Source organism: Apodemus sylvaticus, chromosome 1 (genome assembly GCF_947179515.1).
Source record: "Apodemus sylvaticus chromosome 1, mApoSyl1.1, whole genome shotgun sequence".
In the NCBI taxonomy this organism is placed as follows: Eukaryota; Metazoa; Chordata; class Mammalia; order Rodentia; family Muridae; genus Apodemus; species Apodemus sylvaticus.
This window is the reverse complement of record NC_067472.1, coordinates 127,342,904-127,485,745: the sequence shown is the minus strand read 5'-3', so window position 1 is coordinate 127,485,745 and position 142,842 is coordinate 127,342,904. Positions and strand designations below refer to the sequence as shown.

At 45.9% G+C, this 142,842-nt stretch overlaps 4 protein-coding genes across 8 annotated transcripts; 1 reads left to right on the top strand and 3 right to left on the bottom strand.

Moving 5' to 3' along the window:
- The first annotated feature begins 44,944 nt into the window (after nt 1-44,944).
- On the top strand, nt 44,945-60,773 carry Zscan2 (zinc finger and SCAN domain containing 2). 4 transcript variants are annotated; one of them, XM_052159836.1, is made up of 3 exons: nt 44,945-45,087; nt 47,179-47,677; nt 59,228-60,773. In XM_052159836.1, the coding sequence occupies exons 2-3, from the start codon at nt 47,275-47,277 to the stop codon at nt 60,661-60,663; spliced, it is 1,839 nt and encodes a 612-aa protein (XP_052015796.1). In that variant the 5' UTR covers nt 44,945-45,087; nt 47,179-47,274; the 3' UTR covers nt 60,664-60,773. The 4 variants fall into 4 exon arrangements, with proteins under 4 accessions (XP_052015796.1, XP_052015790.1, XP_052015809.1 ...); XM_052159830.1 differs by having other exon boundaries at nt 47,176-47,677; XM_052159849.1 differs by having other exon boundaries at nt 44,946-44,978; nt 47,176-47,677.
- Nucleotides 60,774-75,626: 14,853 nt separating this feature from the next.
- On the bottom strand, nt 75,627-84,066 carry Wdr73 (WD repeat domain 73). Of its 2 annotated transcripts, none has more exons than XM_052159804.1 (8): nt 84,001-84,066; nt 83,453-83,520; nt 83,149-83,237; nt 82,567-82,655; nt 82,018-82,082; nt 77,937-78,101; nt 77,288-77,653; nt 75,627-76,290 (listed from the first exon to the last, which is right to left on the bottom strand). In XM_052159804.1, the coding sequence occupies exons 1-8, from the start codon at nt 84,039-84,041 to the stop codon at nt 76,058-76,060; spliced, it is 1,116 nt and encodes a 371-aa protein (XP_052015764.1). In that variant the 5' UTR covers nt 84,042-84,066; the 3' UTR covers nt 75,627-76,057. The 2 variants fall into 2 exon arrangements, with proteins under 2 accessions (XP_052015764.1, XP_052015756.1); XM_052159796.1 differs by lacking the exon at nt 84,001-84,066 and adding an exon at nt 83,710-83,994.
- Nucleotides 84,067-85,231: 1,165 nt separating this feature from the next.
- On the bottom strand, nt 85,232-88,036 carry Nmb (neuromedin B). Its single transcript, XM_052159788.1, has 3 exons — nt 87,683-88,036; nt 86,952-87,124; nt 85,232-85,350 (listed from the first exon to the last, which is right to left on the bottom strand). Exons 1-3 carry the CDS (start codon nt 87,837-87,839, stop codon nt 85,315-85,317), a joined length of 366 nt encoding a protein of 121 aa, XP_052015748.1. The 5' UTR covers nt 87,840-88,036; the 3' UTR covers nt 85,232-85,314.
- Nucleotides 88,037-97,451: 9,415 nt separating this feature from the next.
- On the bottom strand, nt 97,452-129,474 carry Sec11a (SEC11 homolog A, signal peptidase complex subunit). The gene is made up of 6 exons (XM_052159778.1): nt 129,150-129,474; nt 116,728-116,837; nt 109,655-109,804; nt 104,307-104,426; nt 98,230-98,287; nt 97,452-97,989 (listed from the first exon to the last, which is right to left on the bottom strand). The coding sequence occupies exons 1-6, from the start codon at nt 129,198-129,200 to the stop codon at nt 97,939-97,941; spliced, it is 540 nt and encodes a 179-aa protein (XP_052015738.1). The 5' UTR covers nt 129,201-129,474; the 3' UTR covers nt 97,452-97,938.
- Between the last annotated feature and the right edge of the window lie 13,368 nt (nt 129,475-142,842).

The window sequence follows — 142,842 nt, the reverse complement described above, 5'->3', positions numbered from 1 at the left end:
TGCTGGTTATGAATTAGCCAATCATATCAGGTTATGAAGCAGAGCACCGATCAACAGGGTGAGACAGTCACCACCCAGGTTAGGATTAAAACTAGGTGACCCACCAAACCCATATGTTTGCTAACCCAGTTGGGGCCTTCTGTCCTTTTTTTTTTTCAAGTTTTTTTTTTTAAAAGATTTTATTTATTATTATATGTGAGTACACTGTAGCTGTCTTCAGACATCCCAGAAGAGGGCGTCACATCTCCTTACGGATGGTTGTGAACCACCATGTGGTGTCTGGGATTTGAACTCAGGACCTTTGGAAGAGCAGTCAGTGCTCTTATCCACTGAGCCATCTCTCCAGCCCTTTCAAGGTTTTTAATAATGAGGTCTCACTATAGAGCCTTAGCTGGCCTGAATCTTTTATGTAGACCAGGTTAGCCTCAGACTCATAGAGACCAACCTACCTCCACCTCAAACATGCTGGGATTAAATGTGTGTGCCACTGTCAGGATAAAGGAGTGAGGTGTGTGGGGGGGAGTACTTTTGGGGGACTCATGCCAAAGTATGAGGCAAATCTAGGGCAAGGGGGTTAGGGGGAGAGGCAAAGGCTGTTTTGGAGTAGGTACACGAGAGAGAGAGAGAGAGAGAGAGAGAGAGAGAGAGAGAGAGACAGACAGACAGACAGACAGAGGCAGACAATATGGCATAAGGGGCTGCTACTGAGTCAATCAGCTGAGCCCATAATTTACAACAGCAGCCATTTTCATTATTTCATGTATATAAGGTTTGGCGGCATGGGTGTTGGTGTGCCTGTGCCTGTCTGCTGCCTGAGGAGCTAGAAAGGGAGTCGGATGCCCTGGGACTGGAGTTACAGACGGTTATGAGTAGCCACGTGGGTACTGGGACCCTGGGTCCTCTGGGACAGCAGGTATTGATAGGAACCACGGAGCACCCCCCAGCCACGCCCCAGCCACCCCCCAGCCACGCCCCAGCCACGCCCCAGCCTCGCTGAGTTTTCACTTCTGTGTCTTATTGTGCAATAGCCAGGGACAGACTTCTCCAATAATTTAAATTTTTTTCAGCAGTTCCAATAAATAAATACATCAAAATTTTAATTAAAAATACCTTTTTTGCCTGGTGGTGGTGGTTCATGCCTTTAATCCCAGCACTTGAGAGGCAGAGGCAGGCAGATTTCTGAGTTCAAGGCCAGCCTGGTCTACAGAGTGAGTTCCAGGACAGCCAGGGCTACACAGAGAAACCCTGTCTTGAAAAACAAAACAAAACAAAACAGAAAACCAAAAAAAAAAAAAAAAACATGTCCATGAGGACTAGCCAATTGGAGTTAAGAGTGGCCTAGATGGACCATGGCGGGTTATAACTGGGGTTCCAGCTAGGGAGGTAGATGCTAATAGCTTAGAGTGTAGATATCTGCCCAGCTCAAGTGCGTTATAGGCTTCTCATAAATAGGAAGGTTTTGTGTCTTTAATCTGGGAACTAAATGATCTAAGGTGGTGTAGATACCCATGGTTGAGATTAAATATTTACTATAACACACTGTGCAGCCTGGGCTGGCCTGAAACTCATTATGTAGACCAGGCTGGCCCTCTCAAACTTACTGAAAATCAAGGTGTGCAGCTCCATACCTGGCTGGGCACAGGTGATTTTATACTTGTTTACTCAGTGGTATTTTCTAATAATTCTGGAAATGTGTGTTTATAGCTCAGGATGTTTTTTAAAAATGATGCAACAGAGAGGGAGGGAGGGGAAGAGGAGGGAAAAAAGTGACTTCCTCAAAATCAAATGGTCACATTTCTGTTTCCCTATCCTGCCTTGGGAATGCACATGACCACGGACAGGGGAAACACAAGAAAGCAGCCAACAGGAAGGAATGTCCAGCCTCACAAGTACTCAGAGAAGCACAGCGAACGCAGCACGCAGGAGCCCTCTCTGCTAAAGGAGCCAGGCTGTTTCTCACAGAGGAGGGCGTGGTGCGAGCAGTAGTCAGTTATTGCTGCTGATAACATTATGAAGTGGTAGATCCACTTACAAGAATTGGCAGGAATACCTAGAGCTGTAAAAGTGTTCACACCCTGGGAAAATAATCATTCTTTTCTGAAGGGGAAAAGAAAATGTTCACATGAGGGTGGCTAATGTAAGAGGGGTTGCCTATTCAGAGAGAGGTCCCAGTGTGGAGCTCTATAGATGGACAAGCCTCAAACCTTCTGGGCACGTGTTTAATTGAGTGATACAGAGTAGGGGGAGAGTTCTCGGCACTTAAGGCTTGAATTCAATTCCCAGCAGCACAGAAATGTAAAAAGGTTGGGAGGCAGGAAGTTTTTGGTGTCTGTTCAGGGCCCAGGAACTTTGGATTGACTCCCACTCAATATAACTCAGTTTTATGAGGTCTGAGTAGAAAGGTCAGTCTTTGGAAGAATGTTCTGTTTTCCTTTTTGCCATTGTGGTATTTGGCCTTTTAGGACAGGGTCTCTCCCTCCCTTTTTTTAAATTACATTTTTATTTATTTTGTGTAGGGGTGAAGGGGTGTGTGCATGTGGGGTTTCCCATGTCACAGAGCACATGTGGAGGCCGGAGGAAATCTCGTAGCAGTCAGATCTCTCCTTCCCCATGTGGGTGCCAGGGATCAAACTGTAGTCACCATGTTCGGTGACAAGCACTTCACCCGCTGAGCCGTCTCCTGGGCTCCATCTTCCATCCTGTAATTCTGTTTACATTGTTTCTCTGCCTTTCAAAAAAAAGTTTGCCTATCTCTCATGACCTAGATTGATTCTTTGTTTCTTCCTGCCTTCCTTCCTTCCTTCTTTCCTTCCTTCCTTCCTTCCTTTCTTCTTTCTTATAATTTTTATTTTGTGTGTATGAATGCTTTGCCTGCATGTATGTCTCTCCACCAGTTCTAAGCCTGCTACCCGCAGAGACTAGAAAAGGGTGTCGGAGCCTCTGAAACTGGGGTTACAGATGGTTAACCATGTGGCTCCTGAGAATCCAGGTCCTCTAGAAGAGCTGCCAGTGCTCTTAACTGCTGAGCTGTCTCTCCTTTCTCTCCTCTCCTCCCTCTCTCCGTCCCTCCTTCTCTCCCTCCCTCCCTCTCTATCTCTCTCTCTCTCTCCCCTCTCCCTCTCCTCATCTTTCTTTTTCCAGAGGGTCTCACTCTATAGTACAGGCTGGCCTTATATTTATAGCAATCCCCCTGCCTCCCAGGAATAAGCCACCACACCCAGGTTCTTCACCTAGACAGTAAGCACTGAGGTCAGTAGCTCACCTAAGGGAAGATTGTCATCTCTGGCATTGTCATCATTGACATTTATGGAGCAGATAGTGTTCCAGGTGCCGTACAGAGCTATGTGTGTCATCCTATCAATCGTCACCCAACCCCACAAGGAAGGGACTGTGACTACCCTCATTTTACACTTGAGGAATTAAGGGAGGTCAAGTAACTTGCCCAAAGTCAAGCAGCTTTTAACTGTGGATCTCTCTCTTTCTTTCTTCTGTTCTCACGGCTGTAGGTTCCAGGGCAGGACGTGCTGCTGCGTGGAGAGCTCTCCAGGTTCGCTGGCAGGAACTGAAAGGGAAAGCTAAGCAGCCCAGATGGAGCGCTGCCTGTCTCCGTGGTTCAGATGATGGCCATGGGAATGGAGAAGAGGAGCTGGGAACAAGACATGGCTTGCCACACAGACATCTAGGGAGGGGCTGGGGAGGGCACGGAGAGACCCATGGTAGTCCCGTTCTTTGGCTTTGGGTACATCTGTTTTTTCGTTTTTTTTTTTTAATCTCTACAAGCAGAAGGCATTTTTACAATGGCTTAAACACACACGGTTTAGGGGCAACTTCAACAAGACTTGGCACCAACAAGATAAAGAATCCAAGGAGAGCAAGAGAGACAGGCTGAGCAGGAGGCAGGCGCTTCAGAGGGAGGAAGGTCTTAGGAAGATTCTCAGAGGGGAGGGGCTGAAACTGTGATCCAGCAGCCGCTCAACTTACAGACCTAAAATTCTCTAAAGATCAAATGGGACCACGTGGTTTCCCCTTCCATTTATCTCTCCATTTGTTCATTTGTTTAGTGTCCTCTGAGGACAGTTTCTGATAACCGTTTCTTCCCTTCCACCATATGGAATTTAGGTTGTTGGCTTGACAGGACCTTGTCAGGCACCTATACCTGAGAAGCCATCTTGTTGGCCCCAGGCCATGCTTCCAGTCGAGGCAAGAATGAACACACACACACACACACATACACACACACACACACACACACACACACACACAGTGTTTATAAAGATGAATGTGCATAGTATAGGCAAGGCCCTGGGTTGGGGCCTCATTCTTGGCAGAAAGCGTAGGAGCATTGAATAAAAACTTGTTGAGCCTGGTATGATGGGCTGTAATCCTACTTTCAAGAAGCTGAGGCAGAAGGCTTGCCACAAGTTTGAGACCAGCCTGGGCTGGAGCTAACCAAATGAAAGAAAATCTTATCACTTGGGAAGTAGAAAGAGTAAGCTGAGGAGTTAAGGTCATCCTGGGCTACATAGTGAGTTTGAGACTAGCCTGGTATACACGAGCAAACGAAAAACAACTTTAAAGCCAGCAGCACTTGGGAGGCAGAGGCAGGGGATCTGACTCCAGGCCGGCCTGGTCTACAGAGTGAGCTCCAGGTTAGCCAAGGGTACATAGAGAAACGTGTTTCAAAACAAAACAAAACTTTCTTTTAAAAAGAAGTACAAATTAAAGTTACAAAAAAAGAAATGAAATGAGAAGACCCTTGAGAGGCCAGTTCCAGGAGTGCGTGCGGCTGGGTTAGAAATCTTTAAGGGTCTGGACAAAAGCTCTGAGAATAAGCACATTGACTGGAAGTTTGACAGAAAGGGAAAGGAGTCTAGAAGAATGACTTCCTGTCTGCGCCATTGTGCTGAGCTGTCCCTAGTACTCACCGTGACCACTACTGAAGACATATTGCCAGGCACTGTCTCAATGCCCTCCGCTTCTCTCTGTGTAATGGGCTGTACCCCGTTACACAGAGAGACCCACGTCCCGACCGTGTCTCTGCTCCTGGATAGCTATTGGCAAAACCCCCATCTTCAGAGTAGAGTACCCACACTTCATGGTCAGCAACCAAGAATATCCTAGTGAGATCTTCCCAGCCCCATCTCATCCAATGCTTTTCTAGAACCGCCCGGTCCTTGACTGGAAGCAGAAGCATTCATACATTCACTCACTCACTCACTCATTCATTCATCCACCCAACAAGCATCTCTTTAGCACTCATTGTGACAGAATGGAGATAGTAAATGGATTTTTCCTCTCATGAGATTTAGCAAAAAGTAAATAAACAGGAAATTGTGCAAGACATTTAAGGAGAAAAGAAGAGAGGATGTCTCAGTGAGGGGTGGGGGAAGAGGTCAAAGGCAGATGCAGTTGCCAGGAATAGTCTTGGTAAAGAGGTGAGTTTAGGCTAAATTGGCCAGAAAATAACCTACCTATGTTTAGCTCTGGTGAGGAACATTCTGAACAGAGAGAAAGTTACACATAGCCTGACAGCCAATGCAGGAATACTCCAAGTGTGCTGAGGTGTGGCAAGGGACAGGGATGAACCCAGGGGTGGCGTCGCTGGTGTGCATGCCAGGACCTCTCCTCTGCACCTGGGTGCGGAAGCCAGAGGATCAGGAGTTCAAGGTTATTCTTGGCCACCTAGCTGAGTTCAAGGCCAACCTGGGTGGGTTCTTGAGGTTGGTCTGAGGGAAAAAAGTGTGTGTGTGTGTGTGTGTTGCTACTGCCTCAAAAGCAGGGGAACCAGAGCTCAATCCTCAGCACACATGTTTAAAAATAAGTCAGACACACACTGGGAATCCCAGCCCTGGGAGTCGGAGCCGTGAGGACCCCTGGGGCTCACTGACTGGCCAGTCTGGCTGAGTCATACGCTCCACAGTCAGTGAGAGGTTTGTGCATATGTGTGTGTGTGTGTGTGTCTCACACGCACACACACATAGATACATAGACACATGACAGGAGGGACAGAGGGACAGGGAAAGAAAAAGAAAAAGCAAGAGTTGCTGAAGAGGACAGGGAAAGGCCACAACCTACACAGAAGTTCCCTGCATGACACTCGTGTACAGAGAGTGTCTGAGATTCTTCCAGCATCTAAACCACAGGCATCTACTAGCATCATTATGCCTTGTCATGGCGATGAGACAGCCTGTGACTCATGCCGGAACAGCAATTCATTGGGACAGAGTTTCCGTTGTATTAAGTCTGTTACTACTTTCTCGCAAGTTCTGAATTGAGACACAGTAAGGTTGGGAAAAAAAAATCAACCAAGCTTAGGAAGAAACTAAAGGGAAGGAAGAAAATGGAGATGGGACTGGTGAGCTGACACAGCCTGGAGCCCTGAGCTCAATCTCCAGACTCAACCTTACAAGCTGTGCTCTGCTCGCACATCCACATCAAAACAACGAAACGGACGCACTGAGGATGCTTTAAGGACCAGGCCCTGCCCTGGGGGCTTTCTTATTTGTTTTTATGGTACTGCAGATTGAACCTAGACCTATTTCATGTATTAAATGGGTATTCCATCACTGAGCTATGTCCCCAGCCTGTGTGTGTGTGTGTGTGTATGTGTGTGTTTTGAGACAGGTTCTCTCTCTGAAGCTTAAGCTGATGTCATCACTTCAACTCCAAGTTTTGTTTTGTTTTAAATCTTGTGTGTGTGTGTGTGTGTGAGAGAGAGAGAGAGAGAGAGAGAGAGAGAGAGAGAGAGAGAGAGACCATGAGTGCAGGTGCCTGCAGAAGCCAGAACAGGGCATCAGATGCCCTGGAACGGGAGTCACAGGCAGTATGGATGCTGGAAAACAGACTCAGGTCCTCTGGATAGAGCAGTATGTGCTCTGAATGACTGAGACATCTCTCCGGCTAGCAGCTCTTGTTTTGTTTGTAATGTTTTCTTTTTCATTTTTAAATTCTGATACTATGTTATGTGTACAAGCGTGTTGCCTGCATGTATGTCTGTGTACCATGTTCAGGCTCCATTCCTACGGAGGCCATTGGAGAGCATCAGACTCCCCAAGACTGGAATTACAAATAAGTGCGAGCTACTGGATGTAGGCTCAAATTTCATCACATACTGGGAGTGAAGCCTTACCAGTGTGACCACTGCGGGCGGGTTTAGCCAGAGCTCAGACTTGATCAAACACCTTCTCAGTGTGGGTCCTCTGGAAGAGCAGCCAGTCCTCTTAGCCACCGAGCCATCTCTTCAGTGCCTTAATCTTTTCATTTTGAGACAGAGTCCACCAAATTGCCCCAGAAGCCCTTGTTTTGGTCCTCATGCCTCAGTCTCCTAAGTAGCTGGTATAAAATCCCTGAACCATCTGATTTTAATGTTTTCTATCTGCAGTGCTGGGAATCAAATCCATGACCTTAAACATGATAAGATTTCAAATTAAAAAAAAAATTTAGGGCTAGAGAGATGACTCAGCAATTAAGGGCACCAACTGCTTTTCTGAAGGTCCTGAGTTCAAATCCCAGAAACCACATGGTGGCTCACAACCATCTGTAATGATATCTGACGCCCTCTTCTGGTGCGTTTGAAAAAAGATATAGTACTTAGATATAATAAATCTTTAAAAGAAAAAAATTTTTAAAGGAAAAGTATATACACACACACACACACACACTTGGATATATATATATATCCAAGCCGCCTTGAACTCACTCTCACTTAAGATGAACCTGAGCTCCTGACCCTTCTGTGTCCCATTATATGGGCACCCTATCTTTTTTCTTTTTTAACTAAACAGGAAAACTGAATCTTCATATTAAAAAAAATTCACTGACTTTCAGAGACATGCACCATGTCTTTGATTGTATTTATTAATATAGTAAAGGTTATTTTTCCCCACAAGCAAACAACCATTGGTCTCTATATATTACCCCAGGCAACCCCATCGAAGATTCAGAAAGTGATGGTACTTACCTTATGCTGTACCTTTTTAGAAACATTTTCATTATTGTTTTACTTATTCACGTTACACCCGCTAACTGTCCTCTTCCCAGTCACCCCTCCCACAATCCTTCCCCCTCCCTAGGTACACTATATTGATAGCCAGACCTCAGATGTTAATCAAGACCAAGTATCCACTCTGTACCAAGTACCACACTAGTTTATGTGTACTCAGTAGGCTAGCATGCTCTCACTTTTTTTGTTTGTTTGTTTGAGACAGGGTTTCTCTGTGTAGCCCTGGCTGTCCTGGAACTTGCTTTGTAGACCAGGCTGGCCTTGAACCCAGAAATATGCCTACCTCTGCCTCCCAAGGGCTGGGATTAAAGTCATGCGCCACCACCTCCCCATCCATTCTCTCGCTTCTTATTTAGTGTCCAGGAACTAGGACTCAGTCATGCACAGTGGTGTAACGTCTTTTGTGCTTAGAACATTGGACCCTGTAAGATATCCTGTTTCTATTGCAACATAGAAAGACAGCACAGATCTGGACCTGGCAGAGCCACACACACTTAGGTTTTCTGTCTTGGGATGGAGACTGCAGAGGCACTGAAGACCGTTCCCTAAACCAAGCAGGTGTTTTAGTGATGTAAAAGACACGCTTTCTGCCAGAAGCTCTTGTCACACTCTCTACAGTGAAAGGTTTTCTTCTGTACATGTTCTCTCGTGGATGATAAAGAAGGAGCACTTGGGGTCTGGAGCGATGGCTCAGCAGTTAAGAGCAATCACTGACTGCTCTTTCGAAGGTCCTGAGTTCAAATCCCAACAACCACACGGTGGCTCACAACCATCTGTAACGGGATCTGACACCCTCTTCTGGAGTGTCTGAAGATGGCTACAGTGTACTTACATATAATAAATAAATAAATCTTTAAAACAAAGAAGAAGAAAGAACACTGCTTGAAGGTCGTGCCACACTTGGGACACAGATAGGGTCTGTGTCCTTGATGGCTGTGCTGATGGCCGTGAAGCAGTAGCTCTGGCCAAAGTTCTTTCCACACTTGCATTTGTAGGGCCTTTCTCCTGAATGGATTCCTTGGTGTTTAAGGAGGGTGGAGCTATCAGCAAATCCTTTCCCATACTTACTGAACTTAGAAAAATCTCACACTCTCACTGTGCTCTCTGACGAGTGACCCAGATCTGAGTTATGACTGAAACTTCCGTGGCATTTGGGACAAGTAAAAGGCCTTTCTCCTGAGTGTATTCATGTAAGCCACAAAATGAGAACTATCCCTGAAGCCCTTCCTGCACTCTAGACGTTGAAAAGGCCTTTCTCCTGCGTGGGTTCTTCAGTGGGTGATCAAGTCTGAGCTCTGCATCCCAGATACAGTCACCAAACTCCAGCACTATCGTGGATGCTAAGAAAGGCTTGCTGACAGGAGCTTGATGTAGCAGTCTCCTGAGAGGCCTTACTGTTGGGGGCCGCCCGAATGCTCCTATGATCTCCATTACAAGATGGCGCCTACTTCCTGTTCTTGCTGAGCCGTAAACAGGCCGAGTGCGCATGCCCAAGCGGAGTTTCCCGCCACTGAGTCTCCGCCTACCTCGTGGCCTCATATGGGGTAATGAGCCGCAGCCAACCAGGGTACGCCACGTCCAAGGCGGGAGGACTTGCCTATATAAGACTTGGGTTCGCGCTCCCTCGGGGTCTCCGTTTTTGTAAGCTTATGGTCTCCCTCTCAAGACGCATAAAGCTTTCTACAGAAGGATCCTAAGTGTGCCGCGTCGTTCTTGCTGGCGAGACGGTAGCGCGGGACAACTGGTGCCGAAACCCGGGAAACACGACCAGACCATCGTCAGCACCACCGGAGACCCCTCGAACTCGGGGTGGATTCAGAACTGTAGGTGAAATCGCCCAGAGAGGTATGTCTTTTTTGGACTTCGGGTTGAATCTCTCTCCACCTTGGGAAGGCAGTCTTGAGGCCTTGGTCATTGTCCTGAGAGCGCTCCTACTTTCTCTGATAGTTTCCTTTTGCATTCATAAAGGTTGGTGTTAGGTGTGGTAAGGCCGATGTAGATAAGCGGCAGCACCTGAGCCCACGCCTCAGTCTCTCGTAGATAAGGGAGCCGTGTGCGGTCCTTTTACCTTCGGTTTCTCGCGCTGGTAAGAGGGACGTAGATAAGCCGCGAGTGCACCCTCATCATTGGGTTCGTCCCAATCAGTTGTCGCCGCCTTAGAGGCTGTGCTGAAACAACGAGATATCAAGGTTGCCAACCGAATGCTTAGGAACTTTGTACGAGAGATAGATCGAGTGGCTCCCTGGTATGTCTGCTCAGGGTCGCTGACCTTGGTCTCATGGAACAAGTTATGTAACACGACAGCAATATGGAAACTCATTAAAAACTGCTTGGAGGATAGGGACTGCCAGACTGCCGTTGCCGAGGGCTGAAGTGTTCTCGAAGAAGTCCAGGACAGCATATCAGAAACTGAGCGCAGTGAGAGGTTAGGTGCACTAAGAAGAAACGGGCCCAGAATAAGGAAAATGGACCTCCTGGAAAGTCTACGGACAAGGGAGAGTATTTTAAGGAACCTAGATATAAGGAAAATGGACCTCCTGGAAAGTCTACGGACAAGGGAGAGTATTTTAAGGAACATAGATATAAGGAAAATGGACCTCCTGGAAAGTCTACGGACAAGGGAGAGTATTTTAAGGAACCTAGATATAAGGAAAATGGACCTCCTGGAAAGTCTATGGACAAGGGAGTGTATAAAAGAAAAGTTATCTTTCTGTGTTTGTCCCGGTGCATCGACTGTTTGTCTATGTGTACGTTTATGTCCTCTCTGTGTTTTTGTGTGAATGACTGTTTCATGTTAAAAAGAAAAATTGGTAAGGATTTCATCTGCTGGCAACCTCTTGAGCCAGCCGCAGTTTGTGTGAGGACTGATTTAAAGCTGTGCCACAGCAGCACAGCTCACTCACCCAAGAGGCAAACATGGCTGGGGAAAAAGCCACTTTTAAAAGCCCAGAAGCCTCAATTTTTGGGAAAAACTTTGGTTTGGCTTGTGAAATTCGTGTAATCGCTTTATACTTCTAATTGGTTTTAATGGTATAAGGTTTCACATATCTTGACTAAAGTGTTATAAATTAATTGGTTATTATTTAAAAGGTATAGTGTTACTAAGAAAAAGGTTAGTTTAAAACTGGGGATTCAGTGTTAGAGCTATCTTAACTAGCTACACGTGGCCTAACGCGACTCATGCTTGGTTCTTGTTTATAATTGGATTTAAAGGTATATTTTGCATGTCTTGACTATAGAGTATTGGCTTAAGTCACTGGACATGATTTAAAGGGTTTATGTTATTAACAAAAAGTTAGATTAAAGCTGGTAGTTTAGGGTAGTCGCCATTTTTAAACAACACGTGGCATGATGCAATCCAGGAAATACAGGCCTTTAAGACGCTCCTAAATTGGCATGGTGTTTTGTGTGAATCTTGGCCTGGAGATTGGATTTTAAGATTTAAAATAATGTCTCTTTAATAAGTTACACTGGCAGACAAACCTTGTGCTGTAAAAATGTGTTTGCCATTGATTTTAAAGAAAATAGATTGTTTAAAATTGGGATTTGCTTCCAAAATTGCAATTGTGCTCTAACATTGCTAGAAAACATTGAGTTACAATAAAAATCAGTGTCATTGGCTGCAGTTTTCAATTTGCAGGCTCATAATTCTTAACATTTTGTAATTAAGATAATTTTGAGAGTGATACAGCTATGGGTTTTAGAGGCCCATTGCCACTTTTCCACAAGTTTATAGGCTACAATGGTAGGAGCAAAATTTAACCCCCCAAGATTAAAAAGGAGATCTCAGTGGAAATGTATTTGATATCAAGCAGGTTCCTTTGACCATGGAATTACTGGTTTCTTTTGTTTAATCCTCAAAACGGCCTTGTAGGTTTGGGTCTGGTCTTAGATAAAAGGCTCAGATTAGAAGATATTTACATTTGAGGAATCTCATACAAGGTCCTTGCCTAGGACTCAAGGTGGGTCCTAGGGCAGATTAAAAAAAATTTACATTTGAGTTAATGCAAAGCTTAGAACTGCCTCAGGGGAAGCTAATGAGGAAGGTTTGAGAATTGTTTCTGCCTTACAGGCCCCACCTAGGGAGTGTTTGGCTTTAAAAAAAAAGTTCTTGACTTATCCTGGTGTGGTTTAAAATGCAGTTCGAATCTATGAAAGGTCAAGGAGGCTATAAAGGCATTAACATTTGGCCTGTCTACTCCCTACAAAATTATTGTAAATTTAAAGGGTTGGTTTTTTGCTTTACATTCTGATAATTATAAAAGCATTTGCTTCTAACTTTAAAGAGACAACAAAACAATTTCATTAGAAAGTTTTTGCCTCAAGGAATGGCTAACAGCCTTACGTCCTGTGAGAAAAAATGTTTGTCTCTCTTTCAATACAAGAGTTAGGATCTTACATTTTTCAGTGTATAATGTTCATAGAATGTTTGTTACAGGCCTTTGCTCTAACTATGGACTTTTAAAAATTTTTAGGTAAATGGTTTTCAAAGGTTGTTAGGATATATTAATTGGCTTTATCTTATATTTACCTTATTTTAAGCTTGCCACAGGAGGTCTTAAACCTCTGTTTTCAAGAAAACGTTCCTTGCTTCAAGCAGCAATCAAATTATTATTAATGGTTGATCTATTACATGGCAAGCCTTTTTAGGCAAAATTAATAATTGATTATCCAAAAGAATTTGTACTCTCAGATCACATGTTTATTCCTTTAAGTTTCTCCCTGCTTCAACACATACTATAGCAGCTATTTTTGAGATGTTAATAATCAAGCTTTTAATAATAGTAAATATGTTTGGGCAGAGTCGGAACCCTCACTTCTCCATGACCATTGCTAAGTCACCCTCGGCGCCCCCTCCTTATGAGGCACGCCACGGAACCTTCTCTTTCCTACCAGAGAGGGTGAGGAGAAAGCTCTGGATATCCTTTCCCATTTTTGAAAGCCTGGAGAACACTGATCGGGTGTATGCCCCGGTGGAATATGGTAGGATTAAAGAACTGGCTGAGGCCGTTAGAAAATATGGGGTCTCGGCTAATTTCACATTGGCCCAGTTAGACCAACTGGCAGGGGACGCCATGACACACACCGATTGGCAGACGGTGGCCAAGGCCACGCTTCTCAGCATGGGGCAGTACAGGATTCCGGTCCTCTCCACATAGGGCCCCCATACAGGTGTGAATCCTAGGGGGATTTCTCCCCTACAGGTCTGGCAGATGGATGTTACCCACCTGCCCCTTATTTGGGAGACTCCAATAAGTTCATGTGTCTGTAGACACATATTCTGGCATTCTCCATGCCACACCTCTGACCAGCGAAAAAACCACCCTGGTCATTCAACATTGCCTTGAGGCATGGAGCGCCTGGGGGAAACCTAAATGTTTGAAAACTGATAATGGACCTGCTTACACCTCTCAAATTTAAACAATTCTGCTTACAAATGCAGGTTATCCATATCACAGGTCTGCCTTATAACCCTCAGGGACAAGGCATTATCGCGCGAGCCCACCGTACGCTCAAATCCTATTTAATAAAACAAAAAGGGGGAATAGCGGAGGATTTACCCCCTATACCAAGGGTTGCTATAGCGGTAGCACTCTTTACTATGAATTTTTTAAATTTGGACGAGCATGACCAGACTGCAGCAGACCGACACTGTTCAGAACCTGACAGGCCAAAAGAAATGGTCAAATGGAAAGATGTGTTGTCTGGTCAATGGAAAGGCCCGGATCCTATTTTAATAAGATCCAGGGGAGCTGTTTGTGTTTTCCCACAGGGGGAAGATAACCCATTCTGGCTGCCGGAGCAACTGACATGGAGAATTCTGACTCCTGAAGATGACACCTGGACGGATCCCACAGAAACTACTCCTGGCCCTTGAAATTGGTCTGAAGGCTTCGATGAAACTCTCGAATCCTTGCAGGCAGCAGTGTTGGCTGTCAATTCGACTCGAGTGGACCTGTCGCTGACAGAGGAACTCTCTTCCTGGACCACTTCAACCTTTTCTTACTTCAAGGAATGGGTGGGGGTGGGAATGTTTGGCATGGCTGTCTGCTGCGGGCTGGTGTCACTGTTATGGTTGGTCTGTAGGCTCAGAACCCAAAGTAAACGAGACAAAGTGGTCATTGCGCAGGCACTTGCAGCTCTGGAGAATGGAACCTCCACAGAAGTATGGCTGTCAATCCTGAGGCAATAGAAAGCCAGCCCAAACAGCTCTTGCACGCCTGGAGTTAAGCTCATTGCACATGGCAGAGTGTTGGACTGGCGCCTGGGGAAGGTTGTTGAACGAGGTATCACATGGAGGCTAAATCACCTCCAGGAGGCATATCGCCCAGCATAGGGGTTACCTGCCCAAGTTTCCCCTCTCCCAAAAAACGGCAGAGGACAGGTCGAGGATACCCCGGACGTAGCAAGGAGTCTAGGGGATATCCCCGTACATGGTCTGATTTCTCATCGTCCATGGTCTGATTTCTCACAGGGAGGGACGATCTCTGTCTCCACCTTCTAACCAGGTTATCTGTTAGCCCTCATAGTAAATCAAAAAGGGTGAGATGTTGGGGGCCGCCCGAATGCTCCTATGATCTCCATTACAAGATGGCGCCTACTTCCTGTTCTTGCTGAGCCGTAAACAGGCCGAGTGCGCATGCCCAAGCGGAGTTTCCCGCCACTGAGTCTCCGCCTACCTCGTGGCCTCATATGGGGTAATGAGCCGCAGCCAACCAGGGTACGCCACGTCCAAGGCGGGAGGACTTGCCTATATAAGACTTGGGTTCGCGCTCCCTCGGGGTCTCCGTTTTTGTAAGCTTATGGTCTCCCTCTCAAGACGCATAAAGCTTTCTACAGAAGGATCCTAAGTGTGCCGCGTCGTTCTTGCTGGCGAGACGGTAGCGCGGGACACCTTACAAATACAGAGTCGGATGCTTGCAGCCAGCTATTGCACTGAGTGTAGGGGTCCCAAATAGAGGAGTTAAAGGACAGAAGGAACTGCAGGGGTTTGCAACCCCATAGCAAGAACAACAATATCAACCAACCAGACCCCCCAGAGCTCCCAAGGACTAAGCCACCAACCAAGGAGTACACATGGCTCTGGCTGCATATGTAGCAGAGGACAGCCTTGACAGGCATCAATGGAAGGAGAGGTCCTTGGTCCTATGAAGGTTTGATAGATGCCCCAGTGTAGGGGAATCAAGGGCAGGAAGGTGGAAGTGGATGGGTGTGTGGAGGAACACCCTCATAGAAGCAGGGGGGGAAAGGATAGGAGAGGGGGTTTCTGGGAGATGCAGAAACCAGGTAAGGGTTGAAATGTAAATAAATTAAAATACAATAAAATAAAATAAAAAATAAAAGTCTGAGCTCTGGCTGAAACTCTGCCTGCAGTGGTCACCCCAAAAAGGCTTCATCCCGTGTATATCCCCTAGTGGGTGATGAGATTTGAGCTTCAACTATTTAATTAGCCAATCCAGGTATATTGGCACATGTCCTTAATCCCAGGATTTGGGAGGCAGAGGCAGGGCAGGTGGATCTTTTGAATTCAGGGGCCAGCCAGGTCTACATAGTGAGTTCCAGAACAGCCAGGGCTACACAGTGAGACCCTGTTTGGGAAGAAAAAAATCAAACCATAGGAACATATTTCATTGCTCTGGATTATAACATTTTATAAACTCAAATAAACCTTAATAAAAATGATGTCATTAAGTAGGTAAAAATTATTACGAGAGTTCTAGGTGTGGATTTTGTTTCGATATTCATTTGCATACACAGAGGCTATTTGCAGGAGAAAGAGAATTATAAGAATAACTAGCCTTGCTTTGTAGAAATCCTGCTTCTCAGTCAAGTTCTTGCTCCGTGCCCGTGACCCTAAAGTCCCCATAGCTCCAAGGTGCTCTGACTAAGTGCCATTGTGAGAAGCATGCGTCTGTGCGCTGATTTATTAATAGGAATGTGACTGTACCAGTGGGAGCCGGATTCGTCTCCGCCTAATTCAGGCTGAAATAGAGTGCAGGTCAGAGTGTCAAAGAGAACTGAAACACAGGGACCACCCCTGAGGAGCAAGAAAACTGACTAAGAGGATGATCTACTCCACCACTTCCCCACACCTCAGGGAAACCCTGGGGCTCCCAGCTTGTGAACTCTGAAGGCCTGTCACTGAGGAGGTGGGCGAGCTGGCTCCAAGCCTCCTCAGCCTTGCACGGGTTGACTCCTCAACCATATGTGGGCTGTCCCTGTGATCACCTCCAGGAGAAAAGCACAGCTGGGGGTAGAGCCAGCTGCAGGCAGTGCAAGTACCCACCTCAGCTAGACTGGTTAACATCTGTTTTCAGCCAACCAGAGCTCAGCTGCTTGCAGTCCACAGGTGATCCCTGGATGGACTCTGTCAGCCAGGTGAAAATCTGCTGAGACGAATACAGAGTAGAGACAGAAGTTAAAATTGTCTAGCAGTTGGAGAAGGTAAGAAATTCCAAGACCAAGGGGCAAATTCCATTTCCAAGCACAGGCAGGGGTTCTTATCTGGAGTCTATTTGACCTGTGGTAGGTGGATCCAAGACTTTTTTTTTTTTTTTTATTTCCCTGAAGCTTATGTGAATTTTGGTTTAAAAAGGGATATAGGAAAAGCAGTTATCAGATGTCTGTGCAGGAACAGACTCGTGCCTTGGTGGCCTAGTAAAAGCTATAGTTTGGGGTAAAAAGGCATATACATTTTTTCTTAGTCCAAGGGTTAGATATATAGATTGAACAGAGATGTTTTTAGCATGATGAGAAGTAGTTTTAAGTCTTTATTCAGAAGACAGCCGAAGGGAATTTAAAGTTTTGCGCTTGTGACTGAATTGCAAGCAGTGCTTCATTAGCTTATCAGAACTCCATTGATCAATGTTAAAGTTCTGAACTTTGAAATAACAATAGCACGCAGGGAGAATATGGAAGCTTCCCCATTTTTAAATATATATTTCAAATCATTTTCTTCTATTTCTATAACTTGTATTTATATATATTAAAACACCTTCTTAGACTTTTTTTTTTGTTTTTTTTTGTTTGTTTGTTTGTTTTGTTTTTTTTTTTTGGATTTGGTTTTTCTGAGACAGGGTTTCTCTGTGTAGCCGTGGCTGTCCTGGAACTCACTCTGTAGACCAGGCTGGCCTCGAACTCAGAAATCCACCTGTCTCTGCCTCCCAGAGTGCTGGGATTACAGGCATGAGCCACCACCGCCCGGCGTCTTTTTAAGATTATAATTTTTATTTATCAACCTCAAATATTTTTCCTAGATCCTTAAATACTTTTGTGTGTTTTCAAATAATTTTTAGAAGCTTTTGTATCCTTAGACTTTATAAATGAAGTAGCAGTAAAAGGTCACATTAAAATCTGTTTGTCCTGTAACATGAATCCTACGAACAAGGCAAACCTGTGTGTCCTTTGTGGTGTGACCCCTTGGAGGGTCACAGTTAGGATTTGGGAGTCTCTGCCTCTCATGGTAAGTTTCAACATATTAAATAAATGCCATATTTAGCAGGTCTCTGACAGGTCTGAGGGCTAGTATCTACCTAGCACATCTTTGTTTTTAGTTATCTGCTCTAAACTATACCTTGTGAACAGAGAACAGGAGACTAAATAAAATTTAATCTTGAAATTAACTGCATTAGTTCTTAGCATGACTTCATATATATTTCTGAATATATTAAAGGATTTAGTTACTTACAAAGTTACTGATTATCCGCCCCTGTTATGTTTGAGCCTTAAAACTGATAATTTTGAATTGAAGCTCTTCTAGTATCAAAATAAAACTTTTTAGTTCCCAAAACATACTCCATAAAGAGACTAGGAAAGGGCTGCAGAGATGGCTCAGTGGTTAAGAGCATCTACTGCTCTTCCAGAGTTTCTGAGTTCAGTTCCTAGCAACCACATGGTGGTTTACAACCATCTGCAATAGGGATCCAGTGCCCTCTTCTGGTGTGTCTAGAGAGAGCTACAGTGTAGTCATATACATTAAATAAATAAATAAATCTAAAAAAAAAAAAAAGAGAGAGAGACTAGAAACTTTTCTGACCTTTATCTGGCATATCATTATAGAACATAAGTTTCCTGTAATGATTAGGTTTAAGCTGAAGGCAGTGTCAGCACAGGAAAAGGGTTAACAAGTTGGGGAAAATGCCAAGAACCGTGTTTGGCTGAGGAATCTGTTATTGGCATGTTGGGCAGAAAGGAGGGGCCTGCTGGACCTTGCCAGGGCTCAGGCGAACTGAAAGGAAGTGGGGGGGGGGGGGGCAGAACTTCAAGAGCCAGTGATTCATAACCTTTTTAAATGCTGTAAACTTCTAAAAAGAAGATTTGCAACCCCATGGGAAGAACTACAATATCAACCAACCAGACCCCCAGAGCTCCCAGGGACTAAACCAACGAGTACTCATGGAGAACTCATGGCTCCAGATGTATATGTAGCAGAGGATGGCCTTATCTAGCATCAACGGGAGGGGAGACCCTTGGTCCTGTGGAGGCTCGATGCCCCACTGATGGGGAATGACAGGGCGGTGAGAGGGAGTGGGTGGGAGGGCGGCAGAGCACCCTCATAGATGCAAGGGGAGGGGAGATGGAATAGGGGGTTTCCAGAGGGGAAAGCAGGAAAGGGGATAACATTTGAAATGTACGGGCAGTGGTAGCGCACGCCTTTAAGCCCAGCACTTGGGAGGCAGAGGCAGGCGGATCTCTGAGTTTGAGGCCAGCCTAGTCTACAGAGTGAGTGCCAGGACAGCCAGGACTACACAGAGACTCTGTCTCGGAAAAAAAAAAGTCTAATTTAAAAAAAATCCTTAATTTTTATTCCTGGTATCATTAACATAATTTACAGAGCAATATATTTGATGTAATGAAAAGAAAAGGACAAAGGTACAGTAGATTAATAAAAAAAACCTCAGGAATGTATATCTAATTGACATATTACATTAATCAATAGCTGCATTTTTAAAATGAAATGCTTCCGTTATTTTATAATATAATATATATATATTATACATGTATATTATTTATATGGATCAGATCCATAACGGTCATCATAGGGACTGCCTGGACTTCTTTCCTCATAATCATCCCTCTCCATGGGGCCATAATTTGATGCCATTTACTATTATAACTATTATAATTTCTTTCTTTTTTTTGTTTTTCTTTTTCTTTTTGGTTTTTCGAGAAAGGATTTCTCTGGCTGTCCTGGAACTCACTCTGTAGACCAGGCTGACCTTGAACTCAGAAATCCGCCTGCCTCACTATTATAATTTCTAAAGTCATTAAAGTTTCCATCATTATTAGAGTAAAATGTTCCATATCTTTATATATTTAAATAATTTTTTAAAGTTGCTTTTACAATATCAAAATTAGAGTGAAGTCATAAATCATAACCATAATTTTTAGAAGATAAAGCCAAGTTGGCTTTTTTTAACAGTTTAAACAATCCAGTATCTCTAAAATCAATACCAAGGGCATTATTTTCATATTACAAAGTTTGGCTGTCAGCAAGAAAAGTTCTCGTATATGAATGCATGAAGATGCAGCTTTAATATATCACTAGAGAAACACTTTTTTTTTTTCGAGACAGGGTTTCTCTGTGTAGCCCTGGCTGTCCTGGAACTCACTCTGTAGTCCAGGCTGGCCTCGAACTCAGAAATCTGTCTACCTCTGCCTCCCAAGTGCTGAGATTACAGGCGTGCGACACCACCGCCCAGTGAGAAACACTTTTAAATCCTATCTTTTAGAAGTCTGGTTTGTAGAACAGGAATTACATAAAACTATGACCCCAATTTAAAAGTATCTTTAGAGTCCTGTGTCTTATGCTCTGTGTTTTGTCAAGAATGGCTTTAACCCTGAGTTATTTGTTTTTAAGCCAACTTTGTTACTGATTTTTAACCATATATTACAAATTATAAACCAGAATTTTATAACCAAGGCATGTAGAACATAGTAAACATTTAAGACCAGTCAGAAATAAAGGTGATATGTTTATAAAAAGACAGAGACAGAAGGAACATGTGCTATAGGGGTTTGGTGAGGTATAGGGGAGCCAAGGCATCCCTTCCCCATGGGGGGCCAGCCACATGACTGTATAGTACAAAATAGAGCTTATTTAGGGCATGGGGAGAGGAGTTAAGAGGGCAGTAGAGGCAGAGAGAGGGAGAGAGAGTAGAGGAGTAGACGAGTAAAGGCTGGCCATGAGCACGTGGGAGAGGGGGAAGGGAGGGGGGAGGGAAGAGCCCAAGAGGGCAAGAGAGAAGCAGGAGAACAAGAAAGGAAGGGACAAGCAGCCGCTTTTATACTGGGTCGGCCTACCTGGATGTTGCCTGGTAACCATGGGGCGGAGCATGCCTGGCTGTTGCCAGGTAACTGTGGGGTGGAGTTTAGACAGAATGCTAACAGTAGTGGTCATACATATTCATATATTTAAAACAGACAAAATTTTAATTTCAAGGGAAGAGCACCTTGCCACCTGTTGAATCCAGTTCTCGTGGGCACCGAGGTTTTGTAGCAGAGAAGCTGAGAGACTGCTGGTGCTCCTTTTAAAAGCCGCTTGCACCAATCCAGCCGCCCCGGGCTTGCTGCCCGCTGATCCAGGAAGGAGGCGGGGCTTCTCCAACAGCGCCCGACTCCCGGCTGCAGGTGCAGGGCTCCGAGGGCTGCGCCAGCTCAACAGTTTTTGTTGTCTCTCTATGCAGCTGCTACTTTCTAAAAAACGAAAACAAAAAGCTTGTTTTGTGAGTTATTAAATATTCTTTTCTTATTTAAGTTAGCTTGATTGGTTAAGTTCAAGCACTTAACATTTAAAAGTTCCCCACTAAGTTTGTTTATAGCGGCATACATCTGTAATTCCGGTATTTGGAAGGTAGAAGCAAGAGGATTAGGAGTTCACAGGCATACGTAATTACATGGTTCAGGCTAACCTGAGCTAGAGGAAAAAGTTTAGTTTGGAAAAAAAAAAAAGAAGACTAAGAGATAGCTCTGTGGGTAAAGTAAATGTTATACAAGCATGAGGACCCGAGTTAACACCACTAGCTTTCAGAAAAGGCTCAGCATGAAAAGTGGCATGGGTGTGGCGGCGCGTGGGCGTGGCGGAACACACTTTTGATCCCAGCACACAGGAGGTAAAGCAGGCAGATCTCTGAGAGTTGAGACCAGCCTGGTCTGCATAGTTGAGTTACAGGATAGCTAGGGCACTCCAGACAGTGAAGAAATTTTCCTTGCGCTCAGAAGCCTAAGGCCAGTTTGAACAACATAAGACCCTGAGGGTTAGGGAATAGGAGGAAAGGGGGTGTATTTACAGATAACAGGGTTAAAGACCCTCTATTTGCGGGGGAGGGTAGATTTCTGTGGTGCTTCCCACTAGCTCCTGCCAAGAAGCTGAAAACCAGCTTCCTCTCCTGCCCTTGGACTCCACATCTCTTAAAAAGACTTCTCTGTTCTAGGAGCCTTGTGATGAAGTGGTTGTGACCCTCATACATTGCCTTTTTTTAAGACAACCGAGTCTCTATTTAATGACTCATGCTGAACTCACACAGTCCTTCCCCATGGGAGTTTTCCATTTCTTCCAACAGAACGATTTATTTTTGTAAATACGTAATATGTTCATTTTTAAAAATATAAATACACGTAAATAAAGATTGGAGAAATAGTTCGTTTGGGGGGGGAGGGGAACACAGCCCAAAACTCGCCATTACTGCTTTGCTGTATATCTTTTTGCAATCACCCAGCTGTTCTCAACCTGTGAGTTGCAATAACCCCTCTGGGGGCGGGGGGTGTCAAATGACCCTTTCACAGGGGTTGCCTATGACCATCAGAAAACATGGACATTTGCATTGTGATTCATAACAGTAGAAAAATTACAGTTATGAGGTAGCAATGAAAATAATTTTATGGTTGGGGGTCACCACAACATGAGGAACTAACTGCACTGACAGCATTAGGACGGTTGAGAGCCACTGTAATAGAAAAAGTTGTGTAGAGGGCCAGGCAGAATGGAGCAGCCTGACTTGGGAAGTAGAGTCAGAAGGATCAGGAGTTTAAAGGTCTCTTATTCTGCTGAATAGCATTTTGGAGGTCAGTCTGAGCCACCACCCCCATCCCATAAAAACAAGAAATAAACAAGCAAAAAACCACTTGGGCCAATCAGAATTGGAGGCTCTTGGGGCTCAGGAGATGGTTCAATTGGTAAAGAGCCTGCCCAGCACACCCACACCCAGCACAGCCACACCCAGCACAGCCACACCCACACCCAGCACAGCCACACCCACACCCAGCACAGCCACACCCCAATAAAATCCATTAATGAGCACCAAGCCTACAAAAGAACCCCTTTCACAGGTGACCACCTCCTGAAGATGCTGCCTGAGGTTGTCCTTGGTCCTCCACAAACTTGTGTACGCACTCACATCTGCACTAAAAAACAAAAACAAAAAATGTTTTTGTTTGTTTTGAGACAGGATGTCTCTGTAGCTCATGCAGACCTAGACCTCTGTAACTCAAAATCCTCCTGCCTCAGTTTTGAGTTCTGGGCTAGCAAGTGTGCACCTCTAAGGTGTCTTGGTTTTGTTTCAAGTTGTTTAAAGGGCAGAGTGGCGTATCAGGGGCATCATCTCTGCAAAGGATTCTGAGGTGGCTTTCACATCTCTTGCTCTGCCGTCTTGAGCTTATTTGGTTTACAGGTATCACAAAGACACTATCGGATGCGAATCTTGCTTCTGCCGAGGCGTTCCCATGCCGACACATACATTATGAAGGTTGTGGGGAGAATGTCTTTCATATTCGAGAGAGGCCATTCCCTTTTCACACCATCTGCATCAACAAGATGCTGTCCGGTGTGGGGCTGACAGGCTCCAGATGGCTTTTGGGAAGCCTCTGGGTATAGTGGCCAGGGTTCATATTGGCCAAGTCTTCTCGTATGTCCGTTCTCACTAAGCTGTAGATTAAGGAACACGTGATGGAAGCCGGCCCAGTCCTAGTCCCCTGGCCCCGGATGATTCACGCCTCAAAGACGTGAGGCTTCACCAAGTTTAATGCAGGTGAATTTGAAGAGAAAGCTGAGAAGTGGCTCATCTCTGAAGGCTATGGGATCAGAAATATCCCCTATCAATCCCTGGAGAAGTGCCGGGGTCCTGCGGGGTCCTGCATTCTACTGCGCTGGCTCCTCTACTGCACCAAATTGTATTCAGTGGTAAACCTCACATCCAGTTTGAAAAAAAAAAGGCGGGGGGTGGGGGGTGGGGGGCAAAGAGGAGGATTTTGGTGGCTGGAAAGCTCGAGGAGCAGAGAGAGGTCCGATTTCAGGACATTCTGCTATCTGCTTCCTGCTGCCGGCCCACTGACAGACAGCACATGAGAACAGAGGCCGCAGGTGGCAAGCTAGAACCTGAGGAAGAGCATTCCTTTTAAAACCAGTCACAGAGGGTGGCACTGCCAAGGGGACCACGCCCTGGGGGAGGGCTAGGAGGAGGAAGTTGCTGGAGATGGGCACAGAGGAGGATGTGCTCTTTTTTAGAGAAATAGGGACGGAAGCCGGGGACTCCCAAAGACGGGAGAGGGTTTTCCCTGTGAGGTCGGGAAAGAAAGACCGTGAAGTCTCATAGCCAAGGAGACGGCATTTCCGAAATGTAATGTTATACAAATTGCCAGGTGATCATCCTTAAAAGAGAAAAGTCTCAAGCATTTTTCTCTTTTTCTTTCGTTTTTCTTTTCAAGACAGGATTGCTTTGTGTAGCCCTGGCTGCCTTGGCATTAGCTCTGTAAACCAGAGGCTGGATCCACCAGCGTCTGCCTCGAAAGAGCTGCGATTGAAGATGTGTGCAACCCACCCATCCCTCAAGCTTTTATTTTATTTATTTGTTTATTTATTTATTTATTTTGGTTTTTTGGATTTTTTTTTTTTTGAGACAGGGTTTCTCTGTATAGCCCTGGCTGTCCTGGAACTCACTCTGTAGACCAGGCTGGCCTCAAACTCAGAAATCTGCCTGCCTCTGCCTCCCAGAGTGCTGGGATTACAGGTGTACGCCACCACCACCTGGTCCTCAAGCATTTTTTAATCATTCATTCATTCATTCATTCATTCATGTATTTATGTATCTCCCCCTCCCTGTGCTTGCCCAAGTGCTCTATTTCCTCCAGTCTTAGACACTTTTACTTTTGATAATTTCTTTCTTTTTTTTTTTTTCTGGCATGTGTATAAGTGTATGCATGTTTGAATTTATGTGTTTGGCCATGAAGGCCTGGTTTACATCTGGTACCCTCCTCAATTGTCCTCTATTGAGACGGGGTCTCTAGCTGAATCTGGATCTCCTTGATTCTAGCTACTTTAACTAGAGAGCTTACTCTCCGGGATCTTCCAGCTCTACTTCCCAAGTACTTCTAGTCCAGGAAGCCACCAGGCAATCAGGGCTCTTACATTTTGGCGTTCCAAGTGCTTTATCCACTGAGCCATACCCCACGCCTGTTTGTCTGTCTGTTTTTGATTTGTGTAGGGAGAAATGAGAAAGTCCTCCTAATAGTGGGGGGGGTGGGGGCAGGGACTCTAAGGAAGGAATAGCCTAGGTTCTGTTGTTGTTTGAAACAGAGACTCACTATGTAGCCCTTGTTAGCCTGGAACTTGCTATGTGAACCAGGCTGGCCTTGAACCCACAGAAATCCTCTTGCTTCCACCTCTAGAGTACTGGAATTAAAGACATGCACCACCATGTCTGGCTAACAGCAGTATATTAGCAAAGTCTTTTTTACATTATAGTCATAGAAAGTGGTTCAAAATAAATCCCCAGGACTTTTGAGTGGAAAATCTGGAACAATAAAAAATAGATGATGCAACCTGGGTAGGGGACTTAGACCCTGTTTCTGAGCATGAAAATGTAAGGTATTAGTAGACACAAAGCTATATAACATTGATATAATACACACACTTTTTTTTTAAAGGGAGTAGAAACATACTATGAATATTGCTTAGTAATTTGCTTCTACAACTTATTTAGGAGCAAATAAATGCCCAGAAGGGTCCTGGCCCTCTGGGTCTAAAGTAGAGCACACTGGGTCCCAGCCTGGGTTCTGCATACAAGCTTTGGACTCCATTTCTTTTGTCAGAGCCGATGAGCTGTTAATCTTTAACCTTCAATCCTGCCTGACTCTAACCTATTACTCATTGTGAGCACATGAAAGAACTCTTGTTTCACAGCCTGGACTTGACCTTAACAAACATTTAAAACTCTGATCCCAGTAAGGAACAATATACTGTCTGGTTAATCATAAGAAGTCCCTATAATAAAAATAGGAATTGAATTTTCCAACCATTTTTTCTTATTATAGATTCTTCTCCCTTTATTCTACATTTTATTGTTAATTATTTTGGGTGCGTGCCTGAGGGTACACTCACTCAGCTGCGAGTGAATGTGTTTTAATTGGGCATGCCCACAAAAAATTTAGCACATAAAAGAAATGAACTTAAGAAGAGAGCCGAAATGATGACCACAATGTGTTAAAATCTTTTGACATATACAACACATGAAAACAACCAGAGTTACACCAGGACAGTTACATAGACATGTGACACAACTATGTGAAAGCAGGACACCGAGGTCAGGGGGACAAAAGTTAGAACGTTTCTCTCTCTTTCTTAAGACGTGCATAAGGCTTAGTAACACAGGAGATCAGAAGGTGAAGCGCTTCCAACAGACTTAAAGTAATTCCCCCCCCCCCCCTTTCTAAATAGCAGAGGAAAGGAGAGGTTTTTCTTTGTTTGTTTTGATCTTTTTGAGAGAGTCAGAGGTGTTCTTCCCTTCCAGCCCGTGAGTCCAGAGTTGGTGGCATGTGCGCATACTCGCCGAGCGGTCGCCACAGTGCCTCATCTTCCTCTTGTGTGCACACGTGTGTGCTTGTTCATTCTGTGTGTCTGCACGCCCACGTGGAGACCCGAGGCTGGAGTTGGGAATTTCCGCCACCTCTCTTTTCCTTATTTTTGAAGCATGGTTTCTGGAGACCCCAAGTTCCCCAACACTGCTAGCATCTAACAGCTTGCCCCTGGACCTGCCATTCTCTACTCCTGGGCCAGATGTAGGAACACTCGGCATTTCTGGGGAACGTTCTTTGTAAAACCTGATTCGCCCACTCCTGTAAGCGCTCTGGCAGATATAAACAACCTAAAGACAGACACACTTGTCTCTCCATCGGACTGTGAGACTTTTGAAGGAATGGATTCAAGGATAATGGAGTTTCCTGGGAATCTCATGCTGGGAAAAGGAAAGGTACTACCTGGCCAGAGAAATGTGCCTTCCTGAAAGATTTCAAACAACTCTGGCAACTTGTCAAACTACCTTACAGGACCAGACTAAAACCCAGATGAGTCACCGCTGGGTGTAACTTTAACTGTATCTTTTTTTTTTTTCTTTTGGTTTTTTGAGACAGGGTTTCTCTGTGTTTCTGTTTGTATATGTTCAGCCCAGGGAGTGGCACAATTAGAAGCTGTGGCCTTGTTGGAGTAGGTGTGTCACTGCAGGTGTGGGCTATAAGACCCTCATCCTAGCTGCCTAGAAGTCAGTATTCTGCTAGCAGCCTTCAGATGAAGATGTAGAACTCAGTTCCTCCTGCACCATGCCTGCCTGGATGTTGCCATGTTCCCACCTTGATGATAATGGACTGAACCTCTGAACCTGTAAGCCAGCCCCAGTTAAATGTTGTCCTTATAAGAGTTGCCTTGATCATGGTGTCTGTTTACAACAGTAAAACTCTGTGCAGCTCTGGCTGTCTTGGAACTCACTCTGTAGACCAGGCTGGCCCTTAATTCAGAGATCTACCTGCCTCTGAATTCCAAGTGCTGGCATTAAAGGTATGGGCCATTGCCCAGCCTGTATTATATATATTTTAATACGTAGTGGCCATTTCAGTTCTTTTTTTTAAGTTTATTTCTTTTATGTTTTAAAGTTAATTTGTTGGCATGCTCAATTAAAATGCATATACAGATTCAAATTTAAATACTGTGATTGTATATTAAGGCCTGATAAATTCTTGTTCTTTTATAAATCTGAGTGCTCTAAACACCTTAAAAACCTATTAAAATGATATGTATTAAGTGTTTCATAAACATTTAATGTTATACATACACATAGATTTTATAAGGATTTCTTTCTAAAACATTCTTGTTTATATAATGTATAACATAAAATTCAGATTTTTTTAAAACTTTTTTATATAGAACTGCTAAATGCAGTGTTTTTGATTTTGTTTTTTTTAGTAGGGTTGGACTATATAGAAATTGATAGATACAGGTTTCCTTTTCATAATGAGTAAATGAGAAACAGAGATAAAAAGGACACGGCTACTCCTAGATAAGGTGGAAGAGAAAGTTTATTGTAGATACAAGGGAGCACAGTCGGAGTCAGAGACATCTGGGAGAGTCCAGAGTGGACATGACCCTGCACCAAGAGAGGAGAGAGGTGAGGGGAAGAGAGAGAGAGACCCACGAGTAGCAGGCAGGAGGCCAAAGGCACCAAAGCGGCCTGACTACATAGGAAGAGCAGCCCACTCCCTGGCTGGAGAGTGCGGGACAGAGGGCGGGGTCTGCCAGCCAGGAGCCCTAGAACAGGTGGGCCTGAGGAGAGAGACCCACCCTGATAGTATTTTTAAGATTTATTTATTTATTATATGTAAGTGCACTGTAGCTGTCTCATGTCAAATGAGGGCATCGGATCTCATTACAGATGGCTGTGAACCACCATGTGGTTGCTGGGATTTGAACTCAGGACCTTTGGAAGAGCAGTCAGTGCTCTTAACCACTGAGCCATCTCTCCAGCCCCCTCCACTTTGATATGTTAAATAGGCACCTCCGCCATCTGACTGGGTGTGAGACTTAACAATGAGAATTATAGAAAACATAATCCCAACAAATGATAGAATTCAAACTCATTCTTTATTAAAAAGTTTTATGTGTGGCTGTGTATATGAACTATCTGCCTACACGTGGTTAAACTTTATTTTTATATAATGTTCTTATTGTCCAGTTGGCTTGGGAACAAATGCTCATGTAACTAAGGTTCTCAGCCCAACTTCATTTTGCTCTTAGTAAAAGTAAAAACTTTGAAGAAGGGGCTGGAGAGATGGCTCAGCAGTTAAGAGCACTGACTGCTCTTCCAGAGGTCATGAGTTCAATTCCTAGCAACCACATGTAATGGGATCTGATGCTATCTTCTGGTGTATCTGAAGACAGCCACAGTGTACTCACATACATTAAATAAATAAATAAGTATATACAAAAAAAAGGTTTACTAAAACAATTTAAAAAAATACTTTAAAGAAACAAAAGATGATAAAAGGCAAAACTATAATTAATCAGTATGGCTTCACAGGTCACAGGAAAACATGATTAGTGGTCCTAATTCTTCCTTGGAGACACAAAATGTAAGTTTTTGAATTAAAAAAAAATTAAAACTGCTTTTAGGGGAAAGATATATAATCATACAATTCTGGTTAAAGTGTTCTCTCCTTGATCCTTACCCCACTTCTGGTTCTACCACATTGGTTGCTTGAGGATATAAACTGACTAAAAGATGATTTCTCTGCTGCGGGATGGGTTTTTCCTGCCAGACAACTGCCCTCCCTTGAGACATCAAACTCTGTAAGATAAGAGGATGGCTCACGTCTGTGCCTTAGATGTGCCTTGTTTATAAATGAGTGTATGCATAAATACGGACATTTTAAGGATTTTAAGGATATTTTTTACCATTACTGCTTTAAAAACAAAGATTTTTTCCCCAAGATCTTTACTTTAGCCAGGCCTATTTAAGAGAAATCCTTAAACATTTTTAATTGTTATCTTGAAAATGTACTTTGAGGTTTACCCAGACACATTATATTGTTTAGAGATCATCCTAATGTGTTTTACCTTAATTTTTAATATTTTAAAATTTAATATTTATAAAGTATCTATCTCTATTTTTAGCTAAAATAATAACAATAATTTTAATAAAGTCCTTAGTGCCAAACTTTATCCTACATGCCTTTTCTTACTCTCGATGCCTCATAATTACTAATAAAAAGTAGCTGAGCTATGGCGTCACCTTTGATCCCAGCACTTGGGAGGCAGCGGCAGGCAGCTCTCTTTAAGTTCAAGGCCAGCCTGGTCTACAGAGGGAGTTCCAGGACAGCTGGGGCCTCACAGAGAAACCATGTCTTTCAAAACAAGGCATAAACAAAGATCCCATGGTTATATTCAGGGACTTCACAAGACCCATGAAGATACAAAGAACACGTTCCTCAGCAGTTTTCATCTTGAGCCGATTTCTTTGTCCCAGCCCAATGTCAATTTCTTGTCAATATCCTTGAAGCAGCACAAGTGCTCTGAGACCAAGAGCTAGGGTTTCTGTTGCTGTGAGGGACACCATGACCATTGGAACTCATACAAAAATGTTTAGTTGGGGCTGCCTTACAGTTCCAGAGGTTTAGTCCATTATCAACATGACAAGGGGTGTGGTGGCATGCGTTCAGACTTAGTACTAGAGAAGGAGCTGAGATCCAAAGGCAGCAGGAGACTGTGCTACACTGGGCATATCCACTCCACAGTGACAACTTCCTCCAACAAGGTCACACCTCCTAATAGTGCCATTCCCTATAGGCCAAACATTCAAACACACAAGTCTGTAGGGACCATTCCTGAAGTAGAAACGTAATGGTCCTTTGGAAAGCCAGATGTGTTGGCTGGTGTTTTGTTGGGGCAAACAAGTGAAGGAATGTTTTCCCAAAGTGGACACAGGTGAAAGGCTAGGGAACGTTTCACAGACACGGGAGAAAGGATGTTCTGCTAAGCAGCATGTGAAAGGACACATGATGAAGGAGTCTTTGCTAAGGACACGCATGTACCGATCCGCTATACATTCATAGTGAGCTCCATTTGTTGGGATTCCATAGAGAGAAACGCACCAGAAACTTGTGGTGATGTGCCCCGGCTTCTGCAGACTCAGGCTTATTGGCAGAGTGATGATGTCCGCAGAGACAGACTCCTGTGCTGAGGCAAGGTCACCGTGGAGGACACGTGATGTTTAGGGGGTTACAAAGAACTCGACGGGCATCTTCAGGATCTTTGCTTCTCTGACAGAGGCTCAGCTGAGGCCTTTTCCTGGTATTCCTCCTGGGCCCCTCCTGCTGACTGCAGCCACGGCTAAGGCCTGGCTAAGGCCTGTCTCTGCTGACAGTGCCACCGCTGCTGATTCCTGTTCGCTATCCCGGCTCTACCGAACTGGACTGCTGGTGTATCTGTGAAGCGTTTGCAAGTGGATCGAGCTGCCTGCTAACCTGTGAACCAAACTGCTGATTTCCAGAAACACAGACAGGAGTTGCTCCAAAGAACCTTTCAAAACAGACTTCCCTCCTGTCCTTTCTCTTTTTACTACCTCTGGTGGGTGATGGGCTACAAGGGAGGTTAAAGTATTTAAGAACCATTATTAAAAATAGGATTTGAGCTGGGCAGTGGTGGTGCATGCCTTTAATCCCAGCACTTGGGAGGCAGAGGCAGGTGGATTTCTGAGTTCGAGGCCAGCCTGGTCTCCAGGACAGCCAGGGCTACACAGAGAAACCCTGTCTCGAGAAAAAAAAAAAAAAGATTTGAAAAAATTAAAGTTACGCATTCCTATTCAAGCCAGCACACTGGTGTCACTCACCTGAGGCCACTTTCTGAGGTGTCACTCACCCGAGGCCACTTTCTGAGGCTGTGTTCTGCACAAAGGATCATAGCTAAGGTATCGGGCCTTAGCTGAGAACCCCTGCTCTAGGCCTCTCTGCGGCTCCTCCCTGGGCTTTCTTCCCTCTCCCCACACCCCTCTTTCATGGGGTGCCTCTGTATATTGCCCTCAAACCCTTGGGCAGCCTTTAGGTAGGTGGAACTGGAGGCCTGTGTTCCCGCCTCACTCGCCCTTTCTCTGATGGCCGGACCGACGCTGACTGCCCGGTGCCTGCGTTCTAGGTGTCTTGCCCTCTTCCAAGGCGACTTCAGTGTACTTGTTATGTTTCCGGCACCCATGGGCCCCTCACCTCCTCAGCCCTGGCCTTATGCCTCCACAGGCAATCACATCACAAAACGCTTCCATCTCAGTCCCGCTCCATCCTTACTCGGGCTCTCTGTCCTCCCAGGGCCCGGGAGGGAGCACTCTCTGCTTGTCCCCACTTCTCCTGTGTTCTTTCTACTCCTCCCCAGCAGCCTGGACTCCCAGGAGTGCTCCTCAGCCTGGCTCCTCCTTCGTCGGCGGGGTCCCGGATCCACGCTCCCATCCACCGGTTTCTTTCTCCAAGCAGGGAATTCCCCGCATCTCCATCTTCAGCTTTGAGGCTGGTTGACATACTCCGAATGCTCAGACGGAGGTGTGACCTGCGAAAGCGGCTCCTCCTAGATCCATACTCAGTCTTTTCCTCCCAGCTGGCTGGCCCGGGGACTGAGGAGGGTGTAAACCGCAGGGATCAGCGCCTCCGGCACTGCCCAGCCCAAGAAGGACGTTTCTCGCCTCTTCCTCTTTGAGATCTGCCTGAAGTCCTAATAAGTGCATAAGCGCTTCTGCAGCACTGCACAATTTCCTCCGCAAGCATTTTGATCTTTAATTTGGAACCTAGTGCCTACTCTGGCTTCACACTGGCTCCTCCAAAGGACGCTAAGGGTGACGGGAGCAGACAGGCTCTACATTGTTTAACATTGGAAGTGTGTGTAAAAATAATTTTTAAATTCCAAGTTTTCCTTTCCCAGAATGAGGACTCTGAGACTAATTAGTTATTATTAAATGCCTAGGCCATAAACTTTGGTGCATTCCCTGACTAGCTCTTAACTTACTTAACTATGTAATACATTCTATGCCGACCACTTGGTTAGTTACCTCTCCTTCAGTACCCACTGGCTTCTCCTGTCTCCTCAGTGTCTCTCCGAGTTCCTCTACCTGGTTTGCGTCTGTCTCCCATCTCCTCTTGTCCTCCACGGCACTCTAGTATCTCCATTTCCCAGAATCCTCTCTCTTCCTGACAAAGTTCCACCTCTTATTTCCTGCCTCAGATCATTGGCCATTGCTTTTTAATTGACAGTTGGTGCTTTTAAGAGATTGTTTCTACAAATGTGCATGACTTTCTCTCTCTTTTGTGTATCCAGATACACTTGCCTATGCACCACTCACACGTGAGTCCAGAGGTCAGAGGTCAGCATCAGCCATCATCTCTATTGCCCCCTGTTGGTACTGTCTGGACTCCAACCCCACAGTTACCTGGCAATAGCCAGGTAGGCCTGGACCACTGTAAGAGGAGTTGCTTGGCCCCTCCCCTCTCTCTTGCTCTCTTGGGCTCTTCCCTTCCCCCTTTCCTCCCCCCCCCTCTTAACTCCCCTTCCCATGCCCTGGGAAAAAACTCTATTCTATTGTATACCATTGTGAGGCTGGGGGGGGGGGGTAAGGGGGGGAAGGGACACCTCCTGAGACACGCCCTTCCCCCCCCACACCTCACCACATGCCACAGAACATATTCTTACGCCTCTTTCTCTTTTTATGATCACAACACTTACTTTTTGAGACAGGGTCTCTCATAAAACCTGGGCCTCACCAACTGGCTAGACTGACTGGGCAGCAGGCCCCAGAGCCCTTCCTATCCTGCCTCCATGTTGGGACTCCAAGAATATGACCATATCTAGTTTTTCACGTGAGTATCTAGTTTTTCACGTGAGTTCTGGATCCCAACTCAGGTCCCCAATCCTGACGGCAAGAACTTGTGCTGACGAAGCCGTCTGCTCAGTCCCTTCTCTCCATCCTTCTTTCTCGGAAACACGATGCTAGCTGTTCGTTTTATTCTATTAGGGGACAGGGTCTCACAATGCACTGAGTCTGGCCTGAAGCCTCGCTTCTCCCATCTCAGCTTCTGATGGTGTTTATGCCCAGGAGGAAACTGAATGGTAAGTAGGCAGGAGATGTGCGTACGAGTATAAAGCAAACACAGCACGATGCTAAGGCTCAAACTCCAAAGCAATGGGCTGGTTTTTGCCTTACACTGAGGACTTGAGTTTGTTTGTTTGTTTGTTTGTTTGTTTTTCAAGACAGGGTTTCTCTGTGTAGCCCTGGCTGTCCTGGAACTCCCTCTGTAGACCAGGCTGGCCTTGAACTCAGAAATCCACCTGCCTCTGCCTCCCAAGTGCTGGGATTACAGACGCGTGCCACCACCACCCGGCAGGACTTGAGTTTGGTTACCAATACCTACTTAAATCTGGGTGCAGGTGGGCAGCAGTGGTGCACACCTTTAATCCCAGCTCTTGAGAGGCAGAGGCAGGCAGATCTCTGACTTCAAGACAAGCCTGGTCTACAGAGCAGACCAAGTTCCAGGACAGCCAAGGCTACACAGAGAAACCTGTCTCAGAAAACAAATATCTGGGTGCGGCAGATATCTGATTCCAGTGCTGAGGAGGCAGGTGGGCAGAAGGGGTCCTTGGGACTTGCTGGCAAGCCTTTGCCAAATTGGCAAGCTCCAGGTTTAGGGAGAGACCCAGATCAAAAATTTTTTAAAAAAGAAAGCAATTGAGAAAGACATCTGATTTCTACCTCTGTCCTGCACATACATACACGCACACACACACACACACACACACTACATACACACACACACACAAACACACACACACACAGAATCAGGAATTCGGTGTCACTCAGTGGTTAATTGTATGATTAGCATTTACAATAACCTAGACTCATTTGCCTGAACATTCAAAACAGAAACAAATAAACCAAATCAGGATATGGACTTTTATATGTGATATTTATAGACAAATAAAAATGAATGTCCCATTCAGCTATATAGAGCTCAATATGTAAAACTTGTGAATTACGTTTCCGTTGTTCTACTGGAATTGGGGGGCTGGGGGTAGGGGGGCCCGTAAATCTCCCACTGGATCCTAGTTCTTCCAGGGAAATAAACAGAATTAGCTGTTGGGGAGGACTGCTCCCCTGAAGGCTGACAAGGTCACTGTCAGGAAAGTGGGGACCAGTAACTAACCTTTTATGTGAGGGGGCAAAGAAGATGCAGATGCCAACACATGGTACTAGAAATCCCTTTTGGGCTGAGTGTGGTGGCGTGTATTTGTAATTGTAGCACTTGACAGATAAGAGGATCACTATAAGCTAAAAGCTAGCCTGGGCTACAGAGTAAGACTGCCTCAACTCAAAAATAAAATTACTTTGGGGTTTACAGGTATGGTGACCCACACCTGCAACCCCGTAGTTCTTGGGAAGTTCAAAAGCTCAAGGTCACCTTTGGCTTACAAATGCTGGTTCCACACCAACCAGGGATGCTCAGATACGGAAAGAACAAATCAGCTTTGAGAGTTGGTGAACTTTATATCTCTTTGGTAAAAAAGGCAAATTAATTAAACCCGAATTGTGGATTGAAAATCTCCGGAAAGGAAAGTTGTCTGTTATGTGGACCAGGAAAGGACTTCCGTAGCTGGTAAGAAGTGGGATCAGAGTGGCTTATGTCTGAAAGACTGGCAATGTCACCCTGGGGAGAACTTGCAGGGCGTCAGATAGTGACATCTTGTGGTAGCCAAGAGTAAGGGCAGAAACAGTCCAGTGCTTGGGGGTTGGACTTTCCTTCAGGAGTGTGAAAGGCTGCGGGTCTCTGTAGGGAATTACTTGTGCTCTAGGACCTAGGGAACCGTGAAGCAGGGTCAGTGTTAGTAAGGCTAACTGGATGCTAGTTAAGGCTAATTCAGTCTGACTGTTAAGCTCACCATGATGGTTCACATCTGTAATCCCAGCATCAGGGATGCCAGGCAGCAGGGATGTAGAAATTTGAAGTTGCACAGGGCTATGGTGTGTTCGAGGTCAAGCTAGGCTACTAAGTAAGATGCTGTCTCAAAAATCCCAAACAAAATTCTCAATCCCTTCCTTCTCCAAATCCAAACAAGGCAAAACAAAAACCAGTAACAGGGGCTGGAGAGATGTCTCAGTGGTTAGGAGCACTGAGTGCTCTTCCAGAGGTCCAGCACATACAGTCTCACAACCATCTGTAACTCCAGTTCCAGGAGACCTGACCCAAAGCACTCTTTTGGCCTTCTGGGGTAGCAGACATGTGTGGGCATACATTCAGGCAAAGCACCCACCACATAAACTTTATATTAATAAATAAATAATAAAATTAAATAAAAAAGAATAATTTTTAATAATTTAAAAAAAGAATTCAGGGGCTCGAGAGAGGGCTCAGCGGTTAAGAGCACTGACTGCTCTTCCAGAGGGCCTGAGTTCAAATCCCAGCAACCACATGGTGGCTCACAACCATCTGTAATAGGATCTGACACCCTCTTCTGGTGTATACTCATACATAAAATAAATAAATCTAAAAAAAAAAAAAGCAGATTTAATAAAAAAAAAATCCACTCCAATGATAAAGTCAAAACAAAGAAAAAAAAAACCCAAGCCTTCATGTTTCCCAGACTCTCTCACTAATACAAATCATTACCAGCACTCTCTCTGTACAGTGAACTTGTATGCATGTAGAGGTCAGAGGTCAACCTTAGGTGCCGTTCCTCAGGAGCCTTCTCTCGTTTTTTGTTTGTTTGTTGAGACCCTGAGACCTGTCACGTACTCTTTAGGTCAGGCGGGTTGGCCAGTGTGTTTCACAGATCATCCTAGAGCTGTGATCGCAGGTGTGTGCCACCACTTTTGACTTGTTTGTTCGTTTGGTTGGTTGGTTGGTTGGTTGGTTTGGTTTGGTTTGGTTTTTCGAGACAGGATTTCTTTGTGTGACCCTGGCTGTCCTGGAACTAATTCTGTAGACCAAGCTGGCCTCAAAATCACAGAAATCTGTCTGCCTCTGCCTCCTGAGTGCTGGCATTAAAGGCTTCCCTGCTGGAAACCACCTGGCTTCACGGGTGACTTTTTACGTGGCTGCTGGCAATAAAATTCAGCTCAGCAAGCCCTTTGCCAGCCGAGCCACCGCCCCATCTGTACCATTAAATGTTTTCTTGTGGATAGAACAGGAAAAATGTATTCAGCATCCCTAAGACTGGGAATTTGATGGTTCTCCCCTTTGTTATTCTCACAAGACGTGTCACACACACGCACGCTATTGTACCTTGTTCTTTTTACCCACGTTGAGACTTCTATGTTAATACAGAGAGGTTAATTCCCTTTCTCTTCCTCCTCCTTTTATCTTCTCTTTCTTATTCTTCTTTGGACCAGCAACTGAATTCAAGACCTTGAGGTGTGTTCCACCATTAAACCTGCTCCTCCCTCTGCTGAAGGGGCTGGAGGAGATGGTTCAGTGGGCAAAGGCCCTGGCCCCAAGCCCGTGTCTGAGTTTGATCCTGGGAGAAAGAGAGGACCAACTTCTGCAGCTTGTTTTCCACAAGTGTGGCATGCGTGTACCCTCTCACACTCACACATTTACACACTAATAATAATAAACTAAGGGTTAAAAGAATGGCTGAATAGGTAGAGAGAGCCCAGCTGCATCTTTTAAACAGATCTCCATCTAAACCCTTAAACTACTTCTATTCTTTGTTGTTAAGTACTGCTGTAATAAACATCTCTGTGCCTGTACGTACCCTTGAGTCCATATATAAGATATACTCCTAACAAGAGAAGGGCCAGATTGTCTCCTGCGATCACTGCCACCAGCAACAGTGTGAGTGGGAACTATGTCCTATACACTATCGCACTTGACACGTCTTCCTTCTGGGCATGGTGAAGTGTGCCTTGGATTCTAGCACTTAGATGTGGAGACAGTAGGATCAGGACTTCAAGTCCAGTCTGGGCTACATAACAGGACTATATCTAAATAAATAAAGAAGTAGGACTGGAGAGATCGCTCAGTGGCTAACAGTGCTTACTGCTCTTGCAGAGAACTGGGTTCAGTTCTCAGCATCCACAAATCACCTGTAACTCCAGCTCTAAAGGATCCAGAGCTCTCTTCTGGCCTCCCTTCTTGGGCTCCTGCACAAGAACCTCACCCAAGCAAATTCACATCCACAATAAATGGTAAACAAGCAAACAAATTATTTTAAATTTTAAGTTGTAAGTAAATTGTTACCCATATTTCCAACAACCTACCAAAACAAAAAACCAGCCCACCCCAAAACATTTAGGGAAAAACAACAACAACAAAACAACAGCAAGAATAAGAAGAACAACAACAAAACCCAAAACAAAGCCCAGACGAATTACCAGTAGGATTGAGTTTATTTCCCACTTATCTTCTGTGATCTGTTTATTCTCAGTTGTGTGTGTGTGTGTGTGTGTGTGTGTGTTAGGGTTTAACTGGAGTCAAGAGACACCATGACCAAAGCAACTCTTATACAGGACAACATTTAATTAGGGCTGCCTCACCTTCAGAGGTTCAGTCCATTATCATCAAGGCAGGAGCATGGCAGCATCCGGCAAACATGGTAGGAGGAGCTGAGAGTTCTGGATCTTGATTTGACTGCAGCACTGGGTGTAGCTTCAAAGGCCACCCCCACAGTGACACACTTCCTCCAACAAGGCCACACCTCCAAATAGTACCACTCCCTATGGGCAAGTATATTCAAACCAGAACAGAGAGAGAGAGAGAGAGAGAGAGAGAGAGAGAGAGAGAGAGAGAGAGAGAGAGAGCTCATTTGTACAGTCATAGTAATTAGATTCTAGCACTCTGTCACATGTGCTACAAATACTTACCACTCACTCACTTGTCCTTTGACTTGATTTATAGTCTTTTTTTTTTTTATGGTGTGCAAAGGAATTGATGTCTATGTGTGTGTTTGTGTGTTAGATGTAGACATCTTTGTGCCAGAAAAGGACCTTGGGTGTCGTCCTCTATTACGCTCTGGTTTATTCCCTCAGACAGGCTCTCTCACTGAACCCCACACTGTGTTGGCAGTCCACAAGCCTGATCCTTCTGTCACCACCTGCCTCTCTTCGCCTGCAGTGTGGGAGTTACAGGCATGCATGGCCACACTCCACTTTTCACTGAGTGCTGGAGATTTGAACCCAGGTCCTCGTGCTTGCACGGAAAATGCTCTTACCTACTGAGCATAATACTCTATAATCACCTCATTTTTTTTTTTCTTTTTCGAGACAGGGTTTCTCTGTATATTCCTGGCTGTGCTGAAACTCACTCTGTAGATCAGGCTGGCCTCGAACTCAGAAATCCGCCTGCCTCTGCCTCCCAAGTGCTGGGATTAAAGGCATGCGCCACCACCGCCCGGCTCAATTTTCTTTTCTTTTAAAAATACTTTTTATTTTTGTAGGGTGTTTTGTCTACAAATATGTCTGTGTTCCCACAGTGGCCAGCAGAGGGCGCCACATCCTCTCGACATGACATGGACAGTTATGAGCCACCATGTGGGCACTAGGAATCAAACCTAGGTTCTTTGAAAGGGGACCTTGGAAGAGCTCTTCACTACTGAGCTGTCTCTGTAGTCCCCCACTTAACTTTGAACGGCAGTTCAAACCTTACCCACGCTAGGCAAGGACTCCAGCCCTTATGTGTCTCTGACCCACTTACGACCTTTGATGCTGCCCAAGTATTTTAATTTTATACATCTTTGGTTTTCTTATTTGTGTGGCTTAGTAGATATGTTATCATACCTGGTCATGATCTGTTTCTGCCCCACTCTCATTTCTCATGTATGTGAGGTGGTATGCCTGTGTGTATAGATAATTTTTCGTGTGTGTGAGTGCGCGTGTGTGGGTGTGCGTGCTTGTGTGTGCCAGAGCATGTGGAGATCCAAGGCTGATGTTGAGAATTACCTTCCTTTGTTTACTCTGGAGCACGTCCACCTCCACGTTCCAAGGCTGAAGTTATGGGCAGGCCATCATGCTTACCTGGCATTTATCAGCTTCTGGAATCCAAACTCTAGTCCTTATGCTTGCAAAGCAGTTGCTTAACCCGAGCCATCATACGACCCTGTTTTAATTTTTTAGACCTGTCTTGCTATGCATCCCTGCTAGCCTGGAACTCTGTGTAGCCCACACTGGCCTCGAATACTTGGCCCTCCTGCCTCTACCTCTCCAGTCCTGGAGTCACTGACTTGTGACACTATGTCACACTCACACACAGGAGCAAACTTAGCTTTATGTTTGTCCTAGTTTCTGAGTGGATTATTTTTTATTTATTTATTTAATTTACTTATTTGAAATAGAGTCTCATAGTGTAATCCTGTCTGCTATGGAACTCACTCCTTAGTCCAGGCTGGCCTCCAACTCATAAAGATCTGCCTGTCTCTGCCTCCGCAGTGCTGATGAGATTAAAGATGTGTGCCACTATGCTGGTTGGCATTAAAAAAAAAAAATTCAAGTTGCGCTGGGCCGGTGGTGGCCTTTAATCCCAGCACTCTGGGAGGCAGAGGCAGGCAGATTTCTGAGTTCGAGGTCAACCTGGTCTATAGAGTGATTCCATTACAGCCAGGGCTACACAGAGAAACCCTGTCTTGAAAAAAACAAATCCAAAAAACCAAAAAAAAAAAAATTCAAGTTGCATGTATGTGTGTGTGTAAGAGAGAGAGGGGTGGGAAGGGAGAGAGGGAGAGAGGGAGAGGAGGAGAGAGAGGGAGGGAGGGAGAAAGAGACAGACAGAGAGAGAGAGAGAGAGAGAGAGAGAGAGAGAGAGAGATCAAATACATAATAGGAGAAGCCCATTAAGAGTAATTAATCTTTGGCCCCAGACAATTCCCAGAAGAGATCTCAACTTTCCGAGCAGTGTGGTTCCGTAAACTGCAGTTCGCAGCGGGGTTTGTGATGAAAGCAGCTTATGGTTAGGGAACTTTCGGGAAGCTGCTTTTGCCTGTGTCAAGCTCATTTTTTTTTTTTAAATAAACAGTCTCTCTCTGTGTGTGTGTGTGTGTGTGTGTCCTCTCTCTATGTGTTACATTTTCCTTCTTCTTATTTCAATCCCATCTTTATAATTAGTTTTGTAATACCTTAAAGAACACTGTAGATTGTAGAGATGAATCCCTTCTGAGACACAACCTTTTCCAAGCTGTCCCTGGTGTCACCCATGCCTCTATGTCTTGCCAAGGACCACCCACACTGGGACTGCCTCTGAGTCATTTTGTCCACCCTAGAGCACCCTTGTGCCTTCCCACAACTGTCTTTGAATAGAGAAATTCAGAATAGGGCATGGGAACCAGCCAGAGGTTGCAGATCCGTTCTCCTCCCTCCTCTTGGCAGGAAGGGGCTGGGGTAGAGCCTAGCCCTATCCCAGAGGAGCCATGGTTGGGACGGGACAGCTAAGGGGAATGCCCCAGGGAAGAACACAAAGGCCTAAGGAAGCAAACCTCTCTGTCATGCTCAGTGAAAACTTCAAGTGAAAACACGCAAGCAAGCTAGCAAGCTAGCAAAAAACCCATATGACCATTGTCTTTGTTAGGGTTTTATTGCTGTGAAGAGACACCATGACCACAGAAACTCCTTTTTGTTTTTTTGGTTTTTTCGAGACAGGGTTTCTCTGTGTAGCCCAGGCTGTTCTGGAACTCACTCTGTAAACCAGGCTGTCCTTGAACTTAGAAATCTGCCTACCTCTGCCTCCCAAGGACCACAGAAACTCTTATAAAGGAAATATTTAACTGGGGTACTGCCTGGATTATTTTGTAATTTAGTGTGTATGAATGGTTGCCTGAATGTGTGCATGTGTACTACCTACACATGCATGCCTAGTGCCTTGGCAGCCTAGAGGAGGGCACTGGGTCTCCTGAAACTAGAATTAGAAACTTGTGAACCCCTGGGACGGTGCTGGTAACTGAACCTGGGTCTTCTGCAAGAGCAGCAAGTGCTCTTAATCACTGTGCCATCTCTCCAGTCTCTCTCTCTCTCTCTCTCTCTCTCTCTCTCTCTCTCTCTCTCTCTTTAGGCTTTCAGCTGGGGAAGAAGAAGTCTCAAGCAAATGCAATTGTGTCGGAAGTCTCGGAATTTCAGCTGTTAAGAAACTTGAACCAGAGTTCTTTGTGAACATATAATAAATCAATAAATAAATATCTTCAAATAGTATTAAAAAAAAAAGGCATGCACAGAGTTCTTCGTGAATGGCTCTTTTTCCTTCCCATTACCCATAATCCCCCGGTTGCCTATGTTGCTTCAGTCTTTCTGTCCCATGGTGGTCTCAGAGATTAGCTGTGGCAGCAAGCCCATCCTCAACAGTACCGTTAGGCCCTGAGTTGGTCTCATGTATGACTCATCTTTTGTTTCTGCTGTCATGGATGACCTAGGCCAAAGCCAGCTCCATGAGCCTAAGTCACGGAGCTGTGAAGACTGGTTGTAGGGCCGTTCTGTGACAAACTAGTTCCAGTTCTTATGGTCAGCAGCTGGTTTGGGACAGGAACAAAAATAAAAGGATTTTCGGACTTCGGGAAAGTTCCAGAGGTGCACCCATCAAATCCTTCTCTTGTGGAAATTCCCACTGGTGGTGATGATGGGCTCACAAAAAGACATTTCTCTGTTAATATAAGGTCATTCCCTGAACCATCACTGGCAATATTCTTTTAGCTTTCCTCTGCAGGCACACTGGCTGCAGGAAGAGTGGCAGCGGCGGGGGCAATTACACCCCGGAACTTAGTGTAGACTTCCTAGGCTGGCCTGCAGGTGGTGCTGTTCGCATGTGGTCAGTTTAGGATTACCAAATTAAGGCGCTATCAGTGAGCAGCTATTGGTACTAAAATTCAGTCTTATACCTAATAACAAACCTCTAAATGCTACTTGAGTATCTTTTTTGGTTAAATCTCTCTCTCTTTTAAAATTTATTTTTATTATTTTATGTGTATGAATATTTTGCTTGCATGCATGTGAATGCACTCTGTGTGTGTGTGTGTGTGTGTGTGCGTGTGTGCTTGGTATCTGCTGAGGTCAAAATGTCCTTGGATGCCCTGAGACCGGAGTTACAGACAAGTACTCTTAACTCTGGAGTCACCTCTCCAGACCTTCCTTTGTGTTTTGATAAATGAGGTTAATTAGTGAAAAAATGCATTCAAACTGTTACCATTTCTTCTGGGCTCTGCCCCACAGTTACCTGATTCAGTATAAAATGGACTGCTTGTCCCCTCTTCTCTCTCTCACTCTTTTACTCTCTTACTCTCCTCCGTTTCTGCCCCTTTGCTCCCCATTCCCCTCCCCCCTCGTGTCTCTGCCTTTGTCTGTCTCTATTCCCCCCTCAACTCCCTTCCCCATGCCCTATATAAACTCTGTTTTGTACTCTACTCCATCCTTTGGCTGGTACCTGAGGGGGAAGAGATGCCTCAGCTTGGGACCACAGAGGCACCCCCCTCCACCTCACCATACTGCACTTCTACCAAACACATCCCTGGCCTTTCTTTCTTTTTTATAAAACACAGAACGGTCTTTGGGGTGGTGTGGAAATCCAACTCAGAATCTATAAAAAGACAGGATGAACAAAATTGACCAGATAAAAATTCATATTTGGGGCTGGCAAGGTGGCTCGGTGACTAAGAGCACACACTTGCTCTTGCAGAGGACTGAAGTTTGACTCAGCACTCACGTTGGGTAGCTCATAACCTTCTCTAATTCCAGTTCCAGAGGATCCAGTGCTTCCAGCCTCTGTGGGCACCCAGGCTCAAATACACATACCTACACAAAAACACGTAATTAAACTTTTTTAAAAAGCCAAATATGGGGCTAAAGAGATGGCTCGGTGGTGAAGAGCATCGGCTGCTCTTTCAGAGAACCCTGGTTCAGTCTCTGGCACCCACACGGCAGTTCACAACTTCCGTAACTCCAGTCAGGAAATCCAAACACCCTCACACCAGTGCACATAAAATAATATTAAGTAATTTTTTTAAAGCTAAGTATCATTTTAAGTCTGAAAAATGAATTTATTTTTGCTGCGTGTATGTTTGTGTGTGTGTGTGTGCATTTGTGTGCATGCACACAAGTATTCTATGCCTAATGAGATCAGAAGAGGGTGTCAGGTCCCCTCAAGCCAGAGTTCCAGAGAGTTGTGAGGCACCCAGATGGGTGCTGGGATCTGAACACGGATCCTGTGCATGAGCAGGAAGAGCTATTTACAGTAAACCATCTCTCCAGCATTCAAATTCCTTCATTTGATAGAAAGTGAACGGCAAACCGGGAAGGCAATAGTCACTGGCTCCGAGAGATGGCCAGTGGGTAAAGGCGCCACTGGCTCCGCAAGATGGCCAGTGGGTAAAGGCGCACTTTATCATAGCCCGTGAAGGACTGCTTATCACTTAGATTTCCTAGTGGGTGTCCAGGTAGTTTCCTCTCCTGTTTTTTTAGTTTGGAGGCAGCCATTTCTTTTGTAGCAGCAACCTTGGCAACTAAGGTGCTGCTGTGACTGCAAGGGGACCATCAGAACACCAAGGTGGTAGCCACATTCCTAACTCCCACCTTCCACCAGTGAAGACAAGAACAGGATAGCCTATGATAGCTTAAACATTTCAGTGGAAGCTTTGTATAGTGTTAGGGGGAGGGGTGACCCAGGCAGGTGACGCTAGTGCTACAGAAGGGGCTGCACTGACTGTCAATTTCTACACCAGCAAACGTCTTGTCCCTTGTGGTCCTGAAAGAGAAAGTTTCAGATGTGACGAGTGTGTGTGTGTGTGTGTGTGTGTAAAGCAATTCAGAGATTGATTGATTGGTTGGTTGGTTGACTGATTTTGGTTTTTAGAGATATGTTTTCTGTCTGTGCTGTCCTGGCTGTCCTGGAACTCACACTGTGGAATTGGCTGTCCTCAAATCCATAGATTGCCTGCATAGATGTATGTGTGCCACATGCAGGTCTGGTGTCTAGGGTGATCAGAAGATGGCTTTTGGATCCCGTGGAACCAGGCCTACAAACTGTTGTGAGCTACAATATAGGTGTTGGGGTCCTCTTCAAGAGTATCAAGTGCTCTTAACCACTGAACCATCTCTCCACCCTAAAGCCAAGGGTTTAACGAGAGGGAGTAAAATTTTGTATGCTCTTAGGGAAGAGAGCAACCCCAGCAGAATAGGAATGGCTGTGTCAGGGACAGATGTGGGTTCAGATTTATCCTTTATCTGTTATCCTCTCCCTGTGCCTCCATTAAGGTGGGCGCTAAGAGAAAGTTGCATGCTTTCCTTGGAAGTTCATTTCATCCAGTCTCGGGGCTTAAGTACCCTCAAAAGTGAAAAGTTCACTTGGTGAAAGGGTAGCAGATACTCCACGCATCATCTCTTATGCAGAGAGGCCCTGCAGGCAGTTGAAGCTGAGCCAACTAGTAGAGCACTGCCATCTGGTCTGTTATTGTTCTTTACATCCTGTTTTGGGGACCCTAAGCTGACCCATCTGGAGAGACCACTATTGTTCTTTGTGTCGTGTTTTAGGGGGCTTGGGTGGTCGTTCCCTCCGAGTGCTAACCTCCTGTCTAACTGTAAGGCCGGCTCCAAGGAGCAGGCTAGTGAAGAATGGAACTTCCAAGGCAGAAAGACCGGGGCGGGGCTTTTGTGAAGACGTAAGAATACCACGTGTGAAAACAAAGGGGAGTGCAACACCCGAGAGCATGTGCGCAGCTACAAATTTCAGGGAGAAGTGCGAGCTTGGGCCACGAGGGACTTTGCTTGCGCAGATTTCCTTTCTGCTTAAAGTCAGCTTTTGGCTCTCGAGGGCCCAACAATATCATTTGCCACTCAATTCTCAGCTCATTACGACTGATAAATTCTCAGCTTTCATTTTTTTATAGATAAATACACGCAAGCTTTAGAGAATTGCAACTATGTATTTCAGGTAAAAGCTTTGGGCAGTACTAGAAAGCAGACGGCTAGTTCTGGGACGATCTCTGCCTCTGATACTGAGACATTGCTTATCAAACACTGTTCGCTCAAGTATAGAATTCGGTCTCTGAGTAAACTACATTTCCCACAACGCATCGGGCGGAACTTCCCTCCCACCGCCCAGCTGGACGCAGTTTTCACCAATAGTGGAGCAGAATTTCAGGAACTGTTGTGGACAACCAATGAGAGTGGCGATGGGCGGGCCTCTCCCGTCCATTGTTCTCTGTGCCCCTTGAGCTTGAGCTGAGGTGAATCCAGAGGGGCCGGGCCGGGCCAGGCCGGACCGAGGGGTGCTTTGCGCTCAGAGAGATAGCGGGAACAGGACCTGGTCCCTGGAGAGGCGAGCGGGAAAGGCAGGTCTGGAGCCGCGCGCCCCGCGGGGAACAGTCAGAGAGACTAGCGAGTAACGGGCCTGGAGCCAGCTCAGGGCAGTTTGGGGGAGGGGCGTCGGTGTCCGCGCCGGGCTGGCTGGACACTCAGCTCTGCGTCGCGGTGCCTCGGGGCCCGCGGGGTTCGGCTCTCGCCAGAGCTCTGCGTTCACGCAGCCTAGGAGCGCAGGCTTTACACTGGGACGGGATGCTCGACGACATGCCGTTGAGCCTCCTCCTTGACCAGATGGGGAAACTGAGGTTTTGAGGGGGCGTGTCGTAGCCAGGTTTGGAGAATAAGCTGCCTAGGTTGAGTGTTCCCGGGATGTCCAGGAAGAATTAGGATGTATTTGTGTTTCACGTAGTCATTTGGACAAGCTGATATTGGGAGCTTCAGTTTTCTTTTTGTTGTTGCTGTTCTGTTTTTACTATTTTCCTGGGGGAGAGCATGCTATTTGATTCTGTGGGGGTAATAATTTGGGGGGGGGGTTTCGAAACAGGGTTTCTCTGTGTAGCCCTGGCTGTCCTGGAACTCACTCTGTAGATCAGGCTGGCCTCGAACTCAGAAATCAGCCTGCTTCTGCCTCCCAAGTGCTGGGATTATAGGCGTGCGACACCACCGCCTGGCTGGGGTAATGATTTTTGAAAATAAATATTCACTGCTTTCATAATACTTAAATAGTTTTTAATTCCACTGCTTTGAATATTTTGTAGAGCTACTACTCTGAATATTTTGTAGAGCTACTACTCAGGTCTAGGTCCCCCTTCCCCCTCTCCCCCGCCCCTCCCAATGATCCCCATGTATGTTCATTTAAAAAGAAATTGGGCAAGGCAGTAATCTCAGTACTCAGGGTGCAGGACAGGTAGTTTGGGCTACATAGTGAGATCTTGCTTCAGAAACAAAAATAACCAGGTCTGTACTGAACACGTAGGAATGTTCTCTTGTTATTATTCCCAAACAGTAGAGCTGCTTACATATTATTTACACTTAGGTATATGTTGTCTAGAGATGATTCAAGGTATTTAGTACACCATTTTATATATGGGACTCGAGTCTTCCCTGACTCTGAAATCTGGGAGATTCCATGAGGATAACGTCCTTTGAAATATTAATGTCTTCTAGTGAAGCTGGGAGCACCGTGACATATGATCCGTTACTAATCATTAAGATGTTCTATATGAGAAGGAGTGTTGTCTGTTCTTTAAGGAGTCACTGAGGCAGAATGACTAACCTCTTTGTCAGGTCATGGTCCCTGAAGGCAGTCTGAACTGACTTAGAGCAGGATACGCCAGTTCTATTTCCCTCAGCCCAGATCACTGCACACCCACTACTCTTCCTTAGGTCCTCTGAAAAGAGCAATGCTGTAGAGTGTGTGTGTGTGCATGCGCTGTGATTATTGTTGTTATTGGGGTTGCTACACCCCCTTGTTGTATTTAAATGTCTGCTAGGGATTTCTATCCAACTTCAGATCATATTGTTCCCAGGTAAAAGACACAGAAACCTGTAGGTTCACAGTAAGCTCAAAAGCACTCGCGCTGGGCAGACGTCACCCTCTGTGTGTTTTGTGGACTTCTCTGTGGGATCCCCAAGATATCACTTGCCATGTTCTGCCTGGGTGCGCCTACTCCATCAGGCCAGCCCTCACGGCCGTGGGCCCCTGAGCCACCAACCCCACGGCCACTTCCTTCCTGACTCTTCCCTAATCTCCTCGTGGTCCCTGCCTGGGAACCTTCGCTCCAGCCTGTCTTCTGCCCAGCCATCTCTATTGTCTGGGATAAGTTGGAGGGCAAGATTTGTCATTAAGTGACATGAGATCTTCTAGTTACAGGCAACCAGATCTTGGGGCCAGTATTTAGCATTTGAATACATAGGGATATCAGACCAACCCCCTATGGGCACATGTACGTGTGTGTGTGTGTGTGTGTGTGTGTGTGTGTGTGTGTGATATTTCTTTTGCCACAGAGTCACTGCTTTCAGAGTAAGGCAGCAAGCATGGTTTTGAGTGTACGGATGCTGCTGTGAGATAGCTATAGCATAGTTTCCTTAGTGATTCTGGTTCTCTGCCTTGTTTCTCAGCAGTGTTTCTCATTGAGATTGGAGGATTGAGATTCAGAGAGCCACGCTGGAGACAGGTGTGAGGCTTGAAGCCTCTGTGATCATCCAGGAAGTTGGACAATGGCAGCCGAAGTGCCAGCAGTGACCACTCCCCTCAGCCCTTTGGTTCAGGTACCTCAAGAAGAAGATGAACAGGCAGAGGTTACCACCATGATCCTGGAGGATGATTCGTGGGTGCAGGAAGCAGTGCTGCAGGAGGATGGCCCCGAGTCAGAGCCTTTCCCCCAGAGTGCTGGAAAAGGCAGCCCCCAGGAGGAGGATGCAGCCGAGGGACCTCGGGGCGCGCTTGTCCGATTTCGGGAGCTCTGCCGGCGCTGGCTGAGGCCGGAGGTGCACACTAAGGAGCAGATGCTAACTGTGCTGCCGAGAGAGATTCAGGCCTGGCTGCAAGAGCATCGGCCTGAGAGCAGCGAGGAGGCAATGGCCCTGGTGGAAGACTTGACCCAGACTCTTCAGCACAGTGGTAAGATGCAGAACCATGGAGGGAGGGGGAGGTGGGAGCCTTCCGAGGTGGAGTAGTGTCAGGGTTTGTAGTTGTTGTTTTTTGTGTGTGCAGGAGTGAGTGGTCTTTGAACAGATTAGGCATTCGTCTCTCCTACGGTCCCTCTGGCACTCAGCAAGACCCTAGCTCTTTGAGTGCTCTCACGGTGTGCAGTGGTCGGTCCAGAACTTCAGTCTGAGGGCTCGGAGGGCTGCTCGTGGAGCTCTGTTTACATGCTAAACACAGCCGTCACCTGTTTATTCCAGGCTTGGAAAGTTTACTGAGATCCCGGGATAAAGGTCGGTGGTAATAAAATGCCTGCCTAGTGAGCACAGGAGGTATCTGGAAGCTGGTTTTGAATTTGTGATTTAATTTTTCTTGCTATAGAGAAAAGGTGTTTCTTCTTCCTCCTTCTTGTTCTTGTTCATCTTCTTCTTCTTCTGTCTTCTTGATAGGGTCTCATTATGTAGCCCTGGCTGGCCTAAACTCACTGTGTAGGCCAGGCTGACTTCAAACCTACGGAGATCTGCCTGCCTGCCTCTGCCTCATGAATAAAACATTCTTCCTTTAAGGGGAACAGAAAATTCTCTTGGTTTGCAGGTATAAACACAAAAAAGACTTCCGTAACCCACCCCTTGGTTTCTTCAGTTGGTTGTAATCAAATAGTTCCAGCAATTAGAATAAAAGCCTGCCTTTTTTTTTTCAAAGTGCTCATTTTATGAAGCCAATGATAAACAAGTAAATTGTCTGGGCTTTCTGTGATGTGGTGCCGTCCTAGATCCGTTAGAGAGTAACTGGCCAGGCTTGGAAGGGCACACCTATTATCCTAGTACTTGAGGCACGTGTCTGCTTCGGTTCTGCCTTTCCCTAGGATAACTTCAGTGCCCATAGGAGGGGGCTGCTTTGTGCTGATGAAGTACTGTAGAAATTCAGAAGGGAGGCAGAGAGGACAGGCCAGATTAGAGAAGGCTTCATAGGAGACGTGAACCATGAGTAGGAGGCTTCAGACTGGAGTAGAAATTAGAAAATCATGGGATGAGGAGGAAGCTATGGCTACTGACAGGAGCTGTAGGTAGCCAAGGCTTTGAAGTCGGGGAGTGGAGGAAGTAGGTTTCTTCAGATTCAGAGACCATGAGGCAGGCCTGCTGATTGGAATGGAAAGTGTGTTTTCAGGAAGTGTGGGAGTCTGGGGGAAGGGAGGATGGAGGTTTGAATGAAACGCCATTGGCCTCAGCAGGTTCTTGGTATAGGGCCTGTGGGGCACGGGAGGAAGCTGAGCTTGGCAACAGGGTGTAGGTTTGATTGGGGGAGGGGTTAGAGGTGGGAGCATCAGGAAGCAGTCTGGCCACAGGCAGTGCGGTGATGAGAGTCTGACTGGAACGCGTGAGAAAGAACTAGCCGTGGGAGCAGCGTCTCTGGAATGCTTTCTCCAGCCCTCAGTCTGCCGGAAGATGAGTGGACTATTGTCCTTAGAGGAGGAGTGACCCTCTGTAAGATCAGTCACAAGGCCGGTATGAGGCAAAACCAAGAACGCATGTTCTTAAGCCTGTCATCACATGAGTAGGCCTGGTGCTTCCTAGTGAGGTGCTGGAAGGACGAGGTCCCAGCAGGGATTAGGGCAGAGTGACTCTGGCCATCCAGTCTGGAGGACTTAGCCACCTGGGAAGGGAGAGCATGAGGAGGGGCTAGTTCAGGGCAGAGGGGTGAAGAAGTATGTCCTCAGAAGAAAGGTCCAGGCTTAGAGGGCTGACTGAAACCAGCTCCTCACTGGCCCCTTTATGGCACTCAGACCAGGAATCTTGTGAGGTGAGTGAGATCGTCACTCGACAGCTTCACGTAGCTGTCATGGTAGAGCCCGGATTCAAACTCAGGTCTGTTTGCTTCAGCATGAGTTCATAGGCGCTGTTTTATTTGAAGTGAAGTATTTTAATTTCTTTGATTTTGACAGGTAATTTCCTTAGGGGTGTGCTTGAGGCCAAGCCTCGGAAGTGGGTCATGTGAAGCAAGTACTGTGTCACTGAGCTGCACCTACCTCCCAGGGGCTTGATTCATCTCTGTAACGGGATCTTGTGTATTCCAAACTGGCCTAAAGGTGGTAGGTAGTTAAGGATGAATTTGAACTTAAAAATAGCTTTTTTTTACTTACTTAATTTTATGTGTATGGTGTTTTGCCTACATGCATGTACCCTCAGAGGCCAGAAGAAGGCATCAGATCTCCTGGAGCTGTATTTATGGACCACACTCTGAGCTGACAGTGGGAGCTGGGAATTGAACCTTGGTCCTCTCGGAGAGCAGCCAGCGCACCTAGCTGCTCAGTCCTTTACAGCCCCAAGCTGAACTCTTGATGGGCCTACCTCACTGGAGGGGATTGCAGATGTGTGCTGGTGTTTCTAGTTTCTGTGGTGCTGAGGCATCAAACCCAGGGCTTCTTGCCTCTTGGGCAAGCAATCTACCAACCTAACTACATCTTTAGTCAGTATGTGTTTTGAGACAAGGTCTCACATTGTATCGTAAATTGGCCTTGGTCTTAGGTAATCCTCCTGTTTCAACCTCCTGAATTCTGGGGAACTGCAGGATATGCTTCCACATTTGACTTAAAATTATACATTATACAAAGAAGAAAGAAAAGAAACTCTCTCACCCTGTTTCAGACTTCCCTTGCCTTCTGTGTCTGTGGTGAGTTTATAAAGAACTTCAGGATTTCCACCTCATCTCCAAGGCTCAGGCTCAGGCTGTTTGGTGGTTGTTCACTTAGGACGCTCACTGATTGGTGCTGGGTCTCAGCAGGTGCCTGAGGGGACCACAGCCCTCACCACAGCGTTGCAGTGCCTTACTTTCTCATTGGTCATCTGGGGGGGGGGATTCTCATAGAGGAATCAGGTGGCCGCCCCCTGACTTCTGCCTCTAAGGTTATCTCTGCTGGCCTCCATTTGATAACACATTGTGTCCTTCTTCCTCATAGCTGCTCACAGCAATCTCTGTATTTTCCTTCTTTCCTTCTTAAACGTAGTTGACTACCCGAGACCAGCTGGCCTCTATTCTGTTTGTTAAGATAAAGGTCTTAGGGTGTGTTTACTCAGGAAAGGGCATTTCAAGGCCTGGTTAGTCATTGTGTAATATTTGACTGAGAGCACCTCTGGGTGTAAGCACTTGAAGTGTCCTGTGACCCCAATTAAAACCATCCCGCTAGTACAGTTTACATGCAAAGTTCATCTCTATTTGTTCTTGAGTCCTGTGGGTGTTTTAATTCTATTCCAAGCCCTAAATCTGGCTTTGGGATTTCCTGACTGAATTTTTGCAGTAGTCTCTGAACTAAACTTCTAGCCTCTTTGCCACTCATCAGATTCCATCACACCTGCTGGAGCAGTCCGAAGCAGTCCGGAGCAGTCTGGAGCAGTCCGCCTGCAGCTCCACAGGCTCTCCCCTCCTTCTCCTATGGGACATTTGCAGCCTCTTTCTCTGTGTGTTTTTGTTATCTGTTGGCTTTTTGTTTTGAAATGAGGCCTCTCTATGTATTGTGTCTAGCCTAGGCTGCTCTTGAGCTCTTTCTGAAGCCCTGGCTGACCTTGAACTCATCATCTTCCTGCCTTTGTCTTTGGACTTTTTTAATCAATATTGTTTTTCTGTTTATGTAAATACTGTTATATCTTTTAGGAACTTAACAAAGTCCCAAAGGCCAGGGACCTAATCCACTCCTCCTTACCCTGTTCTCAGTTCCCTCTAACAGTGAGAACTCTACGAGAATAGTTGGGATAAATAAAGGACACTTTGCACTTGCAGACTGAGAGAGCTCCACTTGCTTTTTCTGTCAAGGAGAGGAACAGATAACTCTTTCCAGGCTCTTAAATTCCAGAAACAAGGAACCTTATTTCTGCATCCAGTCCCCTCCCTCCCATTACAGGGTCTCGGAGTTCAAGCTGGTCTCTGATACTCTGAGTAGCTGAGGATGACCTTGAACTTCTGATCTTCCTGCCTTTGCCTTCCTCGAGCTGAGGTTATAGGTGTCAGTCAGGGTTTCTATTTCTGCACAAACAGCAGGACCAAGAAGCAAGTTGGGAAGGAAAGGGTTTATTCAGCTTACACTTCCACACTGCTGTTCACCACCAAAGGAAGTCAGGGCTGGACCCCAGCAGGTTGGGAAGCAAGACCTGCATCTTTAGCTCCCACATCTGCCTTTAAAAACAATGACAGATTTGCTTTTATTTTTAAACGTGTTTTTATTTTTAAATGTGTATGTGCTTCTGTGTGCCCCAACACATGAAAACTTGGGTTCCTGCAGAGGCCAAAGGAAGAACTCAGATCTCCTGGAGCAGGAGTTTAGGGCAGCTGTGGGTCTGGGAGCTGAAGCTCCGTGGAAGAGCACTTGGAACTGTTCAGCTAGCTCTCTAGGCTCATGTCTGCCTTTTCTTAAGAAGGCCAAGCTAAGATTTTATTTTATTTATTTATTTTTGTTTTTTTAGAGACAGGGATTTTCTATGTATCCCAGGCTGCCTAGAACTCAGAGATCCACCTGCCTCTGCCTTCAGAGTGCTGGGATTACAGGTGTGTGCCATCATCACCCAGTTAAGCTTTGATTTTAAAGAAGTGTTTTCATTTTCAATTATATATGTGCACGTGTGTTTGTGCAGGAGTATGTATGTATGAGTGCAGATGCCCATAGAGGCAGAAGGGGGTCAGCTGCCCAAGTGTAGTTACATGTGGTTGTGAGCTCTCTGACACCAGTGCTGGGAATTCATCTCAGGTTTACGGCGGGTTTGAGCCTTTAACCACTAAGCCATCTTTCCAACCCTTAAGTTTTGATTTTGTAAAACAAAATGGGGTCAGGTTCAAACCTGGCAAAGCATAGCCAGGGATACTTCCGAATTTTTAAAGGATGATTGGTTGGACATCATCTTAGATCTAGGGAAAAACTCAGGTCAACGGGCAAGCCAGGCAGCTTAGCTCCATCAAAACATAGTCTTAGCCTGCAGCTTTTGCATTCTCAGAAGCTCCCTCATTCTCACTTGGTGTGTGTGCAATACATATCAGTAAAGATACTTCAAACCGCAGGGTTTTGAGTGTGCAAGTGTTTCCCACTTCTCAAATTACAGGGACGCAGGAGATGGTCCCTTCCGGTTGGGTAGCCTTTTCTCCTAGTGACCTAGACCAGCCATAGGAGTGAGACAACAACCTTCACTTGAATAGACAAGGTTGGGGTTGGAAATCTGGGTCGCAGAGATTTCCTTTGGTGGGGAGGACAGGGAAACCTCTCAAGCTGATGAGCTGGGTTTGATTGATGGAGAATGAGACTGGGAGGCTGAATAGTCAAACCTCAGAATAAAAGACGGAGGAGCTGGCTCAGCAGCTGAGAATACTTGCTGCCCGTGCAGAGGACCCAGGTTTGGTTTCTAGCACCCAGATAACAGCTTACAACCATCTGTTGCTCCAGTCCAGAGGATCTGATGCCTTCTTTTAATTTTTTTATTTTTTGGTTTTCCGAGACAGGGTTTCTCTTTGTAGCCCTGACTGTCCAGGAACTCACTCTGTAGACTCCGCCTGCCCCTGCTTCCCAAGTGCTGGTATTAAAGGCGTGCGCCACCACTGCCTGGCTGATGCCCTCTTATAACCTGGGAAACAGGCACCCATGTGGCAAATGCTCATAAAATAAAATCTCACAATGACATCACTGCTCCTGGGGGAGACAACCTCCTAAGTGACTTAGGGTTTGTATGAGATTGACCACAGTGTCCTTGTCTGATGGCTGTGTTTTCAGTCCACTACAGACCTGTTAAAAGTCCACTTATACAAAGCAATAGTTCACTTCTGTAACTGCTTACAGATTATTATTGATGTAAAAACAGAATGCTTGTGGGTTTGTTTGTTTGTTTGTCTCTTTGTTTTTCCCCCTCGAATGCTTTGGGGAATGAGATTCAGGTTTTCTAGAAAAGTTCTGCATTTACAGTTTTTTGTTTGTTTGTTTGTTCTTAGGTTTTTGGTTTTTCGAGACAGGGTTTCTCTGTGTAGCCCTGGTTGTCCTGGAACTCACTCTGTAGACCAGGCTGGCCTCAAACTCAGAACTCCACCTGCCTGTGCCTCCCAAGTGCTGGGATTAAAGCATGTGCCACCACTGCCTGGTGCAGCATTTACAGTTAAGAGCACTGGCTGCTCTTCCAGAGGACCTAGGTTCAGTTTCCAGCACCCACATGGCAGCTCACAACTGTATGTAAATCCAGCTCCAGAGGATCTGACACTCTCACATGGACATACATGCACCTCACATGTACTCACACACACATACAAAACACCAATGCACATGAAATAATAAATAAATTTTAAAAAATTATTTGTCTTTTGGTTGGAGAGAGTGATTAAGTGCACTTGATTGCTCTTGCTGAAGACCTAAGTTTGGCTCATGGTAACTCCAGTTCCAGTGAGTCGGCGTAGGCACACACCTGAAGTCTTAGCACTCCGAGCAGGAGCAGGAAGGTTGTAAGTTAGAGACCAGCCTGAACTCCATAGGAAGTCGAGGTCCTTTGTGGGAGGAAGCTCAGTGGTTGTGGCTTTGCCTGGCATACTTGAGCCCTGGGGTAAATCCTAGCACCTGGCCCTCTCCCAAAATTGTCCAAATATTATACATTCCAGTAGTTGGCAGTTAAACTATCCCATGTGTTTCATATCCAAGGTTAGAATCATTTATCAAGTTCATGGCCTTAATATTTAAGTTTCAATAATTCTTTTTGCCTCTGAACTGACCTTTAGGGAAGGGACCAGTGAATTCATGCCCCAGGCAACTCCAGGCCAGGGAAGCGGCCTCATCAGGGTGGAACTGAACCCTCTCTTTTTGTTTTTTTTGAGAAAGGGTTTCTTTGTGTAACAGCCCTGGCTGTCCTAGAACTTTGGTGACCAAGCTGGCCTCAAACTCAGAGAGGCTCTGGTTTTTACACTTGGCAGCCCCATGAAGCAAACTACACATTTAATTGGCTCTCTGGGCGGCTCTTATGCACCTTGAAGGAGAAGCCTGTTCCGTGTCAGAGAGGGGCAGGGCTTATTACATTCATTTCGTTCTTATCCCACAGATGAGTCAAAGAATCACAGCTTCACTCTCTCCGGCCATCTTTAGTATCTTCTGATGTTGGGTGGCAACAGCCAAAAGGTTATCTATTTGAAGTTTGCTGTAGAGCTAACTGTTCCCTCAATGACTATAAACACACATGTACATAGTCTCATAATCTGTGTGTGTGCGTGGAAAGCTTTCTTTCTTTTTCTTTTTCTTTTTTTTTTTTTTGGTTTGTTTGTTTGTTTGTTTGTTTGTTTTTGGATTTGGTTTTTTTCAAGACAGGGTTTCTCTGTGTAGCCCTGGCTGTCCTGAAACTCACTCTGTAGACCAGGCTGGCCTCGAACTCAGAGATCCGCCTGCCTCTGCCTCCCAGAGTGCTGGGATTACAGGTGTGCGCCACCACCACCACCACCACCACCACCACCACCCGGCTCGTGTGGAAAGCTTTCAAGAGCTGTTTCTCTTCCTACTATGTGAGTGGGTTCTGGGCAACAAAATTAGGTCATCAGGCTTGGTGGACAGCCTCTACCTGCTGAGCCATCTTGGTGTTCTTCCTCCTCCGTTAAGGATAGGGCTGTATGTAGCTTAGGTCTTGAACTCTCTGTGTCGTAGCCAAGGATAACCTTGGATTCCTGACCTTTTCCTCCTCTTGAGTGCTGGTCTTTGTGGCGTGAGCCTTCACACCGGGTTGATAAGGTTCTAGAGATCATACACAGAGCTTTGCACACACTAGGTGAGCTTTCTACCCGACTCTGCTCCCTGGCCAGCTCGTGTTCATTTTTGTTAGCATGAGAGGCAGCACTGTCGGAGACTGTTAAAATTCCCTTCTTATGGCTGAAGAGGTGGGTCAGCTGTTAAGAGGGCATACCGCCTGATAGTCCAGAGGACCTGAGTTTGGTTTAGCACCCAAATGTCTGTGACTCCGTTTCCGAGAGAATCCTAAGTCTCCAGTCTCCCTGGGTACCTGCACTCACATTCCCACACAATATACATAATTAAAAATTATAAAATTGTAACAAAACAAAAAACTTCAGGTCTTAGCTTGAAATCAAAAATACATTAATTCACTTAAATCTTTGAATATATACCATATAGAACTCTTAAGCAGAACTAACCCTACACTGTGAAATGGACAGTGGTCACTGAAACTGATAACTGAATTTATCGCTGTTTTCCAGCATCTGGGACTGAGGCAGAGCATGGCTCCTGGCCACAGTAGCTCACGTAGGTTCCTTTCAGCTCTCCTGGATGCTTCCCAGTGGTAGAGGGGCTCCAGGGAGAACAGAGAGGACCTGGGGTGGGCATCGAACCCACGTCCAGATCATCTGTTTTTGTCCAGTGGTTGCAACCACAGTGTTGAGACACAGTAGTGTGTCACAGTCAATTGGAAGGACTGAGCCAACTTAGGCTTCTGACTATAAATTATAGTAATCATCCCTTACTACAGGGGATTACATCTAAGACACACTCCAATCTGCATTCCTAAAACACTCTCTGTATAGCATTTCCCACATACATTCACAACCATGATAATGTTTAATTTATAAATTATACACAGTAAGATTGATAGTAAAGGCTACAATAGAAAAGTTATAACAGTATGTTATACTGCAAAGTTGTTTAGCCAGGTGTGATGGCAAGCAAACCTCTGTGAGTTCGAGGCCACCCTGGTCTACATAATGAGTTCCAGGACAGCCAGGCCTATATAGAGAGACTCTGTCTCAAAAAAAAAAAAAATTAGAATTTGTGAGTTCTGGATTTTTTGTTTTTTGTTTTTCGAGACAGGGTTTCTCTGTGTAGCCCTGGCTGTCCTGGAACTCACTCTGTAGACCAGGCTTGCCTCGAACTCAGAAATCCACCTGCCTCTGCCTCCCAGAGTGCTGGGATTAAAGGTGTGCGCCACCACAGCTCGGCTGAGTTCTGGAATTTTTATGTAATGTTTTTTGGACTTTAGTTGACTCAGGGTGACTGCAACCTTAGGAATTGAAGCAGGAGATAGAGGGGACTGTTCCAAAGCAAATAGAAGTTTATCTTCATCTTTAACATCAGGTGTCTTCGTTCATCCTGAAATGCTTTTTTTGTAGGAGAGAGAGGGCCCACAGCTAGGCCGGAAAGGCACAGGTCCTCAGGACAGCCACAGGATCGCGCTGTGCACCCGAGCCTAAAGAATGTGTCTGAGATGGTAAAGTCAAAAACCGTCGCTAGAGCAAGCAGCCTATGACTGCAACTCTGTTAAGAGAGAACTGTTAACTCTTAAGAGTAGCAGTTCAACTGCTGAGTGGGGGACAGTTTCTGGATAGTTTTGAGAAAAACTAAAATTGAGGCCAGGTGTTGTAGTGTACTCCCTTAATGCCAACACTCCAGAGTCAGAGGCAGGTAGATCTCTGAGTTCAAATCCAGACTGGTCTCCATCATGAGTTCCAGAACAGCCAGGGCTACACAGAGAAATCCTGTTCTGTTAATGAATATTAATGTGAATATGTGTGTGTGTGTGTGTGTGTATTTATATGCAGGAAATATGTCAGCAAGTTTATCTTTAACCAGCCAGTTCCCCAATGATGACACCAAGAGACTATGATCTTTTACAACTTAAAAGCACAGCAATTATTCCTATAAGCCAGTCTGGATGCCTTCCTGCCATAATCCCCACAATACTTGCATTTTTGGCTTTCTCTTTGGTAGAAAGAGAAAGGTTATTTGGTCGTTAATGACCACCTGTAAATTCAACTCCAGTGGATCTGACGCCCTCTTCAGGCCACTGAGGGCGTCTACACATGTACGATATACACACAGATAGTAGAAGAAAAATAGACACCTTTTTAAGGGAGCTACACCCCCGAATATCAGGAGCAAAGGCCAGAGGCTCCCAAGGATGGGTTTGCTTGGTCCTGAGGCTCATAGCAGGCAATGTGTGGTATAAATAGCATTGTAGACCACTTCCCAGCAACATCAATGTTTCTGACAGCCATTAGTTCCTTTTTTTTTTTTTTTTTTTTTTTTTTTTTTTTTTTTTTTTCTGAGACAGAGTTTCTCTGTGTAGTCCTGGCTATCCTGGAACTCACTCTGTAGACCAGGCTGGCCTCGAACTCAGAAATCCGCCTGCCTCTGCCTCCCAGAGTGCTGGGATTAAAGATGTGCGCCACCACCATCCGGCTCAGCCATTAGTTCCTAATGGTATGTATTTCTTTGGGTATATGTAGTGTCTGTAGGGCCATTAAAGCAACACATGGTTCCGTAACCAGTTTCACAGGGCACAGTGTAGTCCAGGCTGTGGCTGTTCCTCATTAAGCTTCATAATTATTTTATGTGTATGGTTGTCTTGTCTGTATGTATATCTGTACCAAGTGCATGCCTAGTGTCCACAGAGGCCAGAATAGGTCTCTGATCCCCTGAAACTGAGTTTCAGGAAGTTATGAGCTACTGTGTGGGTGCTGGGAATTGAAATTTTAAAAGAAAATCCTGTAAACATCTGTCCCCCCCCCACACACACATCTTACCACAGAAGCTTAAGAGGGTATCATGTTTCCAGCATTGGAGATAGTTGTTAGTCACCACATGATTACTTGGAATTGAACCACAGACCTTTGAAAGAGCAGCCAGTATTATTAACTACTGAGCCATTAACCACGGAGCCATCCAGCCCAATAGCCATCTTTTTTCTTTTTTTTCTTTTTTTTTTTTTTTAACTTTTGAGATAGGATCTCACCGGCTTAGAGTTGCTGTGTGGGATAGTCTGGCTGGCCAGCAAATCCTAGGGATCTGCCTGTTTCCTTCCTCAGCAATGAAATTGTAAGCACACACCTCCAGCTATGTTTTTATGTGGGTTCTGGGAGTCAAGGCCAGGACCTGGTGCTTGCCAAGGAAGTACATTTCCAACAATGTCATCTCCCAGGCCTCTTCATTTTCATTTAAAAATATTTGTGTATGTGTGTGGTGTGTGTGTGTGTGTTAGGGTTTCCATTGCTGTGAAGAGACACAATGACTAAGACAGCAGTTATAAAGAACATTTAATTGATGCTGGTTTACAGTTTCAGAGGTTCAGTCCATTATCATCATGGCAGGAAGCACAGCAGTGTCCAGGCAGGCAGGGTGCCAGATCAGCTGAGAGGTCTACACCTTCATCAGAAGGCAGCCAGAAGACTCCATCTTCTGCCCTGGGCGGAGCTTAAGTATAGGACCTCAAAGCCCGCCTCCACAGTCACTTCCTCCAACAAACCACACCTACTCAAACCAGGCTACACCTCCTAATGGCACTCCCTATGAGCCACGCATCTTCAAACCACCGCTCTGTGTGCGTGTGTGTGTGTGTGTGTGTGTGTGTGCGCGCGCGCGCATATGTGTGAAGACCAGAGGACAGCTTGATGGAGTTGGTTCGAGGCTGTCAGACTTGCTGGCAAGCCCCCTCCAGCCATGTGCTGCCCATCTCTAACTTTGTTGGTTGCTTTTTCTCATCACAATGGGGAATTGAGCAGACACTGCATTTTTTTTCCTTTCAGACTTTGAGATACAGAGTGAGAATGGGGAGAACTCAAGTCAAGACATGTTTGAAGAATCACATGAGATGTTCTTGAAAATCCCTGGAGGGGAAGGTGGTCAGCAGTCCGATGGGGAGAGTGACTTCGAGGGAGACTGCGGCTCCGGGGGCACCCAGGGAAATGTCCGGGGTGAGGAGCTCAGGGACGTGTCATCGGAAGGAAGGGAAGTTGGCCAGCTAATAGGCCTTCAGGGAACCTACCTGGGTGAGAAGCCGTATGAATGTCCCCAGTGTGGGAAAACTTTTAGCCGGAAATCCCACCTCATCACCCATGAACGGACCCACACAGGAGAGAAATACTACAAATGTGATGAATGTGGGAAGAGCTTCAGTGACGGCTCGAACTTTAGTAGACACCAAACGACTCACACCGGAGAGAAACCGTACAAATGCAGGGACTGTGGGAAGAGCTTTAGCCGGAGTGCAAACCTCATCACTCACCAGAGGATCCACACGGGCGAGAAGCCTTTCCAGTGTGCCGAGTGTGGCAAGAGCTTCAGCAGGAGCCCCAACCTCATCGCCCACCAGCGCACGCACACGGGCGAGAAGCCCTACTCATGCCCCGAGTGTGGCAAGAGCTTCGGCAACCGCTCCAGCCTCAATACTCACCAGGGCATTCACACTGGAGAAAAGCCCTATGCCTGTAAGGAGTGTGGCGAAAGCTTCAGCTACAACTCCAACCTGATCAGACACCAGAGAATCCACACGGGCGAGAAACCGTACAAATGCACCGAGTGCGGCCAGAGGTTCAGCCAGAGCTCGGCGCTCATCACGCACCGGAGAACGCACACTGGGGAGAAGCCGTACCAGTGCAGCGAGTGCGGCAAAAGCTTCAGCCGCAGCTCCAACCTGGCCACGCACCGGCGGACCCACCTCGTGGAGAAGCCCTACAAGTGTGGGGTGTGTGGCAAGAGCTTCAGCCAGAGCTCCAGCCTCATCGCGCACCAGGGCATGCACACTGGGGAGAAGCCCTACGAGTGCCTCACGTGCGGGGAGAGCTTCAGCTGGAGCTCCAACCTCATCAAGCACCAGAGGATCCACACCGGGGAGAAGCCCTACAAATGCGGCGACTGCGGGAAGCGCTTCAGCCAGCGCTCGCAGCTGGTGGTGCACCAGCGGACCCACACGGGTGAGAAGCCCTACAAATGCCTCATGTGCGGCAAGAGCTTCAGCCGCGGCTCCATTCTGGTGATGCACCAGCGAGCGCACTTGGGAGACAAGCCTTACCGGTGCCCGGAGTGCGGGAAAGGCTTCAGTTGGAATTCGGTTCTCATCATACACCAGCGCATTCACACAGGAGAGAAGCCCTACAAATGCCCCGAGTGTGGCAAAGGCTTCAGTAACAGCTCCAACTTCATCACACACCAGAGGACTCACCTGAAAGAGAAACTGTGCTGAAGCGGCAGGAAGGAGAAGGACGAGCAGAGCTGACAATTCCCACAATGCCCTGCCCCACGTTGTCCCTTTAAAAGAACCATTTTTCCTAAAATCTCTGAGTTTTTGCCAGAGCCATCCCCTGTTTGTCCTCATTTCTAGGACACCGCTGTCTTGTTAGAGTCCCGTGCAGTTGGAGGATGGCGTCTAGGCGTGGAAGGCTGGAAGTCGGGTCTTGTCTATTACATGTGATTGCCCCCCCCCCGCCCCCCCAACCGCTTTAAATTCCTCCGTGCTTCTGCTCTCTGGTGCTTCTGCTCTCCAAATGTGAGAGACAGTTTGGTCGGCAGCCTAGGTTGAGCCCCCAAAGAAATGCTGAACGTTATTGTGTGGCTCTGATTGCTTTGCTGCCACGCGTTGTCTTGCCAAGGTCCCTGCCCCGGCGGCTGGCCTCCCAGGCCTCCTCCCGTGTCAGACTCCCGTGTCTTGCTAGCTCTTGTATCAAGTCAGGACCGGATCTACTCCAGCTCTGAGTCACCCATCTGTAGGGAGAGGGCAAAGCCCTCTGCTGGGGTCAGAACAGTCTGAGGAAGGGTGGCCTGGCACTGATGTCCTGCTGTCTCTTCCATTGGTAAGAGGGACAGTGACTGCCAGGAAGGGGATCAGCTTAGACTTAGATGTCTGTGGGGAGCACACTTGGACATACACAATTTTGTGTTTAGAGCTTGAGGCCCTGACCTCCAGCTGTCCCATCAGGGTGAAACTGCCGTGTGTGCTGTGCACTGTGTACACAACCACTCGTGTGCTTGTTTGCTCCTTGTCCATATTTTACACACACACATACACACAGTGTGTGTGTATTCCATAGAACTCAGGCTAGCCTTGAACTTCTGATCCTCCTGCCTCCACCTTCTGAGTGCTAGGATTACCAGTAAGTGCCAGCGTGCCTGGTTTATGCAGTGTTAGGGTTGAATTCAAAGCTTTGTGCGTGCCAGGCCATCACACTGCTGAGCCACACCCTCAGTCCCATACATATTTCAGTGTGCGCGCGCACACACGCAGGTACTCATAGAAGTCAATCATTCCTAAGGCACCGTTCACCTGGTTTTTTTGAGACAGTGTCTCTCATTGGACCTGGCCCTGCTCAGGCGAAGCTCCTGGCTGGACAGCCCCCGGAACTGCCTCTCCAGTGCTAGGGTTCACGCATGTGCCACCACACGTGGCATTTAGCACAGGTGCTGGATTGATCTGAGATCCTCACACTTTTACAACATTTACCAATTGAGCTAGCTCATATACTTTAACTTTACGTGTGTAGATCTAGCATCCTGTGGGTTTTGTATACCAAGAGGGTTCTTTTTAGGGAAGTGTCAATTTAAGGATATTAGAAATCTCATTGTGGGGCTAATGAAATGGCTCAGTGGTTAAGAGCACTTCCTGCTCTTCCAGAGGTCCCTGGTTCAGTCCCAGCACCTGCATGACCCCTTATAACCATGTGAAACTTCAGTTCTAGGGGATCTGATGGCCTCTTCTATTGGTACTATCTGCACACTGTGCATATACACACATGAAGGCAACACACACACACACACAAAATTTAAAAAAAAAATCTTTCAAAATAGAAACTAACTCCCTGGTGAGTTTGGTCTTGACTCAGGAGTTTGTCCTGCAGATTCCGACTTAATCTTAGTTACTGCCAACCAGGGCTTTATTCTCAGAGTCCAACATGAAAGGTGAAGACAGCCGTGCTGCCTGCAGAAGGGGTTATTGCTGTAAGAAGAGGAGTGAACGCAGACTGCTGAGAAGTGTGACACTATCACCGGATATGAGGATTCCGCTTGGAAGGGGCTTTTAAAAAAGGGACGTTGAATGTTGCCAAGTAGAGTCCCATTCTTTTCCTGACTGCCTTTAAAAAAAATAGGGTTGAGCTATCTAGTTTAGACTAGCCTGTTTATAAACCTCCTGTCTCAGCCGCTTGATGCTGGGATTAAGTCTTCGTTTCCGTGGCCAGTTCCCGAGTCTTATCCTCTAATGTGTATAAAGAATGTCAACTTGGCCAGGTAAAGTGGTGCGGCGTGCCTTTAGTCCCAGCACTCGGAAACCAGGGGCAGGCAGATCTCAGTGAGTTCAATACTAGCCTGGTCTACATAGTGAGTTCGAGGACAGCCAGGGTTACACAGTGAGACCCAGGGGAAGAATAACTTGACCTCGCCTGTTAGCGCACCTTCACCTCACTTCCACGTCCTATTTACCTCTCGATGCAGCAGAAAATAACCCAAGACTTTCGGGAAGTAAAAATTAGTTGTTTCTAAGAACATATCATTGCCTGGGCCGTGGTGGCGCACGCCCAGCATTTGGGAGGCAGAGGCTGGCCCATTTCTGAGTCCGAACCCAGCCTGGTCTACATAGGTGAGTTCCAGGACAGCCAGAGCTACATAGAAAAACCTTATTTAGAAAAAGCCAAAGCAGAAAGAGAGGAAAGGGAGGAAGAAAGAAGGCGTTACTGGGCTAGATTCTTCTCACTGCTGCTTGTGACCCTCCATGTCTCTCACCCAGCCAGGGCTGCACCTCATGCTCATCAGCCCAGCACTTGGGAGGCAGCGGTAGGAAGAACACAAGTTTGAGGCCAGTGTGAACGCTAAGGCCAGGCCAGCTTTAGCCACCGGTCTGGGCCTGGCACATCTGGCTGAGGAATGAGAGAGCGCTGAGAGTCAGCTCTGTTCAGAATCAGTTCATGTAGACAGCCAGGAAGTGCTTAGCAGTGATGGTGTGGACTGTGATGAAACCAAGTTGGTTGTTAGGTCTGTCACTGATTGTCCTTTTGCTTACTTAGTAAAGGGTGCAGTGTCATCACTGTTCAATGTTAGGAAAACTGTCAAGTCTTACTAGGTGCCAGGTAACAGATTTGGGTGTATCGGGGGAGGGGCAGGAGCTGCCTGTCAGAAAGGCAGCCTAGCTGAAATACTTTACCCTGAAGCCCATACTGATCATAAGCAGAGGGACAGAGTGGGCCGTGCCAAGTCTTCTGCTTTGCCCCCGGGTCCTGGCACTGCAGATGCCACCACACCATCTATTCTCATACATTAGTCACTATGTAACTTTAGCCTGAGCCGGTCCCCTTGCTTTAAAGATTTTACTATGACAGATAAATACATAAAAGTGCACAGCTCAGCTGGGTGGTGGCGGCGCATGCCTATAATCTCAGCACTTAGGAGACAGAGGCAGGCGGATTTCTGAGTTCGAGGCCAGCCTGGTCTACAGAGTGAGTTCCAGGACATCCAGGGCTATATAGAGAAACCCTGTCTCGGAAAAAAAACAAATCCAAAAAAAAAAAAAAAGAAAAAAACGCACAGCTCGCCTTCTTAGTCTCACAAGCAGCACACAGGCAGGGCCAGGGACAACAGCATCGATCCCCAGACAGCCTCACGTGTATGGTGTGGCGGAGCACGGGGGCTTCGCAGGCCGGGCTCTAAGCACACGGTGCACAGATCTGCTCTTACCTTAAAGCTGGGTCAACTCACAGTGGCATGGCTCTCCACAGAAGTCTGTGGGCCACATTTACAGTTCACAGTGCCATAACAGCCTACAGTGTAAGCAAAAGGTACAAAGCTGCACGCCTACTGCCCTCCATGACAACTCTGAGGGAAGTTAGTAGCCTCACTCTAGGGACGACTGGAGATGTGGGTGTGTGGTAAGTTTTTTTTTTTTTTTTTTTTTTTTTTGAGACAGGGTTTCTCTGTGTAGCCCTGGCTGTCCTGGAACTCACTCTGTAGACCAGGCTGGCCTCGAACTCAGAAATCTGCCTGCCTCTACCTCCCAGAGAGCTGGGATTAAAGGCGTGTGCCACCACTGCCTGGCTAAGAATATAATTAATGCCTGTTAGTCCTGGGGTCACTTAGCTGCATTGTATTAGTTTAAGTTTTTATTTTTACATTTGTTTATATGAGGCAAAGTCTAGGAGTATAGCCCAGGCTGGCCTCAGATTTGTAGATTTCCTGCCTTAGCCTCTCATTGGGCATTCAAATTTATCACTAAAGCTGTAAGAAAGGACATGGTGGCCAGGCTGTGGTGGCGCACACCTTTAATCCCAGCATTTGGTAGGTAGAGGCCAGTGGATCTCTGTGAGTTCAGGCAGACACAGCTTGATGGTTAAAGGAGAGGCCACCAAGCTGGACAACCTCAGTCCAGTCTCATGGTCCCACACAGTGAAAGAAGAAAGGAGGCTCCCAGAAGTTGTCCTCTGCCTCACGTTTGCACTACATGCACCCCCACGCCCAGGGAAAAGTTTTTAAAAGTTTCAAAAAGCAAAGCACACAACACACTAGGAACATGGATGAAAGGAATGGACAGTGAGTAAAAAAACGATACATCAGCTAGTTTTAAGTCTTTAGTCAGTCGCAGGATGGCACAATTGTTGAATAGTCCTTGCAAGCTAACAATCACCTTTCCTGGCCCTTTACCCCTGACTGGGCCGGGGCTGGGATTGAGGGGAGGGTGGGGGGATTGCTACCTCCTAAGTAGCTTCATAACGGTCAGCCTTGTTCAACCCACTGTGTCTCACATGGTCGTGAGATTTTTACATGGACGTTCCTAAGTAGGCTTTTTCAGATCTTTGGGTAAAATATGCATCTTTTCACTTTTTCGCTTCTGATAAAATTGCCCCAAAGCCATGGAGGAAATGGGTGTAAGATTTTATGAATGAAGGAGAGGTGCTGAGACAGAAGAATTCCCTTTGGTTTTCTGCATTTCCTCCACCAGCCCCTTGCAGTCGAGGTCCAGAGACCTTTGGTCATCTGAGCAAAGGCTGTGACCCCACGGCCTGCTTGTCCTTGGGTTTCTCTCTACTGCTCACCCCATGATGTCTTAACTCTGAGTTGAACTTCTGCTGGAAGCTGCTGTGCAAGAAAGGTTACTGAGGGGAAGGGCTCACTGCAGCGGACAGTTTGCCCAGTCAGTCCTCCATAGCTTCATGTGAACCCTGTCAAAGGAGAGGCACTCTGTCACCGGGTAAGTGCTCCAAACTCCCTCCTGGGCTGGGCCTTAGTCCCCAGGGTAACTCTGAAACTCCTGGGCTAGACCTTAGTCCCCAGGGTGACTCTGAAACTCCTGGGCTAGACCTTAGTCCCCAGGTGACTCTGAAACTCCTGGACTAGACCTTAGTCCCCAGGGTGACTCTGAAACTCCTGGGCTGGCTTGGAAGCTAATTGCTGTGTGTTGGCCTGGGTTTCCACACAAGCCATCTCATAACTCCTGAAGATCAGAGAGAGAATTCTCCAAAGCCCAGTCTCATCACTGGTCCCCCGTCACCTTGCCCTGTCTCCACAGGTTGCCCTTCTTGAGGGCAGTCACAGCTTAGCTATCTTGAGTTTTGGAATTTTCACCTGGTAAATAGTGACCAGGGGCCAGGGTGAGGGCCAGGGCCCAGGAACAGAGCACGTGATTCATGTGTGAAGCACTGGGTTTGGTTCTTAACACCCCACATCAAAACACATACACTAAGTTTTATTTTTAAGGCAAGATCTTACTGTGTAGCCCAGGCTGGCCAGAACTGTCCATACTCCTGCCTCTTTCTGGGTGCTGGGAGAAGGTGCCCACTAAGTGCTATGCACCTTCCCTCTCCATGACGCCTCTTTATCCCTGGGCTCTCCCCCCTTACCCCTTCAGCTCTCCCAGCTCTGCAGTATTCCCACACATTGACTTAGAACACACATGTATTTGGCACGAACCACACTGCTGTGCAGGAAGCTGGGCTGTTGAGAGCAGCATTTTGGAAAGGTTCTCTGTGCCTGGCTGTTCTCAAGCACGAGTGTGCTTTTCTTTTCCCGCCAGAGCATAGGTCTAGCCCAGCCCTTGTCCCAGGTAGACTCCCCACAGTTGGCTGTTGGTGTCAAGGATACTCAGAACCAGGCGTGCAGAAAATAAGGAAGTGTGTTGCAGCTTTGCATGAAGGGTACCAGGCATGTTACGTTAAGTGGTAGAAAATGTCAACTGGACTTAGAGCTCCATAGTGGTTATTCACATGTAAGGATAAATACCTCGGGCCACTGCTGTGATGACTCTGAAAAGGCCCCTGGTGCTCAGCCCCCACCCCACCCCACCCCACCCCGCTCTTAGGACCGGCCCCACTCCCCCTGCAACTGGGACTCCTTTTGCATTTTGCTGATACAAAGCTGTAGGAAGGTGTCGCTCCTCACCAATGATATTTTATTGGTTAACGCTGCTGTCAGTCTGGTTGTGGAGGCCTTTGGGAAATGTAGTATTTGCTGAGTCCTGGTGCTTACTGCTCTGCCTCCTGGATTCTTTGCATCGGGCTGTCCAATTGATCCTGACTCTGGGTGGAGTGTCACGTGAGGATGCAGCTTGCTTGCAAGGGAAGAGTATTCGGGTTGTCCCCGCCCCGCCGGGTGGGCGTGGCCAGGGGTCAGGCTGCACCCGCTCCCTCAGCCGTACTTGGTGATGCTGGCCGCTCTTACTGCTCACTGGGCCTAGAGACCATATCCCTGAGCCTGTAGTTTTCACCACTCTCAGGCCCCAGGGCTTGTGTCTGTCACTTAAAAGTTTCTAGAAAACATGGCCTGGCGTGTGGAGCAGAGTAGCTGTCACTTCCTGGTCATTAACCAAGCAAAGTCACCTGGGGCAAGGGCCCAGGCTACCTGCATAGTGATGGCTTCAGCCAGTCAGTGTCCAGCCAGTCAGTGTCCAGTAACTTCCAATTCTAGCCTCCTGGGGTTCTGCATTTTTATTATGTTCCTAAAGCTTACAGTCTTTTGAAGTAAGGATCCCCTGTGCTTTCACGAGAGTCATGTTAGGGCTAAGAAGTTCTGACCAAGAGTGAGGGCCTAGCTGCTCAGCTATCACAGTTGAATCTCAGTTTTGGGGCCGATTCCACCCAGGTGCTGCTCTTCTAGATGCTGCTGGTTTTAAAAGAAACTTGGCTTTGCTGGGCAGTGGTGACACACACCTGTAGTCCCAGCACTCTGGGTGGCAGAGGCAGGCAAATTTCTGAGTTCAAGGTCAGCCTGATCTACAGGGTGAGTTCCAGGACAGCCAGGGCTACACAGAGAAACCCTGTCTTGAAAAACTAAAGGTGGGGAGAAAGAAAAAAACTTGGCTCTGGAACAGACAGAAAAAACAACAACTGAAGAGCCGTAGCATCAAAAGAACACAACTTTAGTCCACTGGGGCGGCAGAGGCAATTGGAGCTCGATGAGTTCAAGGCCAGACTGGTCTACATTGTGGGTTCTAGGCCTGCCAAAGCTACACAGAGAAATTCTGTCTCAAGAAACAAAACAAAGCAAAACAAAATGAAACAAAAACAGTACTTGGTGGTGCTTGGCTCAGGGCCCTGAAACAGGATATGAAGACTATAGCTTGGTGATGGTCTCCAATGGAGTCAGCTCAAACTGGCCTCAGAAAATTCCTCACTAGGGAAACATGCACAGTAACCTTTGCAATGTTATGAATTTATGGGGAAATAATCTCTCTCTCTCTCATTTTTTTCGAGCTAGGATTTCTATGTATAGCCCTGGGTATCCTGGAATTCTCTGTAGACCAGGTTGGCCCTCAAACTCATAGAGATCCACCCACCTGCCTTTGCCTCCCGTGTTGCTAGGATTAAAGCCTTGAGTCACCATGGCCAACTTAGCTATATTTTTTAAAAATTTTGTGGGTTTTGGTTTTGTTTTGAATGTGTGAGTGCCTGCTTGTTTGTATGTATACCGCACGCTTGTAGGTACCCTGCAGACTAGAAGAGGGCGTTGAAATCTAGAATTGAGTTACACAGGCAACTTTGTGAGCCACTTGTGTTGAGTGCTAGGAACTGAACTTTGGTCCTCTGCAAGAGCGACTGCCATTAACCACCCTGAGTCATCTCTCTAGCCCCATATTCTTGCACCTTATACATTTTCTTAGACTAAATTCTGGATAAAATAGGCTTCCAAGAAGACTGGAGGGCGTGGGAGGCTGGAGAAGTTGCTCAGTGGTGGGGAACCCTGGCTGCTCCCTAGACCTGGGTTCAGTTCTCAGCACCCATATGGTTGCTTCAAAACTATCTGAAACTCCAGTTCCAGCTGGTTTATGGCACCGGGCATAAGCATGGCATGTCTATATATCTCTATCTCTGCATCCATCTCACATGCAGGCAAAATGCTCATACAAAATACATAGCATCAAAAAGAATGCATTTTTTTTTTTGCAAGTTCTTACCCTGTGGGAGGGCATAGGAGAGCGAGAAGAACTTTAAGCCCTGAGCCTATCAAGATCGAGACCATTGCTGCTTGCCTCTTACTCTTGCTTGCTAGAATTTAATTCTTAGTGCCTGTTGTATTGCCATGTCCAGTTTAAAGTCTTCTCTGAGGGGCGCCCAAGAACAGTGACCTGCTAGGTTGGAAACTGGAGGAAACTCAAACCTCTCCAAATACTGCTGCCCCGAAGGAGTTCAGACTCACACCAGAATTTATTTCAAGACCCTGTGGTTATTTGAACAGCGATGGAGGGTTGGCAGGCAGCTGGTTCACATGTATGAGCCCCATGAACCTACCCTCAGCACTGTGTCCGCATGGGTAATAGGTTTTCTCAACCCCGAGTGAATAGGGAACTGCAAGGCAAACACAGCTTCAACACACTGCACCGGCACCAGGCAGTTAGCAGGCAGACAGCAGGGCTGTCTTCTCCAAGCCTGCTGATCTAACCATTGGACTTCACTAGGGTTCCAATAGCAAGAGGCATCAGGATCCTTCCAGTCCCTCACACTCCAGCAGATGCTGTGCTACTAGTGACTAAAACCAAAGAATTGAAGAGAGATGATATGGGGCTGGAGAAATGGCTCAGCAGTTAAGAGAACTGGCTGCTCTCCCAGAGGTCCTGAGTTCATATCCCAGCAACCACATGGTGGCTCACAACTATCCAGAAGAAAGATCTGACACCCTCTTCTGGTGTGTCTGAAGACAGCTACAGTGTACTCACATACACTAAATAAATAAATCTTTAATTTTTTTTTTTTGAAAAAGAGATGATACCGCAGTTGCTTCCTTCAGAACAGTTCCAAACTCTCCTTTTCCAGGGGGCCCAGATCTGGGCAGACAGCAGTATCCGGATACTAGACAGGAGGCTGTGGCTCTGGCACGAGACTTACAGAAGCCTGAAAGGCAGAGGGTGTGTGTGAAGGCAGGGCTTCTGTGTAGCCCTGGAACTCGCTATAGATCAGACTGGCCTTGAACTCAGAGATTCACCTGCCTCTGCCTCCTGAGTGCTGGGATTAAGATGTGTGCCACCACTGCCAGGTTACTTGGCATGTTCTTAAAACAGTATAGGCTAGCCAGCCACACCTCTGGTCAGGTGAGTGGTACTTCTGGTTCCTTATATTATGATAGGGACAGACTTTAGGCCTGGCTGGTAGAAAGGTCTAAGGTAGGGTTAAACCCAAGAGTAGTAATCTTTAAAACAGCTAAGTATCCCCAAACCAACTTAGATGGCTCATGTATGTTACAGAGGATAACAGAACCATAGGCTTCTGATAATACCTGGATGGGCCAGAGGGGAAGCCCTGTGAACTTGGATTCTAGAAATCCATCTTTGTGGCTTTCTGTTTGTTTTGCCAGCCCTGCATTGATAGGTCAGAGCAGAGCTTTGCTAGGAAGAGAAGCAGACAGTGATGTCTCAGAACTCAGTGGTGAGCCCTGTGCTCACAGCTTTTCTCCCCTGCCCTGCCTGGGTCTTCATGAAGACGGCAGTGGAGACCAGGGTGCGCCCAGCTGCTCTGAAAGCACAAGCATCAGGACCAAGAAGCAAGTTGGGGAGGAAAGGATTTATTCAGCTTACACTTCTGCATTGCTGTTCATCACCAAAGGAAGTCAGGACTGAGACTCAAGCAGGTCAGGAAGCAGGAGCTGATGCAGAGGCCATGGAGGGATGTTTCTTACTGGCTTGCTTCCCCTGGCTTGCTCAGCCTGCTCTCTTATAGAACCCAAGACTACCAGCTCAGGGATGGCACCACACACAAGGGGCCCTCCCCCCTTGATCACTAATTGAGAAAATGCCTCACAGTTGGATCTCATGGGAGCCATTTCCTCAACTGAAGCTCCTTTCTCTGTGGTAACTCCAGCTTGTGTCAAATCGACACAAAACCAGCCAGTACATAAGCTCTCCTCTCCAGAGCACTTGGAACAGTAAGATACAGCCCTGAGGGCAGAATTAGGGACCTTGAGTTGCTAGTCAAGATTTTCATCCTGTCTTCTGGGGGGGAGGGGGTTAGATTCTGGGGAAATATTTACCTCCTATCCTGAAACACAGCTCAACCAAGCTCTCCACACAACTAGAGGTGTGCAGGGTGGTTCACAAAGGCCATTCGAAGGGTTTTTTCTGCTCCATAGCAAAGGTGTCTTCTTGTCTGCCTCTAATCAGCATGGACACAGAGCAGGTGAAGAGCCTCCCAGATGATCCCCGTCTGTCGAAAGCATGATTTGGATGGGCTGTGGTCTTTGTTGCTTTAGTAGTCAAGACTACTTCTTTAAGAATTTAGGGCGGGGGAAATGGCTTAGTGGGTAAAACCCTGGGCCACCAAGCCAGGTGTACACTGTGAGGAAAGAACAGAGAAAGCCTGTCTCCGATAAGGTGTGGTCTGCCACAGAGCTGTCCTCCACACGCACCCTAGAGCAAGGCAATTCACATGTTATTGCATGCATGTGCACACACACACAGCCACACTTTTTAAAGAGCTGCGGAGATGGCTCAGAGGGAGGAGAGCTTGCTGGCAAAACATGTGCCCTGAGTTTGCCCCCAGGCGCAGTGTGGGCATCTGTAACCCCGCTGCACCTTTGCCTTGGTGGGAGCAGACAGGGGCGTCTCTGAAGCTCAAGGGCAGGTGGCCTGAGTATGCAGCAGTGAACCAGAGAGAGCCTGCCACAAATACAGTGGAAGACAGGGGCCAGTACTCAGGGTGTCTGCTAACCTACACACACACACACACACACACACACACACACACACACACAGGGGCCAGTACTCAGGGTGTCCGCTGACCTCCACACGCAGGCACACACACACACACCATACATGACAAACTGGGCTACAAGATGTCTTCATACTACTTTGTATTTTGATACAGGACCTTGCTCTATAGCCCGACTGGCCCAGCACTCGGTGCGTAGACCAGACTGCACAGAGATCCTCCTGCTGGGATAAAGGACAGGTCACCGGGCCGGGCTGATCAGACCGCTTCAGAAAGTGTCACACCAGCACACTCCTGGTACCTGGCGCTCCACACATGGGAAAGGCTCAGTCGGTGCTGACAGAAGCTCTCTGATTCTTGCTTACTGAATGCCTGTCTTCCCTGAGACTCAGCTCTATGCAGCTTCCTCTGTCTAGTCCAGTCCTTCCAGTGGACGGCTATTTGTGGCCTCTGAGACTTTTCAGAGCACCTGGTGTTGGCGATCATTTTCAAAGCAATATTTCAGAGATCAAGTTGGAATTTTTGTTTCTTCTAATTACAGAAAACAAAAATGGCATAGATTGGGGCTGGAGAGATGGCTCAGTAGTTAAGAGCACTGACTACTCTCCCGAAGGTCCTGAGTTCAATTCCCAGCAACCACATGGTGGCTCACAACCATACATAATGAGATTTGATGATGCCCTCTTCTGGTGTTTCATGACAGCAACAGTGTACTCATATATATAAAAAAATAAATAAATCTTTAAAAAATGGCATAGATTATTTTAGAATGCTTTTTAAAGATTTTTAAAGGGCTGGAGAGGTGGCTCAGTGGTTAAGAGCACTGACTGTTATTCCAAAGGTCCTGAGTTCAAATCCCAGCAACCACATAGTGGCTCACAACCATCTGTAACGAGATCTGACACCCTGGCGTGTCTGAAGACAGCTACAGTGTACTTACATATACATAAATAGATCTTTTATAAAATTTTTTTTAAAAAAATTACTTATGTGTATGTGTGCACACAGGTCCCTGCAGAGGGCGGTAGATCACCCTGGAACAGGCTACAGACAGGTGTGTGTGCTGCAGAGAGGTGTGTGTGTGCTGCAGACAGGTGTGTGCTGCAGACAGAGGTGTGTCTGTGTGCTGCAGACAGGTGTGTGTGCTGCAGACAGAGATGTGTGTGCTGCAGACAGAGATGTATGTGCTGCAGACAGAGGTGTGTGTGCTGCAGACAGAGGTGTGTGTGCTGCAGACAGAGATGTGCTGCAGACAGAGGTGTGTGTGCTGCAGACAGAGGTGTGTGTGCTGCAGACAGAGATGTGTGTGCTGCAGACAGGTGTGTGTGCTGCAGACAGAGGTGCATATGCTGCAGACAGAGGTGTGTGTGCTGCAGACAGAGATGTGTGTGCTGCAGACAGAGATGTGTGTGCTGCAGACAGGTGTGTGCTGCAGACAGAGGTGTGTGTGCTGTAGACAGAGGTGTGTGTTCTGCAGACAAGTGTGTGTGCTGCAGACAGAGGTGTGTGTGCTGCAGACAGGTGTGTGTGCAGAAACCATCTCCAGTCCTCTCCAAGAGCACCAGGAGCTCTTAATCTCTGAGCCGGCTCTCCAGCTCCAAACCTAAAATTCCTTACATATTAGACATTAACTCCTATCCTCCCTCCTTCTAACCCTGACCTAAGTGTCCTTGCTGAGTCCCTGTGACTTAGCCTGCTGTAGGTACCCTCTGAGAAGGCACCTGTAACATTTGTCCTCTGGGTTGGATCATTTCCTAGGATCCATTCTGCCCAAGCCTAAGGATAGCCTGGGACAGAGAGCGAGCGAACGAGCGAGCGAGCGATTGAGTGAGCGAGCCATGTCCTTGACCCGCTGCGTTCTGCTCCGTGTCAGGTGAATCTGTGTCTGCATACCCACTCTTCCTGCCACCTGGCACAATCCAGTCCCACGCAATGCCCCTGTGTGTCACTGACAGGCCCCAAGCCTGCTTTCGCAGTTGTATTCCCATTTACTCCTAGGGTAGGGGCTCTGTCTTTAATAATGGTGTCCCCTCTGCCTGAACACAGGCTACAACTCGACTGTCACCCTCCCTGTGCGAGCCTGCTCTCACATGTGTAGCTGAGCCCAGGCTGCGGGAGTGCACCCCTCCTCCTCCTCTAAAGGAGGCCCAGTGTGGATAGCTCAGGATCCCGTCCTAGCATCGAGGCTGGCTTGTCGTGGCATTCAGGAATGTCTGGAGATGGCTAAGTGAGACAGATGGAGCCTATAGCATCACTGTTCCCACAGCTGCCTCCTTCTCATTCCTCCAAATCCCGCCCCTCCTCTCTCAGGGGCAGAGCTGCCCAGAAAGCATGCGGCAGCCTGACAGTCCCCCTCCCGCCAGCAGCTCGGGGCATGCCTAGCCTCGACCCCCTTCGCTAGATGAAAAAAACAAAAACAAAACAAAACAAACAAACAAAAACCACTGAATTCTAGCTAGTTTTTGTCAGTGCTTTCCCGACTCCTGGCACATAGACCAGGCTAGGCTAGGTCACAAGATGTGGAACTAACACGCCTCACAAAAAAAAAAGAAAAAAAAAAGGACAAGAAACACAGACAGACAGTTCTGTTCTGAGAGTCAGAAACTCCCTTTATCCTCTGGCCCTCACTGAGCTAGCTACAGACAGTGTCCTGAGTCGGCGTCCTGGGACCTGAAGGGAAGGCGCCCACTTCTCTATCCATGCAAGCCTCCCTTCCTCCACTTGCTCTGCAGCCGCAGACCTCAGCTCAGTCGCCTGTGGGCGCACGTGGGTGTGCACTCGCTCTTGCTGGTCCGACCCTGGCTGATACAGTTCAGCAAAGCACCATCTACACTCTCACTCGACCTCTAAATTACCCACTAAGCTTTCAGGGTGAAGAACTAGAGCTCAGCTAGTGGTTGTGGGAACCGGGATCTCAGGGAAGCGTGAGCTTTGTAACATTTGCCAGCTTCTGAGACTCCCACCAAGGCCAATCTCAAGCTTCAGTGTGTCATCATGGAGCACGGAGTAGGGGGGCCGTGGGATGAGCTTCAGGGGGGCAGGGCGGGGAAGACAGAACACTTCCCAAACTCTAAGCATGATCGTGGCGTGAAGCTGCGATTCTCACAGCTCTCCTGAGCGGACCCGCATCAACCTCACTGCTTCAGAATCAACTAATTCTCCCCTGCTGGCCTCTGTCACATGCCAGGTCCCAGCCTCCTCAGAAGCTGAGGGGGAGGGGCGCAGTGCCTGAGCTCTCAGCCCAGGCGCTGAGAGGGAAGAGAGTCTACAAGTTTCTGCACCTACTGGGCATGGCATCGGGAGGCTGAGGAAGGAGGCCTGCACGTTCAAGGTCAACCTGATTCCTTACACAGTGAATGTGTATCTCAAAAATAATAAGCAAAATAAAAATGAATACATTTTACTTTAAAAAGTTCTTAAGCAGCCAGGCAGTGGTGGTGCACGCCTTTAATCCCAGCACTTGGGAGGCAGAGGCAGGCGGATTTCTGAGTTCGAGGCCAGCCTGGTCTACAGAGTGAGTTCCAGGACAGCCAGGGCTATACAGAGAAACCCTGTCTCGAAAAAATAAAAAACAAATAACAAAAAAAGGAAGTTGTTAGCCTTTTTTTATCCCCTAATATTTTTTAAGTGCTGTGGATGGAAGGAAGTGTGTACCCCTTGCAAATTCATACACTGAAGTCCCAACCCCGAGAGACTAAATTTGGAGCTGGGGTCTAGGAACTAAGGTTAAATAAGGTCATAAGGATGGACCCTTATCCAACAGAGAACAAGACAGAGCTTACTCCAGTCATCACGACAGAGGTCACGCGTGCACGACAGAGGTCACGCGTGCACGACAGAGGTCACGTGTGCACGAGGAAAGCAAGGTGCATCCTTAGGCAAGCAAAGAGGCCTCAGAATGAATCCACCTTCCTCATGAGTGTGCACATCCAGGCATGTAGACAAACACACACACACACACACACAGTTGGGACATAACCCAGTACAGTAGGCCCTGGATTCAATCCCATGTACAAAAACCAATTAAGTAAATTGCTAATTGCTTCTTACTGGCATTCTTTTCGATGTTTATTGTCCCTGAGACATTGATTCCTTCTGTGAAGAAGTTCACACCCACATTCACACTGCGGCTCTCCTGATTCTCACCATGATGCTGTGAAAACAGGAACACAGTCTGCTGCGATACACTGGAGATGCAGGTTGGAGACAGGGCTCCTGGAGACAATGGCCGCTTCCAGCCATGTTCCGCCATGCACACTACCAACTATTCTCCGGTAATTTTCTCGTGAGTTCCCACAGTACTAGGTGGCAGTTGCTCCACCTTCATTTTACAGATAAGAAAAAGGGACGAGAAGGGCGGGCTGACTTGCCTGAAGCCGACGGCGGTAGTGGAGCTGTGGTCACTCAGAGTCTGCGCCAGCCTCTCAAGCCTCTCCTCTCCTCAGAGGCCCCTGAGGGAAGCTGCTGCTGTCAGCAGGCCTGCAGGTCCACCCAGTCCCACACATGCAGAGAGGCATCACTTGCTGCTGACAACAAAGTTCTGGGTTTGCTAGGGTGCCAGGTGTGGGTGGTGACCAGAGGAGCAGAGTCAACCTCATTTCCATCCAGGAAGATGTGGCCTTTGTGAGTGAAGAGAGGCTCTACCTGGCTTTTCTTTCCATCCCATGATGTGACATCATAGATCTGTACTGTGCCATCAAAGCCTGGAGAAGAACGTGCAAAGAGAGATGTGACGTGACCCTACTCTTTCTCGGAGGACGCACTCTATCACAGGACACTCAGAGGTCACCACAGAGAAAGTCGCACGTGCACCACAGTGGGGGTGTCTCCACGAGCAGCTGTGGATACCATCACACATCCACATAGTATGTGACAGTATGCTCAGACCTGAGGTGGTTGTGTGCACTGTGTTTTGTGTGGAAATCAGTGAGGTTAACCTTAGGTACCATTTTCCGACACAGTGCACCTTGTCTTTTGTCACAGAGTCGTTTCATTGATCCAGAACTCACCAATTTGGCTAGGCTAGCCAGCCACCCCCACCCCATATACACACCATATATGTGTAGGTTTTCAAGACAGAGTTTGTCAGTGTAGAAGCCCAGCCTCCCTACACAGGTTCTGGGGACCAAGCTTAGATCCGCCCGCAGCTTCACAGATGCCTGTGACATCTTTACCCTCTCACAGCAGCCACAGGAAGGAGACTCAGCAGAAACTTTCAAGTTGCTCCAAATCCCAATCCTACACCCCCCCACCCCACACCCCCACTCTCGGGAAGCCTCCTCGTCTCTCTTCAGTGTTGTCCATCTGTCCCTGTCCTACCCTGCTGTCCTCCCTCTCTCTCTGGCTCCTGACACACCCTCACAGCGAGAATCCCAGGCTTCGCGAGCCTGCTGTTATGGGCACAGCAAAACTACAAGCGATGAGCAGCTCACTGAGATGCTGTCTGGCGCAGCCTCTGCCGTCCCAAATCTTACTGTCTACAAGTCTCTCAACACACTCAAACCTCTGCAAGACTTGTAAGAGCCACTGTGGTTCAGTGGTCAGGATGGGTAGTGCCTGCCTACAATTACAGACTACAATTAGCATTCTGATAGGCCACCTAAACTTTTGCAGGCAGGTTAACTATGGAACTGCAGGTTCCTTCCCAAACACCTACCATCCCTGGGCGAGAGCAGTGGAGTAATAGTTTTTCAACGGTACCTGAAATAGCCAAGCAGTTGTCCAGGCCAGGAGCCCAGGTCACCCGCAGCAGCTCTGGGTCAGGGCTGGGTTTGAACACTGGGCACTGGGCTGAGCTCACAGGATGACAGAGATTCCGGGGGTCTAGAAGACAGAGCTGCCCATCTGAGCCAAGGCTGGCAATGCAGGGTCCAGGGCCTTGGCCCTTGTTCCTGACTTCTGCACACCATCTCTCTCCACTAGACCCAGAGCTTGAGCTGACAGTCTCCAGCGGTGCCCACTTCTGACGCGTGTCCACAAGCCCCAGTCGACCTGAGGTGCCACAGAAAGCAAAGGAATCTGCGTCTAGGACCTGAAGGCTGCTCACGGGCTCGCTGTCAGTTGTACCTACAGGACAGAGGGCAAAGAAGAAAAGGTGCTGGAGTCAGGTGGCTCTGGAGGGTGGCAGGGCTGGAGGCCTGTGCCAGGTCTCCTGTTCACACCCCTCCCTCATCTTGCCAGGCTACTGTGCTGGCGGCTGCTGGGCCCTGGAGGCCAGGGTTGGTTGGCACTGTATGCTCTAGGTTTCCCCAGCATTTTCTTTGGCACAGAAATCTTGGGCGTTTCTCACAGTGGCTGAGCCTGGCTGAGGACAGAGCTGGCTGCAGAGCCGGGCACACTGCGGTGGTACCTGAGCTGTATGTGATCTTCTGGGATTCCACATCCACAGACCTCAGGCCACTGAGCCGCGCCCCGTGGAGGATTCCAGGTGCCAGAGAGCAGAAGACAGACACCCGAGGCCAGAGACTCTCCTCTTTGTCCTGCACATCAATGGTACTGACAGCTTCAATGACATCTGAAGCAGAGGGAAGAGGCCGAAGCGCAGAATGTCAGTGAGGGCGCTGGTCAGAAACCTTCCCGACATTTAGAAGGTCAGGGGAGAGGGCGCTGAGGACTGGCGAGCCGGTGCTGAGACAAAGGCCCTCTGGGTTTGTTCACATATCTCAAGCTGCCAGGATCACTTTTGTGTCCTTGTTAATTCTCTTAGGAACTGTTTTTGCAAATGGCAGACAGTGCGTCACTGCAGACATCTTGAAATCACACGGTCCTGACATGTCTGACGAGGAGAGGAGAAGGAAGGGAAGGGACACACTGCTGATGTCAGTCCCATCTACAGTGAAATGTGACAAGCACCGAGTTCACAAACCAGGCCTGCTTCTTCCAAAATATGCTGTGATCTCATGGCCTCACGGCCCGCCAGCTCCCAGCTGCTCTACAGATGTCACAGATGGAAACGGGAAAGCAGGAAGGGCTGCCTCTCAAACACAATGCAGCAAAGATGCATTTCCAACCACAGTAAAATTTTAGTTTAGTTTACATCTTTAAATATCACTTTGCTTATTACTGTGTGTGTGTGTGTGTGTGTGTGAAGGTCAGAGAACAACTTGCAGGAAGTCAGTTTTTTCTGTCCACTGTGTGAGTTCTGGGATTGACTTTAGATGGCCAGATGGCCAGCTGGACAGCAAGTGCCTTCGCCTGCTGAGCCATCTTGCCGGACCTTTGCTTGCTTGTTCTTTTTTGAGACAGGGCCCTGCTATGTAGCCCAGACTGGCCTCAAACTATCCTCCTGTCTCTGTCTCCTAGTGCTGAAATGATATGCATTTTAGTTTTTGTTTGGTTCTCATTTCTGTGGATTACTGTGTGTCTCAGGCTCAGGCTGCATGGTTAGCTAACTGTTTCTAGTCTCTGGGTTCTATATCATTTCATTTCTTTTTTTTTTTTTCCTTTTTAAGTTTTTGGAGATAGATCTCACTATGTAGACCAGGCTAGCCTCAAAACTCACAGAGGTCCATCTGCCTCTGTCTCCCGAGTGTGCTGATTCATTTGAAACTTCCCTTGATGTCACTTAGAACAGTTTGGAACAAGTATTTGCTGCACAAACTACTGAAAAGAGAAATCTTGTTTTCTGTTTTGTATTTTCTTTCTCCAAAATCAGACTCACTATTTCATGTCCACACACGTGGGGACGAAGCTGTATGCGTTTTCAGTTCTCAAGGACGGACCTTGGTGAGAACAGTGGGTGGACAGTGGGAGAGGTAGTAAAAGGCTCACGGGATTGAGTGTCCCCTCCAGACAGACAGTCCTGCACAGGAGCAGGCACGGCTCGGCTCCAGGGCTCCAGGGCTCCCAGGGCATTTCGTCCAGACTTCTCAACTCAGCTGAGAAGCCCTTGCAGCAGGTGCAGCAGCTGAGCCTGGGGCTATTAGCTGGTCTCCAGGGAGCAGAAAGGCTGCTCTCCTGGGCCACTTCCCTGACTCCCTTATACTGATCCCAAGGAGCCGAAAGCTCCCAGGCCCTGCTGTTCTGAGCTGGAAGAGGGTTTTCAGCTGCTAGAAGGGAGGAAACCTATTTCAAAGATTTAGCATTAGTGGTGCTGGAATTACAGTTCAGTGTCAGAGCACTGGCCTGGCTTATCTGAGGCCCCGGATGACGTCTCTATCTAGTCCATAACTGCACACACATAAAACAAGTCCAGCCTCTCTCCAGTCTGTGCGGAAAGTATATCCTTTAGGAAATCGTCACCAAACCAGCATGTTAAGATGTTCAAAGAGCCAGGCGATTCGGTACACACTTGGGGGATGGAGCCCAGCCTGGGCTACATGGATAACTTCTTAAGACAGCCCTGATTACATAGTGAGACCCTGTCTCAAAAACCAAACCAAAATAAAAAAGCAAGACATCACCACCACACACCAATGAGAAGAAACTCACCAACCTGGGATCCATTATCAGCAAACATATCTAATAAAGAACTCGTACCCAGCACTTACAGAGGACTTTTATAACTCAAATAAGTGAATGGCTTCACAACCACATGAAAGATCAGTGGAAAAATGCAAACAAAAGCTACAGTAATAAAAAATACCACACCCGTTAGAACCGCTTACACAAAAAAGGCAGGGTTAGGGACAAGTGCTTGCCCTTAGAGGTTTAACCCCTAAGCACTCAGAGACAGCAACAAATGTTGGTGAGCACATGGAAAAAATGGTGACTTCTGCACATTGCTCGTGGGACAGAACTGAAACCATTTTATAAAATTGTGTCTGTGTGTGTGTGTGCGTGCATGTGCGTGTGTGCACGCCTGCATGAGTTTTTGCGTACATGTCCATGCAGATCTGAGGGGTCAGTCCATGAGCTGATATAGCAGAGGACGGTGATCTACCTGACCAGCAAACGTGTGACCAGCAAACATGCTAGGAAACAAACGGAAGTTCTCTGCAGTGGCAGGAGGAGCTCTAACCACCGAGCCAGCTCTCCAGCCACGACTTTTAATTATTTAGAAGCAAAACAAAACCCCATAAAGTTACCACATAATTCAACAATATTATGTCCATATCAAGATTTGTACATTAGGACAGAAGAGACAAAAAAAAAATGTACCATACCCACCCCAAGGCCTAATGTCGGCAATAAACGGGCACAAATCACCCATGGGTACAGGACACCGATAGCCTTAAAAGCATCTGCTAAGGGGCAGAAGCCATATTAGAGGATTCAAGGGAGGGCCCACTGGTGAGACGCTTTCCAGGACAGGCAAGTCTACGCTAAAGAAGATAGATTGATAATGTCTGGGCAAGTGTAGGAGTCAGATTAATAGTAAATGTCCTGACAGATCTTTATGGGAACAATGAAAAATGTTCTAAAATTGCTTTACAGTGATGGCTGCAAAACTTGACAAATTATTTTTCAAAGTCATTGTCTATACCCAAATCATTTGACAGATAAAGCATGCTCCATTAAAACAGCAGCAACAAGCCAGGTGGTAGGAGGAGGGTGGGGAATGCTTAGTGCCAGCCTTTAATAGGGAGGCAGAGGCAGGCAGATCTCTGAGGCCAGCCTGGTCTACATGAACGAGTTCCAGGACATCCAGGGCTACACAGAGAAACCCTGTCTTGAAACATCCAAAAAAAAAAAAAAAAAAAAAAAAAAAAAAAAAAAAAAACATCAACACAATAAACACCCCAGGAGCAACAACAAAACCCTACACCACATGTACAGGTAAGCGCCACAAGGAACTGAGAACAGCACACAGACAAGTGCTGGGAGGGCACGCGAGAGCACGCGGTAGCAGTGAGCATGCCCAGCATGCCTGTGCAGCAGTGAGCCCCGGAGAAGTGACAGCCACTGTGCTGACACTGACGGAGGCAAGCTCGCTCTGTGGGAGGCAGTGCACAGTGGCCCATTTCCAGCTGTGACGTGTTCTCACTGGAGGAGGGATGTGGCGATTGGCTATGTCAGGCTAGAAGGACAGGATACACGCTCTGATGTCTGCTTGACAAGGACCTGCAGGCCCACTGCGAGCCCTCACAGGGGACTTCCTAACACTCTGACAAGGGACAGGATCGACACTTCCTGCTCCTTCTCTGTGCCCCTTGGGAAGCAGTGTGACCTTTGCCTTCCCCAGAATCTCCTCCAGGCCGAGTGCCCCGGTGGCTGTAGCTCAGCCCTTCCTCTGCCCATGTCGCGCAGAGAGGCCCTGGCTCTAGGTGCTCTGCCAGCAGCTGGGGTGGTAAACTCAACTCCTGGAGGAAGTTCAAAGAAGCCCTGTTAGGCCCTGTGAATGCTACCTCATCTTTGTTGCATGTAGTAGCAGAGACTGAGCTGTCCCCTCTCCCCTCCCTTATGTGCTTTCCTACTGGCTCAGCTAAGAGGCAGGAGTGTGTGAGTCACTTTCCTAACACCTCCCCTTCCAGCGAGTGGCCTTCACTCACCGTTGTCCTCTCTAACTTGCCACACTTGTATGTAACACCCTGGATGTCCACTGGTCACCAGCAACCTGTTCCAGAGAGATGGAAAATCTTAAGTCCAGACAGGGAAGCTGGCCCTCAGCCCAGCAGCCTTCCCTCACAGCCCGCCCAGGAGCCCTGGGACCGGGGCCCTCATTCGACCTATGAGCAGGCTCATCCTGCTTTAGGGACAGGATCACAACTCAAGAAAGCCACAGACAGCCCAGGCCGCCACAGGTCATGATGGACGCCTGAACACAGAACCCCGACTAAAACCTGATCTTCTACAGGGGCCGTCAGCTCTCGACAAGCTTCAGAGTACTTCTCCACTCTGTCTGTGGTCCCTGGAGCAAGTCCACAGACTTGTAGGTTCTTCTAATCAAGATGTCTGCTAACCTAACGCTTTCTTCAGATGCTCGGCCTGTGTGAGCCCCAGCTATGTCTGCACACTGAGGAGCGGGCATTCGGATAAAGGCCGCAGAGCCTTTCCTGTCATCCCCAAAGAATGCAAAGTCTGGGACAGACTGGCCATACCTGGTATCTGGCACATGCTTTAGGTCAAAGACAGATCTGTCTGAAAATCCTCCGTGGCGCACTTTGAAGTCCCTCTCTGGGTATAAGCCCTAAAATCAAAGGGTGGGGCAATCAGACAACAGCGGCTTTCCTCTTCCTTTTTGGCTTACCTAGGCAGGGTCTCTGTGGAGCCCTGGCTGTCCTGGAACTCGCTCTGTAAACCAGGCTGGCCTCAAAATCAAGAGTGCTGGGATTGGGGCTGGAGAGATGGCTCAGTGGTTAAGAGCACTGACTGCTCTTCCAGAGGTCCGGAGTTCAAATTCCACCAAACACAAGGTGGCTCACAATCATCCTTAATGAGATGCCCTCGTCTGGGGCGTCTGAAGACAGCTACAGTGTACTTACATATAATAAATAAATAAATCTTTTTTTAAAAAAAAAAGAGTGCTGGGATTTAAGGTGTGTACCACTACCCCCTGGCTCCTATAGACTTTAAAGGACAGAAGCAGGTACTTGTCAGGCACAGTCCCTTCCGGGTTTAACAGGCACTCCAGAAATGCATAATAAATTAACACATATAATCAGCTCCTCTATTTAAGTTACCTGGTTTTCCTTTACAGAGAGTCTGAGAGGTAGTATCAAATGAAGGATCTCATTTTTTTTCAAACTTTCATAACCAGCAACAAAGACTCCTGAAACAAAACAGTAACTATGACAAAATGTTAGAAATATCGTGGATCATGGCTGGATTTATAAATTTCCCCCAAAGGATAAATACCTCCCCCATTCTCTGAGTAGCTTGTGTCAGGGCGAGGAAGTTGAATAGCTCTCTCTAAAGGCTTAGACTTTAAAACTCAGTCCGTGAGGCAGAAACCCATCTCTTTTAGTGGCAGGCAAGGTATATTACCTTTTTCACCAATCCACTCAAGGACTCGAGTGGCTCCTGCGAGGTCAAACGCATGGAAGTCTTGGTACCTGCAGGATAGGGATACAAAAATCACGCAAAGCACAGCTAACGGAGAACTCTGAGATCGCTGAAGGATTGGTGGAACCAGGATCCGGAGTTAGGTAGACATGGGGCTGACTTTTTCCCCCTGTATTTTACTCCCTGGTGTATAGGACTAGGCTCGGCTGGCCATAAGGAACTGAGCCTTGGTTCTTCACCTGTGGAACTCCCACAAAGTCGATTTCACCAAGTTGAGATGAACAATCAGTAGGAGAATCTGTGCTCGAGTTAACCTCGTGGCTGGCACAAGGTAACCGGTCATGTGTGCTTTATCAGTCCTCACAAGCGTGGATCTGGTCACATTATTTGCTTACAAAGGACCGAGAGTCCCAGAGCTAGAGGCCGGGGATCAGGACATCTGTCCGTCCCTGCCTGGGCACTGCCCGCGAGCCCACAACGGCCCGCGCCCTCTCCCATAGCCCATCAGACCCGCCCACGGCCCAATTTACAAGCGCAAAGACTCCACGAGCCAGTCCTCTGCGAGCTCCATAGCAACTGTGGCTTCCGTCGCTTCACTTCCGCCAGTCAAACTTCCAGGGCAGGCGCGCGCGTTCTCGCGAGGAGAGGGCGTGGTCTTCCGCTAGCTGGGGCTTGAGCGCTCAGAGCTGCGCGAAGCCCTGTTGATGTTTCTTCGGTTCTGAGTGCAGAGTCCTGGCGAAAGCGATGCAAAAAAACCCAGATTCATCCTTGTCAGCTACAAGCTGGATCGGAGATATCAAACATACCCCTGTATATTTAGGACCAAGTATGTGCAGCCAGAGAGCTGTCAGTGTCCCAAAGCCAGGTACAATACAGACTTAATTGGAACCTCAGGCGAACAGTTAATTTGAAAGTTTGCGTGTATTGTCCGTACAGGATACTTTAGAACTTTTTTTTTTTTTTTTTTAATGAATGGAATCTTTTCGGGCTGGGGATGTAGCACAGCTGCTAGGGTGCTTGCCTGGCATGCACGGAGTTAGCTTTCCAGTACCACATAAAAACGAACAAAACCCTGGCATGGTGGTGCACGACTGTAATTCCAGGGCGCAGGGGACTGAGGCGGGATCAGAAGTTTTAGGTCATCATCTGCTGCATAGGGAGTTGGAGGCCAGTCTGTGTTACACAAGATACTATGTAACAACAAAGTGTCTGACATTCCAATTTAATTTTTATTCCATAACTTTGGCAACATGTAAGGAGGACCCTACATCCAGAGGAGAGTAACAGCACAGCAGGGCTGGATTCCAGTGTGGTTCTCTCAAGTATGCACAGGTACTGCACTAAAGTTCGCCATGGGGATCAAAGATGGGGGAGTGTAGCGAAGTGTAGATAGCCCCCCACTGTAGGCGGAAAAACATTAGGTAGCAGAGCTCAGAGCGTCAGTGCAGCCAACACAATACCTGACTGCTGAGGGTTGACAGCCACTCATGGTCATGGTGAGGGTGATGGGGCTTTTCCAAGACCACCCCATCTTCTTAATATGCCACCGCCCCAGAACCCTTCCCTCTTTCCTCAGATGTGGGTGGAAGGAAAGGCCCAGACATTCTGTGTAAAGAGCAGTATTTTTATTTGCAACTTCACCAGGGAAGCAAGAAATACAGCAGGAAAGACTTTGTGTCTACATTGTCAACATTCCTGGTGACCCAACCAGAAATCACAGTAATGGAGTAACACATTTGAGCTTTGGGTTTATATCCAGATGAGGCCACCACTAGGGTTCCATTGGTCAGCTTCCCTGGATGGCCATGCTCCTGCCCAGCATCCTGTTTGTTCCACTATTGGCATCACTTCTGCAGTGGTGGCTCCAGCAGCCTCCTGTACTGAAAGCAAAAAGGGAAGACTTGACCCTGGAGTCCACGAGTCAGGGATATGCGTGTGTGCACAGGAGGGCAGTGGCAGGCTCTCGGCGGAGCCTCTGAGTGGGAACCTTTCTCCCTGAAAGACCCGAGGTGTCAGGGGGATTGGTTTCCCAGAATATAGCCCCAGCTCCATGGGGTAGTCATGACAACCACAGAAATCAAGCCCAAGGCATTAGACAAGTGTGAGCGACATGCCCTACCCCTCAAGCTCTGCTCCAGACCCCTCACTCCGACTCCCTCTGCCACTGGCCCCGGCAGCATTGCTTCCTGGGAGATTCTCTAGTTGGTCTTTGTATTTCAGGCCTTCAAAATAATGTCCCTAGAGGCGATGCTCTCTCTCTCTCTCTCTCTCTCTCTCTCTCTCTCTCTCTCTCTCTCTCTGGACTCAGCTAGCCCAAGCTTCTCGCTTTTGCATCAGAGGTTCAGGGATGTTTGTTGGGACTGAGGCAGACCTGCTTCTAAGGAATGTCTCTTCTTTGAGCATGTGCTAAGCCCAGTAGGGATAGGAAGGGCGTCGTCAGCCAAGTCCTGCCAGAGGCTTGCAGCCATGCGGTAGGAGCCCCTGCTTACCGAGCGCTTTCTGTGTGCCCAGCACAGGGCTGCATGTGACACAGGTGATCTCCTCTACTGGGAGGTGGGCCTGCTGATTCTATTTGATGAAGAACTCATTTCTAAGGTCACTAGCTACTTAGCTAGGCATGACCTCAGCATGCACCCTACCCTACCACACCATCACGCTGCCTTCTGCACACAGCAACAAGTACCAGGACAGTGATGTGCAGTGGGGACAACACCAGGAGCCAAGAACGGAGGAGCTGCCACCCAACCCGGCAGGACCCCAAGGCCTTGAGCACCACAGGTCAATGCTTTACAACCAGCAGTGATTCCAGCTCACTTTCACCTGGGGGATACCAGCACTCATGTCTGAAGGCTTTGGTTTTGGTTTTTCCCAAACTCCTGATCCCAAAACCATCCCCCTGCCTCAACCTCTGAGGTATTTGGGACATCTGCAGGGAATTTTGGTTATCACAACTTGGTGCGGATGGAATATGCTGCTGGTGTCTGGTGGGTAGAGCCCAGGGATGTGCTAAGCATCCCAAGTGCAGAGCCCTGCAGGGCCTTTGCTGTCAGAACACTGGCATTGGGAAATGGACGTGAGGTTGGCGAGCAGGCTGGTTGTGAGTAGTCACCACTGGTAACTTCCCTTCCACCTCTAAGCCTTAGGTTCACAGCTTGGGACACCAGCACAGGCTGGCATGGCAAAGGTGGGCTTGGTTAATACACTGGATGACAGCTGGGGTGGACAGGCTGTATGGCCTGGAGAACTATTTAAGGGCTAGAATACTCCTAGTCTGTGACTTCAGACTAGGGATGGGCAAGGAGGAACTGTCCCCCCCTGCAGTCTGCTGCGTCATTTTCCAGTCTTTGGGAAATTCTACCTCAGGGTTCCTGGGACCCCGGCTTTCTGGAATCCATTTACATTACCTTCTGGCTAGGCAGTCCCACCCTGAACCCATGCTGGGTGTCGATTCTTCTGCGCTGGTACTAGGGAAGGGACTTACCCGGACTGGGGGAGCTGGGCCACTGAGGTTCATGCCTAGAGCTTTCTTTAGCAGGAGGATCCGGAGCAGATCATGACTCAGCTGCAGTCTCTGGTCCCTCTGGGTGTTAGGGGGTGCTGTCCCCACCAGTGACAGGCTCGGGGGTTCCAGACTCTTCTTGCCCATGAAGTGACCTAAAAAAGGAGGTGCCACGGTACATGGAAGCTAGGGATGAGGACTCTATTACCATAAGCAAGTTCTAGTCTATTCTACCTTTCAGCTCTCACAGAGGGAAGACAAGAAACATTCTCCTCAGTAAGAAGCCACAGATCTCTGGGTGGAGGCAAAGCTGACAACCTCCGCTTTTCCTGACCCGCTGGAGGACAGAAGAAGGGTCAGGAGAGCCCAGGACCAGGGAGATTACCTGTCCGGGAAGGCAGTGGAGAAGGTGCCTCTAGATGGATGTGCAGAGGAGACCCGAAGGGAGAAGACCTGGCAGTCTGCCTAAGGGAAGGGGGACCGACGGGCAACCAGATCTAAGATGCTGGCCCAGATCTGCCTAAAACTTGCTGAGTGGGTTATCTTAGGCAAGTCTGTGAGTGCTAGGGTCTCAAGATTCCCATCTGTTAAATTTGATGAGCGCCCCCGGGGTCTGCAGGAGCTCCGCTACAAAGAGCCTCCAGAGGGTTGAAAAGGAAACTGAGGACCAAGGAGAACGAAGCACGCTTGTGGGGGGGTCCCCTGACACTTACCGGTCGCCCAGAGGTTGCCCCGAGGGTGCACTCGAATCTTGCTTGCTCGGCTGCGGGGCTCCGGGAGATCCCAGTTGAAGGGGGCGACGCCGGAAGCGAACAATGTGAAGAGCAGGAGACCACGGAGGAACCAGGAGCTCCCTGCCTGCCGGGTCATGGCTGTGCCAAACAGGCTCTTCTCTGGCACTCTCAGGATGCTAGTTCCCGAAGCCCGCCTTCCAGCCTTTTAAACTACAGCCTGGAGCGGAGTCTGCCTGAGGAGCTCGCTCCGCCCCAGAGCCCCGCCCCCGCGGGCTCCGCCCACACAGCCTTGCATCCCAGAGTTTCTAGGAGAAACCCACCACAGACAGGCGTGTGGCATCGTCCCCAGGAAAGGGGCTCCCAAGGCTATCGACAAAGCTTTCTGCTATCATGTTGTTACTTCAGTCTTTAAAGCTTCTCTTTAAAGCTGAAGTAGAACAAGAAGCCCTGCGCTTGGCAACGTGGGTTTGGCATCATCTCGCAGAGGAATTCCAATGTAAGAATCCTGTCACCTCGTCTTAAACCATCTGAGCCTTGCTTGTATTGCTTTGCTCTCACAAATGGTACACATTGGGTAACTTGGAAAAGTTCTGTGCCCAGAATGGGGACAGAATGGTGGGGAAGGGAGCGAGGGGCTGTCTCCTGGCAGTGGCACCCTTTAAAGGGCCTGGCTTATTACACTGGGCATTAGGCCAACCTACCCTGTAGGTCAGATCAGTGGAAAGACTGCTGGGCCAGATGACTTTTCTATTGTAAAATGGAAATAACCATAACGCCTATACCTTTAATAGTTTTACATGTTTTAGTACAACTATTTGTGGTGTATTTCTTTTTGAGGAATGGTCTCTCTGTGTAGCCCAGGCTAGCCTCAAATCCAGAGCTGCCTACCTCTGCCTCCTAATGCTGGGACTAAAGGGTGCACCACTGCCTAGCAGCACAACTACTTGCTGAGGAGCAGAACTCTGCCTTCCTGAGCTGTCCTTACTGGACTTCAGTCATCAGTGGTACCCCTGAATAATCAGGGGTAGATATCAAGGAGTAACAGATGGAATGGGGTATTAAGTCTCGAACCCTTTACTGCCACATTTGAGCCTCCTAGCATAATCTTTTTGTTTTGTTTGAGACATGAGCTAGGAAGCTCTTCTGTCCTGGAACTCGCTACATAGACCAGATTGAGTTGAATTTACAGCAATCCCCCTGTCTCAGGTCCCTAGGTACCAGACTACAGGTGTGAGGCACTCTCCTTGGTTTGCGGTCCTTACTGCTATACACAGCTAGCTGAGCAGGCCCAGGAGTCTCATGGACCACCATCCCAGAGTGCGTCTTTGCATTCTTGTGGAGGTCAGAAGTTAGCACGTTAGGCATTTTCCTCAGTTGTACTCATTCATGTGTGGAGGAGGCCAGAGGACAACTTTGTGATACTATGATACCATGGAGCACCGCCTCATACACCCAAAGCCCTCATACACTGAAGTCACGGGTCAGTTCTTACCTTCTGCTTTGCTTGTTTCTGCTGTCTGTCATGTTGTCGGGTTCAGCAGGCCGCAGTCTGGGTTATTCTTCTACCCAGCTCTCTCATCTCACCATAGGGTCACCGACTGCATGTATGTCAGTGCATACAGCTTGCCGTGTGGGTTCTGAGAATCTGAACTTAGCTCAGCCTGTTGCAGCAAGCGCGTTTTTATCCACTGGGTCATCTCCCCAGCCCGCACCTTATTTTTTGAGGCCGGGTCTCTTGCTGAAAGTGATTCAAGACTGGCTGACCAGCAAGCCTAGGGATCCTCCTGCCTCCACCTCCCCAGCACTGGGATTTTAGGTGCTTGCGCACACCCCTGGCTTTTTATTTGGTGCTGGAAATCTGAACTCAGGTCCTCATACTTGCATGACAAGCACTTTACTAAGCTGAGCCACCCCAAAGGCTCAGGGAAGCTTTCTGAGGCTGTATTGCTCGAGTGTGGCCCACAGGCAGTGACAGGCCATTTCTGGCCATGGCTTTTCCCTTCAGTCTCCTTGCTTCTCACCTCCGATCTGACATTCGCACCTCCCTGCTTTCTTGTCACAGCTTAGCCATGGTGTTCAGATATAGCTCTTATCACCTTCCCATAATAATCATTCCCCGGCGGCTGCCTCCCGCTGTTCTGCAGTCATCACACGCCCAGACTACCGCTTTGGTCCATGGATGTAGGAACCAAGGGAAATAGTATTTAGTGAGCTCTGACTTCCTTAAGTGCTTGAAGTTATGTTACTGGCTGCGTTCCTCGCGCAGACATTTCACTGAAGTCAGGCTTCACGTCCGTCATGATACCATGGAGCACAGCCTCACACACCCAAAGCAGCGAGAACAGACAGGGCTTTCCCTAACACACGCATGCCCGTTGTCCAGCTCTGTCTGACACACAAAGAAAGCCAGGAAGCCGCTACTCAGTGATGAGAGAGAGAGCTCAGGACGCCAGGAAGCCCCGCGAAGTGAGCAGGCCAGGCAGCTGCCCTAACTGTGCATGTAACATTTGTGCATTTAAGGTGACAGTTACACACTGAAGTAATATTTTCAACCCCAAAGAGGGTTTCTAAAAATGTTTTTGGATTTTAGAGAATTATACTCACTGTGGAGCCCAAGGCTGGCCTTGAACTCAAAATCTTCGTGCTTCAGCCTCTCCAGTGCTGGGATGTGTGGCGCATTACTGAGGGTCCAAGGAGGTTTAAATACTTAGGAACCTGGTACAGAATCTTACGATTTCTAAGAGATTTAGTAATTTGAGCAAACCTGAGGAAGAGAGGACTTTGCAAATCTAGGTTTTCTGCAGTGGCCTATTCAACTTCCAAAGATGGAACAGGGTAAGGCACCCAGGGCAGCAACCTGTACTGGGAAAGAGCAGAGCTCTGCTGTACAAAGACCTCGCAAAGACATAGTGCAAACGCCTGATCTCTGCTTTCTCTCCAGGGTGGGACAGTGGTTAATTCTGAGGCTTGTTAAATAGGAAAACAATAGCTTTTGCCTTTGCAGCCATCATTAGAGCAGCCACCGCCAGAATGAAGCTCAATCCCTTTGTGAGTTCTGACTGAAGCAATTAAGTGGCATTTCAGTGCACCCTCTCACTGTCGCAAGAACATAATGTCTTCCCCTCTTTCCAAAAGCCGAAAGAGCAGTATAGTGTCCATCTGATAGGATGACGACGTCCAGGTTGTCCGAGGACACCACAAAGGTTAGCAGATTAGCAAGGTGGTCCAGGTGTACAGAAAGCAGTGTGTCATCTACACTGAGAAGATGCGGCCTGGAAAGGCTAGTGACACAAGTGCCCAACGTGGGCAGCCGCCCCAGCAGGTGGGCATCGCCAGGCTGAAGCTGGACAAAGACGAGAGAAGATCCTAGAAGGAAAAGCCCAGTAGGAGAGGAGAAGGGCAGATACAAGGGTGATTAAGAAGATGCAGGGAAGAAGCAGACCCTGCATGGCTTCCATCAAAGCCTGCTTCTGTCGAAAACAGGAAAGAATAAAAGTTTGTTATCAACTGTAAAGCACTTTTAGTAGAGCGGATGGTGGGATCCCAGGAAAAGCAAAGTCCGGTGAAGTCTGAAGCCCATCACCAGGAAACGTTCACTTGTCGGTAGTGAGACCAGCGTGTCCACACAACAGAGCAAGGTCCCGCCCAAAGCAGGCCTGTGACACTTTAGTTCCTGAATCAAAATGCCAACATGCCTACATTACTTCTTTCTTTCCTTTCCTTACCCCTTTCCTTCCTCCCTCCCTCCTCTCCCCATCCTCCTCTTCTTCTTTAAAAGAGATCTGCCTGCTTCTGCCTCCTGCCTGCTGGTGGGGTGGAGGACGTGGGCCTCCACACTTAGGATTACCTCAATTCTTGGCCAGTTCTGAGAAAGAATTCTGCAGCACTCTGGTTTGGCTTGAATAAATTGGCAGGCCAATCAAAGCCTGATGTCAGCTAATTTATTTACTTGCCTAACATTAAGTTCTGAATATAAATTTGTCTAACTACACTCCTTGAATTAAAGCTGGAACCAGGCTTACCAATCCAAATAGATGGGGCTATTAAAGCCAAGGTTGTAGTGGAGTGACTGAAAGTGGGCAGAGGCATGCTGGGAATGCCCAAGACAGGCATTCGTAAGTCAGAGGGAATAGTTCAAATTAACTGTATATGAGAAAAGGGCACTGTTTATTATACAAGCTTCAGAAAAACCGGGGTAACAAGACAAAATGTTGACTGATCAGAGTAAGAGACTTAGAAGTGTCAGGATAATGAAGATATCCGATTTCTATTTCCTAAAGATGCCCCTGGGGATTTAGGATTTTACAGATCATCATAAGGAAAGCTCAAATATCTGACAGATGCGGCTTTTTGGTTTGTTTATGTTTTGGGACTGGGTCTCATGTAGCTCAAGTTGGCCTTAAATTCATTGTTTGTAGCTAAGGCTGGGTCTTAAATTCTTGCTGTCCCTGCCTCCATTTCTCCCTGGGCCGGGATTGCTGCCATGGGCTGCTGTGCCCATTCAGGTGGCTCTTTGTTGATGTTGCCAAACTAACTGTACTGAGTAACTTCTGGGGAACAGCCTCAGCAAAACTACCAGGCCAATCTGGACAGGGATAACTATGTAACACCACAGGGTGGCCCAAGAGTTCTCTGCCCTTGGAAACTATTATAAACTTTCTATTATTATTATTATTATTATTATTATTATTATTATTATTACCTCTACTACTACTACAGGGTTGCTCTGTATATCCCCCCCCTCCTCCTCCTACTACTACTACAGGGTTGCTCTGTGTATCCTCTTCTTCTACTACTACTACTACTACTACTACTACTATAGGGTTGCTCTGTGTATCTACTACTACTACTACTACTACTACTATAGGGTTGCTCTGTGTATTCACTACTACTACTACTACTACTACTACTACTACTACTACTACAGGGTTGCTCTGTGTATCCTCTACTACTACTACTACTACTACTACTACTACTACTACTACTACTACTACTACTATAGGGTTGCTCTGTGTATCTACTACTACTACTACTACTACTACTACTACTACTACTACTATAGGGTTGCTCTGTGTATTCACTACTACTACTACTACTACTACTACTACTACTACTACTACTACTACTACTACAGGGTTGCTCTGTGTATCCTCTACTACTACTACTACTACTACTACTACTACTACTACTACTACAGGGTTGCTCTGTGTATCCCCGGTTGTCCTGGAACTCACAGAGATGTCTTTACCTCCCGAGTGTTGGGATTAAAGGCATGTATCACCACCACCCAACTTTGTTTTTATTAATTTTATGCCCATTCTATAAAGCACAGAATATAATATATTTCCTTCTTTGTACTAGATACTAGGAAACCAACAGTCAAAAGATACAGATTTCTTCCAGCAGACAACAGAATCTTTCATTATCTTAGGTTTTACATAAAGCAACTGATTTCAGATCTGGTTTTATCCATTTCCACTCCAATAATGATTTCAACTCTAATTTCTTCAGTTACAATTTTATATTTTATCCCATAATATTAGCTTTATCTGTACTGAATAAATAAATACTAAATAAATTTAAAAATAAAATACTGTACCAAGTATTTTATGACTAAAATGAATGATACCCAAAGATGAATCCAAAGCCAGACCTGTCCCAATGCCTGAAGGACTCAGCCCTCAGTCTAGTGGAAAGAGGGACACAGAGAAAGCCAGCTGCCCTGAGAAGAAGGACAAAGCCCTGGGCGGGCTGAAGCAGGACGCATCACCCGCATTCATCCAGAATAAGCATGACTCCACGGGAAGCCCCAGCATCTCTCTGTGGTCACACTAGGCTCCTATGCGGGAAAGGCTGAGTCCTTGCCATGTCCCACCTGCCAAGGCAGAGTTCTGAGAGGACACCAAAGCCTGCTCCTCCCTCACCTCTGTAGCTGGGTCAATAAGCATCTGCTGAACGAATGAGAAACTTCTTAGCTGCACCCCAGGCAGTGACCAGCATAAGCAAAGGTGGCATGTCAACATGGTAAGACCTGTGTGGATGCAGAGAACAGGGTCTGAGGAGAGCTGAGACAGAAGAGTCAGTCCTGAGAGAGGCTTACAGTGAGTCTTGGAAGAAATGTCTTCACAATCTGTGGTAAGCTTTGATTGTTCTAGTCTCAAAAACATTCCTCGATTAAACAGCGGTTTCTACATCCACACACTTTATGACGATACCACAGGCCCTGGTATTGTTCAGTTCCAGCATCAGAGAACAGATGAAGGTTCAGACAGGCAGAAAACAGCTTGCACCGTCTTCCTGGCTCAAAGAGCACCCTAAGGAAGGGCGAGTCCATGGAGCTGGCTACAATTAGATCATCCCTTGAAGCTCAACAGTGTTAGCACACTGTCATAAGGAGAGCAGTGGCGGACGATGGAATGGTCTCCCCCATGTGATGGGTGACTGGTTGAATGTGATAAACACTAAAGCCCGCACAAAAGCACTACCCTAGAGAGCCTCTGTGCCAGTCCCCAGAAAGAGACACAAGCCATCAAGAAAGCTGAGGCTCTCAAAACCTATCACTCCCTAGGTAAAGTGACAAATGCCAACAGCCCAACCAATAAAGAGAACACAGGAAGAGCCCTTGGGCATGCAGAAACAAGAAAGCAGAATTAACATTCAAGGGTACTTGTGTTGTTTAGACGGAACCAGGGTGAGAGTTAAGTTTTCAGATTCAAATTTGGCAAGGCCAAGAGAGAGAGAATGTACTTACTAAATAACAGGAAAGTACAAATCACGTTAATGATTCATACGCTCTGCTCACAACAACACTAATCTAAGATACTATGCCTCTGCTTCCAGTGCATGACTGTGCCCAGCACTTAATAGACGCTGCTTCATGCTACCGGAGAAACAGTACAGTGCCTATAAAAGGAGGCTCCTGCAGCAGAGGAGCTCACACCTCCCCAGCAATCTTGAGACCATACCCCAAATCCAAATGCTGTAAAGCTGTCAAGGATCAGCAGCAGCAGAACAACTATGTCTAAAGACGGTGAGCCTTAGACAAGCACGGAGGAGAGAAAGGGGCAATGCAGTGAGGACATCACGGACGATGGCACGGAGATGCTCATTTACTACTGGCCACATCCAAATCCTCAACTGAGCTGGCATGCACAGCAGAGGCAGAATGAAACAAACTGTCTGCTTCAGTCACATATACTTCCGAAGTAAGAGGCACCTCCCCCGCCCCAGGAATGGCCTACAGTGCCAACAGATGGGATCGGGGTGGTGGGGGAGTGGCAGGGCAGAGGAATAAGCAGGACATGGCGAGTGGTACTTGAGCAACAGGAAGCAGTAATTGCTAATGAAAATGGATGGCAAAGGAAGACATGGGCTTAGCGGTGAAACAGGAAAATACTACACCTAGTGCCTCCCGAACATGTGAGAATTGGCCGAGAAGCTTTAGCTTAAGAGTGGGAAGGTCAAGTCCGAAGTGTGGAAATGACACAAGGGTCTATTAGCTGGAGCTGTGAGAGCCAAGAGATCATCCTAGCATCAGATTCCAATGTAAAGTTTTATTAGTTCTCACCCCATTTCCAATCTTCCAGTGGCTGAGTCCCCCACACCTCTACTAATCTTGCCAAATCCCATAGAACTGGGAAGTCAATTCAATGACTAGTTATGTTTCTCTGGCATTTCTTATATTTTCTTTGTATTTTTGTCTTGGTGAGTTGGGTCTCAACATGATGCCCAGGTGGTCTCAACCCTGTAGGCTCAAACAGTCCTCCTGCCTCAGCCTCCTGTGTGGTTTGGACTATAAGTATGTACTGATGTGCCTGGCTCATTTCTTACATTTTCTGATTTTTAAGATTTATTTTAAATTGTGTATGTGTACATGAGCATAGGGTTCCAAGAAGACCAGAAAGTGTGGGTCCCCTGCAGCTGGAGTAGGGGCAGTTGTGAACTGCCATGCGGTCTTCTGCAACAGCAGTAAGGACCCCAAGGTGCATTCTGTCTCCAACCACCCCATTTCAAGAATCGTCTTAATTTCTTATATTTTCAAAAAGCTCAAAATGTTTATTATTCTTGAAAAATATATTTTTATTTATGTGTGTGTATGTGTGTGTGCACACGCGCACACTTGTGAAGGCCAGAAGGCAGCACTGGAACTGGAGTCCCACGTGGCTGTGAGCTGGGGTGCTGGGAACTGAACTCAAGTTCCCTAAAGGTACAGTGTGTGCTGTTAACCAACAACCACCTCTCCAGCCTTTATTTTTTTATGTGAATGTATGCACGAATACCATATGTCATCAGTGCCCACGGAGGGCAGAAGAGGGCATCAGATTCCCCATGGAACTGGAAATACAGGTGAGCAGCCATGAGGAAGCTGAGAAGAGACGGAAGTCTGACAGCACTGGTCCTCTGTAAGAACAGCCAGTACTTTTAGTGTTGAGTCATGGTCTCTCCAGCTCCCGGACTCTTAGTGCTAAGTCTTATGTTTTAGCTTTCAAAAATATAAAACTTGGGAACACAATAACTCTCCCCAAAATAATCTTGTTACTTTTGGCTAATAGAATGATTCAAGTGTTTTAAGTGCTCTGGCTACTTTTTAAGAAAAATGTAGCCTTTGTAATTAAGAACTTCTAGCGAAAGAAGGAAAAAGAGCTAGGGCACTGATCAGAAAGAATATGAGCTCTCTCTCCCATGGGTGACTACTGAGGAAGAAATGACAGTGATAATAACCTGTCATGCGCCTGAAGGGGCAGTCTGAGCACCCTGGGATCATGGGAAGTCAGTTTCACAGGTTGAGAAGGCCATCTGTTAAGAGCTGGTATCATTAAGCACCATATGCAAAGTCTGAAGGCTAAGGCCTAGTTAATGGGTCTCAGATAGCAGTATTCTATACAGGGAAGGCTTTGGAAGCTTGTCTATTCCATTCCATTAGCAATATAGCACAGGCTGTCACCTCAGCTGAATAAACAGAAGCTGTCCACATGCTTGCTTTGAGATTTTACATTAAACAAGAAAGGCAGAATTAGAAGTATTTTCTGTTACTGAATATTGGTTTACCCTACATTCTGATTTCAAAATGAAAAGAAAACATAATTGGGCTTTTAGTCACTACTTAAGTTGTCTCCTTAAGCCTGCATTAGAGAAAATGCAAAGCCAGCCACTTAAACGAATGGGGTTTAGGCCAATGAGAATTAGAGAGCAGGGCGCTGGCTTCCACCCCCACCCCCCAACCGGGCAGCTGCCTCATCCAGATGCTAACACATAGCTCTGCGTAGCATCTGGAGATGCAAGAGCCTCCAGCAGACAAAGGGTTAGGTGTCTTTACAGCCAGGTGAGATTTTTCTGGACCTCTCAGTCACACCATCTGGGATTATACATATCTGAGTCACACCTTAGTGAAGAATTGATTGTGACTAAGAGATTTCCTATGAACGTCAATGGCTACTTTGGCTTCACAGAAACAAAAACAAACCTAAACAAAAAAAACCCATTTGTTAATATTCAGTCAACTATTACAGCTGAAGGACTGTTCATACTAAAGTAGCCCAGGCTGGCCTTGAACTCAGAATGTAGTGGAGGATGGCCTAGAACTCCTGATCCTCAGCTTCTGGGGCTGAGATATCCCAGGAGCTGGATAACAGGCATATGTGGCCACGCCCAGCCACACCCAAGCCTTTCTAAGCCTACAGTGGGCACTAAGGACCAGCCAAGAACGGCACAGTTCAGCTTTCCCAACAAACACAAGTCAGGGAAAGGGTTCAATGTGCAAAGTCTTTTATTTAAAATTTCGAAAAGTTAAGACTTAGGACCACCTCAGTATGTGCCATTCCCGGGTACGCACGGAGGAACGGCAGGTCTGAGCTCACGCAGAGCAAACGCTGTGTTTGCATTCACAGAACTCTGTAGGCACTTTAAAAGTGAAGCTTGGCTTCAAAATACAAACACTGGGGGCTTTGGCTCAACCTTTTAATATAAAAAATTCACTGATGTACAAAAATGTGAAAGAGTGACAATGACAACATATGGAACCCTGTGATTGACAGTCCCCTTGTGTGCACTCCACGGTGCACATGCACCCGCCCACACATCCTCAGGTGTGGAAACACAAAGTAATGCAAACCAGTGCTACCAAGAAGTGCCGACATGTGTGTCCTCCGAATATCCGCCAATCACAGGTCAGGATCTACTCCAACATTCAGTAACAGCAAGCTCAGCATCTTCCTAGGGACAGCGAGGCTGACTTCTTACTCACGATGGACCAGTACAAATAAACCGAGTAGAAACAGTACTGCATACTAAAAAATGAAACAGGAACACATGTCAGGGATGCTCCCAACACCTCTTAAGTCTTCATCGTCATAAACTCAATTGTGACCAGGATCAATACTAAACTACATTATTCTTTCATGCTTTAACTGTGATCCATTTCACAGTTTCCAAAGTTAAACAAAAGATCACTAAGCATGTGGCTGCTGAGTGATCCTCTCAACCCAAGATCCGTTCACTTTTAATCAAGCATACAGTTGTACTCTCACCTTAAATTTAGGATAGTCATTCATGAGGATTGTCACAATTCCAATATAGGGAACAAACCTAGAACAAAACAAGTAGACAAACAACTTATCATCAAAGAAAAACACCCTAGATGAAGCAGCTGCTAACATTTACTATTAATCACCAGTACCTTCCAGAGTACTGATTTTCAGTTCACAAAGTCCACTTGTATACATTATATGTTCCTTTCAACAGCCTGTTACAAGGAAGTTAGGATTATTACCATTTTATAGATGAGGAAACAGATCACGCCCAAGGTGCATGGCTTGTGTGTGGTAGAAGCAGTCAGCCCCCAACCAGAGATCTTAGGTCTCTAGTTGGTATCTCCAATGCTAGGGGCTGGAGATAGCTCACAGCCTGCAGGGAGGGGCCAAGCGTGGTAGCACACTGCAAGGCACTTCATGTCAGGTAGTCACTGAAGAGAAGAGCTCAGGGCCCCACCACCCACTCATTTAACCATAGTCTGGCTTTGGCCCTCTTAATCCTGATTCTATTTATTAGTTAGAGTCTTGAAATATAGCCCAGGCTCGCCTTGAGCTTACTTCCACCTGCCGTAGTCTCTTAAAATGCTGGGATGAGTACATGTGTCACTGTGCCTAGCTCTGAAAATTTTCTAGAACCATTTTATCACCACATGCAGCAAACCAGTCTTAGCCTTCATCTTCATATATACTTCTTCAGTATTTTTTTAATTCTTAGATTTATTTATTTTATTTATGTATTTTGCCTGGGTGTATGTATGTACATATACCCAGTGCCCACAGATGTCAGAAGAGGCCCCTGGATCCTCTGGACATGGAGTTACAGATGGTTGTGAGCTGCACATGGGTGTTGAGAATCAAACCCAAGTCCTCTGGAAGAGCTGCCAGCGCTCTTAACCAGGGAGCCATCTCTCCAGCCCCAGTATTTGATTGTAATGGCTACAACTTGCCCTTGAAATCCTTTCTCTTTTGTTTCAATAACCCACAAACCTAATATTTCTACACCTACCTCTAGACTGCTGTATCTGTACTTTTGTTTCTTTCTCAGACTGCAGCTAGAGATGGGTGGCCAAGCCCACCTGGCGTTTACAGTGGCTCTGGAGACCTGACGACACTTCGACCACTGGGTCGTCTCCCCAGCTGTGTTTCCACTAGCTTTCTTTTTCTTCATCCCCTCAAACTGAGCACAAAAACCTGGTGACAAACCTTAACGCATTCCATGCACTTGCCTTTGAGGTCTCTGTCACAATGTTAAGAGCTTTGTTGTTCTAATTATTCGGTACCTGACTCTCCTCTAAGAGCAGCCACCTTGTTCTCCCATAATCTCAAGGCTTTGTACACCAACCTTCCAGTAAACACGCCCAGGTGCACAGCATGCATGTGTGCTCACACGCCCACACCAAGTCTCACCAAGCTAGAGCTCAAACCTCTAGGGCCAGGCTTCATCTGGGCCAGGCACTCACTCTGCTGAACCTTGACTGTGGCTCAGTACTGCCTGATGGAATGTTTGAGCAGGCTTTTTTTCTTTTTCTCGGGAATTTCATTTTCACCAGGCTTTAAATCTCCTAAGTAAGACAATTTAGCACTGTAGCCTTCAGAGCAGAGCTGGGCTAATGCTACACACATTTAATCCCAGCCCTTGGCAGGCAGAGGCAGGTGGATGGATCTCTGAGTTCAAGGCTAGCCTGGTCTACATATCAAGTTCCAGCTCAAATAGTGCTATACAATGACACCTTATTTCAACAACTCACAACAACAACAACAACAACAACAACAACAACAACAATTCAGGATAAAACAAGGAAATTCTCAGGTGTCACTGATGTGATAGAAAAGGAGGTAAGCAAATGCAAATGTCCACCTTTCCTCATTCTCCCGCCACTGACAGACTTCCAAGTAGACTGGTCATAATGTGGCAGTGTCCCAAGTGGACTCCTCTTGTCACCGTCCACTTTCACTGTGCAGACCCTTCCTGCCATGCCACAGGCCAGAGAAACAGAAATCACCTCCCAGTTAACACCTCTGCCATCCAAGGCAAACAGACACCGTTCTTCGTATCCTTCACTTTCTGTTAACAACTCTTCTTCCTTTCCATCCATCTCCTGTATGCTTTTCAGAACTAAACTGGTCTTTCTCCCTCCCTTCCCCAAACTCCCTTTCCACATGCTAATGTCTCTGAACAGTTGGAGCTTCTTTACCAGAGTCACTTGGGGCTTCAGCTGCAGCTCAGAGGGCAGAATGCTGGCCCAGCATAAGGAATGAAGGCCAGGGTTTGATCTCCAGCACCACATAATTCAGGCAAGGGGGTGCACACCTAAATCCCAACATCTGAGAGGTGGAGCCAGGAGTCATCCTCAACTACAACAGGAAGCTGGAGGCCAGCTTGGGCTACATGAAACACTAAATCACCAGGAATACTTTTCTAGTGTCCCCAGGTTTTCTGAGTTTAAGCAAATCCCTGAAACATGCACCCCAAACAATGTTCTTGCACACTTAAGTTCAAGATGTTTAGGTCTGATGTTTAGGTGTGTGGCTCAGGTACATGGTGGCAAGCAGTTTCACCACAGCAAATCTGTGCCAACATGCGGTTTCTCCAAGAGCTACAAAGAGACCCCACAAAGAATTGCTAAGCTCTGGTAGGAACAAAGGCTCTTAACTACTGAGCTAGCAATCCAGGTTTTTCAAAATAGGGTCTCAATGTGCTGCTGCAAACAGCTTCCCCTCAAGAGAGCACCCTGTCCCTGCCCCAGTTATGACTACACATGTGCCACCGCACCTAGACACAAGCTTTATATTGTATTTACATGTAATTTACGTGCATTTTATGGCACATCACTTTTTATGGGATATTTTACTACACGTATACAGTGTACACTACACACATTGGGGTCATTAGTATTTACTCTACCATCAAAGCCTGAGGCAGACTTTAGGGCCATTTTGCCTGATATACTTCACTTCTTGGTAAGCACACGTCCTCTTCTGTGGGGCCAGTTTTGTCTGGATGCTCCAGCATCACGTTCCCCTCTTTACCTCATTCTTTTTCACTCTAACATCTGTACCAACTCTCCTGCCTGTCTCTCATCTTTTTCTGACACTGCTTTCTTCTCTGTGACTAACAGGTCCAACTTTCTGGTTTTCCAAGTAATCTCTATTAAATATTTTTAGTTGGTACAGTATTAGTTTCATTTCTAAAAATTTTATTGTATGCTACCTTGAAAATTAGGACAGGTAAAAGAAACCAAACACACAAGGCCACAACTGTGATTGTGTTTAGGAGACACCCCACATGAGCCATGCCTACACAGCAGGTTAGCACAGTCAGCAGCTGCAGGAGGAAGGGCGTGAGCTGGGCCTGCTAATGAGTGTGGAGAGAAATGATCTGGAAGTAGATAGTAGTGATGGTTCACAAACTTGTAGGTATACTAAAATCTGTGAACTGTGCCCCTTCAAATAGAGAATCTTATGTATGAATTCCGTTTCAGTAACATTTAAAAAAATAATCTGGCTCAGAACCATTGCTGTCAGTGTGGAGTAATCCAGAAAAAAAACTTTTTTTTTTTTTTTTAAATTGGAAGATAGTTGCACCACCGTCCAGGCTTGCCTGAGAAAGTAAGGTACAGCCTGACTCTGAAATATCAGCTCAGTGCTTTATAATACAATTTCCACCAAGGAGGGCGACTCACTACAGCAGGTGTCGAGCTCATGGCAGAGTTGATGAGAGGGAGTTAGGCAGGGAAGCCTGTCTGCCAGCTGTCCCCGCCCCAGGTGGTGTATATTTCATTGAAACAGAACTTAATTCAGATTATTACATTTTTTATTAAAAGCCACTAAAGGGTTTAGACTGTTGAAATTGAGATTTTAGTTTAAATTTTATATAGTTTGGAACTTTAAAAAAAATGTTCAAAAAGAAGGTCCAGGAGAGGATGCCTAAGTACTCTAACCTGGAAAATAAGATGTCTTTTTTTTTTACCCAACCCAGGGCGGCCTAGACAGCTGCAGTGACAAACCAAAGAACCAAATGCTAGCTCACAAAGGGGCGCTCTTACCTGGAAGAAGCATACAGAAACATTTGTCAAAAGGCCTTGAAATGTGCATGTTCTTTACTTAGTAACTGGTTGTTTTTGTTTTTTGTTTTTAAATTTTACTGGGAAGACTGGGTAGAAGCACTGAATATAGCGAAGAACAGTACAGTGTTCACAAAAGCAAACTAGAAATAATGCTAACCAGGGCCAATGCTAGGCCAGCCAGCCAGTGGCCAGCTGTATGAGCTACCCAGAGAATGGAGTGCTAGTCTGTGAGTGATGATAACTGTGAGTGATGATAAATGTATTGATTCATAAGTACACTAATGACCTTGGAGTGAAAAGGTCATTACATGTGCAATAGTGTGACTATTTTCTTATATAACAAATGTTACCAGGCATGACAGCACATGTCTTGAGTCCCGGCACTTGGGAGCCAGAGGCAGGTGGATCTCTGAGTTCAAGGCTGGCCTAGTCTACAGAGTGAGTTACACAGAGAAAACTTCTCAAAATCAAAAAAAAAAAAAAAAAAAAAAAAAAAAAAATTGATGGGGGGGTGGAAGAAAGTACAGCAACCCCACTTTCCAGTGACCAGAGCTTCCTTGTCATTCTAAATGTACCTGCAGATCTACAACTAAAGAAAAAACAAACACTGAGGAGGGATCTGAAAACGACAGGAGCATCTTTGGAAATGAGGAAATTTGGAAACCTACTTCTCAGAGCCACCAATGACCTAATGTAGATTGTATTTAGCTCGAATATAGAATATAAAGGTTCCCCTGAAGTTGTACACACACACACACACACACACACACACACACACACACACACACACACACACACACGCGCGCGCGCGCACGCGCCGCACTCACAGATAAAACACAGTATTATTTGTTTTGATCTTGGATTCCTTTACATTTCTCATAGTACAATTAAAGAGATTTTCTTTCAGAAACAACTACCTGTTCTGCACAGCACAGTGTCACAGTGAGGTGACAGTACATACATGATTTATGTAGTAAGGAGGGGATGTTCTGACAACAGGAAGAATGCTATGAAGCACTAACAGAGAGCCTGCACCCACACACCCTCGTGAGGGACACCATGCCAGCAACTGTGCTGCGATAACTCATGGCTCAGAATGCGGGCTCTGCAGCTTCCGGCCACCTACATCTACCGTTAGCGTGATCTTAGATGCATAGCATGGCTGGCCTGAGTTTCCTCATCTGCAGAATGGGAATCTTAGAATTGTTGGGAGGTTAAAATGAAGCAATACTTATAAGGCACATATAATGAGTCTGGAAATAGCAAGCCCTAATAAAGGTGAGTTATTGTTAATACTATTAATATATTAAAGTAGTAATTCCATACTTCCTTACACCAGTAACTTACAATTCCTGTCCTCCACTGATCTGTTCTGCTGATAATATCTGAAATAAACAGGCTTAATATAATTTAAAAATTTCATTTGATCCCATCAACTTCAAGACTGAAATAAAACAATATTGGCTATATTAACAATAAAATTAATTCAGATGAACAATTTAAATTGTCTCAATAAAATTCTAATAACTTGTTTCATGAAGCAGTAATAATACTATTCTGGATATTAATAGCCTATCTAAGTACAGATATCAATGCTCCTTGGGTGAATTGAATACATGATTCTTGTTTTTAAAGCCAGGATCTCAGGTAGCCCAGGCTAGCCTTAAACTCACAGCTTTTTAGTCTGTCTGGCCTTGAACTCTTTGGTCCTCTTGGTCTACCTCCCAAGCTGGAATTACAGGCATGTACCACCGCACCTGGCCAATATTTTAATTGTGATATCTATTGTACCATCTCAGCACTAGCACTGACTCTCTTCTGCACCTCATTCCTATTCTCAAGAATAGTAAGCCTTAAGACTTAAGTGCACTTTAAGATTTATATCTTTTAAAGGACAAACAGGTGATTTGGTGTAACCAGGCCCAACAGTTGTGCATCAGCCATGCCCAGTGAGACCATGTTTAAAGTAAGCGAAAGGCCATGATGTCCCCTCCCCTGGGTACTTACCCTCTTGCTCTCCCTACAACATCTTTCTTCTCCAGCCAGTGCTGCCCTTGTTTATAGAGGCCTCGATCATCCACGGCATTATTATCTCCTTTGGTTAAAAACTTGATATGCCCATCTTGCCTTAGGAGTAAGGAAACACAAGTCACTAAACACCCGCATGGCATTTAATGCACAGAATCAGCTCGTTACCAAGCACTGGGTGCTCATCATGCCTAACAGCCACTCTTTAACCGGCTGACAGAATGCTGACGGCTGGGCTGCTTCACCCAGAGAAAGCTGAGACCTGAATGGTGATGACACCAAAGTTACCAACACTGCCGCAGAGAGCGTGACAGCCGATGACCATTCAAGTTTTACACCGTGAGGACAAGATCAACTAGCATATAAAATAAATCTCAGTTTTTTAAAAATTTATTTATTATTATATGTAAGAACACACCAGAAGAGGGTGTCAGATTTCATTACAGATGGTTGTGAGGAACCGTGTGGTTGCTGGGATTTGAACTCAGAACCTTCAGAAGAGCAGTCAGTGCTCTTAACCTGAGTCATTTCTCAGCCCTAAATCTCAATTTATATTAGAACATACACAACCAATTTTCTAACATAAAAATAAAAGAACACATTAAATCATCCCTCAGCAAGTAATTGCCCAGATAAAGACTAAGAAGCTACTGGACAGTATAGTTCCTGTAAGTAACATGAACGTTTCTGCTTGCTTGACAAAGAATGTTGGAAAAGGAAACTTGAGATGGAGTAAGAGTCTATGAGGTGCAGCCGTGAGAGGGCTCATCAGGTAATGGTATTTGCCACTACGGTTGAAAACCTGAGTTTGGTGGCCAGAAACCACACAGTACAAAGGAAAGAACCAATTTCCCCAAGTTGTCCTCTGACCTCCATATGCATTAGCAGTGACTCCCAAAAGAAATGTAATTTTAAAACACTGAAGGTAATTAAAATAACATTCCAAGAGTCCATTAAAGCCATATCAACCAGCTGCAGCCGAGGACCTGATATGACCTAGTTCAAACAACAGTTAAAGTCATAATGAAACTGGTAAGTTGAACAACTAGAATGTTAATAATATTAATGAGTTGTTCATTTTTATTTATCATATATTTAGTTATTACTTTTATTATATTTATTATAGTATATGTTTATTCCCCACACTATTTAGGGTTTTGGTTTATAAAAGTTTAGTGGTTATTTTATAGAAATACTAGTGTGTTTCTCAGTAACATAATACAAATTATGTTACTGAGGATCTGGCTTAAAATAATACAACGAGGAAAAGAAGAGAATGCAGAATGGCCACATGCCAACCATCTGGTAGATGGCAGGTACATGGGACTCATTAGACTCCACTGTGCATGCTAGAAAACCTTTAAATACAAAAGGTAAGTGCTAAAGTAACACAGATCAGGGTAAACAGTGGCTGCCTACAGTGCACTGTAGCTCCACCCTTTGTCTCTCTCTAACAAATAAGTAGTTAATAGAAAAACAAGTTTAAAAAAAAAAAAAGCTGGGTGTGGTGGTACACACCTTTAAACCCAGCACTAGGGAGGCAGAGGCAGAGGCAGGCAGATCTCTGTGAGTTCAAGACTGGCTTGGTCTACAAAATGAGTCCAGGACAGGCAGGGCTATTACACAGAGGAACACTGTCTCAAGTGGGAGAAAAGCCTCAAATTTTCAGGTATGGTAACATTTATTAGAATACTATCTTGGGCAAGGTATAGTGGCACATGCTTTTAATCCCAACACTGGAGAGACTGGGGCAGGTATATCTCTATGAATTCAAGGCCAGCCTGATCTACATAGCAAGTTCCAGGATAGCCAGGGCTGCATGGAGAACCCAAGTCAAAAATAAAACAAAAGAAAGCAAACCCACGGGGCTGCAGAGATGGCTCAATGGTTAAGAGCACTGACTGCTCTTCCAGAGGTCCTGAGTTCAAATCCCAGCAACCACATGGTGACTCACAACCATCCATAACAAGATCTGACTCCCTCTTCTGGAGTGTCTGAAGACAGCTAAGGTGTACTTACATATAATAAATAAATATATATTAGAAAGAAAGAAAGAAAGAAAGAAAGAAAGAGAGAGAGAGAGAGAGAGAGAGAGAGAGAGAGAGAGAAAAGAAAGAAAGAAAGAAAGAAAGAAAGAAAGAAAGAAAGAAAGAAAGAAAGAAAGAAAGAAAGAAAACCCACAAACTATGTTGCCTAGTCAAGAGAAGGTTGCTTTGGAGCTGCTGACACACTGCTTGCCTAGCCTAGGCCTTGGCTCTGATCCAGCTGAATCAACCGAGCACGACAGCACATGCCTACAATCCCAACCCTCAGCAGGTAAAGGTAGGTGAATGAAGTTCTCTGGTCACACAAAATTGAAAGACAGCCTGGGCTACATGAGACCCTATTTCAGGAAAAAAAAAAGTTAAGGAATTTAATGTTACTAATGAATGGGTAAGACCTCTAGTAATTTTTAAAATTTAAATTTATTTTATATATATTAGTGTTTTGACTGCACACATATATGTGTACCCTGCATGTGCCTGGGGCCTGCAGAGGGCAGAAGAGGGCATTGGATCCCCAGGCCGAGAGACACATGAGAGCTGCCTCGTGGGGAAGTGGAGGGGAATGAGTGCTCTCAATCACCCAGTCATCTCTCCAGCCCATCTTCTAGTGAGTTTAAAATGTAACTGAAAACAAAGAAAACCTACAGTCAATAAAGACTGGACTAAAATTAATCAAAGTGTCTTTAAAAGTCAAAGTCTATAAAAAAGAAAGTGAGAGTCAGGTTCTACTGCCTAAGATCCACTCAGGCAACTGACTCCCAATACGCTAGAACTCAGGTGAAACCCGGGAGGTGTACAAACACCAACGACAGTTAAGTGCACACGCCACGTGGAAAATGAGGCTCCAGTTTAAAAAAGGCAAATGTGACCAGAGAAAAGTAACCAGAGAAAAGTGGCTGACAATCCAGGAGGGGAAAGAATGTCTGAGATATCCTCGGGGTCTACGAAGTCAGGAGCACCAGGGAGGAGGGACAGTTCAACCAGAAAGTCACTGCCCCTCAGAGGCCAAAGTCAAATCCAACAGAAGAGAAGCGGCCAGAAGGGAGGGAGCACTACCGACTGAACTAGTCCCAAAGACCTACTTACCAGCAAATACTGTGCTTTCCCCTGCTGAGCTGTAATCAGATCACTATTGTTTAAAAAGTACACATCTCCCTCAATGCAAAACAGATACTTTTCCCTGGTGACCGCCCTCAATACACCTATAAAATATGCTCCAGCTCCAGGTGTGGTGGTGTCTGCACAGAATCCCAACACCCAGGAGTCAAAAGAAAGATCACCAAAAATTCTGATCCTGAATGTTGGGGTACAAGTGGTCTTTCCTCACTCTGCTGTCCTGGATGGCCCAGAGCATACCATCCTCATGACTCCACCTCTCTGGTGCTGGGATTAAGGAACAAACCACTGTAGATGAGTGCCTATTAAATGGAGTAAAACTACAAGATGCCCAGCCAGTAGGAACTGAAGACTTAGTGCAAGAGAGCCTTTCAGGCTCCCAGTATACCACTCCAGTTTGCTCATTTCTTTCTCTCCTTCTCTTGTGAAAGTTTCTGTAAGTACAAACAGTACAGACTGGAAAGAACAGGAGTGCGCAGCTGGACAGGGACCACCCACTCAGGAAGTGAGATTCATCTCTCTCAGGTCTTTATGCTACCTTAAGAAAATGAGACCCAGCAGGGCAGTGGTGGCACACGCCTTTAATCCCAGCACTTGGGAGGCAGAGGAAGGCAGATTTCTGAGTTCGAGGCCAGCCTGGTCTACAGAATGAGTTCTAGGACAGCTAGGGCTACACAGAGAAACCCTGTCTTGAAAAACTTTAAAAAACAAAACAAAACAAACAAAAAAAACCCCAAAAAGCAAAACAAACAAACAAAAACAAAGAAGAAAACAAGACCTAGGGAAGCTGAACTTTTTGCTCATTGTTCTCATTCTGAGGTAAAAGGAATGTGTCCTTTCTGCTTCTAAAATTTAAGATTCAAGTTAGGAAAACAACTTAGATTTTGGAAATTTATCTTGGGCTTGGCCATTGGCACATACTCATAAATCCCAGGACTCCAGGATGCAAAAGCAGGAAGGTCAGGAGTATTTGTTTAGTGTTGCATACACCAGGTTCAAAGACAACTTTTGAGAGGCAGGTCTCTTACCATGTGGATGATTGGGGGCTGAATTCAGATCATCAGGTTCAGTAATAAATGCCTTTACCCACTGAGCCATCTCACCAGTTTCTTGAAAAAAAATTAAGCTTTAAATTTATTTGCCATTATGTTGTGATATATATACTGCCTTATTGCATATGAGGAGGTTAGAAAACAATTTTTGAGATTTGGTTCTCTCCTGTAGGTTCTGGGGACAGAACTCAGGTCATTCTGGCCGACAGCAAGCACCTTTACCTGGTGAGCCATCTGGCCAGCCCTTGTTACTGAACTTTGAAAAGTCAATATATTTGGGTCTGGCCCAGTTTAACTCCAGCATTCCAAAAGAAGTTCACAGTTTATTATCCCTATATTGCTTTATAGCTTTTTTTTTTCTCATTTTAAGGTTTCTTTATTCATTAAGGTTACTTATATTCTATTATAGCAGGGAATTATATTTAGACTAATCTTTACAACATGATTTTTTGAGACACACACAGAGACTGATAAGGAATTAGAATAGTACAAGAAAAACCTCTGGAAAAATATTCAGAGAAATAGATAAATACCTATCCAGAGTTTCCCAAATGTTCACCAAACTTTCAGACATTCATAAAACTGGTTGGGAAGCAAAGATTAAAGATTCCTTACTCTCTATAATGTTATATTATTAGAGAAGAGACTCATTAGCATAGGCTAGCCTCAACTTGCTACTTAAGCCAGCGATGACCCTGACCTTGTCTGTTCCTGTCTCCCAAGTACTAGGATGACACATGTACCCGTGGCCTGGGTTTTGGCCTTCTATGCTGGGGTGCTGATTGAGGGCTTCATCTGACCAGCAGAGCTACACTGACAGCCCTCTTTAATGTTTTATGTATGTGAGCATTCTGCCCGAATGTATGTGTGCCAAAAACAGGCCTGGTGCCCCAGAGGTCAGAAGAAGGCATCAGATCACCTGAAGCTGAAGTTACAGATGGTTGTGAGCCATCACGTAGGTGCTGGAGCCAAACCTGGGTCCTCTGCAAGAGCAAGCACTCTTAACTGCTCAGCCATCTCCCAGGCCCCCTTTTCAACAATTTTTATGTGTCAAAATTAAACACTTCAAACTCTAAAACAAGTGTACAAAAGCAGATGAAAAGCTGGCGTGTACTTCTCATGGATCTTCAGAACCCGATGCACGATGGGAATCTCTCTTCCCTCTATCCTGAAAACCACGATCTCCCCCACACGGATAGGATCTTCAACCCGGTTTGTGAGGAAAAGGAGATCCCCTCTGTGAAACGCAGGCTCCATGCTGCCACTGGGAGGGAGAAAAGATACAGAAAGGCAGGTTAATTATCTCAAAATTAGAAATTCAACAAAGCAACAGATGCTGATGTACTCAGCATTTTAACAACCACAGTGTCGTAGATAGCTCTGTCCACAAAATAGGTTGTGCTCATTCATTCATTCATTCATTCATTGATTTATTCATTTTGGGGACACAAGTTACTCTCACAGAATATACATCAGGATGCCCTCAAGCCTGTGGAGATTTTCTTCCCTCATCCTCCAATCCTGAGATTACATATGTGCACCATCACACCCAGCGTGATCTCCTTCAACTAGTAAAGGAATGTTTTTAGTTACTAGTCTTCACTATTTTAAGCATTATAATCAAATATGCTTAAGTCTTGAAAAGGGCAGTGTTACTAATTCCATAACCTTTTAAAATTTCAAATGACAAACAATATAAAAGAATGAACTTTAATTAAAAAACACTGCCCTTATTCTGGCTTCATCTGAAAATACTAAACATATTCAAATATTCAAATGAGAACTGGATCATCTTTTGCCATTTATGAAGATACAGACCATGATGACCTTATGTGTTCAGCTGATTATGGAGGAAACAGCTCACTAAGTCACAGAACAGCACAAAGGTAACACCGTTATCAAGGCATTTATTTGTTTTAAAAAGCAAAGTATGAGAAACAATAGAGATTTCTGTGTAAGGATTTCAGAAACTAGGAAGAAGTAGGAAAACTCATGAGAGCATTTCCTCCTACCTGCTCTTCCTCACACTCAGTTCTGAAAAGATTCTAAGAGATTTATTTGTATCATCAGGAACTCAAAGCCAAGTTTTCAATGATAAGAGCATTAGTAAAAAGTAAACATATCAGCAGTACCCAAAACTCAAAGACAGATATCATCCAGCCACAGACACTACTGATTAAAGATATATATGGGAACAGCAGTGGTTCCCAAACTCTCCTGTACAGCGGAATAACCTAAGCAATTTAAATAGAATCCTCATGCCAGGTCACACACAAACCCATTCACATCAGAATACCTGGGAATGGGAAACAAAATTGGGGGGCTATGAGAAACACTGCTTGTGTTTGTATTTGTTATCATTTATGAAATTTCTTTTTTAAAGAAAGTTTGGCTGGTTTTGTTGTGTGTATCTTGTTTTTGAGACAAAATGTCACTGGACAAGGCAGTCCATGCCGACATAAACTCACAGCACTCTTGGTCTGCTGCTTACTGTTTGGTTGAACTTGAGCTCACAGCCATCCTCCTGCTGGGATTACAGTCTTGTACCACCATGCTAAGCTACTGCATGATCATACTTAAAGCTTTTATTACAGGCAGGCAGATCTCTGTGAGTTTAAGGCAATCCTGATCTACATAGCAAGTTTTAGCCCATCCACATAGTGATCCTGCCTCAAAATTAAATAAATAAAAAACCCTTGTTATTTAGAATTGTCAGGCTGAGGCTGTAGTTCAGTGAATAAGACCCTCATCTGGATATCCACTACTTCCAAAACTTAAAAAAAAGATCTTTTCAAACAGATACACACACATACACACACACACATATACACACACACACTCTCGCGCAAATGATAAGGAGAAAAAAAAGAAAAGAAAAAATGCACTTACAGAATTCTCTCAATTATATGTAAAATTATACTCGAAGAGAGGCTACAATATTAGCAATGATTTTTATCTCAAAGTTACAAAGACAGGTTCAATCTAGATTTTCCTGTTTCTAGCATTTCACATTATGGGAATATATTAACTTTTTCTTATTAGAAAAGCATTTCTTCTCAAAGGTCACTATGACAGCCAGGCAGGAAATGACAGGGCCTGAAATAGAACAGCAATAAGAGAGAAGAGAGGAAACAATTGGTGGCCAATTAGACACAGCAGAATCAAGAATGACCCCTAGTTTGTGTCACAGGCAACTGAGCAGATGTGACAGTCACAGAAACAGGGGTTGGGGTGGGGGGTCAAAATGGAGCTGAATTTTATTTTTATCACTCAGAGAACCAAGTGCCTGGACAGGTAAAGCTATCCAGTGGAGCCAAATAAGGAACAAAAACAAATGCCTTTGGAATTAACATGTAGAATCTCCTTTAAAACACAAGAGAGTAGCCAGAAACGGTAGTGGATGTCTATAATACCAGCACCTGGTAGGCAGAGGCAGCAAGACTGAGTTCAATGCTAGCCTGAACTACATCCCAAGACCCTGAAATCGAAATGAATAAAATAAAATCTATAACGTATGTAGGAGAGGGTAGGGAGACACAGGAGGAAATATGCTTGCATGTCTCATACAAAAATGTCCCTGTGCAAAATAAGCCACAAGCAACGGCTTGGCAGTTCCATGCTGCCCTTCCAGAGAAACTGGGTTCAATTCCTAGCACCCACACTACTTAGCTTACAACCTCAAATTCCAGAGGATCTGATGCCCTCTTCTGACCCCCATAGGCACCACATACACAAGAGATACAGACATATGTGCAAGCAAAATACCTTTATGCATAAAACAATAACATTTAAACATAACAAAAATTAAAAAAGAAAATAGGCTAATGCAAAAGAAATTTTAAATACTAAAAAGTCTGTAGTGAGACCATTTCAAGTGTTGTTCTTATCATCTTTATTATTCTGTTACTATCTGCGGTGCAGGAAATTGAAATCCAGGCCTTCTTCATGCTATCTGTAAGCATTTCACCACTGAGCCACACCCATCTTACAAGGATCATTAAAAAACAAAAAACAACTGAGGAAAACTGTTTAAACACTAAATGAATTACTAGTAAATCTATTATCTGATTAAATTACACTTTTATTGACAAACGCGCTTCCCTCTCCCTTTTAAAACTGAGACAGGCTTTCAGTGTGCCTCTGGCTGGTGGCCTCGGAGCCAGAGGGCGACCTTGAACTTCTCACCTTTCTGCCTCCACCTCCTGAGTTCCAGGTCAAAGGTATAAACTGACACACATACACACATTCTTCTTTTTATTTATAAGTGGTACAGGTGCTTAACATGCATGCATGTATGTGTGTGCACCATGTGCATACCTGGTGCTCTCAGAGGCAGAAGTGGTCTGGCAGCACTATCGCCATACTGGCTGGAACTACGTAGCCCAGGTTGGCATCAAACTCAGTGATCCTCAGCTTCAGCCTTCTGAATACTTGAATGACAGGTACAAACCACTATATTCAACTATACTCTTCGTTTTTAACTGACACATTAAACATTGTATATACTGGCACTGGAATGTTGGAGGTTGGCGCTAATGCTTTGAATATTCGTGTCCAGACACTGAAGGTCCTTGTCCCCAGTTACTTTTTGATCTATCAATAAAGATGCCAGTGGCCAATGGCTGGGCACGAGTTGAGACAGTGTTGTAAGGGTAGGACACAGGGAGAATCTCGGGGACTGGGGGAAGAAGGGGATATGGAGTAGAAGGGGCAGGAGACAAATCCAACCAGCCTGTGAGTTTTCCGGTAAGTGGCTACTGGACACTTCCCCGATTGGGCCTGGGGTAGCAAAGGAAGGATTAGGAATGCCCAGCCTTTTGAAGCAGCCAAGGCATTTTAGAATTAACTGCAAGTGTGCATGCACATGTGCCTGTGTGTGCGCACATGTGTTACATTCAAGGATCCAAGATAGCTCCTGGGCTGGTGCACGCCTGCGACGCACCAAGAGCACAAAGCGGTGCAGCCAAAACTCATCACACTGGAGAAATGGATCTTCTGCCAAGTCTGACGACCTGAGTATTCACAGGTGGAAAGGACTAACTCCCACAAGTTATCCTCTGACCTCTACATGTGCATCTTGGCACATGTGAAACTATACACATATGCAAATAAGTAAAATGTAATACAAAGCTTATTATTGGGGACTGGGACTCAGATTTATTGAGCAGGGTGCCTGCCTATCAAGCACAAAGTACCTCAGACGAGATGTGCTGCCAAGATGCACCTGGGAGAGGCGGAAAAATCAAAGTTCAGTGCCACGCTTGACCACGCACAGACTGCAACACAGCTTGAACTGCACGAGACCCTGTCAAAGGGGAGTTGGGGGAATCCAGGGTGTGGTACACATCTTTAATGCCAGCACTTGGGAGACAGAGGAACCTATGTGGGTTCGAGGCCAGCCAGGTCTACATAGTAAGTTCCAGGACAGCCCGAACTACGTAGAGAAGCCCTGTCACGGAAAAAAACAAAGCAAAGCAAAACAAAACAAAAATAAAAGAATTAAAAAAAATAAAAATAAGAAAAAAAGCAGCCGAGGCAGGAAAGCTGTGAGCCTGCGCCGAGCTTGAGCTGAGTAGGGGGCTCAGACAAACACAGCCTGAAAGGAGGAACGCTGAGGAGAAAGCCAACGCCCGACTCTGCAGCCAGGAAGAGCTTCCACTGATGGACCACCCCAACACAGGGAAGAGGACACCACACAGCTGGGAGACACTGGAGCTAACCCAGCCAGCACCAAGACATCTTCTTGGTTACTTCAGGTTTCATTCTCTTCAGTGGAGGTATTTAACTTGAAGGACTTAACGTCTGCTTATGATCAAATATCCCTGGGAGGATTCATGCCAACCCAAAGCTTTGATATCAACCCTATCATATCAACCCTATTTTTATCAACCCTAGGTTTTGATACAGCTGGTGAATTCTGGGAATAAGGAAAAAAAACACTCTCCCGTAACTTATTATATTAATTGAAATTTCAGGTTATAAGTAAAACCTCCCTCCCCACTGCCGAGAGGGCATGGTACTTACTATATAGAGCAGACTGGCTTCAAGCTTGCAGAGACCCTCTGTCCCCTGAGTTCTGGGATAGATACATGCCCCACATAGCCAGCTAGAAGCTAATTTTTTTTTATGCTGCATTTACACAGCTGTTTAAAACAACAAACAAACAAACAAACAAACAAACAAACCCCTAGCCAGGGATGATGGTACATAGGCAGGGAGATTGAAGCTCAATCCACTTTCAAGGCCAACATGGTCTACATAGTGAGTTCCAGGCTAGCCAGAGATACAGAGCAAGACCCAGCCTTAAATACTGATATATTCTCTCAAAAACCAAAAGTACTGACCTCATTTTGGTGAGGATTAGTCAGCAGCAGAGCACTGGTTTAGCACACAGGAGGTCCCTAGGATCTACCTTCAACACTGGAAACATCTGTCCAGAGTATTACCTTATTTAATCTGGTCCTAAGATCTCAATCTTGAAGGAGAGACCTTCAATCTGTGCTGCCTTCTAGCACTAAAGGAAGATTTCACACCATTGGGAGGGTAATGGAGTTCCTTTGGGAGACTTCTGCTGAGGCTACTTCAGACTTAGTCCTCTCTAGTAGAGCGTTGAAGGACAGTTATCAGGAGCTGACTGAGACTGCAGAAATAAATGGAGAATTAGACTGGAGGACTTGATTTAAAAAACAGATAGCTTAGCCAGGCGGGTGGTGGCTCACGCCTGTAATCCCAGCACTCTGGGAGGCAGAGGCAGGTGGATTTTGAGGCCAGCCTGGTCTACAGAGTGAGTTCCAGGACAGCCAGGGCTACACAGAGAAACCCTGTCTCAAAAAAACCCGATAGCTTATATGATTCATGTACACCTATAATCTCAGCACTTAGAAGTCTGAGGCAAAGGACCATGATGAATTCAATGCCAACATAGGCAAGACTATGACAGAGAGACAGAAAGAAAGAAAGAATGATTCTAATATTCTTAGCATTAAAAAACAATGAGATAATGAAGAGCCTTGTGAAAGAGACAGACACTTACGGTGCTAATAGTGGTGCGTTTGAAGTATATGCTTGCTTACCAAAGACATTCCAAGTTCTGGACCTTAAGAACTTGTTTTTTGCCTATCGGTCATACCTCAATGAAGGTCTGTAGAAGTATCTCAACTCTTGATGAGGGAACAATTCCATTTCCTTCATATTTGTACTGTACTTGCTCCAGGAAGGACTTTAGAGGTTACAAAATGAATTCCCAAATAAGACAGAACTATAATGATTCAATTAAATAACCACATAGTAATGTCCCAAAATTAGTTGCTAAATTAAGTTTTAAAATCCATAAGATTTATCAGTACAAAGATAGGAATGGAAACAAGTTAGAGAAAAACTTCAGCACTATCACCTAAAAGACCAGACTATTACCCTTAAAATTCCTGGAGTCTAGTTTAGAAATGATATTTAAAGGTCAACAGAAAATATGAAATTACTTAGTGATAGATCCAGCACTGAGAGCACAATGCAGGAGCCCTCTGTTGTGGAGGCGCCGTACAGCCCAACGTGCTAAGTTCTAGGCCTGATATACTAAACCCAGGAATGCTAAAGACAGAGGAATCTGAGGAAAACAGAGGACACTGAATAAAGTTCACTCTCTTAAGGGATGAGCCAAAAATGAAGTTCAAAGGAAAGTCTTTAGGGTGCTCACGAGACTGGCCTTGAACTCCTGCCTCCTGCCTCCGATTGCAGAGTGCTGAGATTATAGGCAAGAGCCACTACATCCAGCAATAGCAACCTACAGGGTCCTGGGGTTGGCGTGGTAACTGGAGAAACAGCTGAGGAGTGGAGGACACACACTGCTCTTACAGAGGACGTGAGGTAGATACACATGTTGGGCAGCTCTTAACCACTGTTTGTCTTCTGGACTCCAAGGGTACTTACATTCACATGCAAACACACCCACACAATGCACACATGCATGTAATTAAACACAACTGTTTTTAAAGACTAGGATACAGGTCCTTGGGGAATGAGAACAACTCCCATGATAATTCTCAAAATTGAGTAGCAACTGACTTCTTCGCAGGCTCTCTCCTAGGTAACAGTTCCTAAGGAACTGGTACACAACTATTTATTTAATACCTCTATTTTTCTCCCAAGTAATCCCATGCAATTCTGTGTTCTGAAAAGGAATCGTGTTACCTGAGCACCACTACAATCGGACTCTCACTTCCGGTTATCACCATCAGCCCCTTCCAGATCATTAGTGCCGAGGAGACAATCATTCCAAAATTTAGGACTTGGTAGTACAGCTGCAAGAACAAAGAGAAGAAATCAGATCTACTACTATTCTCACCCAGGAAAGGAAATGATAGCAACTACCATTAACTAAAAAGTTTGAGTAGCCAAGATGGGGGTGCAGCTCAATCAGCTGGTGCAGTGTTTGCCTAGCAGGTGCAAGCCCAGGGTTCAATTCCCAGCACTGCATAAAGCCAGGTGTGCAGACTCATGACAACATCCTAGCCACAGGAGGTGAAGTCAGGAGGAAAAGAGCATCATTATCAGGTTGCTTACAGCCTTCCAGGTCTAACATAGCATTTGAGAGACCGAGGCATGAGGATTTCTGAGTTCAAAGATAGCCTCAACTACAGACAGAGTATCAGGACACACAGGGCTACACAGAGAAACGCTGTGTGGAAAAATCAAAAGGAAATAATTCAGAACATAAACAATTTAAGGTTTGAGGCTGGAGAGATGGCTCAGTGGTTAAGAGCACTGGCTGCTCTTCCAGAGGTCCTGATTTCACTTGCTAGCACCTCCTGGCCCTTTAAAAGCATCTGTAACTCCAGGTCTTGGGTATCAGCTGACCTCTGCAGATAGACTATCTGTAGTCACCAAGCACACACATGGGACGTGTACATTTATACATACATGCAGGCAAAACTTTAAAATAAAGTTTTGAAAAAAAAATCTTTAAAAGGACGAAGACCCCTGTTTCTGCAGGAAGCCCCTCTCCCGTTTACATCGGCCCTCCCCTTCCCACAGACACACGGCCCCACCCTGACCACAGCAGCTTACTCTTGAGATCCAGCTAATCAACATCATCTTCATTTTTAGGAGAGTGTTAAAGTTTCTTTTCCTGATTGTGATAAAATGACAAAAGCAACTTAAAGTATAAAAGAAAAGGCTTATTTGAGATCACAATTCAAATGAACAGTCCTTCACTGTGGGGAACTCAAACAGCAGGAGCCTGGAATAGCTGGTTATATTCCATCCACAGCCAGGAAACAGAGAGGAAGCAAAAAAAAAAAAAGTTTGCAAATATTCAGCTGGCTTTCTTTCTCCATTTTGTGTCCTATATGAACCTCTGGCTAGGGAATGGTCCCACCCATAATTAACAAGTTTGTTTCCACACCAACTAACTACATCCAGACAATCCCCCACAGGCGTGCCCTCAGGTAAGCCTAGATCCCGCCAAGCTGACAGGCAACACTAACCAGCACATACAGAAAGGTTAAAGTTGCTTAAAGTGCTGCTGTGTAGCTGCCAGCTCCTTGAGGACTAGTCACTTAGTCTTGGGCACAGTGTAGACAAGAGCACACTGTGCTAAACAAACATCCTGTCTGAGCAAAGTGTCAGACGCTTGTACTCTTTCATTCCTTTTCTTCTTTTCCTGCCAAGAGATTTTACTCAAAAGTCAAACAAACAGCTTCTACTTCCTGCTGCTTTCCCTACATGTGAATGCTTATGATCATAAATTATCAACAACAAAAAAGTCATTTTTATCTATCTAGTATTGGCAGAAATAAGTTACCCAACCTCATTCCATTTGGCCACATCAAGCTATTAGGAAGAAATGGTGACATATGTACAAGAACAACCACAGAACTGAACTGCCCTTTCTAAGTGACGAGACCAGTATGTTCCCTGTTGTCCAAGGTCAAACTCTAAAGAATGTTATTAAGCCCACTGAAACCCTAACCATTCCACACACCTGTCATCCCTGCCCTGGGAAGCTGAAGGGAGAGGATCACCAGTGGATGGGTTACTCTGGGCTTCGTGAGACTATCTCAAATTAGACAGAGACAGAGGGGTGGCAGGGAATAGAACTAACTTTTAAGCTCCTTTCAGCTAGGCAAGGCAGAGTATGTCTGTAACCTTAGCATCTGGGAGGCTAAACAGGAAGGATGCCAATTCCAAGCCAGCCTGAACTGCATAGTGTCTCAAAAATTACTTCAGACTGGGCTCAGTTGGGAAAGCACTTGCTTAGCATGCACAAAGCCCTGGGTTAGACTACAGCTATGCATGAATTGGGCATAACAACGCACACCGAGCACTGGGAAGATGGAGGCAGGAGGAACAGAAGTTCAGAACCATCCCCACTACAGGAATCTCCCTCAGTGATTTGTCCACTGTATTCTTTGAGGCAATATCTCCCAATCGAATCCACAGCTCACTGACACGGCTTCTCACACTCATAAGTTGTTGGGGAATCTCCTGTGCTCTCTACCTCGAGCCCTGGAATTACAAGTCCACAGCTACACTTACCCAGCATGCAGCATTTTTTGTGGGGACTGGGAATCTTGGATCTGGCCCTGTTGTTTGCCTAGCATGCACTTTAACCATCCAACCATTTCACCAGAAAGTATTTAAACCTGAATGGAAATAAAAATACAACACAAAAACGTGTAGGCTATACCTACAAAAGTAATCCATAGAGAGGCTATTGTAACTGTAAAGGGTGATGTTGTTAAGAAGTCATCATGGCAGCTGGGATTAAAGGCATGGTGGCACATGCCTTTAATCCCAGTACTTGGGAGGCAGAGGCAGCCTGGTCTACAGAGTGAGTCCCAGGACAGTCAGGGCTACACAGAGAAACACTGTCTCGAAAAACAAAACAAAAAACAAAAAAGAAGTCATCAAGGTCTTCAGCACTTAGGTAGAGCACCAGCTCTCTGGCACCCAGTTTTGGGAAACTGGAGTAATGTTTAATATCCTCCAGGGAGTTACATGTACTGAATCAGTAACCCACACATTCAGTAGCTAGTAGTCATCCATGTAGTGCATATATACTGCTCAGGCAAAACATCCATACACTCAAAACAAAATAGGGTTTTTAAAAGTCCAAAGAAAAAGAGAGCCCAGCGGGTAGTTAGCAACTTTGATGAATCAGATTGATAATATCAGTGCTCAGAGATGAAGTCACATCCTGACCAACATCCTTGAGCCCCTAAGCAATCTCAAACAGGGCCAAACCCATGGGCTCAAGTCTATAATCCTAGCACTTGGGAAATGGAAGCAGGAGAATCACCAAGAATTCACCAAGAATCACCAGACCTCTCTATATAGAGAATTCCAAGCTGGCCCAGTCTACAGAATGAGAACCTTGTTTCAGAGAGACACAGAGAATTCTCACATTTATAACCATTCTGTAAAAACTCCATCAAGCTTGTTGAATAATCAAAGTTCTCAGATGGTGTGGTGGTTTGAATATACTTGGCCCATAGAGTGTGGCACTGTTAGGAGGTGTGAATGGCCTTAGAGGAAGTATGTCATGGTGTGAATGGACACTGGAGGTCTCCTCCTATGCTCAGACTCCACCTTGTGCAGTATATAAGAAAGCTTCTTCCTAGCTGCCTGAGGACACCAGTCTCTGGCTACTTTTGGATCAAAATGTAGAACTCTTAGCTTCTCTAGGACATGGCTGCCTGGATGCTGCCATGCTTCCTGACTTGATGACAATGAACTGAACCTCTGAACCTGTAAGACAGCCCCAATTAGTGTCCTTTATAAGAGTTGCCTTGGTCATGGTGTCTTTTCACAGCAACGAAACCCAAATTAAGACAGCTGGTATACTGTCTTTAAATGAAAAGTGTGCACTGGGGGGAGTGAATCCCAGAGTAGAAGGTTATATAGCTATTGCTGAACACACCATGAAACTTTGGACCATGCAAGCTTCAAAGGAGGAAAGCAACCAACAGTCCTATCTAGTTACTATACCATGAGCCACAACAGTGACCAACCACCATGGCACAGCAACAGTCACAGTACCCATGAACCACGACAGTGACCACCATGGCACAGTAACAGTAAGAATGAAGTAGTGGCACACATACCTCAGTGGTAACCAATAGCTCTCTAATTGCACTTATGACCTACTCAACAAGAGAGAAATCACAACTGCTGCTGGAAACCTAGCCATCTACCCAGGGTTCGTGAAGTCACACAACTTAGAGAACCTAACAACCACCACTGTACTAAAACAGCCTAATCTATAACTATTTCTAAGCGTTTGTCCTTATACCCACAGTTAAGTGTGGTCCTCACCCCTCACCTCTCTTTGTAATAGACAAGGGCCATTACAGAAAACTATAACTGATCACAATGCAGAGTTGTAGAGTCCAGTCCCAACAGACACATCTACATCACAACTTCCGCACCTAAGGATCAAGGATCACTGTGAAAGAAGGGGGAAAGAAGAAAATAAGAGCCAGAGGATGAGGAGGTTTGTTGTAAGACTGTGTCAGAAGCTACACCTATGAAGTCTCACTAGCTTGACTGCCTGAGCATGACAAGAACAATACACATGCTAACTGAAACGGGTAAAGCTCATGAAGGCCAAACCATAGACAAGGAACTAAACGGTTAACTAAGGAAAGCTGACAGTGGGAAAATACTCTTCCCCAGGAAAAGAGTGCACCAATTGGTTAGCCGATATTAAATGTTAGCCCTTGTCTTAGGGTTTCATTGCTATGAAAAGACACTATGACCACAGCAACTCTTTTTTTAAAAGATAGATTATTATTATTATTATTATTATTATTATTATTATTTTGTTTTTGTTTTTTTGAGACAGGGTTTCTCTGTATAGCCCTGGCTGTAGACCAGGGTGGTCTACACCTGCCTCTGCCTCTTGAGTGCTGGGATTAAAGGCATGCACCACCACTGCCCAGCAAAATTTATTTATTTTATGTATATGAGTACATATTGCTCTCTTCAGACACACCAGAAGAGGGCATCAGACCTCATTGCAGATGGTTGTGAGCCACCATGTGGCTGCTGGGAATTGATAGAACTCAGGACTCCTGGAAGAGCAGGCAGTGCTCTCAGCCACTGAGTCCCCCTGCCCCAGCAACTGTTATAAAGGAAAATATTTAATTAGGCTGGCTCACAGTTTCAGAGGTTTAGTCCATTATCATCATGGCAGGAAGCATGGCCGCACGCAAGCAGACATGGTGCTAGAAGAGCTGAGAGTTTGGACACCTTGATTCACGTGCAGCAGAAGGCTGTATATCCCACTGGGTATAGCTTAAGCACAGGAGACCTCAAAGTCCATTCCCACAGTGACATACTTCCAACAAGGCCACATCTCCTATTAGTGCCACTCCCTATGGGTCAAACATTCAAACACATGAGTCTATAGGGGCAATACCTATTTAAATCACCACAGCCCTAAAAACATATTAATACAAGCAACATTATATAGACTGAGCAGTTTGTATTTATGCATTAGAAACACACACACACACACACACACACACACACACACACACGCCAGTTACATGTAACAAAAGTCTTGAATTTGAAAGACGCAAAGAGGGGTACATGAAAGGGTTTGCAGGGAGAAAAGGGGGGAAATTATATAATATGTAATTACATATAAATCTCAAAAATAGATATAATCTCAATAAGTAAGAAAAATAAAGGGGAGTTACATTTATAAAATAAGTTTAGTTCGGTGTTAACTTTTTATATGTTCTGTGTTGCAGAAGTGTGTATGTTTGTGTGGTGTACGCAGGTATGCAGATGCATTCATCCACATGGGCATGTGCAGAGGCCAGGAGTCAATCCTGGGAGTCTTTTCAATTGCTCTTGGCCTTAATTTCTTTTTCTTTTCTTTTTTTTTTTTTTGGATTTGGTTTTTTTCGAGATAGGGTTTCTCTGTATAGCCCTAGCTGTCCTGGAACTCACTCTGTAGACCAGGCTGGCCTCGAACTCAGAAATCCACCTGCCTCTGCCTCCCAGAGTGCTGGGATTACAGGCGTGCGCCACCACCGCCCGGCTTGGCCTTAATTTTTTGAGACCATGTCTCACTGAACTTAAGAGTTTGTTATTTCAGTTCAAAGGTCTGGCCAGAGGCCCATGGGGATCCCCGTCTTAGTTAGGGTTTCTATTGCTATATATAGACACCATGACCATGGAAACTGTTATAGAAGAAAACATTTAATTGGGGGCTTGCTTACAGTTTCAGAGGTTCAATCCTTCCTTTATCATCATGGTGGGAAGCATCGCGGTATGCAGGGAGGCGTGGTGCTGGAGAAGGGACTGAGAGGTCTACATATTGGTCCACAGGCAACAGAAAGGCTGTATACCACACTAAATGTAGCTTGAACAAAGGAGACCTCAAAGCCCACCCCTACACAGTGGCACATTCATCCAACAAGGTCACACCTCCTAACAGTGCCAAGCATCTCCCTGTGGGCCAAGCATCAAATCCGTGAGTCTATGGGGGGCATCTGAACCACTACACTCACTGAATTTATTGTTACATGCTGCCACACCCAGCTTTTTACATAGGTTTTGAAGATCCAAACTTTGGTACTCATGCTTGTACAGTCATCTCCCTACCTCAACTTTATTTTTCAAAACACGGTTTCTAGGTATAATACTGAATGTCCTGAAACTTGCTTTGCAGACCAGGCTGGTCTTGAACACAGAGATCTACCTGGCTCTGCCTCTAGAGTCCTGGGATTAAAGGTATGTACTACCACCATTCCCAGCTCTAATATTTAATATTTCTAAAAATGTTCAAATCTGGGTTTGGTTCTCAGCTTGGAAATGGGGATGAGGATAGAGATGGAGATAGAACACACACAGGACAAAATAACAAAAAGTAACAAAAATGTTTAAATTTGCTGGGTAGGATAGCTCATGTCTATATTCCTGGTATATAGAGGAGGCTAATGTGGGGAGATTGTATATTTGAGATTAGCCTGTACAACATAAGGACACCAAGCTATTAAAAGAATAGTAATAAAAATAAAACGTAAACCAAATGTAATACTTACTCTTGTGATCCCAGCCCTTTGAGAGTTTTGAAAGGAGAACCAACATGAACCTGAGGCCAGCCTGGGCTACCTAGAGAGTTGCAGACTATCCTAGGCTACAGAGTGAGCCTATGTCTCAAAACAAATAAAAACAAAATAAAAAATAAAGCAAAACCCAACAAGAATAACAACAAAACCCACAGGGACTAGGAAAGTGTCTCAGTGGGTAAAGCGAGGCCCTAAGTCCTACGTTTAGCTCCCCAACACTCACATAAATGCAGACATGGCAGTGTTTGCCTGTAACTAAGCCTGGTACTGAGAAAGCAGAGACAAATGGGTCCTGGCCTCACTGACCAGCCTTTCTAGATGAAAGGCAGATCTTCAGATTCAGTGAGATCTGCCTCAAAAAGCAAGGTGGTTTTGTGCACAGGCTACAAGTGTAGCCACCATGTCTAGTCAAGGAAGCTTCTCTTTACAGCAAATGCAGACCATCACAGAAAACCACAGCTAGACACAATGCAAAGACCCACAGACAGTGGGGAGCCCAGCACCAGCGATGCATCTGCAGCATAGCTCTGAGGACATGACAGAAAAGGGTGAAGAGACTCTAAGAGCTAGAGTTCCGGTCATAGTCTCTCCTACAGAGAGCTCCAGGAACAGGACGAGAACAATGGGCCTGTTAAGGCAGAGGGGGAAGTTCTGAGGAGTCCCATCCTTGGATAAAGAACTACAGGCAACTAATGACTTCTGGACAAAGAACTGCCCTCTCCCAGGGATGACCCCTTATCAATGTCCAATGCAGAGTAGCCAGCCTTTAAAGCACACACACCACCAAAGAAAAGACTCAATGGGTTATATTTATACTTATTTGTGCATATGCATGCATACACATGCACACACACAGTATGCTTGTAACAATAATATTCAAAGAAAATGAAGCTATTAATTTAAAAGTAGAAAAGACATGAAGGGTTTGAGGAAAGGTACCTGGGAGGGGCTGGAAAAAGGAAATGGAAAGGGAAATTAACTCTATATTTAGATAAAAGCATACTAAAAACATAAAATAAATTAAAATTTTTAAAATGGTCTATAACTTTAAGTCTTTCTATCCAAGTGATTCCATATAGATGCATAATAAATCCACCCAAAATTTACCATTGTTTCCTTTTGTTTTTCTTCTCCCTCCCACCTCGCTATCTCTGGTCCTGCTCTCTTCAGCCCAAAGTTTGTTTGTTTGATTGATTGATTGATTGATTGATTATAAGTACACTGTAGCTGTCTTCAGACACACCAAAAGAAGACATCAGATCTCATTACGGAGGGTTGTAAGCCACCATGTGGTTGCTGGGATTTGAACTCAGGACCTTTGGAACAGCAGTCAGTGCTCTTAACTGCTGAGCCATCTCTCCAGTCCCCATTGTTTCTTAAGACAGAAATATGTAACTAAAGTGGTAACAGCCCAGATAATTACTCTTCGTTTCAAAACTTTGGAGAATAAAGTTAATATCTTAATGAAGAAAGATGGAGAGGGACAGAAGATGACACCCCACGTTAACCCTTCACATACACAAAGAGAAAGAAAATTGGTTGGGGGTGGCGGTGGTGGTGAAAATGAAAGGTATATAAATCAGGTGATGGGTGTGATTAGCATGCTTGAAGTCCATGAATCAATTTCTAATGTAATCAAAAAAGAAATTAGTATAACTATATTATATTAATAACAAAAATATTAATGTCCTAAATTCAACACATTCTATTTTTTAGTTCACTATCATCTATACTTTTTCTATTTTGTCTACAAAGTAGAAATTATAGTTGTGTGCAGCTGTCTTTTCTTAATCCCTCTTCCATGACATGTTAATGACATATTAACCTTTTTAGAAGGATTTATTTATCTTTTATTTTTTTATTTTTTGTTTTTTTTGGGATTTGGTTTTTTCGAGACAGGGTTTCTCTGTATAGCCCTGGCTATCCTGGAACTCACTCTGCAGACCAGGCTGGCCTCGAACTCAGAAATCTGCCTGCCTCTGCCTCCCAAAGTGCTGGGATTACAGGCGTGTGCCACCACCGCCCAGCTATTTATCTTTTTAGAAATAGATAAACGCTATAAATCTGGGATTGGTGGATTAAGAAAGCCCTAGTTGGGGCTGGAGAACGGCTCAGTGATTAGGAACACTGGCTGTTCTTCCAGAGGACCCAGGTCCAATTCCCAGCACCCTCATGGCAGTTCAACAACTGTCTGCAACTCCAGTTACAGGGAATCTGACACCCTCACAGACATACATGGAGTTAAAACACCAATGCACATAAAATAAAAATAAATAAATCTTTTTAAAAAAAGAAGGAAAAGAAAAAGCAAAGAAAGCCCTAGTTAAAAGGTGATCTCACAGTGTGTGCGTCTATGAAGAGATGGCTCAGAGAATTAATGTGTTGGGCTGATTACCAGGACCCACAGGATGGAAAGAGAACCAAATCCCAGAAGTCATCCTTTAACCCTTTAATTCTGGACACACACACACACACCCCAGGCCCCCAATCTCCACTTTCAAAGTGCTGAGATTGCAGGTGTGTATCACATTGGGTTTCAGTTGGAGGGTTTTTGTTTGGTGGTTTGTTTGATTGGTTGGTTGCTTTTTTCTCTTTTGGGGACAAGATTTTGCTTTTAATTGCATGCCATCCTTCAATTATGTTGCCCAGGTTAGCTCCCTTCCAAATGCTAGAATTATAGATGTGTACTATCGTGCTTGGTTCAAGACAAAGCTTGTCTTTCAAAAAGCCAGGAGCAAACAACTATATAGCTCAACTGGGAAAGGCACTTGCTGCCAAGCCTGACAACCTTAGTTCAGTCCCTGGGCCGCAGGGAGTGATTCTCACAAGCCAATGTCTAACTTCCACATGATGCCATGGCACATTCTCACCCATACACATGTATGTACCCACAAAATAAATATACTTTAAAGGGGCAGAGCGCTCAGCTCCTAAGCTCATGGACCAGTGCTAAGGGGCACTTGAATTGGCAGGAACAAGAGACCCTGCCTCAAGAAGGCAGCAGAAGAGAACCAACTCCCAAAAGCTGGCCTCTGTCACACGCAGTCTGTAGCTTGGCATACTCACACTCACACACACTCAATAACAACACAAAATAAGTAAAGGGCTGGGGACACAGCTTAGCAGTTGAGAGCACTTGCTATTCTTGCAAAAGACCTAAGTTTGGTTTCCAGTATCCACATGGCAGCTCACAACTGTAAATCCAGTTCCACAGGATCCAATGCTTTCTTCCGGCCTCACCCAGCAGCAGACATACATGGTGAACTTTTTTAAAAGTAAAAAACTTAGCCGGGCGGTGGTGGCGCATGCCTGTAATCCCAGTACTCTGGGAGGCAGAGGCAGGCAGATTTCTGAGTTCGAGGCCAGCCTGGTCTACAGAGTGAGTTCCAGGACAGTCAGGGTTATATAGAGAAACCCTGTCTCAAAAAACCAACCAACAAACAAACAAAAAAAGTAAAAAACTTTAAAAACAAGAGTTACAGGTATAATTTACTGGTAGAGCACATGCTTAGAAACTGAAAGACCAAGTTGGGGTTGGGGAGGCAGTGGCATATGTTTTTAAATTCTAGCACTCCGGAGGCAGAGACAGGCAGAGTTCCAGGCTGGCCTGGTCTATAGAATAAGTCCAAGAACAGGATGAGAAACACTGTCTCACAACAAAAAAAAAAACCATGAAAGGCCCTGGGTATGATCACCAACAATACACATACAGAAAATCTCTTCTGGGAATGGAATAAGAGGGGGGTGATGTCACCCAGACAGGCAGTATGCTGTCAATCTCAGTATCTGGGAGGCAGAGGCAGGTAGGTGGGTCTCTGATTTCTAAACCAACCTGGTCTACATGTGAGGCCACACTTTTTTATCTCAAAAACAAAAAAAAAAGAAAGAAAGAAAAAGAAAAAAGAAAAGAAAAGAAAAGATTGAAAAAATTGAAGGAAGGAGGAAGAAAGGAAGGAAGAAAGAAAAGAAAGAAAAGAAAAAGAAAGAAAGGAAAGGAAAGGAAAGGAAAGGAAAAGAAAAGAAAAGAAAAGAAAAGAAAAGAAAAGAAGAGAAGAGAAAAGAAAAGAAAAGAAAAAGAAAAAGAAAAAGAAAAGAAAAAATGTTTTTCCAGATGGGAATACACAGGCTGAGTGACAGATCACTTGCTTAACGCTAGGCATGATTTCCAGCACATTTGAAAAACAAACAAATGAACTTACTTACTTAAAGAAAATTTGGTTATTTACCCTGTCATGGTAAGTGTAGCACTCAAGAGGCAAAGACAGGAATCCAGTTCAAGGCCAGCCTGGGCCACACAGTGAGTTCCAGGCAACAGGGGCTGCATATGGAGACTTTGCTTTACAGTGGACAGATAGTCACACTAGCCAGTGATACCATGTTATGACATATAGGTATAATTCTACCTCTCATGAGGCTGAGGCAGGAGGACTACAAAGCAAGACTCCGTCTCAAAATACATAAAGCAGTAAAAATAAGGTCTTTCAAAACTAAGAGTGCGGCTCTGATAGCCTGTGATGAATGCGCATTGGGATTGGTCCAAAATAGGAGTCCATACCAAAGACGATTAAGTGACTGCTACTTCTTAAAGCTGTTCTGACAGGAATGTCTCACAATTTTGTATGTATGTCTAAGAAGAAATGGACCTACTTTTCTATATAATAATTGTAAATAGTGCAAAGCAAATGTTCTATTCCAAAAAACCCAAATCTTTAAATAAGACAATTCTTAATCCCAAAAGAGAGAGGGAGGAGAGGGAGAGTGAGAGGAAGAGAGAGAGGGAGAGGGAAAGAGGGGGAGAGGGAGAGAGGAAGAGAGGGAGAAGGAGAGGGAAAGAGGAAGAGAGGGAGAAGGAGAGGGAGAGAGGGAGAGAGGGAGAGGGAGAAGGGAAAAGGTCAATTGCGACCAGAACTTTTGGTTCAGGAGCCAAAAAGGTGACAGTGTTCTCAGTACCTTTTAGCACAAGAGAGCAGGGTTGAAGGATAAAATCTGGAGACTTAAATGTCAAGATTTCTGCCCTACTGTCATCCGTCATCAAAGATTCAGAGGACTGTCACTTTTCTGCTAAGGAAACTGGCACACAAGTGGTATAATAGATTCAACTCCGCGCCTAGAGTTACCCAAGTTAAAATGGATGAAGCCCACTGAGGTCCAGCTGGGCTGAAAGGTGGCTACACAACGATAGCAACGAAATGGCTCTTGTGGGACCTGCATGGCAATCCCCAGAGCCCCACCACAAACGGTTAAGTCTGCCGCCTTACAGTGCCCCAAACTCCCATTATAGAGCGCCCTACAGTTTCACTTACTCCCCTGCCTCCTTGGGAGGAAGGGATCGCAAAGGTTCGCCTTCCCTCTCGGTCCCCCGAATCTAGTGCTATGAATGGGGGCGAAGAGGCCTTGGCTAGACTGCTAAGACATGATCCATACAGGCAACCGACCCACGCAGGCCCTCAATCCGGCCCAGAGGTCCGCAGGGGCCCCGCAAAGCAACGGGACCGGAATAACCCGGGCAGAGAGGGCGGCCAATCTCACCTGCCTCTTGTTCATCCGCCGCACATCATCTAGAAAGTCTAGCGACAGCATGGTGAGACGAAGAGCGCGACAACTAGCAGCCAAGAGGGCGCGATAGAATCACCGAGAGGAACCGCTGCCACACGGGCCGGGCTCACAGTGGACAGAACCCCTTGACGCCTGCACTTCCGCTTCCGGGGCGGGAGCAGGCGAGGCTCCTCCCTTCTTTGCGGAGAATGGACAAAGAATGACTTGTGAGCCTCCTAGAACAGCCCAGGACCTGGCCTCGTCAAAGAAGGATCTAGCTTTCTCCGGAAGAGAACCGGCTGAAGGCCGCTTTCTGTGCTCAGCCCGCGTGGATGCTCGCGAAGACATTGACTCTGGGTTAGATAAGCCCACAGCGTGCGGAAGGCGGGCCCTCGGGCAGGCCTGGCCAATCGGGAGCCGAGTCTGAGCCAGCGCGAAGTCGGTGTCTTCCTGCGTGCTGCTGGGGCATGGGTGTGGCCCGGGACGTGTTGCCTTGCTGTTTGTTCTCAGGTAGAGCACGTTGTGGTTTGCTACCGGAAGCTGTGTGTCTTTTAAAGTATTGTATGCACACACAAACACACACACATACACACACACTTGCCAATTGATCACAAGATGCCATAGTATTATCATGGGCACTGGTGGTGCAGGTGGCCAGAAAGACCCGCCTCAATTTTGACCCTTACCAACAGTAATTTTCTTTGTCTCCTGACACTTGGATGTGAGCCATTTATTTGACCCGCAAATTTTCACAGGGGCAGGGATTAGAAGTGACATCATTGCCATGGGATTTCTTTTGGTGTGTGATAGATGTACAGCTAGCTCCGTGTATATACTAAAACCGTTGAATTGCACACCTTGGTGAACTGTATAGTATGTGAATTATATCACAATAAAGTAGGTGTGAGAATTGAAAAGAAACCCTTGATGTCTTGATCACTGTTAAATTCCTAGTGGTGGCCACGCAGCCGGCATATATAAGGCACAATTTGAATTTAAAGAGAGGGAAAGAGAGAAAGAATATCTTCAACTACTAGTAGAAACCTCATATTTACTGAGATGAAAAAGGAACTGTTTGGAATCTCCAAGTTAGAAAGCTTTATGAAAGAAAACACATAGAAACCCCATGGGGTGCCCCATAGATACTCCAGCTTCCATAACAGTACCAGACATGTGCATCAGAATGACCTGCTCATTAATAAATGTTGATTGTGGTTCTCAATCTAAATTCTGGCTAGTAGAAAACTTCACATAAGCTTGTCAGTGTTAAATTCAACCTAAAGTTCAAATTAAGTGGGTATGAGATTTTGTCCCTTTCTTGTCTACCTTGAAGATCCCCAAAGCAACTAAATATCTTGTGGATCCAAAAAGGCTAACAAGCTATTTAGTTGGAAGCTTTAAAAGCCTCTTGAACAAGTGGGTGATGAGGGGAAGGCAGGTGGATCTCTGCAAGTTCGAGGCCAGCCTGGTCTAAATACTGAATTCCGAGACAACCAGAGATTCATAATAGAAAGATGCTACCTTAAAAAAAAAAAAAAAAAAAAAACTGGACATAGCAGCATGACTTTGTAATGCCAGTACTGGGAGGTAGAAACAGATCCCTGGAGCTCACTGGCCTTGCCTGCCTGCTTAACAAGTTCCAGGTCAGTAAGAATGACCTTAGTCTTAAAAAAAGAAAGGGAGACTGGAAACATAGCTCAGTGTTCTTAAGAGCACTGGCTGCTCTTCCAGAGGGCTCCAGTACAATTCCTAGCACCCATTTCTAGTAGCTCATTTGGCTGGGTGGCCCGTGCCAGTAGGATTTGCTGAAGGAGGCAGAGGCAGGAGGATCATGATTTCAAGGCCAACTGGGGTTGGGAATTTAGCTCAGTGGAAGAGCGTTTTCCTAGCAAGTACAAGGCCCTGGGTTGGGTCCTCAGCTCTGAAAAAAAAGAAAAGAAAAGAAAGAAAGAAAAAAAGAAACCTGAAGTTCATATCGAGTAGCTCACCTGTAACTCCAGCTTCAAGGGATCTGGCACCCTCTTCTGGACTCTGTGGGCACCTATACTCATATGCTCATACCCATACCCACACACACATAAACATAATTTTAAAATAGCAAAATTAAATCTCTAATTTTTTTTTTTTTTTAGTGAGGGAACAGTACCTGATTCACAACACAGAAGTTGTCCTTTGGCCTCCAAAGGCATGCATACACATGCACACATAAGCGTGTACACACATACACTTGAGAACACATACACATGCACATACATGCAAACCTTTTAGGTTGTTGCTAGAACACATGGTACATGCCCAGAATTTAGAAATTTGAAGCCCACCTGGATTTTTTTTTTTTTTTTGGATTGTTTTGTGTTTGCTTTTGTCCAGTCCTGGCTGATTTGGAATGTACTTTGTAGGCCAGACTGGTCTCAAACTCACAGGAAGCCTCCAACTTTAGCTTCCTGAATGCTGGGATCACAACTGGCCAAAATATATTTCCTTTTATTCAGATTATATTGGTGCTACAGTTTATCTCAATAAATACCCAATAAAGAGAATACAGTTGATGTAGGGCTGTTGTCAAAGCTCAAAACATGAATTCGATACCCAGGATCCACATGGCAGAAGAAGAGAACTGACTCCCCAAAACTGCCCTTTGACCTCCACACACTCACCATGCCACCCATGCACTCACACATAATAAATGCAGTAATTTTTAAAGAATGTAGTTAATGCAATCTGTTACTTTGTGTGCGTTAAATGCTAAATTTGACATTTATTGTTACTCTTACTACCAACTCACAAAAATGGGTCAGGAGCTCAGACAAGTTGTACAAAACATAAGCCAGAATAGTGAGTGCTGTTTTAATTTTTTATTGTTTTGGTTTTTTGTTTGTTTGTTTTTGTTTAGAGACTGACCTCCTGATTTTCTCTGGCTAGCTTGGAACTCTCTAGATGTGTAGACTAGGCTGGCCTTAAAGATAGAGATCTGCCTGCTTTTGTCTTTCACGTACTGGAATTAAAGGTTTGCACTACCATGCCCACAAACACTGGGCTCTTTAAAAATCACATTGATTGATTGATTGATTGATTGATTGAGGAGGAGCTTATACATGCCACAGTGTTCATGTGGAGGTCTGAGGACAACTTTTTTTTCTTTTTAAAGATTTCTTTATTGTTATATGTAAGTACACTGTGGCTGCCTTTAGACACACCAGAAGAGGGCATTGGATCCCATTACAGTTGCTTGTGAGCCATCATGTGGTTGCTGGGAATTGAACTCAGGACCTTCAGAAGAGCAGTCAGTGCTCCTAACCGCTGAGCTATCTCACCAGCCATTTTTTTTTTTAAAGATTTCTTTGTTGTTATATGTAAGTACACTGAGTACAACTTTAAGGAGTTGATTCTCTATTTCCACCACGCACAATCCCAGGAATTGAACTCTGGTTGTCAACCTTGGTGGCAAGTGCCTTAACCTAATCAACTATCTCTACAGTCCAAGTACTGAACTTTTAAACTCAGTAAGAAAGTTATAGTAAATCATTAACCAAGAATCTAGCTTAAAGATGACTGCTCGATGATCCGCAGGTCTGTTATTTTCTGGTGAGCAGCTGAATAAAAACATGCTAATATGGTAAACCTCTAGGAAGCAAGTTTTATTAAAGAGGTGATCTTGATGACATTCGGTCAAACAGCAGCCTAAGCTAGGTGTGGTGGGGCACAAACCTCCTTCCCACTGCTTAGGAAGCCAAAGCCAGAGGATCACTGCAGCCCAGGATTCCAGCGGAGCCTGTGTCCTACAGTGAGAAAGGAAGAAGAGAAGAGGAGGCCAGTAGAGCCATAAAGCTGATGAAACTTGAGTGTTTAAAAAGAGAAGAAGGAGATGGAGGAGAAGAAGGAGAAAGGGGCCTTTGATATGGCTCATCAGGTAAAAGTACTTGCAGCCTAACAAACTGACCTCTGATCTCAATCCCCAAGTTGTTCTCTGACCTCTACCAGTGCCCCATGGCATCTCCAGGAGTGCACATGCAGGTACATGTGCACACAAAATAAACTAACGTAAAAAAACATGCTGGTAATTAGAACATCAGAACAAACTTGTTGTCGTTGTTTTTTAAGATAGAATTTCTGTATGTAGCTCTAGCTGTCCTGAAATTAGCTTGCTCTCTGTAGACCAGGCTGGCCTCAAACTCACAGAGACCCCTCTGCCTCTGCCTACCAAGTGAATGCTGGGATCAAGACATGTGCCACCATCACCCAGATAGAACAGACTTTTCTAAGGCAGGAAAGTGTACAAATACTATATCATTCCCAGGATTCCTTCCCAAGGGTCAGAAAAGTGTTGAAAGCTAAAAGGCCATCCTTTAGAATTCACTTTTCAGAGCCAGCACAGTAACTGGTCAGTGTTCTTCTCAGGAAGCTTTTAAGACCGGTAGCAAGGTTAATGATAAACATGCTTAACAAGAAAACAAAATAATCTTTCTGGCGAAATTCCTTTACCAAAAGATACTGTTGGACATTACACAGAGGCGTGTCATAGAGCAGAGCATCTCAACCTGGGGGTCGTGATCCCTGGCATTATGATTCATAACAGTAGCAGAATTACAGGTATAAAGTAGCAATGAAAATATTCTTATGCTTGGGAGTCACCACAACATGAGGAACTGTATTGTAGGGCAAGGATACAGAGCGAGTCATAGTAGTTTCTTGAATTGCTGTAGAAAGTTCCCCACTGTCCTGGACAGAAAACTAACCAGCATGCTGGGCCCCTTTTCTTCATTTACATTTACCTGCTAAATTAGGTATCTGTGTCTGCACAAATTGTCCTAAAAACTGAACAACTCAACGGGCTGGAGATACAGTTCTGACTGACCCAGCAGAGGACCCGTGTTTGCAACTTTGCACACGACAGGAGGCTCACAACTACCTGCAACTCCAATTCCAGGGGATCTGATGCCCTCTGGCCTCTGAGTACACCTGCACAAATGTGGTGAACATTAACTCACATAGGCACACACATGCACATAAACAAAATAATAAATGTGTTTAAAACCAACAGCTTAAAATAAAAAACTTTCCCCCCCTTTGGTCTCAGAAACTTGGAGCCAGTGTAGTCGGCCGTGAATGTCTCCGAGCTCTGCTCGGGTGACTGTAGTTTTCTGTTCTTCCCCTGTTGTTGGACTGAATAATCACTTCCTGATTGACTGTTCAACAAATTCTGGTGATCGCAGAGTTTCTTACCATGTGGACCTCTCTGTAGGAGAGTTTGCAACAATATGAAGATAGAAAAAAGCTTTTGGTTTGCATTGTCTTAGCTGGGGGGTCTCACAGCTCAGGCCCACCTGAAGCTTACCGTTCCGTGGAGTCCAGGCTGATCTCAAAGCCATGATTCCCCCTGCTGCTGCTTTCCTTGTGCTGGGCTGACTGGCATATACTCTGACACCTGGCCATGCCACACTTCCTAATTTCACTTGACATCAATCAATGGTGCAGTGGGCAGAGTTTAGCTACAGTCCTAGCACTCAGGAGGAGGCCCATGGAGGAAGAGGGAGGTCGAGGCCAGCTTTGGCTGTGCAAGGATTCCTGGCTCTAAGCAATTAAATAATCTGTATATCAGGTGCTGTCCATAGGAAAGCTGTTGGAAAGCTAATGGACTATTACCCAATTGTGTGACCTCCAAATGGATGATATTTAACCAACTGAGAGTGATGCTCCAGTTTCACTAATCGATTATCTGATATCTGAGTTGACTCTGGTATTTTTTATTTTATGGGATAAGGTTTTTGTTTGTAACAATTCCCCAAGCCTCTCCTCCTCTTCTGCTTCTTCCTCTTCTTTCTCTTCCCCCTCCCCTCCTCCTTTTCTTTCCCTCTTTTTCTCCTCGTCCTTCTCCTCTTCCTTCTCCTTCTTCTCTTCCCCCTCCTCCTCCTCCTCCTCCTCCTCCTCCTCCTCCTCCTTCTCCTCTTCTTTCTATTTAGTTTTTTTTTGAAACATGTGATCTCTTGTAGCCCAGGCCATCCTTAACTTACAAACCTCCTGCCTGTGCCTTCCCCCAGCCTCACAAGTATGAGTCCTGGGATCACAGATGTGAAGACCACAATTAGGATTCCTGTTACCTTTTTAATTTGGAGGGATTTGGGATCTGTTAGGAGTCATTCCCTTTTTTGAATCTGCATTGAACTTGCTTTTCGTGGAGAGATATGGGAGAAATGAGGATGTTACTGTAAGTGCCAGTGCTTACTTATTGGGTCAAGATTACCTGATATGGCTGATGAGAAATGATTCTTGAGCAGCCACAGGTTGGAGGGGTCACTGCAAGACTGAGGTTGTGGCAAGTTTATGGAAAGCAATCAGACTTTTTATACTCTTTTTATATAAAGACTTTACATATACAGAAACAGAATATGAGACAGCGGTTGCCAGGATCAGTACAATAGTAGTTTTGATGTTTGCAAGCTATCTAGAGTATACAAGATTAATGTCTAAGACCAATTGTCCTGTCAAACTTCTACATGCTTCATTGATTTCTAAAAAACACAGAGAAAACACAGAGCAGTCCGAATGCCTCACTGCCTGAGGGAGTGCCTCTCTTTCTCAGGAACTGAAAGGCACACAGTGCCCCAGGAGTCATGGACTCTAACCTGAAGCCCTGTGATGCGTGTCTCTTAAGGCAGCTAGAGCAGGCCAACTCCATGGTTGCCTACATGTTACTGCATGATTTGGGTCTTTTGTCTTCATTAATTCCATTCAGAGGAGAGTCTCAATATGTAGTTCAGGTTGACCTTGAACTCCTGTGCAATCCTACCTCAGCCTCTCCAGTAGCTGGGGCTATAGGCATGTGTGGCCACTCCCAGGACATGGTTAGGTTTTCTTCTTTGTGAGTTTCGTCTCCATAGTTGTTCTGATCTAATTAGAATCGATGAGTCTCCTGAGATATGGAACTTGGAATGCAAAAAACTTGGATCATTCTGAGCAAATCAGGATGTGGCAGTTAGGGACAAAAAGAAATAGACTGGTTCTCAATCTATTATTTGTTAAATGTATGGTTTATCAAGCTGGGTGTTTGATCCCAGCACTTGGGAAGCAGTGTCATGCAAATTTCTTAGTTTAAGGCCAGCCTGGTCTACAAAGTGAGTTGCAGCACAGCCAGCCAAGACTACAAAGAGGAACCATGTCTCAAAAAACAAAAACAAAAACAAAAACAAAAACAAAAACAAAACAAAACAAAAAAACATGGTATGTCTTTTCTTCTGTCCCGTATCTTCACTGTGGACTTGACTGGATTTGGAATCACCTCTGGGCATGTCTCTCAGGATATTTCTAGAGTGCTGAAATAAAAGGCATGTACCACTACCACTGGGCACCAAATATTTCTTATAAAATGTTTACCCTGGGACTTTATAGGTCTATAATTCACATATAGTAAAATGCATGACTAGTGTGTGTGTGTCCACTTGACCATAATCTACATCCTTCTTTAGATTTAGTTTTCTTTAACTTGATTTTTTATTTTTAAAATAGTATTTATTAAATATTCATTTGTTTTATGTCTATGAGTGTTTCCCTTACGTGTGTGAGTGCACTGTGTTGTGCCTGGTGCTTGTGAAGTCAGAGGCAGTGCTGAATCCCGTGAAACTGGAGTTACAAGCAGTCGTGAGCTGCCATGCACATGCTAGGGCCCAAACTCAATTCCCTTGCAAGAGCAGTAAGCGCTCTTGGCTGTTGTCCCATCTCTTCGGCCTCTTATTTGTGTGTGTGTGTGTGTGTGTGTGTGTGTGTGTGTGTGTGTGTACATTCATGTGAGTATGTGTGTGTGTGTGGTGGGGTACTTGTGGAGACTGGAGATCGCCAGTGGGCAGCTTCCTCAGTAACTTCTTCTCCTTAGTTTTCAGGCAGATTTCTCTTGCTGAACATGGAGCTCACTGACAGTCTAGACCAATGACTCACCGGGATCCTCCAGTCTCTGTCTCCCCGACTCTGGGATTATAGCTTCACCATATTCAACTTTTTGCACGGGCACTGGGGATCTGAACTCTGGTCATGCTTGTGTGCCACATACTTTATCCACAAATGCACCTGTCTTCCAAGACCACATCCTTAGCTTTTTACACTAAGGATCTGAACACAGGTCCTCAAGCTTAGACAGCAGGTACTGGGCCATCTCTCTAATCCTGTAACAGTTTTAAGCACAAGAACTAATGCTTCTTAGGGGAAAAAAAAAAACCAATATACACCCAACTGTGGGCATGGTGGGAGCTACTATCACCCAGCTCTGTTTTAACGTTCTTATTTGAAATGTTTGTGTAGAAAAGGAATATTGTCTCTATATAGTCAATCTTCACCGCAATGTTTAATTGTGCTGGAATTTTTTAAAAATCTTTAAACATTTTGTGTGTATCTGCATATGATGTGAAGGGAGACATTTGCCATGCTGAGGACGTGGTGTCAGAAGACAACTTTCTTAGTGACTTCTCTTCTTTTACCTTTAATAGATGTCTTTCTTATGGTTTCCATAGCTGTGAAGAGACATGACCAAAGCAACTCTTATAAAGGACAACATTTAATTGGGCTGGCTTGCAGTTTCAGCAATTCAGTCCATTAGCATCGCAGCAGGAAGCATGGCAGCATGCAGGCCGACATAATGCAGGAGAAGGAGCTGAGAGTTCTACATCTTGATCTGAAGGCAACCAGGAGAGACTGACATCCCCAGGCAGCTAGGAGGAAGCTCTCTTTGCCCACCCCAACAATGACACACTTCTTCCAACAAGGCCACACAGTGCTACTTCCTGGGCCAAGCATAGTCAAACCACCACATTGTGTTCACTGGCCCCCATAGGCTTCTTCAAACACATGAGTCTGTGGGGGCCATCTCTAGACATAGCATAATGAGAAATACATTTAATTCAACTTCAAAACTCCCCATAGACTACAACAGTCTCAACAATGCCAAAAGTCCAAAGTTCAAAGTCTCTTCTGAGATTCATCCAATCACTTAACTGTAATCCCCTATAAAACCAAAATGAAAAAGCAGATCACATGCCTACAACATCACAGGCTATACATTACCATTTCAGAATGTCATTGTGAGGACATACTGGACCAAAGCAAGACCAAAACGCAGCTGGACAAACTCCAAACTCTACATCTCCATGTCTGATGTACAACTCCTTTCAGCTTTGATGACCGCAACACATGTCTTTCTCTTGGGCTGGTTTCACTCCCTAATAGCAGATTTTCCCAGCAGGTACCCCATGAGTCTGGCATCTTTACAATCTTGGAGTACCTTACTGTGATAGGTCTGACCATGTTTTTGTATGATTTGTAATATTTTGGTAAAGAATTTTATGTATATGGCCTAGAGAATGTTCTTGTAGTATTTTGGAGAAGAATGTGGCTGCTTTTTGCCCTTGTCTAAAAAATCTACCTGAGGCTAAGGTAAAGAGATTTTGATTAATTGCATTAACAAAGGATGTCTCAGAAAAGCCCAGCTGAGACTTTGTCCTCTGGTTTACTCTCATGAAGAGCATTTTGATCAAGCACAGAAAGCTTAGAAAGGAAAAATACAAAGTGTTCAAGTAATAAAAGAGCACCAGGAAGTGCAGTGAAGCTAAATCCTGTGTTCAAGGATATTAAATGGAATTAGGGAGAAGTGAGATCCCACCCAGGTAAACTCATGCGTGTGCAGGGGAGTTACATCATGTTAGACATTATGATGCTTGTTTTTGTTTTTGTTTTTTTCAATTTGGACAAAGGGAAATTTGATTGTATGTCAGATTGACAAGGGGCCATGCTCCACCCCCAGCAAGCGGCAGAACTTGGCAGCTTCAGCCATGTAGCTCTGGCTTTAGAGTCAAGAATAGAAGAGATTATTAGGACCGTTGATGCTAGTTAGCTGGAGCTAAGAAATTAGAGCTGATTAAGAAGAGACCAACAGCACTTAGGTGAGATCTTCTGAGAAGTGTTTTCTGAGAGCACAAAGAAGCTGTGTTTTAGAGATAACCAAGGCTGTACTTTGTGTTGCACCTGGACTTGGTACTGTGTAAGAATCACCCAAGTGGTACTGGTTTTGAAGATGTGAAGGGGTCATGGAGAGCAGTTGAGGCTTGGCACTGTGAGAGGCCATGGAAGGCCTTTGTGAAGGTACAGCCCTGGTTGCAGTTGGCAGCCTGGGACCGAAGGGGTCAGGCAAAGAAGCTGAGGCTTGGCGCCATGAAGGGAGCCTGTGAGAGGCTACTGGTGAAGCCTGGTTACAGCGGAAGACTCCAGAACACTGGCAATGGCAGCGCCATGGGATGACCACTACAGTAGGGTTCAGCCATGGCATCATGGGATGACCACCACAGTAGGGTTCAGCCATGGCATCATGGGATGACCACCACAGTAGGGTTCAGCCATGGCATTATGGGATGACCACCACAGTAGGGTTCAGCCATGGCATCATGGGATGACCACCACAGTAGGGTTCAGCCATGGCACCATGGGATGACCACCACAGTAGGGTTCAGCCATGGCATCATGGGATGACCACCACAGTAGGGTTCAGCCATGGCACCATGGGATGACCACCACAGTAGAGTTCAGCCATGGCACCATGGGATGACCACCACAGTAGGGTTCAGCCATGGCACCATGGGATGACCACCACAGTAGGGTTCAGCCATGGCACCATGGGATGACCACCACAGTAGGGTTCAGCCATGGCACCATGGGATGACCACCACAGTAGGGTTCAGCCATGGCACCATGGGATGACCATCATAGTAGGGTTCATCCATGGCACCATGGGATGACCACCACAGTAGGGTTCAGCCATGGCATCATGGGATGACCACCATAGTAGGGTTCATCCATGGCACCATGGGATGACCACCACAGTAGGGTTCAGCCATGGCATCATGGGATGACCACCATAGTAGGGTTCAGCCATGGCACCATGGGATGACCACCACAATAGGGTTCAGCCATAGCATCATGGGATGACCACCACAGTAGGGTTCAGCCATGGCATCATGGGATGACCACCACAGTAGGGTTCAGCCATGGCATCATGGGATGACCACCACAGTAGGGTTCAGCCATGGCATCATGGGATGACCACCACAGTAGGGTTCAGCCAAACTCAGGTTTCCAGGCTTGCATGGAAGTCTCCTTTACCTGCTATGCTAGAATTTCTCACTGTCAGCAGGAGAGAGGCTTCATCCAGGGTTCTCTTCTTTCCCATGTCCCTTCATTTCTGTCCCACCTCAGAAAGATGTGGAAAAGCTGACTAAGAACCCTTGCTGTGCTTGTACAACCATTCTGGAAATCAGTTTGATGATTTCTCAGAAAATTGAGAATAGTTCTACCTCAAGATCTAGCTATACCACTCCTGGGCATACACCCAAAAGATGCTCCACCATCCCACAAAGACACGTCCTCGCTATGTTTATAGCAGCTTTATTTGTAATAGCCAGAAATTAGAAACAACTTAGATATCCCTCAACTGAAGAATGAATAAAGAAAATGTGGTTCATTTACACAATGGAATACTACTCAGCCATTTAAAAACAAAGACATCATGAATTTCTCAGGCAAAAGAGTGAAACTAGAAAATATATCATCCTGAGTGAGGTAACCCAGACCCAAAAGGACATGCATGGTATGTACTCACTTATAAGTGGATATTAGCCATTGTCTTAGTTTGGGTTTTACTGCTGTGAACAGATACCATGACCAAGGCAACTCTTATAAGGATAACATTTAGTTGAGGCTGGCTTGCTGGTTCAGTGGTTCAGTCCATTATCATCAAGACAGAAGTATGGCAGCATCCAGGCAGATGTAGAGCTGGAGCTGCTGAGACTTCTTCATCTAAAGGCAGACAGGAGAAGACTGACTTCCAGGGAGCTAGGATGAGGGTTCCTCCAAGAGGCCATACCTGATCCAACAAGGCAACACATCCTAATAGTGCCACTACCTCAGCCAAGCATATTCAAACCAACACAGTCATAAAGTACAATATAACCATGCTATAATCAACAGATCTAAGGAAGCCAAATAACAAGAGGGCCCAAGAGAGGATGTTGAATCTTTCTCAGAAGGGGAAACAAAATAGATATCAGAGGTTAATGGAAGGAAGAAAATGGGTGGGAGAGGGGATGGGAGGGAAGGGGGAGTGTAGATCATATGAAGGGAAAGGGGGAGAGAGAAGGGAGGCCCCAGAGGTCTATAGGGGCAACTCGAGCTGAGATTCCCAGCTGTGGAGGATATGGAGCCGAAGTGGTCACTTCCTATAGCCAGGCACCTGGTAGGGGGATAAGAACAGCAACCCACTGGCAAAAACCTTTGATCTAAAACGTGTCCTGCCTATGAGATGTGCAAGGACAAAGATAGAGCAGAGGGAGGGAATGGCCAACCAATGACTGCCCTAAATTGAGACCCGTCCCTGACACCATTGATGATTCTCTGATATGGGCTGGAGAGATGGCTCAGCAGTTAAGAGCACTGAATGTTCTTCCAGAGAACATGTCAATTCACAGCAGCCACATGGTGGCTCACAACCATCTGTAATAGGACCCAATGCCCTCCTCTGGTGTGCTGAGGAGAACAACAATGAACTCACATATATGAAGTGGATAAATCATTTTTAAAAAATGATACTCTGTTATACTTGCATAACTGTCCTCTGGGAAGCTACACCCAGCAGCCAATGGAAAGAGATACAGAGACTCACAGCCAAACAGTTGATGGAGCTCAAGGAGTTAGAAGAAGGATTGAAGGACCTTAAGAGGACAGGGACTCCACAGGAATCCAACAGAGTCAATTAACCTGAACACCTGGGGCTCCCAGAGACTGACCATTAACCAAAGAGTGAGCACAGGCTGGACCTAGGACCCCTGCACATATGTAGCAGATGAGCAGGTTGATCTTCATGCAGGTCCCCCAACAACTGGAGCCTGGGCTGTCCATGAACCTGTTGCTTGCCTGCCTGTGGATTCTGCACCCCTAAACAGACAGCCTTGTCTGGCCTCAGTGGGAGAAGGTGTGCCTAGTCCCTCAGGGACTTGATGTGCAGGTGGGAGCGTGTTGTTAGTGTGTGGGTAACACCCAGAGGGGGGCTTCCCCTAAAGAGAAGGGGAAGGTGGAATGCGGGGAGGACTAGCATGAGGATGCACTGGGAGAAGGGGGGCTAATACTGGGATGTAAAATGAGTAAAAAAAAGAAAAACATTAATTTAGTAGTAGTAGTAGTAGTAATAGTAGTAGTAGTAGTAGTAGTAGTAGTAGTAGTAATAGTAGTAGTAGTAGTAGTAGTAGTTAGATGTTTTGGTGACTTAAAAACAAAAAGAAGGTACGAAGCCCAAATAAATACATTTTTCAAATGTGGGATTCTGGCATGCTCTTTCCCTCACTGAAATGCCGATCTCCTCAGCGAATGATGCTTTTGGACCCTGTTAGTCATAATGGTATTTTCTTTGGTAGGTAGCCTACTGCTTGCCTAAAGGTTAAGTCTAACTCTCACTTGACTTTGAACCACAGATTACCTCGAGGCAATTGGTTATCTTGCTTTATTAAAAAAAAGTATATTTTTATTTGCTTTTTGAAATGTCTTCTACATATATATTGTACATGTATTTTGATGATATCCACTCCCACTACCTCCAACCGACTCCTCCCCAGGCCATTTATCACTTTTGTTTATTCTCATTTTCCAGTGTGTAAAGTGGGGA

What these genes read in the sequence shown, in the direction of transcription:
- Zscan2 (XM_052159836.1), top strand. Translation starts at nt 47,275, where the DNA reads ATGGCAGCCGAAGTGCCAGCAGTGACCACTCCCCTCAGCCCTTTGGTT. An exon ending in CCAGACTCTTCAGCACAGTG is followed by an intron (nt 47,678 to 59,227) that starts GTAAGATGCAGA and finishes TTTTCCTTTCAG; the next exon opens with ACTTTGAGATACAGAGTGAG.
- Wdr73 (XM_052159796.1), bottom strand. Translation starts at nt 83,813, where the DNA reads ATGACCGGTTACCTTGTGCCAGCCACGAGGTTAACTCGAGCACAGATT. An exon ending in ACTTTGTGGGAGTTCCACAG is followed by an intron (nt 83,521 to 83,709) that starts GTGAAGAACCAA and finishes CCTATCCTGCAG; the next exon opens with GTACCAAGACTTCCATGCGT. An exon ending in GCAAGTTAGAGAGGACAACG is followed by an intron (nt 78,102 to 82,017) that starts GTGAGTGAAGGC and finishes CCTCTGCTTCAG; the next exon opens with ATGTCATTGAAGCTGTCAGT.
- Nmb (XM_052159788.1), bottom strand. Translation starts at nt 87,839, where the DNA reads ATGACCCGGCAGGCAGGGAGCTCCTGGTTCCTCCGTGGTCTCCTGCTC. An exon ending in GGGCAACCTCTGGGCGACCG is followed by an intron (nt 87,125 to 87,682) that starts GTAAGTGTCAGG and finishes CTCCTTTTTTAG; the next exon opens with GTCACTTCATGGGCAAGAAG. An exon ending in GCCCAGCTCCCCCAGTCCGG is followed by an intron (nt 85,351 to 86,951) that starts GTAAGTCCCTTC and finishes TTTTGCTTTCAG; the next exon opens with TACAGGAGGCTGCTGGAGCC.
- Sec11a (XM_052159778.1), bottom strand. Translation starts at nt 129,200, where the DNA reads ATGCTGTCGCTAGACTTTCTAGATGATGTGCGGCGGATGAACAAGAGG. An exon ending in CCGATTGTAGTGGTGCTCAG is followed by an intron (nt 109,805 to 116,727) that starts GTAACACGATTC and finishes TCTCCCTCCCAG; the next exon opens with TGGCAGCATGGAGCCTGCGT. An exon ending in GTTCTGAAGATCCATGAGAA is followed by an intron (nt 104,427 to 109,654) that starts GTACACGCCAGC and finishes CTTACTCCTAAG; the next exon opens with GCAAGATGGGCATATCAAGT.